Source organism: Haemaphysalis longicornis, unplaced genomic scaffold (assembly GCF_048455015.1).
Source record: "Haemaphysalis longicornis isolate Haplotype H1 unplaced genomic scaffold, Haemaphysalis longicornis Haplotype H1 scaffold_25, whole genome shotgun sequence".
NCBI classification, from domain to species: domain Eukaryota; kingdom Metazoa; phylum Arthropoda; class Arachnida; order Ixodida; family Ixodidae; genus Haemaphysalis; species Haemaphysalis longicornis.
The window spans coordinates 4,088,593-4,232,771 of NW_027526314.1; the positions used below are offsets into that span (position 1 = coordinate 4,088,593).

General features: G+C 46.7%; 2 protein-coding genes across 3 annotated transcripts in view; both read left to right on the forward strand.

Moving 5' to 3' along the window:
• Positions 1-17,812: 17,812 nt before the first annotated feature.
• LOC144172663 (cytochrome P450 4V2-like) lies at positions 17,813-78,559 on the forward strand. Its single transcript, XM_077701303.1, has 11 exons — positions 17,813-18,688; positions 21,664-21,773; positions 24,531-24,619; positions 49,359-49,558; positions 50,565-50,634; positions 54,164-54,290; positions 59,518-59,709; positions 62,832-63,005; positions 64,970-65,036; positions 76,892-77,071; positions 78,201-78,559. The coding sequence occupies exons 1-11, from the start codon at positions 18,427-18,429 to the stop codon at positions 78,392-78,394; spliced, it is 1,665 nt and encodes a 554-aa protein (XP_077557429.1). The 5' UTR covers positions 17,813-18,426; the 3' UTR covers positions 78,395-78,559.
• A 12,505-nt stretch (positions 78,560-91,064) lies between these two features.
• The window catches only part of LOC144172665 (cytochrome P450 4C1-like), a 65,595-nt gene continuing 12,480 nt past the window's right edge, over positions 91,065-144,179 (forward strand). The window contains exons 1-7 of one of the 2 annotated variants that reach the window (XM_077701306.1): positions 91,065-91,530; positions 107,294-107,403; positions 108,426-108,514; positions 114,493-114,692; positions 119,263-119,335; positions 124,788-124,914; positions 132,838-133,035. In XM_077701306.1, the coding sequence (XP_077557432.1) occupies positions 91,281-91,530; positions 107,294-107,403; positions 108,426-108,514; positions 114,493-114,692; positions 119,263-119,335; positions 124,788-124,914; positions 132,838-133,035 (1,047 nt within the window). In that variant the 5' untranslated portion in view covers positions 91,065-91,280. Of the gene's footprint in view, positions 91,531-95,635; positions 96,095-107,293; positions 107,404-108,425; positions 108,515-114,492; positions 114,693-119,262; positions 119,336-124,787; positions 124,915-132,837; positions 133,036-144,179 lie in introns of those variants that run through there. The other variant, XM_077701305.1, reaches the window with a different exon arrangement.

A 144,179-nucleotide genomic window follows, 5' to 3' on the forward strand; every position in this document is an offset into this window, starting at 1 on the left:
AAACCATGCGTGGCGCCTGGGACGGCTTCCTCAACTCCGCAGGGCAGGCGGAAAAAATGGGGGCGTGTTTTTCTATAATCCCCTACGTGTGGTTCAGTCGGCCGCCCCAAAAGGGCTACACTACTGGAAAAAGCTCCATTTTAAGCTTATGTAGAATACGGTAGTTGCATATGGAAGTTTTGGCTGTTCTGTAAGTTTAAAATACTTATGATACTTATTTCTGTTTTTACGTGCTTTCTCGCATTATTTTTTCCTGTTGTCATGTGCTCCTACTTTTGTGTTCCGTTTGTTCATAGGGATGCCACAGAAATGAAAGCTTTCGTTCTTCACTGTTGGCAGAAACCATGTGAGATTTCCTGTTCTACTCGGCATTTTTTACAAGTGTAGAAGCCACTCAGACGGCGGCGTATACACAAAGGCACGCTACAAATGTCTCACAAGTATCCCAGGAATTCTTCCTGATTGCTCCCGGATGCAGCAAATAACTCCAAAGCTCGTAGAACTGCTTATGCTTAGGTATTCCTGGACCTGCCAGGGTAGCGTGCATTTCATAAAGAGCCAAAGGAACAAGGTCAAACAAATCTAGTAGGACACATCAGGCTGACTGGCAAGTGAACGGGATTTTATCACACCAGTACATAAAAAGCGGGCTGGGAAAATAAATATGGCGATTGCACTTCGTTCCAACGCTACCGATAAAAGGACGAAGTTCGTTACGCATGGCAATAGGCATGCAATATTGACTTTCCTTTCGGCAAGGGGTAGTGGGGTGCTACTCATGATCTAAGAATATTCACGTAAGGGTCCCTTGTTTTAGGTGCAGAGTACCTTAGGACCGCACAATGTTCGTCTGCGCCCGTGCGCATAGCATTTACAATCGCAAAAATCACACAGGCACCTGCAGGTTTCGAGCGGGCGTCTGGTAGACCAGACCGAGTTAGTGTCAGTCGTCTTACCCATTGGACTACGACCGTGAGTTAGTACCCGAGAGTCAAACGGCTTACTGCCTCACCTGTAATGTCCGTCAGCGTCCATCCGTGCGCACACCTCCATCAAGCGAAAATCAAGCGAAATTCGATTTGAGCAGTGAGTTGCAGTTTCATTTAATAATCAAGGTGCAACTCACGGCTCAAATCGAATGACGGTCGGGACGCAAATCGGGTGTCACTCGGGTCTCAACTGGGATGTCATCTCGAGTCCCGGTACTCAGCACCCTCGCCATCATCCACGGCGTGGAAATGCTGCCATTTTTTTTTCTATTTATTATTCCGCGCAATAAAATCGTTTTCATTTTAGGCACCACTTCAGGGCTTTTTTATTGTCTCAACTTTGCCCGGTTGCCTTGAGCCCTTCACGCAAAAATGTTAAGGAAAAAAACGTCAACTGAAGGCAAAATACAAACGCCTACAGATCTCCGAGAACACGAATTTACTGCTTTAAGCGCAGGTTTTCTAAAATAAGGTAGAAGATAGCGAAAACCTGAATACAGGTGTCGCCGCCACTGGTTTTAGCGCGTTATACATCACCGCTGCCTCGCTTGCTTCCGGTTTATCGTGTGGTTTAGGCGGCTTCCGGTTTATGTTTGCGTCATGGAATCGCTGCGAGGGGAATGATGAAGGGAAAGGCGTTATTTGATTAGCGATTTCTAAGCAATTAGGGCACCTTTCGGAACCGAATCAACGCTAAGATGGCTACGGGAAGGTCAGACTTTCGTTTGAAACCAACTTGTTGGTTGCCTTTGGGCCCCTTTAACCAGGTCGGGTGACCATAGCAAAGGCTGTGGGAAAAGACCTGGTACAGCTCTGAATGCTAAGGATGGAAAGGGTGCCGCTTTTTCTTGCCTACATCGACTCAATACGCCCCTCTTATCGACGCATGGCTAAACAGACACCGACCGCGGCGTACTGTCATGAAATCGGCAGTGCTGAGGTGGCCTTGTGTCGTTCGTATGAGATTGAAAATCCGTACTGCGTAAGCATTCTTTGCCTAGTTCCCAACAAAAACAGTGTAGTGCTTGAACCGGCGCAAAAAGAGGTAAGTGGTGGAGCTAGGATATTTGATCGTTATTGTGGGGTACTTTCATTAAAAAAAATTAATAAAACGAAACTAAAATTCGCCCATTCTGACTATTGATGGCGAAACATGGAAATTTCATTTCTCCTCCTCCTCCTCCTCCTCCTCCTCCTCCTCCTCATCATCATCATCATCATCATCATCATCATCATCATCATCAACAACGACAACAACAACCTATTCAGGTCCACTGCAGGACAAAGGCCCGTTGACCTCCACTCACGTCGGTCGTGCGCTGCCCGAGTCCATTCTTTGCCTCCAAATTTTCTTATTTCGTCTCTCAATCGAATGGTCTTCCGCTTCTTTCCGTCCATCGGTGTCCCTTCTGCTTCCCTCGTGGTCCACCTGTTGTTGGTTCGTCGTACTACGTGATCAGCTCAATTCTATTTTTCAATTTGAACTATGATATCTTCTACTCGAGTTTGCATCCTAATCTAGGTTGCTCGTATCCTGTCCCTAGGCGTTACTCCTATCTTAATTCGCTCCATGGCACGTTGGGCGGATCTGAGTTTGCTTTCTAGTTGTTTAGTAAGGCGCCAAGTTTCCGCTCCGTATGTCATCACGGGCAGGATGCATTGATTAAATACCTTTCTTTTTAAGGATAGAGGCAGGTTACTTTTCCTTAGTTGCGAAGGCTTGCCGAGTGCACCCAACCCCTCCCTATTCTGCGCCAGAAAGATGGTGTGGTTGGGATCAGCACTGACCATCTGTCCAAGGTAGTTATAATCTTTAGCCTGTCCCAGTGTGGCGGAGAGAAAAAAAATCTGAGGATTTTAAACCCATTTTTCCGCGAACAAAGAACACGAAATGGACATAAAAAGTCTCGAAGGGATGACAAAAAACGAAATTGACTGCATTTGAAGTGACAAGCCAGGTATTGTGCAGGATGTGAAAGTTTTGAGGAAGATTCGTTGCAGTGATCATAGGATGGTTAGGTGCGAAATAAAGCTGAATTTCCATAGAGAAAGTGGGAAACTGAAACCCATCGTGGAGTCAGTTAAAGCCAGGACACAGGAGTTTAAAATAACTTTTCAAAACAAAGTCGTGCTTTTACCCTGTGAGAACGAGGACAGTGTTGGCAGCCTGAGTGTCAACATAACACCAATCACAGAGTCAGCAGCGGCTATTGGAGAAGCAGCATGTAGGAAACAAACACGAAAACTAACTCAGCAGGCGAAGGCACTTATTGCGAAACTTCAGAAGATGAAATTGTCGAGTACGGTTGATCAAACTGAATTTGGGAAGCTGTCAAAATTGATTAACAGAAGTGAAACAAATAAAATTCGTGCGTACAACATGGTGGTCATCGAGGAAGCGCTGGAAGTAGGAGGAAGCTTGAAGGCAACGAAAAGGAAGTTGGCTACTGGAAGAGAGAATATACGCACTCAGATATGATCGGATAACATTACGCGCAATATGGACAAGATAATAAAAATAGCGGAACGATTTTACGCAGACCTATACGCCAGTTACGCTCGATTAGGGGTAACTGCTGAGCCTACAGGGCTAGTTTGCGATGTTCCGCCAATAACTAAACAGGAAGTAGACAAGGCGCTTATCGGCATGAAAAAAGCGGAAGCTGCCGTCGACTACAGCATAACTGTGGCCCCTTTAAGGGAGGCTGGAGATACAATGCTATAACAGCTTCTTTAACTATATTCAGAATGCTTAAGAACTTTAAAGGTACTCACAGCCTATAAAAGTGCCAACATAGTTTTAATTCACACGAAAATAGATACCAAAGATCTTCAAAATTACAGACTTCTCAGCCTATACGCATACGTATACAAGCTGTTTAGCAAGGTAACAGTTACCCGCATAAACGACAGCCTAGATTTACAACAATGCAGAGAACAGGCTGCTATTAGAAAATTATACTCTACAATGGATCATGTCCGTGTCATCATCCACGTAATAGTGCAGAGTATTAAAAAAATCGCGCCAATCCACCCCGTGAATGTGGTTGGAAAGCAAAGCTGTAAACGGCACCCATAACAATTACCCATGTGACGTAACTTAAATTCCCTCAGATCGCTCTACAAATAGCAAAACCAGAGAGAAGTGAAATGCACTTAACCACACCATTTATTACTTCAAAGATATATTCTTGTTAAGGTTAAATCAATGCATGAAGCCTGAACGGTGTTTGGTTGAGTTGTATTGGTGTAGCTCAAGAGTGGAAACTTTTTTTATAAAAGTAAAGTAAGCTCCAACCCGGTGTTATACGATCTGTCTTCTCCGTCTCTGCGCTGCTGACGGAGGCGACGAGATTTGGGGTAGAGAAGGAGGAGGAGGAAGAAATACTTCTGTTCACATTTCTGAACTGCCCAGAGTGCAGCCCTGGGGAGTGATTCTTCTGTGGAGCCCAAATGCAGTCCGCGCGGCCTGTGTTCTGTACACCCGCTGAAGCTGGGTAGGTAGAGAGGGCCTGGACAGCAGCATCTCCCATTGCTCTTGTTGGGTTGTTGACGGAAGGAGAGGAGGGTGCTCAGGGCTAAAGTCGCACACCCCGATTACGGGGCGGAGTGTTCCTACTTCTGAGCAAAATTTACATTCAGCGTCGTAGCTATTCGGATACATCAAGTGAAGACGCGTAGGTTGTGGGAAGGAGCCCCGACTGTATGAGGCGTAGGGTAGTTTGTTGTTCTCTATAAAGGGCAGGGTAAGGCGAACGTACGGTCTGACTCAGAAGGCTATATGCTGGGTTATCTCCCTGAACGTGACAAGCTGGTGACTGTCCTCGGGCAGCTCCATAGCACGGGAGGTAAAAGCGCAGGCTTGTTGGGTGGGCGCATTTGTTGCCCTCCATTGAAGCGTGAGCGGATGCCCAGATGAGCTGAATGGAACCGTTTGGGGAGTGGTTTTTTTCACACGCACAGGGCAGGTTAGGACACCAAACCCTACTGGTCATTCCAGTAGGCTTGCTGGGAATCGATGACTACCCTCCGAACCCCTGGTTGAGCGAGAGCCAAGGTGATGGCTGCCTCTTCTGCTGCCGCCATTTCTTGGGTCCTAAGCGAGGTACACGCAAGGAGGTTGCTTCTCGAGGTAGCCACGATGATGGCGTATTGCTGCCCTCGATGTTTGGAGGCGTCTGTGTAGGTAACTGCATGATCCCCACCGAGGGTGGTGGTTAGCGCTTGAGCCAGTGCTTTTTGGTGGCCCTCGTCATGTGAGGGGTTCATATTTCTAAGCAAAATGAGCATCTTTAGTTTTAGTCGCCAAGAGTCTGGGAGTACGTCAAGCGGAGTGATATTCTGGGCTGCCCAGCCAATCTGGTGAAGCATGCGGTTACCCATCGCAGTTCTGAGTCGGACCTTCTGGTTGGAAAGATGGCCTTCTATCAGCTCTTTTACCGTGTCGTGTAGCCCCGTGCTAGCAGCGTCTGTGTGGACGCACTCATGAGAAGAACAATGGCCGGACCTTCTGGTTGGAAAGATGGCCTTCCATCAGCTCTTCCACCGTGTTGTGTAGCCCCGTGCTAGCAGCCTCTGTGTGGACGCACTCATGAGAAGACGAATGGCCTGCTCTACGGTATTCTAATCATCATATAAAGCATCTCTATGCCTTCCTTGTCGAGCAGAAGACAGGGGGTTGACATAAGTAACTCTCGAGAGGACAAAAGCTTCAGTTAATCGAAAGGTACCAGATTCCTTTAGGCCTAGCTTCTTGGTGGCAACTCGCCTGATCATGTGTATGATTTGATTAATGCGGTTCTTGAGGCGCTGCAAGGAGACGTCACTCTTGGTGTTAGCCTCGAGATGTAGGCTCAGGATCTTGATGCTGGGGCTTGGAGTGATGGCCTGGCCATCAAGGAGTATTTGAATGTATTCCTTGGTTTGGCGTGAGGGCGGACGACAAGGAGCTGTAAGTGTTTATGTGAACACTGGAGGCCACAGGCTCTAGCACATTGGCTTACTAGAAGTGAGATGCCATGCATTGGTGTGAGCTTCTTTGAATTTTTTAAGCTCTAATCCCATGAGAAAGGTGCGCTCAGGGCCACTAGATGGGCGTGAGTGGTCGCGTAACGCTTTCACGCGGCATTCAGCGAGAACGCAGAGGGTAAACCCGTAGATGTACTTGGTGGGTACACCACCTTTCTTCCCAGTCTTCGCGTGGGCTCGTAGCTAAATCGGTAAGACAACGGGCTCTCGCTGTGTTAGTCTGTTAGTTCCAGGTTCGATTCCCGGCGGTGCCAGTATTCTTTTATTTGTTCGCTGGAGTTTTCTGGTGACACCAACGGTCGCGAAAGAACCCTTGGGGGGTAGAGGTAAAAAGCTTTGCTGTAAAACTGCTCTGCATGACATTTATAGACCATGAAAAAGCATTTGATTCAATAAACACCGCACCAGTGATAGACGTCTTAAAAAAACAAGGAATAGAGGAGACTTACCTAAAACTCCTTGACAGCATATATGAGGGATGCACAATCCACCACAAGCAAAGCGACAAATTCTCGATCCGAAAGGGCGTTAGACAGGGAGATACTATCTTGCCGAAATAGTTCACAGCATGTCTGGAGATGGTATTCAGGAAGCCTGACTGGGAAAACTTAGCTTTACGGATAAACGGGGAATAGTTTAGCCATTTGAGCTTTGCAGGCGATTTTGTCTTGCTCAGTAAATTTGCAAAACAACCCAAAAAATGTTTGAAGAGTTAAAATTAGAGAGACTCGCTGTGGGACTAAAGTTAAATATGAGTAAATCTAAATTAATGATAAATAAACATCGTGAATATGTCCTTTTCAGCATATATACAACTAAACCTTTTTCACATTTTTTGGCAGAAAAGGGTTTAAAAATCTTGTCCCATCACACACACCTTTAGAAGGTGTTTTTTCCAAAAAAGTGTGTAAGGAAGAATAAAGGGAGTGCTCTTTAACACCCTAAAATAAGGGTATAAGCCTTGCTTGCTTAACCCCATCAAATAAAGGTCCAGGCAGCGCTGCTACGCGTGACAATGTGATTCGGCTGAGCGCGCAGTATGAAATACAGACAAACTCGGTATGCACAAGTAACATTTGGACAGCAAATGAATTGAGTAAGATGGGGGGGGGGGGGGGGTAAAGAGAAATCATTATAGTCCCACGGGATGCATGTAACGAGCGACTTACTTAGTAATACATCTGCTCTTCTTGCTTTTATAGCCAGCAGAAAAACGTCCCCTGATAGAGCCGGTAGGCTTGTCTCAAAAATAAGATATTTTAGCGCTCGTTTTTGAATTACAGATTTAAATGTGAGCATATACATGTCAGCAGGAGGATTCGCAAAAACTTTCTATTCGTGAGGTGCTTATGATATTATTAAATTTTATTAGATACTAAACAATTACTCTACACCCTTTCAACACTCATCAAGAAGGGTGCTCATTATCAACAACATTTTTGGTTCTTGGTTCTTGAAAACCAAGATTCTTGAAAAGAAAGACAAAGAGGGTAAGATACCTCCAACTAAGAAAAATGGCGCAAAAAGCCTCCAACTAAGAAAACAGGCGTAAAATACCTCCTCATAAGGACTTCAAAACTTAATTAACATAATTTATTACCAGCTGTGCTTTTCAAGCTCGAGATTTATTCGGTGTCGTTAACAAAGAAACATTCCGAAAGAAAAAAATTGGCGCCAATCCACTCGGTGAATGTGGTTGGAAAGCAAAGCTGTAAACGGCACCCACAACGATTACCCATGCGACATCACATAAATTCACTCACGTCGCTCTACAAATCGTGAAACCAGAGAGAAGTGAAATGTACTTAACCACACCCTGTATTACTTCAAAGAGATATTCTTGCTCAGGTTAAATTATTGCATGAGGAATGAACGGTGGTTGGTTGAGTTGTATTGGTGCAGCACATCAGTGGAAACTTTTTTTTATAAAATAAAAGCTCAAACCCGGTGTCAGACGATCTCACTTCTCCGTCTTTGCCGTAGCGGACGGAGGCGATGAGATCGGTTGCATAGACGGTGGTGGAGGAGGAGGAGGAGGAGAAGGAGGCGGAGGAGGAGGAGGAGGAAACACTTCTATTAGGACTTCTGAACGGCCAAAGCGCGGTCCAGGGGAGTGGTTCCTTCTTCACTGTAGCCCATATTCAGTCCGCGCCCGCCTGTGCCCTGTCCACCAGTTGAAGCTGGGTAGGTAGAGAGGGGCTGGATAGCAGCATCGCCCATTGCTCTTGTTAGGTAGTTGACAGAAGGAGAGGAGGTGCTCAGGGCTAAAGTTGCACACCCCGATTATGTGGCAGGGTGTTCCTACTTATGAGTAAAATTTACATGCAGCGTCTTAGCGATTCGGATGCATTAAGTGAACACACGTCCGGTGTGGGAAGGAGCCGAATTAGTTTGTTCTTCTATGGAAAGGTCCAGGGGTAAGCCAAAGGTAGAGTCTGCCTCAGATAGCGATAATTCTGGTTTATGTCCCTGAATGAGACAAGCGGGGTGACTGCACTCGTGCAGCTCCATAGCACTGGGGGTGAAAGTGCAGGCTTGGTGGGCGTATCCGTTGCCCTCCATGGAAGCGTGAGCAGGGTGTCCAGATGAGCTGAATGGAACCATTTGGGGAGTGGTTTTTTAGCACACGCAGTGCAGGTGGGGGACACCAAACCCGCGTGTAGTTCCGTTAGGCTTGTTTGGAATTTGTGACTACTTTACAAACCGCTGGTTGAGAGCCAAGGCGATGGCTGCCTCTTCTGCTACCATCATGTCTTCGGTCTTGAGTGAGGCACAGCAAGGAGGTTGGTTCTGGAGGTAGACACGATGATGACGTACTGCGGCACTCTACGTTTGGAGGCGTCTGTGCAGACAACTGCATAATCCCCACCGCGGGTGGTGTTGAGCGCTTGAGCCCTTGCTTGTCGGTGACCCTCGTCCGTCTGAGGGGTTCATATTTCTAAGCAAAGGGAGAATATTTTTTTTTCTTGTCGCCAAAAGCCCAGGAGTACATCAAGCGGAGTGATATTTTGTGCTGCCCAGCCAATCTGGTGAAAGATTCGGCAACCCGCCGCAGTTCTGCTCATTCGGAGCTTCTGGATAGAAAGATGACCACCTTTCAGTTTTTTTAGAGCCCCGTGCTAAGCAGTCTCTCTGGGTGCCCTCATGGGAAGACAAATGGCTTGCTCAACCGCCATTCTAATCATTATATAAAGCATCTTTATGTCCTCCTTGCCGAGAAGATGACAGGGGGTTGACGTAAGTGATTCTGGAGAAGACGAAAGCTAATCGAAAGGTATCGTATTCCTTGATCCCCTCGCTTCTTGGTGGTAACTCGCCGGATCATGTGTATGATTTTATTAATGTTGTGTTTGACGCACTGCAAGGATATGTTACTCTTGGTGTTGTCCTGAAGATGTAGGCCCCAGGATTTTGGTGCTGGGGATTGGAGTGATGGCCTGGCCATCAAGGAGTATTTGAATGTGTTTCTTGAGGTATCGTCTGGCGTGAGGGCGGATAAGGAACTGATATTTTTTTTACGCGAACACTGGAAGCCACAGGCCCATTGGCGTCGTACTAGAAGTGAGACGCCATGAGTTAGTGTGTGCTTCGTTTAATCGCTATCGCGTAGCATTTAGCGCGAATGCAGGGGTTAAAGCCGTAGATGTGCTTGGTCAGTGCATCACTTGTCTTCCCCGCCTCCGCGTGGGGGCTCGTAGCTAAATCGGTAAGACTACGGGCTCTTGGTTTGTTACTCGGTTAGTTCCAGGTTCGATCCCTGGCGGTGCAGTAATTTCTTTTATTTCTTTCTGGGAGTTTTTCTGGTGGACACCAACGGTCGCGAAAGAACCCTTGGGGGGGTAGAGGTAGAAAGCTTTGCTTTAAAAACTGCGTCGCCTGTAAAAGGGTGCACCACCGCAGATAGGGTACGATCTAGATAGGGGATAAGCCGGCTTCCGCGCCTGCTCGAGTCTGAGCACAAGGGGTGCATGCGTATGCGCACGTTTTTTCTATACGATTTCAAAAATGGTAATATTTTTGGGCTACTGAAACGCAAATAAAATGGCGCAGCTTGCACTAGTGGTGCAAGGCTGGGGAAACAGCGGAACTGGAGCTCGACCTAACTTGTTTCCCCCTTGGATCCGATGTCAGTGGGAAGGACACACTGCAACAGCCTTGTGAAATCCGGCTAACCTTAGCCTCACCCCTCAGCACTTAGCCAAGCCTAGCAAGGACATAGCAAAACCAGACAAAACTTAGCAAAACCTAGCAAAACGTCACAACACCGGAAAAGGCTAGGTCGACCCCCAGCTCTGCTATTTCTTTTTTTTTCTTGCAGCTATACGCAGAATTTACACCCTTTCCCACCCTACAGAAAATGACGGATGTTGCCTTCGGTCAACACCATTTTTGCCACAGAAAAAGGGTGTAAAGCTAGAAATTAGGGTGTTGGAACCTCAGAAAACGGTGTAATAACTTCCCAACACCCTTATTCCACTTATATATACACCTCTTTTAGGCGATAAGTGTGTAAAAAAGTTTGGTGTGATAGGTGAAGCAACATTGGAACAGGTTAAAATGACAATGAAATATATAGTTAAAATAGAAGAACAAAATCGGAAAAGCCTACCTAATCTAGCACCCGCACGCGCTTAGCAAAAAAAAACAACAACAAAATAACAACTAAAACTGCAAAATGTTGACAGATAATACAACCGGAAATAAACTAACGGAATCAGAAACGTGTATCTAATACAGCGCGCTCATGTGATATACTAAAAAAATCATGCACCACTCTGCCTGACGACGACGATGGTTGAACGAGAAGCGTTGTCGGGACGGATTATTTGTTTGTCGTCTGAGGTTGGACGTAGTTTCGACCATGTCGAAACGGAGCAATCGGATAGAAGCTGGCGTCATAACGTGAGGGACGCAGGTTTGATTACGGCCGCTGAAGCATTCTTTTTTATTTCGCTCCACCCACGATCATTCATCCTCATCGCCAGAGAAAGTTGGCTTTCCTGCAGGGCGTTTTCGCGTTACAGACGCCATCAGCGAGAATACTAAAGTGTCGCCTAAATTATGTATAAGAGAGAAAAGCTGATAACGAGTGCATGAAATCTCAAATGTGTATCTAGTCCAGCACCCTCGCGCGATTCCATTTCAATTAGAACGGGGAACCACTCCGTGTTGTACACGTTCCTCTAAAACAGGAACGAAAGCTCGTTCCTCGTTCCCTCCAAATTTTGAAACGGATTCCCGTTACAAGTTCCTTTTTCACGAAAGGAACGCGTTCCAGTTCCACTTCGAGCATTGGAACGTGTCGTTCATTAACGTTACAATCAAGTTTTCAAATGAAACTATAGTGTCCGACAATCCATGAGCCCAATTCACTTAGAAATTTAAAATCCACATCGAACTGTGCAAAAAAACGCTCCCAGGCGAATTTTTTCAGGGAGCACCGGACAAACTCCGGACGGACGGGTCTAGGGCATTTCGGTGCAGGATGTTTCGGCGCAGAAATTTCCGTCTACGGACATTTCGGTGCGCAAACTTTTCGGCGACCAAATTATCCGGTGCTTGACTCTTTTGCGACAGCCGCTATATTTTTATTTCCGCTCAACGTATGTTATAGACAACAATCAGGAGCAGTGAATTATATCTTCTGATTGATGCCCGGTTTGATCTTTCCCAGGTATTTTTAGAAATTCTACATTTTATACATATTTTATACCTCGTCCTGGCGACACCTGTTAGGAAGCCGATTGAATTCTTTACACACGTTTTTTTTTAAATGCAGAGCATTTCAGTAACTCACGATGTCACCCGCGTTGGCGTCCGTAGTCCGCATCGCTCCCCGTCGGTCTGGCATTGGATTGGATTCGATTGGATTGGATTGGCTTGGATTGGATTGGATTGGATTGGCTTGGCTTGGCTTGGATTGGATTGGTTTGGATTTGGATTGGATTGGATTAAAGTGGATTGTGTTGGATTGTGTTGCGTCATAGCCGCGCCACGTTGCGTCATAGCCGCTCCACGTTGCGTCATAGCCGCGGCAGGGGGTTCACGGCACGTTTCACGTTTCACCATCGACTTCATCGACAATGTCTACGCGGGAAGAGAAGGCGGCGCGGCGGCGTGCTGCGGATGCTGAGCGCAAGCGAGCCGCCGACGCCGAACTTCGCCAGCGAGAAGCCGCAGCCATTCGTGAACGTCGGGCGGCGATGCGGGAGGGAAAACAAGCACAAAAAGAACAGAACTCCTGCTGGCGCAGTTTCAGGCAGGGGGCGCGCGAGCACTGCGAAGGCGGGAAATTTGAAATGCGTCGGGTGGTAGCAGTGAGCGGATAACGGCGCTACAGCCCATTATGGCGAATCAGTGCTCTGCATTTCCAACAGTTTTCACGTAGAGTGGAACGGCTGTAACTTTTTCATTTACAACAGGTTGTTAATTTATATTCGCTCTTTTTTTGCGGCATGCAAATCAGCTATAACAATTAACCGGTCTTTACGATTGTCTAACGCCTTCATTATGTATATTTTTAATTAAATACACTCAAATGACATAAATTACATGCACATTCTCAATATCCAGAGCATAACAACCATTATGCAGCACCCCAGAATACAGAAAACCTTATGAACCGTGTTACGTAGTTACGTAGGCTGGGCTGCCTTGCTAAAATGAATTTGCGAACACTGGTATAGGAAATTGTCGTGGAAGAAGAACGGACCTTTTTTAAAACAGCTGCCGCTTCTATATTTCCTAAATGCTGATTAAGCGCGTGCGGGTTGTGCATACAAATACCACCCATTCTGTTCGGGAAAACCACCCTTCGTTTTATGTTTACATCCTTATATTTCTCGCATTTTAATTCTTTTTTCTTGCAGCCCCCCACCCCCGCCTTTACGCTTGAATCTCGACCAGATTTCTTTTTCACCCATATTAGTTTCACTTTCCCCTGAAAATCTTACAGGCCTGGCGGAGTTCCCGGTCTCCGAAGCGTCACCTCAGTGATACGGGAAAAAGCTTTACATTCACCAGGAGCTCACAAAACCACCATAATGTGCAACAAAAAGCCACCAAAAAAGCTACTGAGGACACAATGGACACTATCATTGCCCCCCCTCCCCCCCCCCCCCCCCCCCCCCCCCGAGGAACAAGCTTGCTGGCTACGCGCCTTCCGCGCGTCGCGGTCATACCGACGGCGTCCCCTCTCCAGTAATCACTTTTTCTTCGCCTTCAGTCGCCCCATTGAGAATTAACTCTTCCAGTCGCGCGTATCATGGACACCCCAGGCATACATCGCTTTCTTCCATTATAAGGAGAAAAAAAATTGAATAGACTGGTCTGACTGGAGCGGCAACAGTCGCCTTCAAGTTTTCCAAGTGCAGTTAACACAACCGTGAAGCACAAGTGACACCCCTCGCTCTCTACCAAGGGGGCTGGTAGCCGGCGGGGCTCAGTCTTCCCCTCCTTAAAGTAACGCCACTGTAAGTGCGATCGTTGGTTAGTTTTAAGTAGAACCGACTCCGAATGCAACGAAGAGGAGATTGATTGAGAAAATAATTAAAAGAGAATGCACACGCACTTAATCTGCCGCGTTTTTTTCTTTATCGCAGTGGTTTGGCGTAGAGGGGGTGAGGGTAGGAGAGATAGGAATGAACTAAAAGCAGCAGCGTCTTGCACCGTTGGGTGATGTGAAAGCAAAGCCCTTCGGTAACACTGAAAGTATTAGGGTTGTTCACATGAATGTTAAAACAAAAAAAGTTGAACGAATGCAAATTAACAACGTTATTTTTAACATCTACGACCGAAATGGGGTTTTACGTGGCAATACTCCGCCCCGGTTTAGTGTTCGTTTCCACGCACGGCGGCGCAAACACAAATCTCGAACGTAAAATCATATAAAGTGACGAAATTACAATAATAAAGTTAAAATGTTCAAATAATGCCTGGGACACCCCGGTCCTCAAAATGTCTGCGCCAAGACGTCCTGCACCTAAATGTCCGTGAACCGAAATGTCCGCACCGAAACGTCCTGCATCGAAATTCCCTACACCGAAATGTCCGGATCCGATTCTTATGGATCCGAAAACCTTACCCACCAGGGAACAATTCTATCCGCCAGACGCGTATCTTGGCCTCCCCAGACAAACGATGAAAGGTGGAAAGCATTCTCGCGGCTAAGCTATTTAGCCGTCGAACGCCGCGTAAGCTCAACCAGCATGAAAGCAAAGCACAAGCTACGGCCCGCTGCGTGGTTATTCTTCTGCCTTCGAGGAAGCACGTTTCGCAGAAGGGCGGTAAAATTGGCCATCTTATAGGAAGTAAAACACAGTGGCGACCTGTGGATTTTTGTGCTGGAGCCTTGGATTGAAAAACAGCCAAATCTTAACGATGTAACGTTTGCAAAAGGAACGCCGTTCCTGCCGTTCCTTCAAAAACCTAACGAGTTACCGTTACAGTTCCACCGACCCTTAATGGAACGGTGGCGTTCCTCCGTTCCTCCAAAAAGGAACTAGTTCGAGGAACGCCGTTCCGTACAACACTGGAACCACTCAAACATACTACGTGATCTCAGAGCGCGCCACAGTCTCGTATATAGTGTACAATTGTTATCCTATGTACACCCGGAGTCAAACGTTTCCGGGAGGCGATTTAGAAATTATAAACCAATTTATCTCCTATCTTGCGGTTGAGCACGTAATTTGCATTCCTAAGCGAAGCATCATACTGTGGAGCATCATTAGCATATGAGTAGCAGGAACTTCGCCACCAGAGAGCGGGAAAATTGACTCCGATTTTGGAAGCCGCGTCCCGGAAACTTATCACTCCGGGTGTACAGTATATACACCTACATACCGTAGCAGTATGCCCCTAGAGTTCATGCACCTGCGTACAAGATATATGCAGTTTCTTACGACAGCCGTAAAAAATGAAACGCAAATGGAAATTCCCGTTTCTCTCTTTTTATGCGTCACGGCGGTAACAAGACTGCAGTGGTCCCGCAAAAACGCGCCGGACACCGTTGCAAGCTTTACCCGGAGTGTAGCTTCCCCGTTGCCGAATTACTCCCGCCAGCGTAAACGGGCATTATACATCGTATGCATAATGCCTTAAGACTACATTTACAAAATGTACCAAGTTTTTTCCCGTCCAGTGTTAGACCTGCTCCGCAAGAATGGGTATGCAAACGTGTTGGGTGTGTGTGTCCTCATTTCGCGACACTGAAGCTTTCTCTGAAGGTGATAGGGTCTGTGTTCTCCCTTGAGGCTTAAACTCAGAGGTGGTGTCGGACCGTGCCCGTCGGCAGGCGGGAGGCAGCACGCGGGCTGGGTGAAGGTCTTGTTGTCCGTTGCCAATGAGAGTAGTTGGCGGACTCAGCGAATGCTCCGGTTTGTCATACATTCCTGTGCGTGGTGCGGCCTCATGCGATTGTCCAGAATTTGTGTGCGCGCGCGTCAGCCTCCTTCATTAGCACCTGGAGCCGCCCGCAAGGCTCACTGCCGGACTAACTTCTCCATCTCCACTCCTTGTGGCCGCCTTTGTTTTTCCACCTGCGCCTTTCGAAATGTCGTAAACACGGACAGCTTCCGCAAACAGCCGCTACCGCTAGGGAACCGGACCCGTGTTTCGTGAGCTCTCTGTGCATATGAACATTCGGGACATAAAAAGTATCGGCGTTGCAAAAATGAGACTTGTTTGTGTAGAGAATGGACGAGGGTGCTGTGGCGATCGGAATTTGTCTGCAATAGCCGAAGAGTGGTGGCTTCTTGTCTTGTTAACCGAGGATGAGGTGGTGGGAATTTCCTTTTGCCAAGCCTATAATGTTCCATGACGTCTGAATACCGGAAAATTGTGTCTGTTTTGATGCCAGCCGAGAACATTCCGTCTCGGGTAATGGCCCGGTGTATGTACGCGCGGGCAGCGGTTTGGGCCGCCTCATTACCGTCGATGGGTTCATGCCCAGGAACCCAGACGATTTCTATCTCAGGTAGCTGTGCAATGATTTTCAGAATGATCAGTGCTGGTAGACCACAAGTCGCAGCCTGGGTATCCTGGAATAAGAATGCCGGCCACCGGGCGAGTGCCCTGTTATCAGCACTTACGCTCAATAAACGTTTATTCTCTCTTTTTGTGTAGAGATGACTTTTGTGTGCAGGCAGAAGTAAGTCTCAGTGACAGAAAAATATCCAAAGGGGCTGTTATATCTGGCTCTCGGCGATCCGCATTTGCCGTATACGGTCCAACTAAAAGCCCCAAAATTGGCTAAGCCCTTCAACACGAGTTGAATTTTATTCCTCGCGCGCTCGGCCGCGCGACATTTACTACATGTTTTAGCACGACCACTATACGAAATAGGGGATGACTGCATGAAAACTGATTTGCAGAGGGGCGGATTTTTATAACTTCCTATCATCTGGGTCGCCACAGGGCGTGTCGAATGGTGGTTGGACTCGATAAGGAGCTACGACATCTAAGCCGTCAATACCGGTGCACGGAAACAGCAAAATCATTTTAGCAGAGTGCTAAAGAAGCTCTGAATAAGAACTGGTCGTTGCTGAGTTTGATAACACAGCTTGTACCGATGAAAGCCACTATATATAATTTAGCGCAACCGGAGTTCCTACCCGTAGCAGTGTTCACGCGCTGTAAATGTGATTGATTGATTGTGGGGTTTAACGCGCCGATGCAACGCAGGCGATGAGGCGCGCCGTAGTGGAGGGCTCCGGGTTAATTTTGACCACCTGGGGATCTTTAACGTGCGCCGAAATATGGTACACACGGGCGTTTTTGCTTTTCGCCTCCATCAGAAAAGCGGCCGCCGCGGCCGGGAATCGAACCCGCACGCGCTGTAAATGTGTTTTATTACCATTATTACCGGCAATACGCCGATGAGATAATTATCAGTGTGTTCACTTCAGCCATTGTTTTCATGATTCTAGAACTCTGTTTCCACTTTTTGCAACAACAGAGCCGCCCCAATTTTTGTCTTTTTTTTTTATGCTGGTACGCCGACAAGTCTGTTTCACAGCGTGAAAGCCACTGACGTAACAGGCTGACATATGCCAAGAGCCACTTCTGGGAATCAGTACAAACAAGAGTACAACTCTGAGGACAGTCGCTACGAGGGGCGTTAGCGCTATTTAACGCTAAAGTCCCCTTGACTTGTATTCACAGCTTATCTTATCGAGTCATTTTCCCTCTTGACGTTTCTCTCTCCCGGAGCTCTTACCCTGGAATCGGGGGCACATGAATTGAAACGCCGCTCTTGTCCACGCTTCCAACCCGAAGCGAAAAGAATAAAGTAACACATTCGCCGTTAAACAAAGCTCGCGTGCGTCTCCTTTCCTGAGCAGGGCGAGGAAGCAAAAAGGGGGCTGGTCCGTGCGTTAGCCGCAATTATTTAGAGAAAGACAGGAATATAAAAAAGGGGTTTAGCGTCAAAGCGCAGATTGCTCTAAGAGGGGAAAGAGCCCGTCATAATGCAGTGCACACCGGCCGCTGACGGAAAGTCATGCGTCGTATTCGAAAAATGAGTAAATTGGTATCTCATAGTGAACGTAATTGCTTGTTACGGAACTTGACCCTGAGACCACGTCCTTTCTGTAGTTGTTCATGAGCTTTGAATTTTTTCTTTCTTTTGTTCTTTGCGCAAAGCTTGCTCGGTGCGCGTACGGCCGTCGCCGTGACAACCGAAGAACTAACAAAGGAACCGCTCTTATTATCAGTGGCCCCGGCCAGCTAATCCGCGTGGTCATGGACAGGGGAAAAACAAAGTTCCCCGACAAATAAAGAAAGGAAAAAATAAACGTAAGCAAAATGAAGCGTGAGAAGGTACGGAAGTCTCCTTTCCACGCTAACCTGGCCGAGTATTTACATCTCGTCCGGATCTTGTGTACCTTAAAAAAATACTGGCCTTCTCGGCGCTATTGTGCCCGCGTATCCGGACTTTCTCGCGCTGTGCGGAGCGAAACAACTTCTCAGGTTGCGGGCTAGCCTGCGAGGCTCAGCCGGGTGTGTGTGATCCTTTGCAGAACTTGCGCTTAACTAGGACACATAGACTCTGTGCCGAAATTTTATATTATCGTTCAGGAGGGAAGTAAAGTGCACTGCGCTGGGCCCGATACAGCGTTACCGGACGGTACGACAGCGGCTGCTTCAGCTCTGTTAAAAGAAGTCCCCTTGCAGCACATGAATTTATTTTCTCGTGCATATTGTGCTGGAGAGCTCGGCTACTGGTGATATATTTCATTTCGGCTTCTATTTCCCCCTTGTTCCAAAATAATTCTCCTTCGCCCTTACGTCGAAGTCGAAAAAGCGCTCACAGCTTTTCCCTCCGAAGGCGCTTTGGCAGTGTAGATCACATCCCCGTAGCGCAGTGTTCGAGCCGGGCAGTGAGAAAGTGACTGCGAGGTTTGCGACAATGGTAGAAGGCATGTTCATACCATGGCTTTCAGACTCGCGGCCGATGTTACCACAGTTCCACAGCCTGTTGGTGCGGGTATCGCCGTTGATAGTCCTCGCCGCCCTCTGGCTCTTCATACTGAGGCCCCTGGTACAGTGGGTGCGAATATGGTTGGCGCTGAAACCCATCCCGGGCCCCTGGGACGGCATTCCCTTCTGGTACTCGGTGAAGGCCTACTGGACCATGAGCAGGACCACGGGACTCAAGGATGCCACAGTCGGTGAGTAAAAGAACCAAACTTTGCGAGTTACGTAGTCAAGGAACGGCGCTTTCTCTCGGCAGCTTCAACGTGAGGAAGCGCTTGTTTTCTGACACCCTCGGGCATGACTCGTGGCTTTTCACGACGTGGCACTGACATACAAAGTGTTATTTCAATTTCGGAAGTGCTAGAAACGGAGTTAAAGAGGAAAGCAGGCAATTCAGACGCCGTATGTCGCTATCAAAGACAAGAATAACGCGCATGGTTGTTAATTATCAATTATTTTGACGTGCAATACCACACCCCTTTTTGGTGTTTAACAATAGGTTACTACTCTGATAATTCGAATTATAAGCCTGGTTTGGGCATCCCGTATATTCAGTCTTCGTAACTTTTTTGATGTTCGTTTGTAAAGGCTTCAACGTTCCTGATGAAGCACAGTACTGAAGCTTCATTGCCCAAACATTCGGCCTGCCACCCGTAATATGCTTCTAATTCTAGCTGTTTAAGCGAAAATGCGTATCATCGCCGCGGTTAAATTGCATTATTCTGTTTATTCTGTTCTGTTAGGCGTAGGCCTTCCATAAAATTTTAATGATTCGCTGTTTGACTTGCAATAATACCCACGTTTTTTTTTCGGCGGAGAAGTGCTTTTATTGGAATAAAACTTCTGAAATACACCACACTCTAAGAAGTCCCTGTCAGGCGTCTTGACCACGGCGCTCCATAATGGCAAATCGAAGGGGCCTAGTGTGCAAATACGACGAATGGCATGGCCGAGCATTCAATTTGAGTAAAAAAGGTAATCTGCGCAGGTACATTGCGCAATGCGAAACGTCATTGTATAGGTATCTTTTTTTATGGCTTAAATATAAATAAACTTCCAACTTTGAACTTCAAACTCCATTCGCGCCTTGCGTGTTGTCCCTGCCGACATGCACTATTTTCTTGTCAAATCATATGTTTGGCTTCGTCCTTCGCCGAATTTGCACACTTGGTCACTTTAGTTGGTCATTCTGGAGCGCTGTGGGGAAGAAGACCTACGGGCCTGATTGGGTGTAGATCACGGCAATTCATCTAAGGTTAACGGTTCCCCTCAAATTAAAACCTGGTCACTTTGCCCAATATTTCGGAATATTGTACAGCGCTGGAAAATCAGGGTTAATATTTTAATGGTGTCCTTTTATTAACTGTATCAGTATACGTGAAGTTGGCAACGTTGTGAAGCCACACACGAGAAGCCTTTTTTTTCCCGGTGGCCTCCTTATTGATTGGTCTCAGGGCGCCACTCGCAAGATACCCTTCAACGAAGGCACTCATATTTCAGATAATATAGATTGATCAATTGCCGAAATTGAGACTCGAAAATATGTGAGCTTCTCCAAAAAACATTCGATCTGGTATACATTAGCTATCTATTTCATTCAGATCAAGCCTTTCAAAACGAAATAAATACACTTTTTGTTTAAGAATGGTGCAATAGCATTAGTTCATGGCTGCATGATAGAAAGTTGAGCGAATTGGTTTGGTACATCTTCTAGGTGCCTCCGGTCTCATATATCCAGGCATTTTCCCCTGATTTGTTTTCGTTGCGTATCGGTTTAAGAGTGGCAATCTGTGGCCGCTTTAATAAAACTAAGCTATTTCGTTTTTCAAAACATTTCAGTTTTGCGATCGCTGCAAAGATTTTTTAAGCACGACTGGCCTTTGCAAGCCTACATGCGCTTGCTTCATGCGGCAGCACTTCCATGCCTCCTTTTTTGCTTATTGGTGCGTTCCGCGCAGCGCATAGCGTGCGATTACAGGAACGGGAGAATATTGGTGCTGCCACCGAGCCCTACCGCTCCCTTCAAAACGGGGTGTATGGGCCTTACACTCTCATGCGTTCAAGCGTAGTGCCAACGCTTATCCCAGCACTTACCACACCATGCTTGAGTGTTAAAAAAAGTTTGAAAATATACATTCCAGTTCACTTTTCGTTGTGACGGCAATAACGCAGGAGGCCTTTCCGGCACAGGAATCGTTGCTGATATCTTTTAGCAGAAAACTGGAAGAAATATTGCTCATTCAGACATGCAGTTCATTATACAAATACGTAGTCAATAATAATGCACGTGGCGCGGGGCAAGGAAAATCGGTAATACGATCTGTTCGTTATACCCCGGCATCTATATGCTATGGAAATGTTAATGTGGTGACTCGCTTACGTAGGGAGACCCTGCTTGCGGATACTAGGCGATAATCGGGCAGCTATCACCACTGCCCATCGGCTGTGCAGACACAGACAGCGTGAACTGATGCGTTGAAGCCCCAAACGAAACATACTTATGGGTAAAACTATTTTAACGAATTTCTAGAACAATTGTTGGATTAAGCCTTCGACGCTACGTATTAAGCAGGGGGGCGCACCGGAACAAATGTGGTGTCAGAAACTCGAATACATTTTGGGTTTCACCAAAGAAATAAATTGTTTTATTATCGAAGTCAAAATTAGAAGATACGCCAAGCGAAACTTCGTAAAAGACTGTCTGTAATTGGAAACCCATGTACGATGGTGATAAATGAATCTGCATGGGGTGGAACTGTGGACACGCCCTTCTTGCGCCTGAACTGTGGGACGTTAGTTATGCTGACGCCGCCTTTCTTTCGGCTGTATCGAGAAACGCTGAGTCTACCGTCCATTCCTGGGTCTGCATCACGCTTTTAAAGGTCTGCAGCCTCTCAGAAATGTCTTACTGCTACGGCAGCATCAACCGGTCCGCATGTCAGTGAGTGGCGAAACCGGCCTGAGTACGCATGCGCGCGCTTGTCGATAAGTAGAGGGCATTGAGTGACGCTGTTCTCTTTTAGAATATTGGGCACCGCACCAAGGCATCCCCACAATTTTTTGTGAGGAACTGATCAACTGATGTGAACTAATTAAACATGCTTATCAGTTTTGTGCGCTTTTTTTAAGATTATGTTTCGTAACTCTTCTTTCCCCCTTTCATGCCCAGGTTTTCTGACCATAGTGAACCAGCTGACCAAGGAATACCAATGGAAGACATTCAAGGTCTATCTCGGTCCGATGCCTGTCGTCATTGTGCACACTCCTGAAGCGGCGGAAGTGAGTGCACAGAAAATGGTTGATATGTGTTGCTGGAAGAAGAGAAAGGCCAATATCACGCACCAATCAATTAGCTTACGCCACTCGGTACTGACCCGCTACTTTCTGGCAGCCTTCATACACCTCCACAAGTGGTGCTTTGCGAGATCTATACGTGCAAATGAACGCGTTAGCCTTACCGTGGATTGTGTAGGTCACTTATTTATTTATTTATTTATTTATTTATTTATTTATTTATTTATTTATTTATTTATTTATTTATTTATTTATTTATTTATTTATTTATTTATTTATTTATTTATTTATTTATTTATTTATTTATTTATTTATTTATTTATTTATTTATTTATTTATTTATTTATTTATTTATTTATTTATTTATTTATTTATTTATATACCTTAAAAGCCCAGAGGGCATTACATAAGGGGGATACAAAAACCGGGTACAACATTGTCAACTATACATTTGGTGAGGGAACTGGAACAAAGTGGTGAGTCAAAACAGCATGTAACAAACTTGAAAAGAAGCGAGCACGCATAGTCAACACGCGTAATACAGCTTACACGAAAAGAATCGCTACATATCTTCACCGGCTTCTAAATAAGACAATAAAGCAGATTTGAAACGCGATGGATCAGTGAGGGAGACTATGGTTGAAGGTAGGGAATTCCATTCGTTTATACACAAAGAAAGAGGTGACAACTGGTATTTGTTAGTGCGCGAAAATATTGGTTTAATCTTATGCGCATGGTCGATTCGAGTATTGGTTGATTGTAGGGTTTAACGCGCCGACGCAACGCAGGCGATGAGGCGCGCCGTAGTGGAGGGCTCCGGATTAATTTGACCACCTGGGGATCTTTAACGTGCGCCGAAATCTCGTACACACGGGCGTTTTTGCTTTTCGCCTCCATCAGAAAAGCGGCCGCCGCGGCCGGGAAGCGAAGTCGATTCGAGTAGATACGTAAGGAGCAGGGTGAATGAAGCTTCGGGAAAAAGTTGTGTCACTATTATACAAAGAGTGAAAAAAGGAAAGGCGAGACAACTTTCTGCGCATGGCAAGAGAAGGAAGGTTCAAATTATGCTTTAGTAATGAGACGCTTTGATAACTAGAGTAGCAAGAACAGATGAACCTGGCTGCTTTATTTTGTACTGATTCCATCATATCAGTCAATATTGCCGTATGAGGGGGCCAGATAGTTGACGCGTACTCCAAGGAAGGCCTGATCAAAGCTTTATATGCCTGAAGTTTAGTGTCTGCGTTTGCGCACTTAAGATGACGCTTCAGGAGACCGAGTTTTTTAAAGGATTTATTAGTAATGTACTCAAGATGACTGTTCCATGTTAAATCATAGCTTAGAAAAATACCAAGGTATTTTATAGATGACGCCGTCTCAACTATGCTGTCATTAATTGCATATGTGGGAGGAGGGTTGGTTGTACCGGAAGAAAATCTGATGTGTTTGGTTTTTCCAATGTTAATTTCCTTTTGCCACAATCGGCACCACTCCGCGAGTTTCATTAAGTCTGACTGTAGGGTAGAAACGTCGGTTTGTTCGGTTATTTTCCTATATACGACACAGTCGTCCGCGAATAGACGTATTGAAGAGGCAATGTTAGATCCGATGTCGTTAATATAAACCTAGAATAATAAAAGGCCAAGTACAGATCCCTGAGGAACACCTGATGTGATCGGGCTTTTTCTGGAAATTATATTGTTGAATTTTACTGATATGTGTCGGTTGCATAGGAACTCGGAAATCCATTGTGTCGTTTTTTCGTCAAGTTGAAGGTTACGGACTTTGGCTAATAAACGTTTGTGTTGTACGCGATCGAATGCCTTAGAAAGATCTATAAAGATTGCATCAGTAGGAACACAGTTATGCATGGATTTATGGAGGTCAGTTAACAGTTCAAATAGTTGGGTATTGCAGGAGTGCTTGTTGCGTAAACCATGTTGGTTCTCGATGAGTAAATTGTTTCTGTTTGCGTGCGCCATAATGTGTGAGTGAAGAATATGCTCTAGTAACTTCCAAGAAATACACGTTAACGAGATAGGCCGGTAATTGTTAGGAGAGGACTTTTCGCCAGATTTAAATAGAGGTTTAACATGAGCATATTTCCAATCCTCCGGTACACAGCCCGTATCAAGCGATTGCTGAAAGATGAGTGTCAATAGGTATGCTGATTTGTGGCAGGTTAATTTGAGAAGTTTGGCGCTAATCCCATCAGGCCCCGGGCTTGTTTTGCAAGGAAGACGTCCTATTGCACGCGCAAGACCGTTTTCGATTACGGTAATTGCAAGAAAAGGGTGGAGAATGTTACGTTGGGCCGGCATCGGAAAAGTTAGTGGAAGTTCGTCCGCAAATACTTATAAGGTTCCCATATCCATGATTCTTTTCTAGCTGTACGCTCTTAAGAATACCCGGGGTCTACTTCCTTAGAATGCACTTCAATGACTAAGTTAATACTGAATTTCTTGAAAACCACTTTTGTTAATACTTTTAACAATGATCGCTGTGCTAAAAACTACAAAAGTGGCGACTAAAATAGAGACGCATAAAAAAGAGAGCGTGGTTGAAATAGCGCTGCTGCACATTAGTAAAATGTTTTTTTGTTGTTGGTGCGTGTACTTGAGTGATAGCGGCACTTTTTGAGATGTATTACGTGTCCTGCAACCATTTTTACACGAAAATTACAGCGGTAACAGCGTTACCTAAACGCCGTCTTTTACGCATCTCTGCCTTTTCACATTACAGACGCTGCTGATGAGCAAGGAGAACCACAGGAAACCCTACGTATACAGCTTCCTATCGACGTGGCTGGGACCGCACAACCTTGTGACAGCGTAAGTGGCGGCACGCAGTAACCGGTGATTTCGGCGATTTCTTGTGGTAATTAAGACTGAAAATGAGCACCATTTTCAAGTTCTGCAGTCTACTGGAGGCTTGCACGAGAGAAACCGACATGGCTATGAAGCGATTGCCGCATGTGTCATCCGGAAATGGCCTAGCTCCGCGTAGTCTTTAGTTGCTGAAATGTCACCTTCCCTAACTTATGCCGGGATTTCGTATGCTTCCATAGAGCGGCGGGAGCAATTGAAGTTTGCGTAACTTCCACAGAGGAAGAGGAGTAAACGCTATATACAGCAGACGAAAGACGGTAGAGTAGTTTATCTTGTGCGGGGCGTCCTTAGACAGGGAAGCCTTGAGTTCGGGCTACGCCTTTGGCCCTGTCGATCAGGTAGCCTTGGTCATCAAGGTGTGAGTGTCGGTGCACTCCCTCTGCTCAGGGGTGCGATTAAGAAGGGTGATAGGGGATAGGAAGTGGATGCGCTTCCATACCATGAGGTAAGGAGTGTGTGGAGATGGGCAGAGCTAGTAGATGTAGGTGTAAGAAGGGGGGTGGGTACTTGGCGTGTGATAGTGTGATAGTGTCGCGGTAAAACGTGTTGCTCTGCGGGCGGTACAGTGTGATTTCGCGTTCTTCAGATCCAAATAAACAGAAATTAAAGAAAAATAGCGAAACGAAGATGCCAAAACCCAATGCTAACTTCCATGAGGAATTCTAGGATAGTGCGGAGACGTTCTGGCCACATTCGTCGCACTTGCCCAGATTCCTCGTGGGGTTTCTTGAGTGGCTCATTTAGTATCATGACGCTTCATTTTTAGCTCTTGTTTTTGTGTTTATTTCGTCTCACCACACTTTGATGCTGTTTTTATCCCAGACGGTGTCTTTTTGTAGTAGGATTCACTGCATACATAAAAACAAGTGGGAAAGCCAACTTCAGAAATACTTCAGGAACACTTGACGGCTATACACCCAACCCTGTTGAAGTGAGCTTCACACTTATAAATTTGTTGCGAAAAAGACAATGTTCAGGGCAGTATAAGCAGCCTCACATAAAGAAATGAAAGCCCTAGAACCTTTTAATATCAGCTCAACGCGTTACGTTTAGGACGTATGCAAAATTTTGCATGGGAAGTGGGCCCATACTGCTTACGCAATCAAGTGGGACAGCACTCCTAAATTCCCGTGACCTGATTGCAACGGTGCAAAGTCATATGCCCCGATAGTTCACGATTTCAGAAAACCGACATGGAAGGCACTGATGTTCCGTACTGGGGAGGAAAATTCCCATTTCTCGGTCCAGAAATTCTCTATTTTTAGCATATTTTCTCCTCAGGTTTCTCAAGAATTCCAAGAAAAATTCCCTGCATTCTCTTCTAGCCCCTGATAGATTTCCTGAATAGATTTCATGAATTACTGCCCGGTTTTCGTCGTTAGCCAACGCCACTTATGTTTACTTTACGTAGCCTTGCGGACGCAGCCGCCGTTCAAGGAATTAGAGGTTTAGTGTGATCTACATTCCACTGCACATACCGCTCAGCAGCCTTTGACTATTTATTTCACGCTTCGTACCAAACAGCGTGCTTACTTTGAATGCTAAAAATCCAAGTTTAAACGGCCCGTTTGTAAAAGAACTACACATTGTTGGGTAATCAAGGTGATTTTTGCTCAGCGCCGGGCTTCCTGGCGCCATCTTCTGTTGAGTGCTAGCACGCGGACTAAGGCACACTAGAAATACATTTTTTTAAATTGCGCAGGAATGCGTGCGAACAGGCTTCAGCCCTCCCGCCGCCGCCGCTTCACGCTTTACTAGCTCGTTCTCGGGGTATTCTTTCGTCTATGTTCCCTCGTGTTTTATGAACGGGATTGAAACCGGTCTCGGATGCTTGTGGCTTGCGCTAACACGACTGCAGAAATTTGCACTCAAATTCGAGGATGTGTTCGGGAAATTAAAAAAAAAAGCAACAACAAAGTAATAAATGATGCGGGGTACGGTTCCCTGACTTTATTTTTCTTTTTTACTCCAGGACTCCTAAAATTCTCTGAATGTATTAAAGATTCCCTTCCCCGAAAAAAGGAAAATTCCCCTCACGGCACATCACTGATGAAAGTCCAATCAAGCCATACACACTAGGACAGTACTGTGGTTGATCTTCACCACATTGCACTCTATTTACCAATCCTGCCGCCAATGGTGAAATTTCGATGTCCATCATAACGACGTCGAGCATACGATTTGATTCAAAAGCTCAATCTGCACTTCGGCATCACGCAAAGCAAGCGGGTCGTTGTGCACTGCGCAGTGCAACACGCAGATCACATTTTGACTCACTTTCTATGCAAGTTGCTGACATTCGCCGCATTTTCTTTGCTGGCGGCATAGATTGTTCTCTCAAATACGTAGTGGCGAAGCGCAACCACCCGACTGTATTTATAGTGTATGTACTGCCGCAGGACATATTAGTAGGAATTAAGAAGAAGAAATGGACGTGGGCAGGGCATGTAATGTGAAGGCAAGATAACCATTGGTCATTAAGGGTAACGAGTGGATAAGGGTAACGAGCCGTCCAGGAGCGAGCCAACTGCGTTCGCTATAAGAGAAAAGTATTTTCTTTGTTGACATCTGAATAGGCATAATGTGATGTTTTCCTTGATGTTAATCGCAACGTTTCCTGAATTTCTTATCGCAGCATAATTAACATTTGCGCCTGGATCCCAGCAGTAAAAAATTCTCCCTACGTGCGTACAGGCTCACGTCACAATGGACGCGTTGTAATCGCCATCATCAACTTCACTCGCTCTTTACTCCCGTGCTTCAATCGGAGTGACGACTGCGATGAGAATCGCACTTCTCACGTGATCGCGGAGGGGAACGACAAAAGCCCGACAGCTCCCCTCGTCAGATGCTGTGCTGGAGGAGGGACAGAGTGACGTGGTCCTCTGGGGCACCTCTTCGGGTATCCCCGCTCTCGAGGCGAAAAAAGGAATGCTACTTGCCACTCGCTCTTCGCGTCAGTGATGAGCTGCGTGTGTTCGGGCGAGCATGAATGCAGCCATCAACTGCCTTCGCGCGCTATGTGCCTACCGGTAGCATCCCTTGGGGTTTTTTTAAGGCTATAGTCTTTATCTGTTTGGCGAAATGCGAAAATTCTAGTCTATCTGTATGTTTCTGCCTGTCACTCTAAACACGGCAAAGAATGGGTGCGCACGCAGTATATACGGGCAGGACCATTTCGAACTACTAATGCTGCAGTCATGGCTCATACATGCGCAAACTATTGATTGGAAAGGAAAAAGCAGGCATATCTGACGCAAGAAATACAATAGATGTTGAATAGGGGCGAGATAAACGTGCACTCTAAACAATAGATGGCGTCCTGAGTTGCCCAAGCTTAACAAAAAAAGTCCCAACAGATGGTCCCCGAGCAGTGCAAACACGGGAAAATTTAACTGAGCAAACTTCCACTGCCTTCATCACGTGAGGAGCGAATGAGGAGAGAAAGAGCGCGAGGGGTGAGAGTGGAAGAGAGGAGAGGGTGCTACTTGGCAGGGGTGGAAGAAGATTATTGCACTTCGACGACATTTGCAGCGGAGAAAGCCGATACGTGGTCAATTCTGAATGCGGAAAGCAGAGAAAGCCACTAGGGTGCGACTGCGACCGATGATGTTCAGCTGGGGCGAATGCGGGAAAGTTTTGGTGGCAATGGAAGAGTTTCGAAAGGGTTCGACGCTAGAAAAAGACCTTCCAACTTTAGCTTTGCGTTGACTATATATGCGAACCCTAAATTAGGTGGTATAAATCCATCACCCTATATTCCACGTGTTTCGAGATACCTACGATCTAGTGCTCAACTTGGGGTGGTGGTGTCACTAGATGGAGTAATCAGATAGGGTACGTACGATCACGGCCGAGGATTACGGCCAGCACAGTGCAGCGTTCACCCTGCACGTCGTCGCGTCCTAAGGCTCGTTTCGTTCCCCGATATTTTTATATGGTGATTGTTTCGCTATCAAACTTCATTCTGCTCATATAAAGCTCAGAATAAATTTCCTCTAATCCAGGCGTTGTCGTAAGTGGTCGTCCCGAGCCATGAGTAACGTGCCTGAGACTGTCACGCGCAACTATCGCTTTCCTGCCTGATTTACGGCTTTTAGCGTTTAAAGCGGGCCGCCACATGCCCGGTTTGGCTGTCTACGAGAAACGACTCTGCGAGACACGACTGCTCATACATGGGAACACTTCGGTCAATTTCTGCGTGCTACAACGTTGGCGCGACAGAAAAAAAGGCCTGGGCCAAACTCATAGGCAGCCTGCTGTACTTAAGTGAAAGCCTAAATGGCCAATTGAGCAAAAATGGGCTCAATTGCTCAAAAATGTTTGGAGCGGCTCTTGAACGGTCATTGACTGCGACGCGTGCGAACGCGCGTGCGCCATCTACAAGCATGAAGCGGCGGCGAGTTCCATAGCTATAATGAAACACATAAATAAAGCCCGTACAGGCCAGCGCTGAGCCACGAGTAAAAGCAGGAAGTGTCTATGGACCATGGTCAAACTCGTTTGATTTTGACACGCCGCACGTTGAGCGAGCTTTCCACGACTAGAGCGCTGCGCGACGTTCGATTGGGGTGACGTTCAACTAGACATTAATGCCACATTATAGGAAGCACATCGTCGCCCTCGGTGTTTTTTTCTGTATTGTTAGCCAGGGCAACCTCTCGGTAATAATTTCTCATCGCCACATTTAGAAAGGTAGTGTCTGCAGTCGTGTAGCTTTGGCTGTCGGGCAAGGCAAGTGGCTGGCCCCGGCAAAAGGGCAAGGCGAGAACATCACAAGAGCCCTGCGCTCCAACGACGCTAATTACAATGAATTGAAGCGCTAGTACAATGGGACAAGTGAGTCGAGACACACAAGGCGCTACCTCCAACAGTTTTATTAGCCGCCGGATGCACACACACACACACACACACACACACACACACACACACAGATGTATATATATATATATATATATATATATATATATAAAAGAGAAGGTCCCCTCCACCCCGAGAAGTCGGAGTGGCGCTGGCTACCACCCCCAAGCACTGGAAAACATTACATTGACATAAATACCCCAGAAACGGGAGGGGGAAATCGCCCCGCCGGTAGCGTAGTGGTTATCGCACCAGATCGGTATTCTGGAGGTCGTGGGTTCGGTTCCCACCTGGCGGGCATTTTTTCACCACTTTCTTTCTTTCCAAATTCTTTATCTGTTTCAGTGACCTACCACATCCTCCCCCTTGCTTTCCGAGGTTTTCTTGACTGCCAACCCTTATTTTCTGTCTATATATATAAGCAGTAAAAGATTAAGACTGGTCCTCCAGTCGAAACGTCAGTAATCCACTGTTTTTGTTTTTAATCGTTTTGTTTTTAATGTTTTTAATATATATATATATATATATATATATATATATATATATATATATATATATATATATATATATATATATATATATATATATATATATATATATGAACACTGGCCCACGTCATAATACAATTTTATAAAACTTGTGGAAGTAGCGCCTTGAGTGTATCGACTCGCTTGTCCCGTTGTCCTAGCGCTTTGTCATGTTCGACCAACAGGCCCAAACCAGCACCCTCGTGAACCAAGCATGCTAACCTAGTGCGTCTGGCCATCCCACCCATTGTCTCGAGCGTGTTGCCAACTGGTGTTCAGCAAAAAAAGCACAAAATAAAAAGAGGACTAAATGCTATCAAGGGAAACAAAGAAAAAACTGCTTAGAACGACAACTGCAATTCCCACCACAAACATGCCCGCCGGGGTCCGTCTGTGACACCCGACGCGGAGACGCTGTGGCATTGCGCCACTGCGTGGATTAGATTGAATAGCCGACTGATCCGAAACCATACGTAGAGACATGGTGGCGAAACTGAGCAGCTTTAGACGAATACAAAGAAACGAAAAAATAGAGGACGACGGCAGAATATCACCTAAAATTTTATTGTAGAAAACAAGCAATTTCATGGAAAACAACCTTTTTCAAGATTGCACATATGCGCATGTTATCGCATAACCGGCACGAACACATTTCAAAGCAAGCTAACAAGGCTGCTCGTGCCTAAATTTAGGAGCGTGCAATAAACGAAAACCCCTGATCATGTAATTAAACAAAAGCGTGACTGGCGCATTTTCTCTCGAGCATTGTCTCTCAAGCTCAGAGAAAAATGCATTATACGGCTTTCATACCTTTGAAGAGCTTTTTAGGCCCACCCCACAAAGGTGATGTTTTCAGACAGCAAGCTTCACTGCCCCCCCCCCCCCCCCGAGCTAGGCTCGATTGTTTCCACTTCTCTGGAAGCAAGTACAAACATCTTTTCTTCACATATTGTCAACAAAGATTGATTGATTGATTGTGGGGTTTAACGCGCCGATGCTTCACAGGCGATGAGGCACGTCGTTAGGGGTGGCTCCGGAATAATTTGGACCACCTGGGGATCGTTAACGTGCACCGAAATCTCGAACACACGGGCGTCTTCCCTTTTCACCTACATCATATAAGCGGCCGCCGCGGCCGGGAATCGAACCCGCGTCCCCGGGCATATTGCCAACGAAGAACCCTCACGTATACATGCAAAAAACATTTTGTCCTCAACTTAGGAGGTTTCAGGCCTTAGTCGCGAAACCGTTGTGATGAACCCAAAAGCTCACCTTGCGCGCGGCCCGTTCCGTGCACGCGGAGATCACAGATTGCTTGCGTTTTTAACACGGATCTGTTGTAGTAGGTGGAGAATTTTCGTCGGTCTGCTGAGGGTCCTGCGTCACGCAGGGGCTAGCAGCAGGTTTTCAGACCCACCGGCGGCCTCGCAGAAACCGGTTCCCAGAACCCCCCCCTCCCCGATAGAGCGCGCAGTGGTCTCGCAGGGGCGGTTTCCTCTCCTTCCTGCTGGAGGATGGAGTGGGGAGGAGCCTCCTGCCGCTGATTAGCTGCCGGTTCCTTTGCACGAACAATAGAATTTGCGCGGCGACGGCGCTGCCGTTCTCGGGTGAGTGCCCGTTCGAGCCGACGCAAGATAACCACAGCTCCGCGGTTTTCGGATTTCCCACGGGGTGGAACTGGGTTTGGTATTTTTTTTGGCGCCTTGGAGGGGCCATGCAGTGTGGCTGATATCACGCTTACTCTCTTTAGTGCCAGGATGAAGTTTGAAGGTTGTACTAATGGTCAGCAGAAACTCGACGCCATAGCAGATACGGACACATTTTTTATTATCTGCTTTGGATTTTTTTGTACTGCTTTCAGGCAGCCTATGGAGTACCTTTATTGTTCTGAAGGGAACCCAGGCGGTAGCACCCCAGTAAAATGTGCTGTTGGGCTAGTTGGTGCTAGTTGTTTGTGTTTGCACCAAATTTTGTGTTTCATCCTGTGCACCACCGCTTAAGGCCATTGGCTGTTGTTGGTGGGCACGTTGAAATAAAGATGATGATGATGATGATGATGGTGATGGTGATGATGATAGAGGCTCACAAAATATAGCACTAAAACTCAACACACAAAGTGGGACAAACGAAGCGCAATTGTTGGTCCCCGTTACCATTAGAGCTATATTTTGTGATCAGTAGCACTCATACTGCTGCCGTGGGGTCAAATAAGCACAACGAGAATGACTGCACTCTAAAATTTTTTGAAACAAACAGAATCGTTTTAGCAAGTTTCCAAGCTATCCCGTGTGAGTAGATAAGTAACATTTAGTTCGAAAATTTCGTCGCCACTTGATCCTAAGGCGAGAACACACTCCTTGACTACGTCTTAAAAGCATTTCAGATACTAAAAATAGCCTTAAGTAGTGTTTTAGTGACCTTTAAAGAAATACGTGGTGTAACTGGCGAAAACTTGCCTGTGCTAGCGTGACACGAAGACATGAGTGCGTAGGCAATCTGAGTGAAGAAAAAAAAACCGCCGCCGCGGTATCTGAATTTTACCTTTCCTTTTCATTTCCCGCACCTCAATATACGCCCTTGACTTTCGTGTAATTGAGAGGTGACCTTACATGCCTCAGGTAGTTAGAAGACTTACCATTGTCTTGCGATTAACACTAGAGAAAGGGCCTCAACATAGGCGTTTTGCTGACCTCAAACTGCCTCTCGCCTAAGTTCCCTGAAGTGTGGTTTCTGGACTGGAGCTGGCTTTAATTAGGCTCGCAAATTGCAACTGTTTAGGTAACTTCTTTCTCATTTGACTAAACCTTTCCACTGAAAGCCATGTTTAAGAACCAGCACTAGCCAAGCCAGCACAAACTTCATGGCCAACACGTGTTCCGGAATCACAGAGCAGAATAAAAAAATGTAAAAGGGCGAGTATTCTTAGAGTACTTTCGACCGAAAGGAAGTTTGCTTTATGCAATTTTTTTTTCATGGCGCCAGTGACAGCCCAAGAAAATTCCTGTCGTTTTTGGCGAATTATCTTGGATTTGACTGAATCGAAGTGAGCCTTTTCGCATGCTGTATGGATTACAGTTGTGTATTAGCCAATGAAGATTGGGCAAAGTGTAACAAAGTTGCAGTTTTACTAAAATATGCGAGCGTCGTTGTCAAGCCAGCAACTGACAGTCGTATACGTGACTTTAATCTATCCTGCGCCTTTATTTTATGCGCCCGTATCACACAAGAAACAACGATTACTGAGAAAACAGGCTCCCTTCAAACCGCGTTGACTATATTTGGACCAGGCTGAGTGCAGTCAGCGTGAATTACAGAAAACCAGTCACTATGCAAAGTGCTCCTCTATGATGAAACACAAAAAGGAGACTCAACTCTGTACGCTGATGCTGCACAACTGCATGCGATAGCTGTCATATAATAGAAGCGCCAGCGCTTCTTTGCTGCGTCCAATACTAGTGTAAAGTAACTGGCTCTGATTACTTACATGGTCACAGTCTCTGGTTTTCCGGTATAGGCGCAAAAAGAAAACAGCCCAGCTGTATTTTGAACGACTCATCGAAGGCGACCACAAAAGCATAATTTTAGCGCTTGTAATGCATGCTCTCGTTTATTTAACACGAAAGAAAAACAGTGACAGACAATATTTGAATTTTGAACAGCCTTAATCGCAAAGGTTTAGTCACCGTCAGCGGGTCCATGCCAATATTTTACTTAAGGAAAGCAAAATCTTCGGTTTTGTGGTTTGGGTTTTTTTAGCCGCGTTGCATTCTTCTATGGTAGTATGGGATTTTGGAGAACGTTAAAGATTGCCACGTGGCCTAAGTAATCCATAGCGTTCCATAATATGAGGCATATCTCATCGTATTGGCGTAGCATCAGTGTGTAAAGCACGAACAGTTTACGCCAGTGCTTATTGCGCGTGTTTTTTTAACTGATGTCAAAGCTTATAAAAATATTTTTTTTTGTTAAATGCCACTGCATTTAACAAAAACACAAAATGTGGTTGATTCCTCTGTCATAGGAATCGGTAAAACACGAAAGTGAAATGTGCAGCGAAATCTGCAGCTGAGCATATATTTCTGGTAGGCGGCTGTATTGTGGGTGTGCTTGGCGAGCGACGTCCTGCTGGCGGGTCGCTTCGGCAAAGGTGTACTGGCGTCATTTTCGTGACGGGTATGACGTCAGTGAAATCTTTCTGTATCCCGGCATAAAACACTTTCTTGTTAAAATATAAAACTCGAACACGAACAACCCGAAGTGTAACGTACTCTTTAGTACTAAAGGTTCTTTCCCCGCAAGAAGACCCCGTGCGCAAGGCTGCACCCTTTACAGGCTGCTTGCTCCGTTGTGCTGGCGTCACTTCCATGACGGATATGACGCAAGTGTAATCTTCGTGAATCCCGGAATAAAACACTTTCGTGTTAAAAAAACTGGCATTGAAAAAATACCTCGCGGATCCATGATAATTCGACGATATGATGGCGGTAGCCGTACCGTACCCATCTGTAACGTCCCATTCCTGCACCCTCTTTGCTCCTCAACGTTTCCGTTGGGCTTTTGTTACTACGCACGATAATCCGAGGTACTGTCGACCAAGTATTCGGGTCGCGGTAGTTCGTGCGGTTACTGCGCGTCCTTTGGTATCTTTGTGTCAGCCACATTCGCTGACGTTTCGAATATATTTAAAAGAGCATTCGCAATCGATTCTATGGTGTTGAGTTCCACAGTTGTAATTCCACAGTTGAGTCCTTCCGCACTAACATATAGCAATTGCGCTCTCTCCGTATCGATCCAGCAGCCCACACTCCCCTCGTTAGCATAGCGACGGCGCTGGTGATGCTGTCACCACTGTAGGGTCCGACAGTCACTCTCTCACACAGGAGCATACCATGATGTAACAAAAAACAAATGGCTGAAAAAAGAAAACAAGCACCCGGTGTCAAACGCGCCCTGGTTTAGTGAGACAGTCCTGCGCTTTGCAGACAAGGCAATAGCAGCCAAAACTAACCTATCAATGTACCCTCTTTAGTTGTGTGAGCTGCGTCTAATACATAAGTGAATGAGAGCATTTTTGCTTCTGTGCTCAAGTTTTTGCTCGCGCTGTATAGGGCATCTTGAGCAGAAATAGGACAGGCGCCGTTCCTTCGTAATATTTTTCCTTACTATATAGACAATCAGGAAGAGGAAAAAAGGCTACTTTAAAATTTGTTCACAACTTACCGCCGAAAAAATAAATTTTCTCTAGTTGTCAATGAAAACGCATTATGTTCATTTACACCCGGAGAATGCTTCTTCGAGTGGTTGTGTTGACTTCGCAAGCACGCGAATTGATGGATCGACAGTCTGTCCTCTGACGGAAGCTGTCCACTTCCCTGTCCAATGTCAATTTATTTATTTATTTATTTATTTATTTATTTATTTATTTATTTATTTATTTATTTATTTATTTATTTATTTATTTATTTATTTATTTATTTATTTATTTATTTATTTATTTATTTATTTACAAATTCTGATGTCTCACCGCGAGACATAGCCGGAGTGGAAGAGTTACATTGCACACATATACACGACAGATACTAGTTATAAAGAGTGTAAAATGTACACATGAACAAAAATATTACGTCACACATATACACATAAAAACCACATAAAATTCATAATATCATGGAACAGGTGCAAGCAAGTCTTTCAGAAACACTTCAGCGGGCAAACGTTGGAGGGCTGGCTCTAGATTGTTCCATCGTTCAATTGTTTGAAAAAAAAAAGAATAATAAAATATTCCAAGTGCGCTCTAAAGGGGATAATATTCAATGGAATAGTGCGTCTTGTTTCGCGCCGCGAGCAATCTACGGAAAAAATTGGTGTGGCTAAATAAATGGAAACATGTACAATCTCGTGCATCAAAGCAATTCTGTCACACTGACGCAGGTGAGATAAGGCCGAAGTGACAGTTGCTCAGCATGAAATGTAGACGAAAAGTTGCGGTCATAGCGACGGAAAATAAACGTAATTGCCTTGTCTTGATCAGATTCAATCTTAGCAATATCGCATTTAAAGTAAGGCGACCGTACAACTGAAGTGTACTCAAGTACAGGCCGGAATAGGGTGTAGTAGGCAGTTATGCCACAAGGTGTAGTAGAATTTTTGAGAGTGCGTTTTAAGTAGGCAAGCTTTCGGAGCGCCTTCACACAGGTAAGGTCTATGTGTTTGCGCCATTTCAGGGTTGCTGTTAAAGGGACGCCGAGATATTCAAACTCATTGACATTAGTTAATTGTTGTCCTGCGTAAGCGTAAGAGAAATGACAAGGCTGTTTTTTGTTAGGGAAAGTCATCGCAACTTTTTTGTTAAATATAATCTCCACTTTCCAGTCCGTGCTCCATGCGCAAAACTTGGAGACCACATCATTCAGACACCGCTGATCTTGAACGTTTGTGACATTGCAACGACAGTCATGCGCATACAACCTCAATTTAACAGGCGTGCCACAAGTAATTTTAACGACGTCATTAAGGAAGGAAGGAAGAATGTAGAAGAAAGTCAGGAAAGTTCACCTGGCTAGAGCCTAGTTTGCTATCCTGCACGTGGGAAAGGGGAAATGGGCAAAAAAGAGAGAGGAAAAAAAGAGGATAAGTTGGACCAGACACGTATGCCCAGCACTGAGGCGCTGACAGTGATTGACACTGGAGGCTCTCAGCCTATAGCCTAGTGTTAAAGTTCGTCGCCCGTAGAAAACGTAATAGTTCCTTAGTCGCCTTCTGAGCGGATCACTGAGAAGGCCAGTCGCACAGAATCTTCTCCTCCGAAAATGGCTGCCGAGAGTCCAGGTTCCTCAGCGCTGACGACAGCTTTTTTCTTTCAGCCGAGTAGCGTGGGCACTCGCATAAAACATGGCGTATCGTCTCCGATGTGCCGCACGTTTCGCACTCCGCTCTTGCTGTCATTCCTATTAAGTACGAGTAAGCATTTGTGAATGCCACCCCCAGCCAGAGACGGCAAAGAAGAGTTGCGTCAGACCATGGGAGGCCTAGTGGAAGGGGACGTTGCAGGTGCGGGTCAAAGGCACCAATGCGTGCGCATGTCATTAATATACGACGTCATTAATGTAAATAATAAATATTACGGCCCAAGAACCGAACCTTGTGGCACGCATGATGAAACGTGCACTCAGGATTTCCGCCTGCTTTTAAATGTAACGAACGGTGATCTTGAGTGCAAATAATCTTCTAACCATGAGAGCAATGGGCTGTTTCCAGAAGTGTTCGTAATTTGTGCAGAAGTTTTCAGACCTTATCGAACGCTTTAGAGTATTGAATGAATATCGCATCAATTTGACCCATTTTGTTAAGTTCTAAAGCAATGTCGTGTGTGAACTCAAGTAGTTGCGGGACGGTAGAATATCCTGCGCGGAAACCCGTGCTGATGCCGTGTTAGCACATCGTTTTCATTAGGTACTGGACAAAGTGCTTGTGGATAATATGCTATAATAGCTTACAGCATGTAGGTAATAATGAAATTGGGCTGTAATTTGAAATTAATTGCTTGTTGCCAGCTTTAAACACCGGGACCACATTGGCTCTTTTCCACATCCCAGGGACAGATGCTGACTCAAGCAATATTCTGAAAATAACGGCTCTATAGTGGGAGGACCATTCAGAGTACCTTTTCAAAAACAGTTTGGGAATGCTGTCAGGGCCGGCACTCTCGGCTGTGTCTGTGCTTAATAAGAGGTAACCCCGAAAGTGGAGCGCCGACCAGTTACTATACCTAGAGGCAGTTCTTATTTGCACACTCGAGACGGATGCGCACGAGTGCATCTAGACTCTTGTGACCCTTCCACACGCCTACATGGGCCAAAAGACAAATTAAATCACCATTATTACCCTTGCCGCCTTCGTGTTTGACGTTTGCGTAAAGTCACCACAAAGGGGTTGTGTTGTCCCCCTCTGCAATTAACGACCGGACAGTAGTTAGTGTCAACGTCATTCAGAACTGCGCGCAACTGAGCTGACATCACACAACACCTTTCTTGATCTGCCACAAACTGTTTCCCCGTCGCTGGTCTTTTTTTGTGAAGCCCCTTGTACAAAAAAAGCGAAAAAAAAAAGTGCGCGCTGTTGTAGATTTAAATAACATTGCGTCCTGAAATGCTAAACGCGGTTTGGATTTAAGAATACGACGAGGCTAGTAAAAATAACATAATGAACTATATTGCTCAACTATACAGTCTGTGCACGGCTTTTATTGTCCAGTAGCGTTGAAACGTCGCAGTTTTAAGTGAAGTATATCAGAGCCAATCTAAAATTTACGATCCTTCAAAAGCAGTGAAGATTTTTGAGCAAGCTGCATAATGTTATATGTTCTTTGCTGTTATCCGCATTGAGAAAAGTCAGCGTGAGAATGCTTTCATGGCAAATGGAGAAACTTCACATATGGCGTGGTGCATAAGGTGCCTATAGGGGCTATATGTGACGAAAAGGTCGGTTGAGGCGCCCTCTAAAGCATGGATGCATACCGCACCGAACCGTGAAAAATTAAGGTCGCAGTGAATGTGAATAAATGATACGACGGGTAGCAAAGATATAGACCACACAGTTAATTCCTATATAGAAACCTTGCATGTTAAATATCGAACGAATGAGCGAGAACTGTCAACACCAGGGACCGTGACCCGCGTGTCAGAGTCTCTCAAAGGAACTTTTCCTCGTGAGAGAACTTGTATTCGTGCCACAATGAAGAGTTGTAACCACGGTCTTAGCTATCTTCCCATTTCCTGGACAGGATTTCGCGCAGTCGACTCCCATTAAACAGCTGCAAACCGCACGTGCGTAACAGAGAGGCCAGGTGGACACATGAATTTTAACTTACATCACCGGCGACAAATAAGCCCTCCATCGTTCCAAGCCGGCACGAGAAAAGTGTTTCCTGCTCACGTGGCAAATTAATAAGCACCTTACACGCTGCCTGCACCAGAGAAGCGACACAATAGGCGAATGGGAGAATGTCACGACAAAGCGCTCATCTACAACTGAACTTCATGGGGTGTGCGGTGGGCTGGGGAGAGTGATCGCCGTGGCGGGAGAGCATAGGCTGTTATTTGCGGCAGCCAAGGGGTGAAGAATGCCCTGCGCTTGATGGTTAAGGGGCATCGTGGCCCCATAATCTTCTACTATACCAGTTCCGGACCTTAGGCGGTGGGCATTAAAAAACGTAAAGGTAAGGAAGCAACACCAAAGTTAAGGAAGCAGCAACATCACACCATTCGGCGGTTATGTAGTGACGTACCGTCGTAATGCGTCGCAGTTTATTTCCATCTAGAAGCAGCCAACGTAACGGAGGTATGGGACAGGCGTCGTTCTGTAGAAGCACCACAGTGCCTGTGAGATTCATTCCGAGTTGGTGGCGGTGCACGGATACCATGCGCGCTCTTATGGTAATGTGAAATGACGCGGACGACTTCTGTGCGGTCGAATGAACCGGGGTCGACCACTAAGGGGCTGCTCCAAGAGAGCTCTTCCATAACTTTCAAAATGAAGAGTTTTAAAGCGATTCTGCGGGGCAAGTCGTCTACCGCTATGGTTCAGCGGTAGCACTGGCTTCTTATCCCACCTCCCCCCTCCTTTCAAATAAAAGAGGCAGAGGGGGTTCTATTACGACCACGCGGGCCATTGTTGTAGTGCCGGCGAAATACTAAATGTTTTTAAACAACTCCTAGCCCTCAGGTGTCGCCACCGTCCATCAAATCCCAAAATATTATAATCCGATACAAACATCACGGCGCGTGTCCCTTCATTCATAAAGCGCACTGACATAAACTCTCACCCGGTGGGCACTTTTCTCCAGTATGACCCGTGATATTACGAAGGCTTAGTGGACGATATCGTCGCCACTATTTAGGCCGTATTTGAACAAGAATCAAGAATGGCTAAAGGATAAAGGATAAACAGTGACCAGAATCCGAGGGGAACAAGTGCAGAGAATGGGCACTGGCCCCAAGCCCCCGTTATCCCGGAGTGAATTAAGGAGAGGTGCTAATTTGCCTTTCGTCGCCACAAAGTGAAAGTGCACGTGCTTAACGCGCTGGACCGCAGGCGGTGTTGGCAAAACATCCCCTTCCTGATAATTCAAAGCTAAATAATAGTCAAGCGTGTACGCCAGAGGACTACGAGTCGTTGGGCGACCTTGGGTACGGCCGGGGGCACCCATTAAAAATGATAGAGCGGCAGCACGGGGCACGACAATTGGCGTTCTCGGCATTGAAAAGAAGAATGTAGCCCAGACCCGAGTGGTGGGCGGTACCCGCCCAAGGCCATGCTTCGCGGGACTCGAGTTGTGGCCGTGGCGGCCACCTCACTGTCCGTCTGTGACGACGCAGCGCGCGCTGGGTGCGAGAGGCCGAGGCCGTACGAAATTTTAATGCCACTTGTTTTCTCACGATAACGCTGTCGCTTCCTCCACGTAAAGAAGGGCCGCAACTAAGAGGAAAAACACCCCTGCGAAACGGCGTTGTTCATTTGGTGGGGAGAAACTAGGCAGCGGCTAGGACAGGGAAGTACCGTTTATCTTTCCTTGTCTTGTAAGTCTGCGCAGTTTAAGTTTGGGTACGGTACAACATTGTTAAAACCCGATATAAATCTGGCCCCTATCGAGATCGATCTATTTATTCGTTAGTAAAAGGCTACATCGCCCAGTGCATACGCGAACTTCTTATTTTGCTCACTCTATGCCTTATGTGCATCAGCTTCCGAAATATCCATGTGTGCTATTGCTGCAACTTGCAGCGCTAGCAAGAGCACATAACATGACGAATATAGGATGACAGGCTTCCTGGGCAAAACTTAGCCTTCGTATGGCGTTCTGTGGTTTTGTATCTACCTTTACAGGGCAAATTGAGAACGACATCAGGGTGATTGTTGTCAAACTCGTCCTCAAACTAGGGCATAAACACCTGAATGTCACAATTTTTTTAAGACAAGAACACCGCAAAGTATTATTACCGGTTTACAGAAGCCCTATCGTTACATTCTGATTGGAACGGAAGCGGGCACTATTAAAAGAAAGCTTTAACGCAACAATACGTGTTTACTTTGGACACAGCCGCCTAACCGGAGTATAGGTATAATATCCGGCTCTGCGTATACGGCTCCCTTAAAACAAACCGGACAAGTAGAATCTTTTCAGGGAAATGTTTTAAAGTGAATCAGGGTTTACGCAAATTGGAATACAGTTAAAACCCGATCTGACGAAGTCACCGGTAACCGCAAATTATATCGTTAAATAGAGAACATCGTAAAATCTGGAATATGATTTTACAATCAGTTGACTCCATAAATTCGATGTGCAAAAGGAGGCGCATCCCAGCAGCTACCACGACATCGTAATTGCGGCGGCCGTGGCGCTCGCCTGCCGGTAATTTAGTAATGCACTAAAGGCCACGGTGAAAACAATAACAATAAAACGCTAGGGGTTCCATGGGAAACAAATTTATTTCCTGGCAAAAAACCTCTGGTTTCCACGTGTATGTGATTTGTTAGTATTGGGAGGACAGACTTATCGCGGCACGCAAGCGCGTTGAAAGCGTTCTCCGTTCCTTCGTGAGCCCCATCAAAGCGCCAGGGCAAGTCATTAGCGTCCATCACCTGTCCTGGTGGGTCTCAATAGCTTCAGCAAGTTTTGGTTTGTCGGCATCGTTTCACACCTCTTGTGGCCGGAAACTTTGTTTCTCAGCAGTTCGAGAAATCGGGAACGATTTCTCGCACTTCTGAGTTTATGTGCTAGAGCCCCGTAAAGACGAAACTAGATGCCTCGTGTGTTTTTCTGAAAAAGAAAACATTTGAAATTCCTTTTGTTTTAATGTGGCTGTTTCTCAAAATACTTCGATAAATCAGGAATGCAGCTGAATCTACTTCGTTAGTTCGAGTTCATAAAAGCATTGAGCCATATATGCACCGGCGGGGGAATCCGAGTTTGTTCTTTCGATCGGGAAATTCGTCAGATCGGGTTTTGTTAAATCGAGTTTTGACTGTACTTACGTGCTTTGAGGCCTGCATGGGCGCCATTTACTCTCACCATAAATTTCACTCAGCAACCGTACGTTTCCCCTTCCCGCCAATCTTCGAAATGAGAGTAAATATTGAAACAATTTTTTCCCCTTTGGTCCCCAAGAAATATAAGTCGACCAATGAAGTGGGTTCCCAGTGGCCCGCGGTGAACCTTCAGAACGTCGAGTACACCGAACCTGCGTCCATTTGAGGTGACCTTCATTGGTATCGAAAAACACATTAAGAAAACTTGGAGCGCGAAGAGCACAACGACAAAGGAAGGACGGCGGGACAATCGCTTTGTCGTCGCTTTATTTCCTTGTTTCCTTGGCCTTTTGTTCTTCGGCCTCTGAGTTTTTACAGTATGAACCAACTTTTAAATGCAGAGCATTTCTTTACCTCACGATGTCACCCGGCGTTGTCGGCGTGCCTCGGCGTCCGCAACAGCCGTTCCAGGTGCGCCCTCTCCCCCACTCCTCCTCTCCCGCATCACGCTACCCTCTTCGCTCTCAACAACAGGTCCGCACCCCTCCCCCTACACTATATAAAAAAATAATACTTCCCGGCGCCTGGTTTCGACCCCACGACCCTGCGGGCGGAACGCAAGGTACATGGTGCTCTACCCACTGCGCCACAAAGCCGACACAGAATGGGAGGCTACGAACGCGCCTTATATCCTTGACTCATTCAAACTACGTCAAGAAGCTGCTGATACAACGCATTCACTACCACCAACTCCCCAAATACTAAACGTTAACGCAATACACCCACCCCCTATGCGACGCATTTACTCGAGTTCCCCTCGCGGGGAGATGGGCCCTTTTTCAACAATGGGTGTTACAGAAGCACGTTCCTTTTTTTCTTGCTGTTTTCTGCCTGAATACACCGTGCTGTCTGTCCATACGGTTCAGTGTGGAAGATATGTTGTTCCGCCCATCAAACTCCCCACGGCCGTTATCATAACAGATCACCATCCCCCTCCCACTTCTCCCACACTGAGAATAAGGGTGGGCGTTCTTCACGCAACAAAGCGCACGCCTGTTTTCGCCCCAGGAAGTGTACGACGCCGCAGTTCCCGCCCCGTGGGCGATTCGTGTAACGGTTCCTATACTCAACCGCGAGCCCTAAAGGCGCGGTCACACTAGCCCGACCATCGGCCGATTTGGTCGGCCAACACCGTGTCGGCGAGCTGTCGGCGGCCATGTCACACCGCGCCGACGCCGACCGTTGCCCAACCGTCGGCGTCGGCGAGAAATCGGCGAGGCGTCGGTGTCTTCGCGATGTCGGCCGACGCGCTTGTCACACCGCACCGACGGCCGCGCGACGTCCCGCACCGACGGCCCCGCGACGGCCGACTCCGCCGCCTCGCCTCTCCGCCGGGGATCTCTTTCTTTCTCTAGTCAAACTTGGAGTATCGTGTCGCCGCAGCACGACTGAAGCTATTTGTGCGTACTGGCGTGTGCGCTGCTTGTACTGTATGTACTCCTCAACTTGTTGGATTACGGACAAAGAAAAAAGAGCTGTGCGCTGCTGCCGCGGCAGTAATAATATGGGTGTTAACCCCCGGCGAAAAGACCTCTGTAGCACGTAAAATATGCATATAAATTAGTGCGTACGTCAGCAGAAATTTTACCTCCTCTAATGGAGAAGGCCTTACTTTGCACCATGGTACCGCATTTTCTAGAAACACAGTGCGATTAAGAAAAGGGAAATTAATTGTTGCTCAAGACGCCACTCGCTGTTTCGGAGGAAATATTTCATTGCAAAGGTAGTTGCTTCTCAAAATCACGCGATTCCCAAATTGGATGCGCACACCATACCCCCTAAACAACCGCTCACACACACACACACGCACAAAAAAAAAAAAAAGAAAACTTACCCCGCGGGGAATTGAACCCCCAACCAGAGCACACTGGCGCGACGCGCGAGAGCACCGAGCCACTGCCCAAATGGTGCTTCGCTGCGAAATAGCCTGGGTAATAGATGAAGGCCCATCCTTCTGTGTCATACGTCGGTGTTTACTAGCTGGTTTACAGAATTCCTGGCTGGTAAACTGTAATTTCTTAAATAGCGCTTGCACAGCAAGGTTCCCCGAAGCCCCCACAATAGTTTATCGCCATCAACTCCGCTGCTTCGCGAAAGCGCTCGCAATATTGTGTGTACACGGCTGCGACTGCGATTTCCCACTGCGGCGATAGTGCTTGCCGTACTTTGGTTTTACGTTTCACATGAAAAACCTTGGCCAATATTGATGCCTTATTACCCAAATCACCCTACGTAACTCTTCTTGTGCACGTAACTGACCTTACATTTTCTACAGGCGAGCCGATCGCACACGCATTTGCAGGTTGCAGCTCCGGGGTAGCGGCGTCGCCGAAGAGCACGGCCGAAGCGTCGAACGCCAAAATACGGATTGCATTAGCGCTAGTGTTGAGTTGTATGGGCTCCATGGACGTTACTGAGTTTATTACACTCCAGAAACTACCAAAATAGAGCCCCATTCATTGCGGCACGAATGTTGTCGGGGAGCAGTTTTCGCTTCTCGGTCGATTCCCGACGACGCGTCCGGCGACCGGTCGGACGACCGGTTTTGTTGGCGTCTTCGGTCGGCGAGTCAGTCACACTACGGCGACTTTCCATCGGCCGACGTGTTTGTGTCGCCGTCGGCGTAGTATGACAGCGCGGTCGGTCAACTCGGCAGTTGGCCGATGGTTTGGCGACTCGTCGGCGTCGCCGTCGCGTCGTCGTCGCCGTCGTGTCGGCCTAGTGGGAACGCGCCTTAACCAAACTGTCATGTTACAAATATCTTCGCGTGTACATCTCGGATAACTTTTCTTGGCAAACGCATATCGAACACATCACAAGTGACACTCACCGAATCCTCTGTTTTTTACGGCGAAATTTTGCTCTTGCTTCAACAGATATAAAACTCGTTTTGTATAAAACTTTAGTTCGGCCAAAGCTCGAGTATGCGTCGTCGATCTGGGACCCGCATTTCAACTAGCTACTTCATGATATTGAAGCCATCCAGAATCGTTCTGCACGCTTCATATTATCTATTTTCGTACGGCTAGCGTCACTTTCATGAAGTCTACCCTTAACCTAGTTGACCTGTCTGTTCGCTGGAAAATATCACGACTTTGTCCTTTTCATAAAATATATCACGCCAATTTAACGCTCAAATATTCTATGCTTTTTCCTCCCACTTATCATTCGACAAGAAACGACAATCAGTTCAACGTTGGCGTACCCAGCAGCCGGACGAACTATTATTTCAAATCATTCATTCCTAAAACCAGCTCTGACTGGAACCACCTCCTAACCTGCATTGCTTCTATAATTAATCCAGTCAATTTCAAGGTGGCTATTAGTGGCGATATTACCTGAATTTTCTTTCTTTCTCATACTGTTTTTGTGTGAATTCCGCGGTTTTGTGTGAATCCTGCTATGTTGTTCCCGAGTTTGGAGAAGGTTTTATGAACCATCTCATTTTTCCTTTCATGTTATTGTTTATACTTCTAGTTGATGTGTATATTTCAAATATGTAAATATGTCTCTTAGGTGTAACCAAACTCCTGCTGCATTGCCTGTAGAGTGTTTGACCCCCTACTCCTCTCTGGAATGGCCATGTGCCTTGAGAGTAAATAAATAAATAAATAAATAAATAAATAAATAAATAATACAGCATGGCGTTACGTTACGCGCCCAATGAAACTACGTGGATAGGCCAAGAAAATTTCGGCAACGACAGCGTCTTTTAAAGTTGAGGCCTAACGACATGCAGCGTACTTTCCGCGATTTCAGGCGTCCACGTCGTCCCGCATCTACACGCATGAGCGAGGGTCGCCACATATGCATGGCGACGATAGCTGACGCGCGAGCAACGCCGATGTCTATGCTCGCCAGATATCAGCGTCGACGCAGCGCGAAAAAGCATCGCAAAGGGGGCGGCAGCGTACGGGTATTCTGTCTGTCTCGTGGTTTGGGGTCGTTCCTTTCAGCAGAAAACAATCAATTTCTCTTTAACCTGCGGCATTAAGCTGCAATGAGACAAATTGCAAGCTATTTCTGTTCGAAACGCTCCTTCTTTCGTGGTTTGCTTTGACTTTCATCGGGGAGATCTGGGATTTACGGTAGCCTTTTGTGAGTTAAATAAGGGATCTCTGGCTACATCACTTGTAGTATTAACATGACGGGTCTTGTCTGCAAGATCGGTGAGGGACGAGCAAGCGTTATCAACTCGAGGATTCCAGCGGCGCATTCTATTCCATTCGCGGCTACCGTGGCTTGCATAGGGGAGACCGGAATATGTGCGATAGCTTTTCTTGACCCAAATAATAGAGCTTTGGTTACATTGCTTGTAGTACTAGCATAACTGGCCCCGCCTCCAAGATCGGTGCGTAAGAAACAAGCTTTATCACTGCTCAAATTTCTTATATACGGCCAAAACAAAACACACCAGACCATATTCTTTGGCAGCCTAACTTAAAGTTAGTACACCGAATTTTTTACCTCCGCCACGCCCCCCGGCGTGGGTGAGAGGTTGAGAGATGGCTTCTGTTTTGAAAGTCCATTCTTCAAATCTTGGCAAAACCTTGCTGCTGTTTTTTCCAGTGAGGGTTTGATCAGCTTTTTTTTACAGGGTAAACAAAGGGTTCTAGAGTACTTTGCCTTTTAATCTACGAGTGACCTTCGACTCTCACCTCAGTAGCTAGGTAGCACGAAAATTTGTTTTGCTTCCGCTTATGAAGCCATCCGTACATAACATCAAGGTAGGGCGTTAAAGGGACCCAGAAAAGCCTTCTGTAAAAGTTACAAAAGGCCTGTATTGTCACGTAGCACCAATATAGCGATGCAATGCCGTTGGAATTATTGGTCTACATTCAGTATTAGCTGCACCAGAAGCAATTAAATGCACCTCTCCCCACTTGCCGATCGACTCCTCCTCCCTCTCTGCCTCCTTCAAAGCAGCTAGCTACATTCCTGCGCCTAGGCTCGCGTCAGTCACTGCGGACCCGCCTTTGCCGCCTTTGCCTCGGGATCGCGCAGGAAGGAGGAAGAGCATCCGGAAGCCAATGGCAGTGACGCCGCCGGCGGCCGACCTTGCCGGCGATTGGGCGAATAAGGGGGCGCCTTCGCCGTTGCGTCAGCAGCGATCGCCGTTGCGTCACCCGCGGTCGCCGTTGCGTCAGCCGCGGTCGGCTCGCTGCGGCGTCGCGCTCATCGGCTGAGAAAGGCGATCTTCAAAAATTGTTTACAAATTATCTGTACAACGTATGGGGCTCACACTTGGCTCAAAAATCCCCCGTTATGTGTTCTACCACCTGAATGCATTTGATTGCCACCTTCACAAAGCTTTTCGGGGTCCCTTTAAGCTACAAAAAAAATTAAGTGTTCGAATTGCGTTTTGGTTTATCAACTTTCCTTATTTTGTTCATTATTGACGGTGATAACTTGAAATACGTTTTGCAGCATTTCAAAATTGGCACGCAAGCATTCGTAGCAATGAATAAAGTAAGGCAAGTGTATTTTTTATGGCAAATCTAGGGTCCTGTTTACTGCATTTAAGCCATCGAAAATAAGTGCTCATAAACGGTCCAAAATAACTTTAAAAGGATGGCCGAGTTCATAAAAACGTGTCCACCAACGCACATCGACGCAGCGGCGGACGCGTGACTGCCCCGGTCTCATGCGGTTACTCTCGTCTCCTGCCTGGCCACGCAGTGCCGCCGAACGACGCCGACGCTCGCGCGACGCGTGATCTTGCGCCTACGTGTTTAGGGAAAAGCATCAAACTACAAAGAATATTTTCGGTGCCTTCGATTGCCTTTTGAACTGTGAACAGCGCGAGCAACAGTGACAAGGACTAAAAAATTGGCCGCGTATCTGCTCCTTTCGTTGCAAATGTCGTCAAAAGACGATATTCTTTATCGGTTTTTGCCTAGTAAATGCCTCCCTTCGCTTTCACGCTCACCTCTCATGTTGTTCCTCTTGCGTCGCCCTTCTCCCAAGGTAAAGACGCCAAAGGTTTGCTTAAATCATTTTAAATTTCCCGGGTTCCACTGCTCCAAACCGGGTGTCTCGATGCTAACGCTGCCGTACGGCGAAGACGCGCGTGAATCGAGGCGCCCTACTTCAACGTTTATAGAACCGCGTTTCCCTACTCCACGTGCGTTGCAAGCAGAACGTGGAACCTATCTAGTGGAACCTTTCGTAACTCTTGCGGTTGATTTCTTAAAATGGCGCCAGAAGCTATAGTGGCGTGGGCAACAGCAGGCGACAGCGCAGTGAATTTTTTGGTGCAGTTGATGAAGTATTTTATTTCGCAAAATTCAAGCATGTATGATTTTTTATAGAGGAACACTGCAAATATCACTTCTGTATTAATTTCTTGTCTTATATTTGCGTAATGTCTTGTTCTTCTTCAACAATGCTGACAAGTATGAACATTACACCGGACTTAGACGGGTAGATTTAGCTGTGACTATATAAGACTATTGCTCAGGAATTGTTTTACTTTGACCGGGTGGCTGAATCGAGTCGCAGACAGGCAGACAGACCAAAATTTCTGGGTTTAAGTAGCCCAAGAAAGACTATCGTCTTTAAGAGCGAAGGACGAGCAAGGCGCTCAATTAGGTTTGATTTGTTTTGTCCGGAAACGCTGATTTATTTTCTTGAAAAGTGCCGCGGAAGAAGAAAATAGAAAGAAGGCAGGAAAAAAATGAGATGAAAGCGGTCACCATCACTGCACGCCCAAGGTCCACAGGTTCCCAGATAATGTAGACTATATTTACAAGACGCGTGTCGATCATGGTTTTTGGCGAGGTTTCATTTTCCTGTTTTGTAGTTCTGTTATTTTTCTACTTTTTCCTTGAATGAATCAGCTGTAGGTCAGCGCCTCGTTCACCCTCCTGCCTTTTATTCTTGTCTCAGTTGTTGGCGCGGGAATGCAAAACGGACCACCAACTCCGAAACTCAAATTTTCTCATTGCAAAGCGTTGATTGCAGTTCAGATTGGCTAGTAGGTATAATACATTTTGTCCATACATAGATAGGGATGATTAGGTCCCCCTCCAGTTGTGTTGGTCAAGAAAATAAAAACTCAGAAAGTTAGAAGGGTAAATAAGCGACGAACAGGAGGGGAAAATAAAAACAGAGAGAAACAACTAGATAAAGAAATAATAGACCTTACGAAGCGTGCCTGTCATGAAATGGTACACCGGTAACACGTGCTCCCATTGGGCCTCGTGCAGCACCGGCGACATCTGGCGGTTCAAGCGGCGCCTCTTCACGCCCGCCTTCCACTTCCGCGTGCTGGAGAACTACATGGGCCACTTCAACGAGAACGGCAACGTGCTCATCAAGATCCTCGAGAAGCACGTGGACGAGAAGCCCGACGAGGCGCTGGCCACCTTCCCGCTCATGCAGCACCTCACGCTCGACATCATCGGCAGTAAGCGCCACGCCCCTCTGGCAGCGCGCCCTTTGCTGTCCCCTGTTTCCGAGCGGCGAACGGACGCTTTTCCGAGCTCGTATTTGATGCTCCGCAAACGTAGCTCCGACCTTTCTCATGCGCACACATTCTTTGGCGACAATAAATACGTCCGTCCATCCGTCCGTCCGTAACCCGTGACGAGACTTCATAAAAGCGCTTAGGGCTTTTTTAATAATAAAAAAAGCCTTTAATGCAATAAATAGTCCTGTAGTAACAGCCCTATTCAGTGATCATACTCGCGAAAAATTACAAAAAATGCTTGCGCACTTTTTCCAAATTTCAACTCTAAGGTTTCAAAGTTTTGTCGTGGTTTAGGTTTGTCGGATTGAAACAGGGCATTTTCGGTACGTGCATTTATGTGAGACATAGTCCTGAGCCACAGAACTTCCACATGGACGACGAATGAAATTTGAACAAGTTTAGTGCAAGGAATTCACTGCGTGCCTTGGCAGCCTTAAAAACGATGTAGCTGTGGGCATTGGCAAAATGCGGTGTTCAAAGCTTCAGGTTTCAAGTTTTGTAGAGCTCCCCTACAGTTACGTCGATGTGGAGGGCTGGGGTCTCAATTTTTCCCGAAATATTACCAAAATCTCACTGTATTTTATCTATGGCTGTAGTTTCGCACGCCTCAGATCAGTTATTACTTGTAACTTTGACTTTAGGTCTGAGAAATTTTTTTTAAACAAACGCTGTAGCCTGGAATCCTATACTTAATATTAATATCTTGCTACTACTAGCGTCTAATAAATAGGTACATGTAAACCGAGAGATTTTTTACTGATAAAAAACTATCCTCTCTGCAAATTCGTTTGCGTTACCCTTAAATGGTGAATGAAAAAACACCTTTCCGAAGCGTCGTTTTATAGTAGATGATTTTTGAAAAGTTAAGAATGTCATATATGAATAAAGAACATATCCCAAATTGACTATTTCATCTGCGCACACGTTTGTTGTCCTCTGACAGGAGTCTCCATGGGAACAGTTTTGGGCATGCAGACGGACGCGGGCAACCCTTTCGGTCAAAACCTTAACAGGTAAACCCCCGGTAACTAAAAAGAGAAGTGGGCAAAGTGATTTTGGCCTATTGATAATGCAGATATATGTATATGTGTGAAAGCCCTCAGATTAATTACATTGCATTTGTTCGTTCAAAAGTGATGATGACAGTGAACATTTTTACTCCTGGCGTAACTCTTAACAAGGCGTATTCAGAAAACAAGAAAGTATTTCCCTCATTTAGATACAGCTGCAGTTGTAAGTTCTTGGCTTTTAGAATTTCGCGTCAAAGCCAAATAATGTGTGTCATTGTTCTCGTTACATATTTTCAAACTTAATTGAAGAACAATTTTATGTTCTGCATTCGTATCACCTATTCAGCACGCAGTATAAGACAATACCCTGCAACACTTTTTCCAACTTTTTTTGAAATATTAAGTGCTTGCTAAACGTAGTCACCCAGCACACCGAGTACTTAGATTAGGGGTTCGCAAAGTACCTCAACCAAAAATTACGGCTCTATGCCCATCAGATAACTTGGAAACTCGCTCAAAAGATTCTTCTCTCTTTCCTGGTCTTACGTTCTTCGAGCGCCCGAATTGCGTCACTAAGGCCATGTAGCGGCTGTTCACCGGTTTTCCTTCAGTTGCAGCAATGAACGCTTTCCGATATCAACTTTAAAAATAAAGCCACAAAAAAAAATCGCGCCAATCCCCCCCGTGAATGTGGTTGGAAAGCAAAGCTGTAAACGGCACCCATAACGATTACCCATGCGACGTCACTTAAATTCACTCACATCGCTCTACAAATAGCAAAACCAGAGAGAAGTGAAATGCACTTAACCACACCATTTATTACTTCAAAGAGACATTCTTGTTAAGGTTAAATCAATGCATGAAGCATGAATGGTGTTTGGTTGAGTTGTATTGGTGTAGCACAAGAGTGGAAACTTTTTTTATAAAATTAAAGTAAGCTCCAACCCGGTGTTAGACGATCTGTCTTCTCCTTCTCTGCGCCGCGGACGGAGGCGACGAGATTTGCGGCAGAGAAGGAGCAGGGGGAAGAAATACTTCTGTTCAGATTTCTGAACGGCCCAGAGTGCAGCCCTGGGGAGTGATTCCTTCTTCCGTGGGGCCCATATGCAGTCCGCGCGCCTGTGTTCTGTCCATCCGCTGAAGCTGGGTAGGTAGAGAGGGCCTGGAGAGCAGCATCTCCCATTGCTCTGGTTGGGTAGTTGACGGAAAGAGAGGAGGGTGCTCAAGGCTAAAGCCGCACACCCCGATTACGGGGCGGAGTGTTCCTACTTCTGAGCAAAATTTACATTCAGCGTCGTAGCGATTCGGATGCGTTAAGTGAAGACGCGTTGGCTGTGGGAAGGAGCCCGGATTGTATAAGCCGTAGGGTAGTTTGTTGTTCTCTGGAAAGGTCAGGGTAAGGCGAAGGTACGGTCTGTCTCAGAATGCGATAATGCTGGGTTATCTCCCTGAACGTGACAAGCGGGTGACTGACCTCGTGCAGCTCCATAGCATGGGAAGTAAAAGCACAGGCTTGTTGGGTGGGCGTATTTGTTGTCCTCCATTGAAGTGTGAGGGGGGTGTCCAGATTAGCTGAATGAAACCGTTTGGGGAGTGGTTTTTTAGCACGCGCAGTGCAGGTCAGGACACCCAACCCTACTGGTAATTCCAGTAGGTTTGCTGGGAATCAATGACTACCCTCCGAACCCCTGGTTGAGCGAGAGCCAAGGTGATGGCTGCCTCTTCTGCTGGCGTCATTTCTTGGGTCCTAAGAGAGGTACACGCAAGGAGGTTGGTTCTGAAGGTAGCCACGATAATGGCGTATTGCTGCCCTCGATGTTTGGAGGCGTCTGTGTAGATAACTGCATGATTCCCATCGAGGGTGGTGTTTAGCGCTTGAGCCCGTGCTTTTCGGTGACCCTCGTCATGTGAGGGGTTCATATTTCTAAGCAAAGGGAGCATCTTTAGTTTTACTTGCCAAGAGTCTGGGAGTACGTCAAGCGGAGTGACATTCTGGGCTGCCCAGCCAATCTGGTGAAGCATGCGGTTACCCATCGCAGTTCTGAGTCGGACCTTATGGTTAGAAAGATGGCCTTATATCAGCTCTTCCACGGTGTTGTGGAGCCCCGTGCTAAGCAGCCTCTGTGTGGACGCACTCATAAGAAGACCAATGGCCTGCTCGACCGCCTTTCTAATCATTATATAAAGCGTCTCTATGTCTTCCTTGTCTAGAAGAAGACAGGGGGTTGACGTAAGTAACTCTCGAGAGGACAAAAGCTTCAATTAATCGAAAGGTACCGGATTCGTTTAGGCCTCGCTTTTTGGTGGCAACTCGCCTGATCATGTGTATGATTTGATTAATGCTGTTTTTGAGGCGCTGCAAGGAGACGTCACTCCTGATGTTAGCCTCGAGATGTAGGTCCGGCTAGGATCTTGATGCTGGGGCTTGGAGTGATGGCCTGGCCATCAAGGATTATTTGAGTGTATTTCTTGGTTTGGCGTGAGGGCGGATGACAAGGAGCTGTGATTGTTTACGTGAACACTGGATGCCACAGGCTTTAGCACATTGGCGTAGTAGAAGTGAGATGTCATGCATTGGTGTGAGCTTCCTTTAATTTTTGTAACTCTTAGCACATGAGTAAGGTGCGCACAGGGCCGCTAGATGGGCGTGACTGGTCGCGTGACGCTTTCACGTGGCATTCAGCGAGAACGCAGGGGATAAACCCGTAGATGTGCTCGGTTAGTACACCACCTGTCTTCCCAGTCTTCGTGTGGGCTCGTAGCTAAATCGGTAAGACAACGGGCTCTCGCTTTGTTAGTCTATTAGTTCCAGGTTCGATTCCCGGCGTTGCCAGTAAATTCTTTTATTTGTTAGCTGGAGTTTTCTGGTGACACCAACGGTCGCGAAAGAACCCTTGGGGGGTAGAGGTAAAAAGCTTTGCTTTAAAACATCAGAAATGGAAGGCGTATCTGGTGCGACGAACAAATCACGCAGTGCCGCTCCGTGTTGGCGATAACTATAGCTTTCGCAGTGGTTCCAGACGCGAAGGAAAAAGTGAAAGAGCTTATCCACAGTGTTGCAGGGTCTCTTTAAGCTTCGCGACAACGCACTCGATTTACCAATTCATGCAGCTAACAATGAAATTTCGGCGGATGAAAATGTCGAGTATACAATTTGACTCAGAACTTTGCATCGCACTGTGTCATCATACAGTGCAAGCATAACGTCCTGCATTGCGCAGTGCCGCTGCGCAGATCACATTTTGGAGTCAAATTGTATGCACGTCGCTGTCATTGGCCGCATTCAGTTTGTTGCATTGTGGCGAAGGGGAACCACGTGATTGCATTGGAGTGTAGGCTGGAGGGAAGGCAAAAAAAATTATCTTCGCCCCTAAAATTTTCGTGTTTGACGTCAAAATTCAGCTCCGTATAACGCAGCACTTCCTTTGGAAGTTGCACCGGAGCAGTAAAGCAGCTCGTGCCAAGCGTTCATACTGTATCAATTGCACAAGCCTTAACAAGTAAAACAAACGATTTCGATCAATTCCTTTAGATTGTCTTTCCTGATCACCGTACGAGGATTCCGGCCATGGACATGGATACAGCAGATATACGATATGACATACGAGGGGCGTGTCTTCAAAGAGACCCTTCTTGACATGGAGAAGTTCAGCCTTTCTGTAAGCCATTTTCAACCATTGTTTTCTATCAGGTCGGGTGGAAGTATTTCTTCTGTGCTGCTTGTCAAACAATTAAGATAGACTGTATCTATAATAACAATGTTTGATCTGCCCGTTTTCTTATCGCGTGTCTGTATTGTGTTTAAAAGGCAGTTATGCTGTGCTTAACTGTTATTTGCTGTGCTTAACTGTGCTGTGTTTAAAAGGCAGTTATTTGATGTTTTTGAATATCATGGTTCCTGTGTTGAAGAGACGGCTAGGGGCAATTTTCCAGTGACAACTTGGTGAACACTTAATTATTTGAGAACATAAAGATATACGCACCGGTATCTAAAGAGTCTGCCAAATGTAAGTTAGCCCACGTGTGAGTCCTTCTCCCTTCCCAATGCTGGACGAATGAATGAAAATATATTCGCCGTAGCCTGTATTGCCAGAAAAACGAACAAAAACAAAAAACAGATTCCTGAAACCTGCGCGATACGTAAACGCAAGCACCCGCGAACATGCTTTTCGAGTCAATGTTCTGCAGAACGTTTTTTTTTTTTGCTTCATAATTGGAGGCTCTTTAGTGGGATGGAGATTTATACTCAAAGAGCGCCAGAACATCTCAATTACTCTGTGTGTTCCTTGGTCTATCTTAAGCGATTTCACCTCCTCCCCCTTTCTTCCGCAAATAAGGTGGCGGTTGGTCTTTGAAAGTCATCGAGGGCATGTAATACTAAAATAAACCCTTCCAGTGAGCAAGCGGGCCAGCGAGAAAGCAAGCGGGCAATCAAGCAAACAAGCAAGTCGGACTTCTACATCGGGCGCGAAGCTTACTTGCATGCTTTTCTATTACCCTAGGTGGCTGTGTTACCTGTGTGTGTATGTATGCATGCCAGGGCGCTGCTCATTTCACTGCGAGAGCACCGCTTGGCTCACTGTGCGAAAGCCCAGCTGTCATCAGAAAGCCGTGTAAAAAAGCAGCGCACTACATTTCCCATTAGCTGGGACGCGTTCATTAGCGCCTTGGCTCATAAATAGACCACAAAAAACTAGCGCGCACTCGAACACAGACGTACTTGTGAACGTAGCGGTACTTTGAATAAAATAGTGAACAAGATCATCTAAATTGATGCGCCCATTTTCTATGCTAACTCCACTGGAAGCACTCGCAGGGCGAATTTCTGAAATATCACGCCCTTCAGTCAATTTTCAAGTTGCCTTACGTTTTCATTCTCCCCTTTCACAGTGGAATTACGGAATAACCGGGTTGTTTCGTTGCGAAAATCGCCTACCAATAGTTTTTTAAGAAACCCCCTGGCCACGTTTTCTGTTAGTTTAATCGGTATTCCAAACATCTTGAACTTAGCGCACTTACACACGGTCACTAAGAAAAGAGACGACTAACCGCAGTGCTGACTCGCAACTGGTTTTTTATTAGAACAGACACGCATTTGAATACTAAAACCTAACCCACGTGACCCCACATCATACATACGCCACAGCTCGTCGTGTTATTTTCAAAACGTGACAGGCACGAACAAACTGTGTGGATGAAGGCGCGTGTTTTATATTTACGCTAAAGAGCGATTTAAAAATTCAAACTCACTTTCATCTAAATGAATTGACGGCACACGAAAGCACCACTGCCCCTTTTTTCTTATATAATATGCCTCGATAATCTCGTGGGTCAACTTGTCCCTGTGTAAAGATAGTTTCCTTGTTTCCTGGAACGCAGGCTCGCATTTGCACTCTGAAACGTGCTGAGCCACGTGCGAGTAGGTGCCCCCCCCTAAAGACCGTTTCTGTTCTAACAACCTAACATTAATACACCTACTTGTCTTTCCTATATACACATGACCACAGTGAAATGGTGTAAGGTAGGCAACACACGTTTTGCATGGTACAAAAGGTGACACATGCTTCACTCCGCAACCCTTTCCGGCGCCACGCGACATGCCTTTGAGCTTTCTATCAACAGATCCACAAATTTTGCTAAATTTGTTGGGTGCTGAAAAGACAACCTTTGCAGCAAAGCGACGCGCAGCATTCTTCAAACCGTGGGACAGCCTGTGAACATATGGGAGTACCGCAGGAAATTTCTTCTCTGCCGGTGCTATATCGTCACGCATTGCGCGTGTGCCCACCTTTACCCGTTTTATCAGCCCCTCTTATCGTTTTATCAGTGTCCGAGTGTAAATGCGCTACCTTCACGATGGTCCAAATCTAATACCAACTAGTCCAGTTGTCACTTCTTCTATAGTTTGTATTATATACCAAGTACCAACTCCTGAAATGTCCCGAAATATGAGACAGCTGTATTTGTTAATGTAGGCGACTCATAGGTTCACGTGCTCGAAGCTACACCGATTAAGGAAGTTCAGAATTTTTTCTTTGATAAGGTGTAAAAAGCTTGTTTCGTGACTGGCATTTTTTCATGTTTTCAGGCTTCCTCTGCGCGTAACAGTCTGTATTTTCAAACCTTTATTATAACCATGCTAAATTACACACTAAAATATCTAAAGACGGCTCTTGTGTCGGCTGTATCCTAAATAGACAACACTGAAAGAAAATGCACTGAAATATCTGTCTGTCTGTCTGTCTGTCTGTCTGTCTGTCTGTCTGTCTGTCTGTCTGTCTGTCTGTCTGTCCGTCCGTCCGTCCGTCCGTCCGTCTGTCTGTCTGTCTGTCTGTCTGTCTGTCTGTCTGTCTGTCTGTCTGTCTGTCTGTCTGTCTGTCTGTCTGTCTGTCTGTTTACCCTTTGCGGAGCAGTACTGCCTAAGGGTTACTGCAGAGCCCAGGAACACAGGTTAGCTTACCGACTGCGGTGCCTGTTCTTCTGACGGAGGCGAAAAACAAACATGCGGAGCATGTTTGTTTTTCGAGATGCGGAGCACGTGAAGACCCCCAGCTGGTCTAAACTAATCAGGGGCCCTCCACTGCGGCGCCTCTCAAGCTTCGACGCATTATATATCAATGTCAACTGTTTTGCTCAGTCTGGCGGTTTGTCTGTGTTTAGAAACGACCAGAAAAGAAATTTTAGCAGTTACTGGTGAGTTGCAATAGGGTTTGCTCCCTGGTGGGTGACTAACTAATAGTTGGGGGGTCACTGGTGACTCAACTATTTACTGGTTGCCTTTGTGTGACCGATAGTGACACACCATTCGGTCGCTCGTGAGTCTCCACTGGTGTGTCCCCATTTGAAAACCGCTGATGGCCCACAGGTGGACCAGAGAGGGTCAACAGCGTAGCCACTGGCGAATGATCTGCACGGGTACAAACATCCCCCACCGAGCCTACGGCATTCATACCTTGCTACGTTCGCTGCGCGCACTGCATTTCTGTCGTACTGGTTTAAACGGGCCATGTAATTAAAAATAATCTGAAATCTGAGATATTCTTGAAATTGCTGGGGAACTGGCATCCCAATTAGAAAAATAACCATGGTTCCTGACAAGGGTAACGGAAACGCTGTCGCTTTCCAATGCCGTTTGCAGTGAAGCAAATATACACACAGCTTACTTCTTTTTATTTGTATCGCTTGTACTTGAACACATACGATATTTTTACCCTTCCGTATGGGGATTTGGGTCCTTAGTCAATTTCCGAGGTTCAGAAGATGAAGAAACACAACTCCGACTTTGAGGCTGCTTCCCGAACTTTAAGCCCTAGCAATGTGGCGGGAAATTGCACTTCAATTTATGCTTTTTCCTTCCATACTTCCAGGCTTGCCTTTGCGGTTAAGGTCAACTTTTTTTCGTCATTGCACAATTAGTAAGGTCTCAGAACCTGTTATTTTATGAGTGTCGTGTCAGCCGATCTCCCCAAATTGCACGAAGAGAATGGCGCACGGAGAAAATTTCCCCCTCAAAAGTACGCCTTTATTAGTGAAAACCCCCCTCAATCTTCTTTTCTTTAACTTTGACGGTAAAAGGAATAAGATAATAGAGAGATTTAGCTGACCGTTTTTGACGCTCTGCTATGCTTCGACGGCCCACTTAGCACAACCGAAGCGTCAGCGGCAGAAAGGCTTTTAGCTAAGCGATAACCGTATTTCCCTCGACGGGGCATGATTCGAGTCACTGGTCGTGCCCTGTGCGTGGGCAAACCAAAACGTCATCGCAAAGTAAAGATACGAATTGGAATTTGGTCACTCAATAAATGTAAAGTACCGTGTTTAATGCCTCGCTTTACCTTTTTAAAACAATGTAGTCGCTTACACGTTTTAATGGTTCTAAATTATTTTAAAGAAGTCGATAAACTTTGGAATAGCCAAGACAAGGCTGACTTTCTCGGCGCTGTATAGAAGTGGCCCCGCGCTTCTGTCGACGTTTTTCGCTTCCGTACCTAAGCCTGTTGAGGAGTGTGGCAACTTTGCCTTTCGCGATTTCGTCGCTCGCGTTTCAACTAAAGAAACGGAGTTCGCGGGAGCGCGCTCGCATCGCGGGGCAGCCATGGTTATTTCCGCACGGTAACGTAAGCTGCCGCGACGGTCAGCTAAGAGGCCCCGGTTAGCGGAGCGGGGCCGCGCTCCGGTATCGCCGCTAGCGCCTTTGCGCGCCACGCATGCGCAATGGCGCTCCCGCTAGCTATCGGAGCGGAGCGGACCGTCATAAACGGTCAGCTAAAACTCTCCAATATCTACAACAGTGTTCCTTTCAACCGATGCTAATGGGAGTTTTATTTCCTTATCTCATGTTGTTTCATTTAATTTTTAAGGCTTTATTGGCGTATCTGCAGGTTTTTCAACTGAAAAAGCTGTGTTTCATCTGCTCCCCGTACGACTTGGCGAGGTCTTTGACACGGCCCCCTTGCAAGTCTACTGGGCGGAATTGAAATGGTTCTGAGCAAGTATACCCCATGCAAATGATGCCGTATTAAGAAAAAAAGGGGTGCATGATAACTACGGTAATTTATTCGGGAAATAAATAGCTTAGTATCATTAGCTAATTTAATGGGGGGAATAAAATAGCTTCGAACTTTTCGAACCTGTGGGATGTCGCGGTGGTAGTTACGCATGTGGCCACAAAGAATACCTCGTGTTGTCTTCTTCTTCTGGCTTCAGACCAAAACTAAGCCTATAGACCGTCTCTGCATGAAAGAATACGATACTCAAATTTAATTTCGCGCTTCTTTGGGAATTACGCATCGGAGGCCACCATCACAGTTTACGGCGTACAAGAAAGTAGTCAATGCCTGGACAGCACGCAATACATTGCATTTTTTTTTCATCACCGCTACGAAGGTTATGCAACAGAGGAAAGAGAAGCTGCAAGAGATGGAGCTCAACGGAGAACAGGCTGAGGCGGAGGACGGCACCGACGCACCCATCGGCAAGGAGTCCATAGTTCTCGACTACCTGCTCAAGAAACACCTCGAAGAGAGCAGCTACACAATCGACGAAGTGAAGAAAGACATCGATACGATCATATTTGGGGTGAGTGCCGTACGGTGGTGAAGCCCCCAATAAGTACGTTCTTCCAGGCCACTGCTGAAAGTGTAAATATTACACTTGAAAGAGTAATGTAAATGCAAAGCATGAGGCCCGGAGCACGAAGGCACAGGGAAAATCCACTTACCGTGGCGCTGTCACATCATGCAAGACAAACAGGATGTCATGCATTGCTTGATGTCGCAGCTTGATCTCGTTTGCTTGATCTCGTCTTGCGGTCAAACTGTATTCATTCAATTTTTCCATAAAATTTCCATGTAGGCCAATTCGATGCGTTGTCGCGAAGATGATGTGTTTAAACGGACCCTGCAACCCTTTTTATACTTGTTTCGAAATCTTCAATGCTTGCAAAACGTAGTCAACCAACACATCCAGTAGTTAGATTAGGGGTCGCAAGGTACCTGAGCCACAAATTACTGTTTTATACCAATAAGATAACTTAGAAACATGCTCAAAGGATTTTTCTCTCTTTCCCGGTCTTGGCACTTTTCGACTGCTGGAATTGTGTCATTACAGCGGTTGAGAAGCTCTTGGCCGGCTTTTCTTCAGTTGTAGCAATGAACGCATTCCATAGCCACTTTAAAAAGAAATCCAAAAAAGCAAAGCAGAAACGGAAGGCGTATCTGTACGGAAGACGTAAAGTGTATGTCAGCGAAAATTGGGAGGGAGGGAGGAGGAGTATTCATGTAACTCCGCATCGTGGGTGACAAGCATGGGCCTCTGCTTCGCAATCCATGCTCCCGTCTTCCGGGCCTTTGATTTCATCCTCCTTTCTTATTCTATAACATTTTAGCTGCTCTGGTGGGTGGTGGTTTCCAGGCGCGGCTACACGAATCATTAGCCTGGTAATTCATACATTTTCCTAACATCATGCGCATGAGCTGAATGTGGCCAACATTCCCCGAGCTACACCGCTGTGTAGCGCAACCTATTATTTCACGTTTTTTAGCATGGTGTCCCTAATCACGATGAGTAGCATCTTTCACAACAAGATGCAAAAATAAAAAAAAAATGGAGGGAAGCTCACACTAAGGCGTAAGAATTGAACATAGCGAAGCTGTACGCAACATTCACTTCCATCACGACGGTTTAAGTCCCCGATTGCAGCCGATTTGCTTTTTGTTGCATGCCGCAACGACCTTTACTCCATCATTGTTGCTACAAGTATTAGCTTCGTTCATTTTTGTGGCAGTGATAATCACTGCTCATCACCTTGGAGGGTCGTATGCTATTAAGCGTATTTCTGATTCCGAGCAAGTGTTGCCACGATGACGGCGAGCGCTGGAGTTTTTTTTTTTTTTTAGGCAAATCTTGGCCGATTTCCCAAGTGGGAATGCTTGGCTTGGAAACGTGTGCCGATGACGCTCGGCGGTCGCCGCGAGGCACGCACACACGAGCGCTCAGCATTTTCTCAGTATTTTTAAACTGCCGGGCGATCGCCGAAATCTTGGCCAATCTTTCTAAGTGGGCACGCTTTGCTTTGCAAGCGCGCGCAAGCGACGCTGGGCTATCGTCGCGAAGCAAGCACACACGAGCGCTAGGCATTTTATTGGTTTTGTCAACTACTAGGCGGTCGACGCGAGGCCCGCGCTCACGTGCGCTCGCTCGGCAATTAATTTCTTGGTGTTTTAAGTGAGAATGCACTTTATAAGCGACCCCAAACCATCCACCGCCGGCGGCGGCGGCGTCCGCAGTGCTCCTCTATATTTAAAAAAGAAACAGCATCCGGCGCCAGGTTTCGATCCGAGGACTTTGCGGCCGCAGCGCGACGCTCTACCGACCAAGCCACGGACGCAAGGCTGATATCAGTGTTAGTGACGCACCTTATATCTTTAACGCATTCAAACTACGTCGTCAGCGGCGTGCGTTGGCGACTCAGCGGCGTTATAGCGGCTTGATAACTGCGTGGTGTACACGTGATACTACAAACCCGATGGAAGAGATGGAAGAGAAGGCGGCGAGGCGGTGGGCTGCGGGGGCCGAGCGCAAGCGCCGCAAGCGGGCCGACAACCGTGCATTCGCACTTTCACATTCTCCCCCTCGGGGAAATGCGGGGGAATTTTTAACTGCGGACACGAAAAATTATGATTTGCTGAAGAGCTTCGCTCTTAAAACAAAACCGAGTAACAAAATCTCGGATACTTCTTTTAAGGGGTACCGGTGAGAGTGAAATAAATGTAGGAAGCAATACTTTGAGCACTATTATTCCAGTACGAACAATTTCCATCCTGGCATTCAAACCCTCTCTCCGAGTCGCGTTTCCGTTTTACTTTTGGCATATATGCTGCACCGACCTTGCATTTATTTTGCCCTGATGGGCGCTATTGAGGTTAGTAAAAGGCATGTACGTGCAATGTGTGCCTGCGGCACGCATGCTACCAGGACCCAGACGTTTTGTAGCTCATTTTTAGGACTACAAAAGAAAGCCATGTATGTTCTTCCTAATATGGCCAGCGGAATTTTAAAACATTGAGATTGTTGGCACTATTATTCCTTTCACGGTGCACGAAGGTGGACGGATTGTAAAACTGACGACCACACGTGGAAATACAGCATGCGTCACGCTAGCGCCAGTCGTGGTGCAATCGGTTTTCGTCTGCTTAGGGCTATGACGTTGAGCAGACGCATCGTCTTGGAGTTCGTTTCTGTAAATGCAAGCCCCTTATCTCATTACCCATTGTCTAATTTATTTAAAAGTACCGGTCGTTCATGATCATTTTTTATCTATGCGCCGCAAATTAGTTGTGCTGGACAACAGATGCTCCCTCATTTAGCCTTGCGAAAGACAGACAGACACAGAGAGAGAGAGAGAGAGAGATAGAGAGAGAGAGAGAGAGAGAGAGAGAGGGAGAGGGAGAGAGAGAGGGAGAGAGAGAGAGAGAGAGAGAGAGAGAGAGAGAGAGAGAGAGAGAGAGAGAGAGAGAGAGAGAGAGAGAGAGAGAGAGAGAGAGAGAGAGAGGAGTAAGAAGAATGTTAGGCATTTTTGTGACCGACCGCTGATAATGGTTACCGTGATCCAGACCGGCCGTGCCACCTCATTCCTTTCAAATTGAGCCAACTCGTACAAAAGAGCTTGACAGAACCTGTGTTCCGTGTGCTTCTCATAGGGCAATGACACGACCACGTCGGCCATGAGCTGGGCATTCTACCTGCTGGGCCTGAACCCGGACAAGCAGGCGAAGGTTCACGCCGAGTTGGACGACGTCTTTGGTGAAGAACGCGACCGCGACGTCACCAAGGCGGACGTGAACCGGCTCAAGTATCTCGAGTGCTGCATCAAGGTGCTGCTTGTATTTTGGTCTCATACGCTGAGGTTATTTGATAAGTGGTTTTTAATTGCATTGCATTAGTTCATATGCTCGCTTTACGACGCCAATGAAGAGGCTCTAGAAATAATTTCGAACCAATGACGCTCTTTGGGCAAGCAGGCTCTCACGGGAATTTCCCTACATTCTTCCATTTAGAGAACGACGCCGTGAATAGAAATCTAACCACCGACATTGAATAGGGCGCTTTAACGGTTAAAATTGGGAGAAAATTTTTTCTGATGATTCTGATTGTGGGGTTTAACGCGCCGACGCAACGCAGGCGATGAGGCGCGTGAAAATTTTTTTTTTTCAGTTTGAAGTTTATTGTTTTGCGTCATAGAAAAGGTCAAGGGCTCCTAAGCAGATGCACCGATTAATAATTAGTGCGGTTCATATGGTACGCCTTAAAATTTTCGCTAACACAAGCGGAATATCTTATGTAAGAAAAAAAAATTCCTGGTTTAGCAACATGGCAACAACGCATGAGAGACTTTTAAAACAAATCCTTAGCGTAACTCCTACAATCCCACTTTGTCGAAACCGTGACGCAAGTGCAGGATTATTTTGCCATCTTCCTAAAGGCTGTTGTTTTCAATTCTTTGCATTGGAACACTGCAGAAGGATAACCCAATACAACTCCCCGTTCAGGAGAGCACCGTGGTGTGTGGTTAAAAGCCACCAGATTGTCACTTGGTATATTTGACTAATTCACCCAACTAGCCAGCCCTTATCCGAGGCTCGTGCGAAGGGTGGTAAGATCATTGAAAAATTGTGGCACAGAGACGCTGAGCCCTATTTTGTAATGTTAGAGGTCGCTCTTTTCTCCCGTTTGTGGTGGTTGGCCCACTTCTTTTTTTTCCTTCGTAACACATTGGGTGATGAGGGCGAACAAATATATGAAGCTTAAACATTAACGCAACGATTGCCTTGTCCTGCAGTAACCATCTTATGTGTCTAGAATATATTTTGTGGAAGCCAGTGTTTGCATTTTTCTTAAGGAAAAGATGCGAAGGAGCGATAGAGATACGATGGCAGAGGAATTATGTTTGAAGCATTTCGTGGTTATTTAGGTACACTGCACGTGCCTGTATATATTTCTACACACGGAGTGTCGTAACAATAAACAAACCGCTTTAAGAATGTTATTCAGCAAACGTGGGGCTCCTGTGCCCGGAAAGTTTGTGTGAGAATCACATTTTTTAAAGGAATCATCAATGAAACGTACATATTCAACACCAAAGTCTAAGTTCTTTGGCCAACGAAAGAAAACCAATTGTGGCCCCCGGGTGCCAGCTCTGTTGGTTCATTTTTTTTACGCGCTGACTTGTAAAAACTGAACAAAAAACAAATCAGTTTAACCTAGCTGCCCAAGTAGCAATAGCAGGCATTCCTTTGATTGGAAAAACAAGCATTGTAATCACTTCTGAGCATTAAACATTACCACAAGTTGCAGCCTCTGAGCAGTGTAACAGCTATCACGATTGAACTTGGGCACAATCGTGCTAGCTGATACACTGTTACACTGATCTTGTTTAAAGGTGGATCGTTTTTTGTTGCAACACCTTTTTAGTTGGTATATTTACATTCAGGCAATTAAGTAAGAATATCTGGAGGTAATCAAAATTACTTCACTTGTTTCGCTTGTTTCTCAAGTTTCGCTATCTTGCTGTATCCGCAATTGTGCGTGGTTTCTTCCCCAACTTTAAAGTTTATATCCTATACATTCGGATGTCTCTGCTAAATCTATTCGTGCAAAGACGACTGCCTTGCGGGTAATTTTCGTGAGCTTGCGACAAAACTGAATATACCGAAACTATACGCAGTGATGAAAACAAGAAATGATTATTACAAGCAACTTTGCTCACTAATCAGCTTCTGAGCGATATACCAACTACGAAGTGATGCCGACCACACGCCTCTTTTCGTCAACATTTCAGGAGACTCTTCGCTTGTACCCGTCGATACCTCTTATCGGACGACATTTGGAACAAGACTTGGTCATCGGTACGTTAGAAGTTGGTTTTTGGCACGCTGCTTAACTGCTTGCATTATGTAATAAATGTGGACGGGGAGGGTTATCAACACTTCCCCTCTTCCCCTAGTTTAACGGCTGCAGTTACGATCGTATGCAGTAGGAATGTTTACTCTTATTGTAGTGCAGGGTTCGGCGGAAGTCCGTCTGGTCAGGTGGTAAGTTCATAACAAAGTTGCGGTCACTGTCCTAGCCACTTGAACAAAGTTGACGTTTCTGATCCCATACGGAATCCTCGCCTCATTGTGATCAAGGATTCCGTATGGGATGCGAAGCGTCAACTTTGTTTAGTTGGCTTGGCCAGTGACCGCAATTTCATTATGTACTCTTATTGTTTGTATAGTTATCGAAAAGCGTAGCCAAGCTGCGGGACTACTAAAGGCAAAAACTGTTCACTAAGGTGTTTTTTTAGTCCTTGATTCGGTGCCAGATTTATCGAATAGACACAGAGACGGCCGTTTACATACTATGCGTATATGTTTAAAAAAACACGTGAACACTGTAGAACTCTCAAGCATTCACGGGGAGTTAAAAAGATTTCACGCGCCGACTTTCAACGCTGGTTTTAAATTTCAGAACAGTAATACAGGAAAAGGCAAATAAACCTACAATAGCAAACCAGGATGGGGGGAGGAGGAGGTTGCTAGCTGCATGGTCGCGATTAACAGGTAACTGCCACTCGCTGGTTTTACCATGCACATGTCTTGCTGAGGGCATAATTGCGACAGGTGAAAAGGCTTAAAGCGCTACGCGAATTGCACTTTCTATGACGAATCACAGAATCGAAATCCCCGACTAAAGGAGAGAGCTGTTCCAGGAGAGGAAGGGGGGGGACATGCCTTCCTCCCGCTCTGTCGTTCGCACGCTATTTTGCATGGCCCACGTGCGGCTCCCATGACCGAGAGAAGCCATTGTGTGCTAATGTCAAAGGCCTAAGTCTTGGCACGTGCACAAATGGATGCTATAGCAGCTGAGAAAGCTGCAGGCTTTGCCCATGTGGGGTGGAACAAATAGCTAAATTTGGGAACAAAGACAAAGACGGGAAGAAAACAGACCCAAGAATAGTAGGCGCATAAAATTAAACAGAAAAAAAGATTTAACGAAAACGCTTTCGGCTTGACTATTCCGTGCTTCCGAGTGCAGCCCATTTTGTAGTCGACGTTTAAATGTCATTGATAACAATATACTTTTCAATAAGGGTTTATTATTATTATTATTATTATTATTATTATTATTATTATTATTATTATTATTATTATTATTATTATTAGTCGCACCAAACTTGGCACATATCTTAGGTCATCTTACATTCCCATGTCTGCATCTTTTGTGCGTTTGTATCTGATGAGATGGCGTTAAAAAATACCATCTCGTTAGATACAAAAAGTTACCAGTCAATTGGATGGCTGCGCATAAATTTGACAGCTGTGCACATCGAAAAACCACCCTGATTCTGTGTAGACTACCTGTAACTGTGTTAAAACCGAAAATTGGTTTCCTATGTGTTTCAAAATTCTCTCTTCGTTGTTATTTGGCACACTGCTTTTTCTGCATTTTCAAAGCGAAGCTTTGTATGTTTTACTTGCACCGTGGACCTTAGCTGCAAAATGGGCTGCAGGAAAGCAAATTTTGCACAATGGGTTCCCCCAAAGGGCCCATGATGATGGTTATGATTATGCTGCTGCTGCTGCTGCTGCTGATGATGATGATGATTATAAAGTGTTAAGGGCCTCAAGAAAAAAGCGCTTCACGAGGTTGGAATCGAACCTGGGTCTCTTGCGTTATGAATCCGAAGTCCATCCGATTGCGCTATTCCGACTTTTTTTTTTCTTTAATGCATGGTAATTTTAGAAAAACTCAGACAAGACACTTAACACACAATAAAAAATCGCGCCAATCCACCCCGTGAATGTGGTTGGAAAGCAAAGCTGTAAACGGCACCCATAACAATTACCCATGTGACGTAACTTAAATTCCCTCAGATCGCTCTACAAATAGCAAAACCAGAGAGAAGTGAAATGCACTTAACCACACCATTTATTACTTCAAAGATATATTCTTGTTAAGGTTAAATCAATGCATGAAGCCTGAACGGTGTTTGGTTGAGTTGTATTGGTGTAGCTCAAGAGTGGAAACTTTTTTTATAAAAGTAAAGTAAGCTCCAACCCGGTGTTATACGATCTGTCTTCTCCGTCTCTGCGCTGCTGACGGAGGCGACGAGATTTGGGGTAGAGAAGGAGGAGGAGGAAGAAATACTTCTGTTCACATTTCTGAACTGCCCAGAGTGCAGCCCTGGGGAGTGATTCTTCTGTGGAGCCCAAATGCAGTCCGCGCGGCCTGTGTTCTGTACACCCGCTGGAGCTGGGTAGGTAGAGAGGGCCTGGACAGCAGCATCTCCCATTGCTCTTGTTGGGTTGTTGACGGAAGGAGAGGAGGGTGCTCAGGGCTAAAGTCGCACACCCCGATTACGGGGCGGAGTGTTCCTACTTCTGAGCAAAATTTACATTCAGCGTCGTAGCTATTCGGATACATCAAGTGAAGACGCGTAGGTTGTGGGAAGGAGCCCCGACTGTATGAGGCGTAGGGTAGTTTGTTGTTCTCTATAAAGGGCAGGGTAAGGCGAACGTACGGTCTGACTCAGAAGGCTATATGCTGGGTTATCTCCCTGAACGTGACAAGCTGGTGACTGTCCTCGGGCAGCTCCATAGCACGGGAGGTAAAAGCGCAGGCTTGTTGGGTGGGCGCATTTGTTGCCCTCCATTGAAGCGTGAGCGGATGCCCAGATGAGCTGAATGGAACCGTTTGGGGAGTGGTTTTTTTCACACGCACAGGGCAGGTTAGGACACCAAACCCTACTGGTCATTCCAGTAGGCTTGCTGGGAATCGATGACTACCCTCCGAACCCCTGGTTGAGCGAGAGCCAAGGTGATGGCTGCCTCTTCTGCTGCCGCCATTTCTTGGGTCCTAAGCGAGGTACACGCAAGGAGGTTGCTTCTCGAGGTAGCCACGATGATGGCGTATTGCTGCCCTCGATGTTTGGAGGCGTCTGTGTAGGTAACTGCATGATCCCCACCGAGGGTGGTGGTTAGCGCTTGAGCCAGTGCTTTTTGGTGGCCCTCGTCATGTGAGGGGTTCATATTTCTAAGCAAAATGAGCATCTTTAGTTTTAGTCGCCAAGAGTCTGGGAGTACGTCAAGCGGAGTGATATTCTGGGCTGCCCAGCCAATCTGGTGAAGCATGCGGTTACCCATCGCAGTTCTGAGTCGGACCTTCTGGTTGGAAAGATGGCCTTCTATCAGCTCTTTTACCGTGTCGTGTAGCCCCGTGCTAGCAGCGTCTGTGTGGACGCACTCATGAGAAGAACAATGGCCGGACCTTCTGGTTGGAAAGATGGCCTTCCATCAGCTCTTCCACCGTGTTGTGTAGCCCCGTGCTAGCAGCCTCTGTGTGGACGCACTCATGAGAAGACGAATGGCCTGCTCTACGGTATTCTAATCATCATATAAAGCATCTCTATGCCTTCCTTGTCGAGCAGAAGACAGGGGGTTGACATAAGTAACTCTCGAGAGGACAAAAGCTTCAGTTAATCGAAAGGTACCAGATTCCTTTAGGCCTAGCTTCTTGGTGGCAACTCGCCTGATCATGTGTATGATTTGATTAATGCGGTTCTTGAGGCGCTGCAAGGAGACGTCACTCTTGGTGTTAGCCTCGAGATGTAGGCTCAGGATCTTGATGCTGGGGCTTGGAGTGATGGCCTGGCCATCAAGGAGTATTTGAATGTATTCCTTGGTTTGGCGTGAGGGCGGACGACAAGGAGCTGTAAGTGTTTATGTGAACACTGGAGGCCACAGGCTCTAGCACATTGGCTTACTAGAAGTGAGATGCCATGCATTGGTGTGAGCTTCTTTGAATTTTTTAAGCTCTAATCCCATGAGAAAGGTGCGCTCAGGGCCACTAGATGGGCGTGAGTGGTCGCGTAACGCTTTCACGCGGCATTCAGCGAGAACGCAGAGGGTAAACCCGTAGATGTACTTGGTGGGTACACCACCTTTCTTCCCAGTCTTCGCGTGGGCTCGTAGCTAAATCGGTAAGACAACGGGCTCTCGCTGTGTTAGTCTGTTAGTTCCAGGTTCGATTCCCGGCGGTGCCAGTATTCTTTTATTTGTTCGCTGGAGTTTTCTGGTGACACCAACGGTCGCGAAAGAACCCTTGGGGGGTAGAGGTAAAAAGCTTTGCTTTAAAAACATTTACGGTCAGCAAAGGGTAAGGACGTCAGTCTAACAAAAATCGGCACCATTTCAAAACTCAGGCAGGCAAACCAACGCCGCCTGTATTAACATTGCCTGACGCGTCGCGCGCTTTTCAATGGGAAGGGTAGGGACGCTTAGTTCAGGCACTGATCCGCTATGTGGCGCGTGCCGGCGGACATTTCGCCTTACGTCACTGCTCGCGTGTCGCGAACGCTGCACCCACTTCTACGACGTGTGTCTGTCAGCTTGCCTGTTGGGCTTCAAGGGCCGTTTCGCTTACATCTTAGCCGTGACGGGGCGCTAGTTCTGTGGCGCACTGGGGATCTCGTTCAACGTGTCGCTCGCTTCATACTTGCTGCATTTTTCCAAAGATAAAGACGGAGGCGGACTGAAATAGTCTAAGAACATACTGATTGTCGGGTAGACATATAGCTAACAGAAAAACGATATTTTCGGATGGGGCAGCCATTATTTTACTGATATTTTTTCTTTCTGGAGTATTTAGAGAAGAAAAAATTGCGTGCACGTTTTTTGTTCAGGCACTTACTTCTACGATTACTTTCCAATAATATCACGTGCTTGTAAACTTTAGAAAATTATTGGAAACAAAAGAATAAGCAGCCGCGATCCCGCCACGCTGTCCGGGCGCTTCTACAGTATAGTCCTCAATTTCAGAAGAGCGTACCGATGCGGAGTGCGAACAGGGGGGTCAAAACAGTACCTAAATGCGGAGGGGATAGAGGGGGGATGCCCCACTCAGAAAATTTCAGGGCCTGTGATCCGAGTAGATAAGCGCGCAAAGCCGGCATCAGCCTGCGGCAGCGCAAGGGATTTTGCTTCGTGACAAAGGAAGTTTTATCAGTGACAGACCAAGACAGACAGGCATGGTGAAAAACAAGAAGGCGTAGGAGCGCCGCCTCGGGAACGCTAAACAAACTTTCCACTATTTTGCATAGTTTCCGAGAAGCGGCGCTGGCTGGCGGACACGAAAGCACGCTGGAAGGCTACGGAGCGGGGAAGGGTAGGAGAGAGCAGCAGGAGAGTGGCTGTTTGGCCATTTTTCGCTCACGCGTTAGGCACTGTTTATACAGGCGGCGTTGGGCAAACGCACGCATCCAAGAGGCAGCCACTTCGGCGGATCGCTCTGCGCCGCATAAACGCTCCGTACCAACGCCGCATGTTCCCGATAAATGCACTTGGCTGGCCTAGGGGGTTGCGCATGCCGATCAGTCATGGGGCACTTCCACAAGATAAACAATCCTCGGAGAACAAAAACGTCATATGGCACCCGTATTCAAATGGCAAGAAGCGAATGGTGAACGGGGTGATATAAATGTCCTTTTTTAATGTCTGTTGTAAAACGTCCCATAGAAATACCGCGTCACGGCACATCACAAAACAATGGTCAGTAGTCTCTGGTTGATTGCACAAGCGGCAATTGTCTGACCAAAGGATCGGCATTACTTTTTCGCGCTGCCATGTTTCACCTGGAAGCGTTTGCGAATGAAGCTTAACGAAAAACGTTTTGGCATTTGGCGGCACGCACATGCACGGTCGAAAGAAGTGTGGATTTTGGACTTTGGCTCAGGTTGCATGAAAGAAAGTCGCGCGTTTCAACCATCTTTCTCGAGAGAAAGGGGCTTTACTTTTTGTTGCTGTCTCTTTTTCTGCTGAACATGTATAGCGATAACTGGTATTGTATGAAATAGGCCTGCAAAAGTAGAATTATCTCTCAGTTGAATATTCGATAAATGGCATAAAGGGTGTGGTGTGCATATGTGTTAGCGTCTGGTCGTCTGAACGTTGTTGCTCATCCGTAGTAAGTTGGTGGTGTTGAATGGGGAGAATTCGCCGTTTGTGTGGGTAGCCAGCCAAGATGTCCGTGTAGCGCAAGAGAGGTTGCCGGTTCGGTGGAAGAGGTAAACAGCGGCTCACGGTGCTGGCAGCGGCGTGAGCCGCCTCATTCCCCTCAAGGGATTTGTGTCCTGGCACCCAAACTATATAAATTTCGGGAATGGTCGGTGTTCTTAAAAAATACGAACTGCCGTTTTAGAAATTAGAAATGCGACCTTGTAGGTAATTTGTGCAAGCTGCCTGAGAGTCAGTGAGTATGGTGATTTGGTCTTTGGTAGGGGTCAATGCGTGGGCTATCCCGGCTTTTTCGGCAGTATCAATCGCTGTGGTATTAACTCTGCAGGATGTGATTTCTTGCCCCCGTCCATTCACGACACTGGCTACGTGGGCGGGATGGTTACGATGAGGGTATGGGTTCGTGTAACAGGTATTTAGGTCGTTCGTATATTTCTGGCCTTCTTGTACTCCGAATGCACATTCCTTGCAATCAGGGCCACTCGTATCTGCGGTGGGTTCTTCAAGGGTATGCTTGTTTTATTATTTTTAACCGGTGGAGTCGTATAGCCTAATCGGTGTAGAGTTGCGTGCCCGGTCGTTGTTTTCTTCTATCTGAGAATTGTGGGGTGCTTACTGTAATTCCTCCCAACTGTTATGTACGCCCAACTGTAATAATTTGAATGTCGACCTCTTCGAGGGCAGCCCGAGTGCAGTCTTGTAGGTTTGGCGAATAATTATATTTAATCTGTTTTTTTTTTTCGTTCGTTTTAAGGGAGAAGTACGGTGTTCCATATTTGAGACTACTTATGAGTGCTGCTTGTAGTATTTTGAGCGTGTTAGATTCTTTAAGGCCATATCCACGATGTGCGACAAGCTAGATTATGTGTGTCAGCTGGTTGACAGTCTTCTTGAGGCGAGCGACTGTGTGGAGCCCAGAGCCGTTTTTGGGAGAAGTTGAAGAATTCTTAAGTGCGGCACAGTTGGGACGGGTTGCTCATTTATGAAAAGGTACGGGTCTGGGATGGTGGACTTGTATTGCTTCGGCGTACCAGCACTAAGTGTCAGAAGTGCCGATTTCTCCACGGCACATTCAAGACCTCGTTCTCGAAGGTATTTTCGCGGCTTGAAGTACTTCTAGTTGCTTACCCATGGATCGTGTAGGGGTCCATAAGGTTAGACCATCTGCTTAGATGGCGTGACAAAGGTGGGGAATATCTTGCAAAAATGGTAGGAGGTCCTTCATGGCAAAGTTGAACAAAAGTGGCGAGACGTCTGAGCCCTTTGGCCTACCCCTAGCGATCGTCTTGAAAGGGGCAGACCGCAATCGTCTAATTCCAATGGTCGCGGTGCATTTCGTGAGGAAGGCTGCAACGTAATTGTACACTCTCTGCCCACAATCAATGGATGAAATGACCTGACGAATTGCATGGTGGTTGATGTTATCACAAGCACCTTTTCTGTGTAGAGCCAGGATGCCGCTATTAATGGTCCATGGGAAGCCGCTCAAGAATGTATTCTTTAACAGAATGAGTAAGGATTATATTTTCCCCGTACAACACGCTAGTGCTCACGTTACAGCAACTATATGCCTTTGAGGCGAGAGCAGAACTGGAGGTCGAACATCTGGAATTACCACACCAGAAAGGTGTGAATGAATAAACTGGAACGGGACTTCTGCACATAGTACGAGACTTTTGCACTTAACCGTAGCGATGCTGACACAAACTTCATCTCAAAAAAATTACTCTCTGCTCGGTTTTGTCGAGGTGTCACGCGTACCGTCACTCATCCATTTCCAATAAAAATTGCTTAATTTTGTTTGGTGCACGCCAATAATGCTCGACTGAGCGCCTGTACGTTACTGTGCAAGGTCTTCCGGTGTCATTAACGAGCTTCATTATAGTGGGGGTAACATTGTATTGAACATATTAATCTAGTTACTCATTGGCACACCGTACACTCTAAAATACACAACTTGGCCTGCTTTGACGCAATGGATTTCAATGACCGACTTCGCTGCTGCGCGACAAATGCTCTAAATCCTGCGAAGGTTTTAATACTTTTTTAAGCACCGCGGGCTTCGATGTCTCTTTAGGCATTGCAAGCATCTCGCCTGATGGTCGCGATGTACCCCATAACTTGCCGTATTTATGATCTAAATGTGGTATGGTACATCACGTCATTCGCAGGATTTAATTCGCTTGCAGCCGCAGCCATTGGTCATTCGCGTGCAATGCGGGAAGCAGGCCTACAGGAACGTCTTAGAGTATACTGTATACGGAGCAACGGGGTTTCAAAAAGCAATTACAGTGGAGACGTCATTAACTGCTAGAACCGCTTTTACGACGGAATCAGTAAATTCGGTCACGTGTGGTTTTCTTCAATGGGCGCGCTAACAGCACGCCCATTTCTTGGCGATCTGATCTGATTGTGGGGTTTAAAGCGCCGACGCAACGCAGGCGATGAGGCGCGCCGTAGTGGAGGGCTCCGGATTAATTTTGACCACCTGGGGATCTTTATCGTGCGCCGAAATCTCGTACACACGGGCGTTTTTGCTTTTCGCCTCCATCAGAAAAGCGGCCGCCGCGGCCGGGAATCGAACCCGCGACCTCGTGCTCAGCAGCGCAACGCCTTAGCCACTGAGCCACCGAGCCACCGCGGCGGGTGAATTTCTTGGCGTACCGATGTGCCACCCTACAGGAGGACTTTTAACCGTGCTCTAGAATTCGTCTGAGTAAACACGGATTCGAAAGGATGCGAGAGCGAAAACAAGGAAACCGAACTGGCTCCTGCAAGAAGGCACTCTAAGACAACTCGCGTGTTTCCTATTCCTCGACGCAACCGCCAACGGCACGGTCATCCACACGAAGTGACACAATGGCCTACGCAACGGGCCTCCCCCAAGTACCCAGAAGGCGAAGGAGAGCTGTCGTCGTGCTGGGCTTGAATTACCGCGAAAGACCCGCCATGCAGAATTTCAGGAACCGCACTCCGGAGACAAGAAAACCGAGTCGTAGGGTTAAGGATAAATATGTAGAAAATGAGAGTAATATTAGGCCCTAGCTATACACTTGGAGCTTACGAATAAAATACTAAAAGATGTGCATAAATGTAACTTTAGCGGACAATTTTTCGGCGCATTTTCAATGCTCAAAACATCAGAAAGAAATCAGGTGCGTAATTAGTGTGAGCTGGGTTGCGTTCGGGAAAATTTCCACCGTCACAAAAAGGAGATTATATAATCAATTCGAATTTTTCGGTACTAACTCCTGGGGCAGAACTTTGGTGAATTGTAGTCCAAAGGGCCTTGAGAGGAACAATGGCTGATATTAAACGAGAGTATTGGATTAGATAGGAGCCACAATAGCTCACGGGAGGAGAACGAAGGGCAGTTGGGCCATGCATGAACTGACGACGATTGACAACAGATGGGCCAACCAAGTGCCAGAATGGCTACCGAGAGACGGGACCAGAAGTTGGGCAAGAAAGGCAAGTGCATGGAGGGACGAGATCAGAAAGTTCAAATCACCTCCGTCTAACGGCGACGATGGTTGAAACGCGAAGCTTTCTTCCGTGCGGAAAGCAAAGGGTGAAGTGCTAAAGTCAAAGCTGCTGCAATCAATGTCAAAGCGTGAACAATCGGAGTGCAAACTGCCTGCAAATCGAAGTGCAAAGTCAGAGGACAACAAACGAATCTGTCGCGAGACATCTAGGCGCCCCCCCCCCCCCCCTTTTCCCAACGTTGTCGTTAGACCATCGTCTTCGTCCGAAACCCGAACTTACTAAGTCCAAAACCAACGACCGCGCAACGAACCCAAAGGAAATGCTGAGGGACCAGAATGCGACGGTGGCGCAATGGGATAGACGTAGGCTTAATAACGCGAGAGATCCAGGTTCAATTCCGACCACGGAAGGCGTTTTTTCTTGTTTCATCATCATCATCATCATCATCATCATAATCATCATCATGTTTACTCTATTGCGTAAAGTTGGCTTTCCTTCAGTGCGTTTTGGTTACAACACCGCCATCAGTGACAAGAAAAAAGCCTTGCTTCAAAATACAACGATCGGCATCAAGCGGGATAGGAGTGGTCAGAAATCTATGCAAGAGGCGTTCGCCCCGTCGAGGACAGAAAATAGCCTGCTGCTACTGATGAAGAAAACAAAATTGCAGACGCGACAACGACGACGGCGACTATGATGAGTATCATGATAATCATGATTAAGTGGCAGCGGAACATATGAGCGGAAGAATAGCTGGCGGTGATGTATGAATTTAATGGAAGGGCATTTTTAGCCGACGTCTGGGAATGTATACACCGACCGCCAGTCAGTGGCTCACCCTGGAAGTTACTGCTATTGTCTTGAGCAGGTGCTAAACAGGAAAGGAGTTCGGCCCCTGCGTCGTGCAGTTAGAGTTCGGATTCCAAATTCACGGCATGGGTTGGAGTCCTGAAAATTCAGATTTATTTCTCTTTGTTTGAACGACACCTACTATATTAAATGCTATACTATCCCACGTCATTTCTGCATTGTTCGTAGTAAGGCCTCTTTGGTATCCTTTGCGCCATTTAAGCACAAGGCGCATCCCATGGCGTCGCTTAATTGGCGTTCTGTGAACTTAAGCGCTGTGTTGATTGTTCTCTCTGTGTCCTCGTCCTTTTTGCGCTATGAATTCATCAAGAAAGTGCACTACGCGGCAAATGCCAGTTCTGTACGGTTTCAGTCGACAGCCAAAACTGCTTTCCCAAATTGAAAGGTTGTCGCACCAAAAAGAGCCCGACGCAGTGCGGCAGTTACCGCTCCTTTCTCTTGTTAAATGTGCCACCACAGCATAGTGTACGCCTGGGGCTTCAGTTTGTCTTCGTTACACTGACCGCCGGGCTAGATCTACCCAGCCGGTCAAGACTAGCGAAAAGGTAGCCAATGGAGGCCAACCAAAATACAAGAAATACAGATTATTTCTAACACAAATTACGATGATTGATGCTGGCGAACACTGCCCCCGCAGCAGTGAATCAACGCGGATGCACCAAGGTAGCCGAGTATTCAAAGAGGCTGTGGAGCCTCGCCTAACTAGTGGGCAGGTATTCGTAGCGTAGGCTTCTCTCACTTCAGGTCTCACCGCAAGTGGTCACACACTTATACTTGTGCTACACGGCCATTTCAAAGGCCTTCCGAAGGCCACTGAACCAATTGTCTATCGAGCGCCCCATTGTAAATAAATAGGACGCACTTTAAGTGAGCGTTCAACTGCCAATTGAAATTTTCCATGTAGCACAGGCATAAAGGATGGGCTGGGGCACATCAGTAGTGTTTGTTAAGGCAGTTATCGGCACCGTAACGTCGTCGCACAACGACGCGGACTGCGGACCTTCACGCAACAAGGTTGGGTATCGGTATACTGCGGAGAGAGAAAGTCATAAAGGGAATGACGTCGCTGCCGCCCCAATGATGGCCGACGACTTAGTTGCTCTAATACTGGCTGGCCCGACCCAAGCGCAAGGCTATGTCCTTAAATTTGCTTTATTTTTCTTTAGTAGTGTGACTCCGCGCATGGTGCTACATTGCTCTCTTCTCTGCCCTAATTGCAATATGTATACCAGGGGTATGTGTGGGCGCGCGTTAGTGGATTTGCGTGTGTATGAAACCCCCGAGGCACCATATTTATTGCTATTCATTCGAAAAGAAATTGTCTGTGACAGCTCTCTGTAATTCTCTTCCAGATGGATACAAGATCCCGAAGGGCGTGAACTGCTTCATCAACTTGTTTAGCCTGCACAAAAACCCCAAGTACTTCAAAGATCCTGAGTCTTTCATCCCGGAAAGGTTCCTTACGGAAGAGATCACTGCACGCCACCCATATTCCTACCTGCCGTTCTCCGGGGGCCCAAAGAACTGCATAGGTTGGTGCCAGACTGATGAATGGCGCAGACTGCTCCGACAGTTCTTTATATATAGATAATTCAAGATGCAACACCACAAGAAGAACATACAAAAAGCATAGCACTTCGAGGGACTCAGCAACACTTCCGATAAACGCTTTCACTCTGTCCTTTTCGTCTGGAAGCACTCTTAAAGCTACAGTTCTCGACAGCGCGGAGCGGCACTGCGTGATTTACTCGTCGCAGCAATGCGCCTTCCGTTTCTGCGTTGCTCCTGCAGCTTTCGTTTTAAAGTGGCTGTCGAATGCTTTCATTGCTGCAACTGAAGGAATGCCGGTCAATAGCTGCTAACGTAATTCGAGCGCTCGATGAACGCCAGGACCGGGAAAGAGAAAAAAAATCTTTTGAGCACGTTCGAAGTTTTCTGAGGGCACAGAGTTGTAATTTCTGGCTGGTATACTTTACGACCCCCAAGTACTGGATGTGTTGGTTGACTACGTTCTGCAAGAATTTGGGATTTCGAAAAACGTGGGAAAAGGGTGTTGCAGGGTCCCTTACAGGCTAAGTTGATTGATTGATTGATCATGAGGTTTAACGCGCCGACGCTACATAGGCGATGAAGCGCGCCGTAGTGGAGGGCTCCGGATTAATTTTGACCACCTTGGGATATTTAACGTCCCCCGAAATCTCGTACACACGAGCGCTTTCGCTTTTCAGCCAGGCTGAGCTCAAAAAAGTCAATAATACATCCGTTTTAAGGCTGCACTACTGGAGTGCAAGATGTGGGCCATTAGGGGGTAGAAATGAATACCATGCGTTGTTTATTGTATGTAATAAGTGGGCTATACCTTACTAGCCCTTCTCTATCGTAACCAATTATGCGAAACGTGACTACGTTTCCCCGTTAGGGCGCTATTTGTTATCTCAACTTCTCTTGATATTTTAAGGCTACAAAGGTAATGAAAAATCTCTTCCTCTAAAAAATCATCTCTCAGTGACCTCTCTACTTCTCGTAGCTTCCTCGTTTGCTTGGGAGCTCATCCGTTTCAGATTTTCCTCTTCCGCTCGGTGGTGTCAATGACAATAATAGTGGTTGCGGCCCATAACACAAGTAATGTTGACCCTTTTGTTTCCCGTCTTGATGATGCAGGTCAGCGATTCGCGCTGCTAGAGTCAAAGGTGATCATGGCCAAGCTGTTGCTGAAGTTCTCGGTCCAGTCCACCCGGCCCCTGGACCAAGTGCGTGTAAGCTACGAGGTCATAGTCAAAGCCCGCGGAGGTCTGCGCGTCTGGTTCCGAAGGCGCCCGCCGATCAACGCCGAGGGACAGGTGGCGACGACGTAAACACTCAACATCCAAGTCCTTGTTCTTTTTAATGATATTACAGAAAATATTTCGATTGAAGAACGCCGCAGTTTGTGACGCCGCAGTGATTGCTGAAGCGATTGTTTGTCTGTACATATAAACTTCGTGCAATGCAATAAAGATGTTGAAGAAAGGCGCCTTATAGATCCTTAAGAGCCACTCTTTATTGTTTTCTTTGCACCTACAGCAGGCGGTGCAATTTTCCATTAACACGAGAAGGGCTACTCCGGCTTGCCCATCGACACCACATCAAATCGAAACCCATTGCAACCGGTGACACATGTGCTATAGTTCAGCTTAGCAAAAGTGTTTCGCAAAAATAACATAAAATTAACAGGGGGCGCTTGGTATGCTTACGTGTATTGAATGCTTAACTATTATTGCAACAGGATTTGGTCGTGAGCCTTTGACGACAGCTACCGGTAGGCGGCTATTCTTCTTTCCTCAATGTCTTTTTCACGGGATAATCTATCCTGAGTGGGTATGATGTATTTATGGGTGGGCATGTTGCCGTTGGAGTAAAACGGGAATCGGCAACTGGGCTGTGAGCTTCTGCGGCAGCTGTAAACATCATTGACCAATAGCTTTGAGCGGGTACGTGACCAGTCCGAAGAACTTAGGGAACTCCGCATCAAAGTGCAACCAATCTTTATTATTGTAGCGTCACGGAGCCAGCTTTAGGCACGCGCGATGTGGCAGTGAAGGTTTCCAGATTAACGAATAATACCTTCGTATTTAAAGCACAGTCAGGCTCAATTTGAAGGTTATCGCGAGAGCACCGAGCAAGCAAGACCAGAGCGCCGTTCTGTGGCACTTTTATTCATCCGCGAAGATGAGATTATGCTGCCCTCCCTCACCCCTTGGCTGTTGCATGAAATTCGCTCACCCCCTTGTGCAAAGGCCGGCTGCCGCGTTCTTTTAAAGCAAAGCTTTTTACCTCTACCCCCCAAGGGTTCTTTCGCGACCGTTGGTGTCACCAGAAAACTCCAGCGAACAAATAAAAGAATACTGGCACCGCCGGGAATCGAACCTGGAACTAACAGACTAACACAGCGAGAGCCCGTTGTCTTACCGATTTAGCTACGAGCCCACGCGAAGACTGGGAAGAAAGGTGGTGTACCCACCAAGTACATCTACGGGTTTACCCTCTGCGTTCTCGCTGAATGCCGCGTGAAAGCGTTACGCGACCACTCACGCCCATCTAGTGGCCCTGAGCGCACCTTTCTCATGGGATTAGAGCTTAAAAAATTCAAAGAAGCTCACACCAATGCATGGCATCTCACTTCTAGTAAGCCAATGTGCTAGAGCCTGTGGCCTCCAGTGTTCACATAAACACTTACAGCTCCTTGTCGTCCGCCCTCACGCCAAACCAAGGAATACATTCAAATACTCCTTGATGGCCAGGCCATCACTCCAAGCCCCAGCATCAAGATCCTGAGCCTACATCTCGAGGCTAACACCAAGAGTGACGTCTCCTTGCAGCGCCTCAAGAACCGCATTAATCAAATCATACACATGATCAGGCGAGTTGCCACCAAGAAGCTAGGCCTAAAGGAATCTGGTACCTTTCGATTAACTGAAGCTTTTGTCCTCTCGAGAGTTACTTATGTCAACCCCCTGTCTTCTGCTCGACAAGGAAGGCATAGAGATGCTTTATATGATGATTAGAATACCGTAGAGCAGGCCATTCGTCTTCTCATGAGTGCGTCCACACAGAGGCTGCTAGCACGGGGCTACACAACACGGTGGAAGAGCTGATGGAAGGCCATCTTTCCAACCAGAAGGTCCGGCCATTGTTCTTCTCATGAGTGCGTCCACACAGACGCTGCTAGCACGGGGCTACACGACACGGTAAAAGAGCTGATAGAAGGCCATCTTTCCAACCAGAAGGTCCGACTCAGAACTGCGATGGGTAACCGCATGCTTCACCAGATTGGCTGGGCAGCCCAGAATATCACTCCGCTTGACGTACTCCCAGACTCTTGGCGACTAAAACTAAAGATGCTCATTTTGCTTAGAAATATGAACCCCTCACATGACGAGGGCCACCAAAAAGCACTGGCTCAAGCGCTAACCACCACCCTCGGTGGGGATCATGCAGTTACCTACACAGACGCCTCCAAACATCGAGGGCAGCAATACGCCATCATCGTGGCTACCTCGAGAAGCAACCTCCTTGCGTGTACCTCGCTTAGGACCCAAGAAATGGCGGCAGCAGAAGAGGCAGCCATCACCTTGGCTCTCGCTCAACCAGGGGTTCGGAGGGTAGTCATCGATTCCCAGCAAGCCTACTGGAATGACCAGTAGGGTTTGGTGTCCTAACCTGCCCTGTGCGTGTGAAAAAAACCACTCCCCAAACGGTTCCATTCAGCTCATCTGGGCATCCGCTCACGCTTCAATGGAGGGCAACAAATGCGCCCACCCAACAAGCCTGCGCTTTTACCTCCCGTGCTATGGAGCTGCCCGAGGACAGTCACCAGCTTGTCACGTTCAGGGAGATAACCCAGCATATAGCCTTCTGAGTCAGACCGTACGTTCGCCTTACCCTGCCCTTTATAGAGAACAACAAACTACCCTACGCCTCATACAGTCGGGGCTCCTTCCCACAACCTACGCGTCTTCACTTGATGTATCCGAATAGCTACGACGCTGAATGTAAATTTTGCTCAGAAGTAGGAACACTCCGCCCCGTAATCGGGGTGTGCGACTTTAGCCCTGAGCACCCTCCTCTCCTTCCGTCAACAACCCAACAAGAGCAATGGGAGATGCTGCTGTCCAGGCCCTCTCTACCTACCCAGCTTCAGCGGGTGTACAGAACACAGGCCGCGCGGACTGCATTTGGGCTCCACAGAAGAATCACTCCCCAGGGCTGCACTCTGGGCAGTTCAGAAATGTGAACAGAAGTATTTCTTCCTCCTCCTTCTCTACCCCAAATCTCGTCGCCTCCGTCAGCAGCGCAGAGACGGAGAAGACAGATCGTATAACACCGGGTTGGAGCTTACTTTACTTTTATAAAAAAAGTTTCCACTCTTGAGCTACACCAATACAACTCAACCAAACACCGTTCAGGCTTCATGCATTGATTTAACCTTAACAAGAATATATCTTTGAAGTAATAAATGGTGTGGTTAAGTGCATTTCACTTCTCTCTGGTTTTGCTATTTGTAGAGCGATCTGAGGGAATTTAAGTTACGTCACATGGGTAATTGTTATGGGTGCCGTTTACAGCTTTGCTTTCCAACCACATTCACGGGGTGGATTGGCGCGATTCTTTTAATAAACGAAACGTGCATATTGTCTTCACGACTCCTTTGTGGGCAGCTTGCATTCGGTGCTCACAACGTCGCGGTATTTTCTCCTCAGGGTGCACATTACGCTTTAATATTATTATGCAAAAATTTTCAAATTTCCAAGAAAATCGCCGTACACCTGCGGCTCATATTTTTGATGACGGCGGGATAATACAATTCTAGTAAGTGACTTCAGCTCACTTCACAGCTTGAGGATTAAATTAACCATAGAGTCCTGCTACGTGTCGCAGTTCAAAACCAGCGGTGTCCGAGTTGTGTCCGACCAATCAAGAAACCTCCAGATCTAGCTCTAAGGAAGTCTCTTTCTTTAGCTGCTTGCCTGACACCAGATGATCAACTTAGTCATCGAATGGAGATCCATTCCGGACACCAGCGGAAACGCTGCTTCCGCCAAGTGGTTTATATTCTGGATTTTTAGACCATTTTCCGGCCGACCGCGATAGGATAAACATTGCTTTGCTAGCATGGTAGCTAAGCAATGGTAGCTAAGCGTGGTAGCTAAATCACCTGACTGGTTCCATCTCTTGAACGCTGGTGTGTGTTTGCCCTTATTTCAATGTATTTTTGTTCGACCTGCCTTTTACTTACACTTTTGTTTGCATGACCACGATATACCCTCGCACTGCCGCAATGTTCTGTATTGTTCTCACATCCAGGAAAGAAAAAAAAATATATTGTAGTTCAGGTTGCTGGTTCAGGGTGCCTGTGTTCGTTTTTCATTCCAGAGAACCCTGGCCCTATCCGACGCAGCGGAAAATTTGGGTGATTTTCTTTTCGACTCAGGCCGTTACTTTGGGTATTGGAGCTTCTCTGAGAACTATGCCGCCATTCCGAGCCTTCGTTGTTCCGTTTCTATCCTTCGAGCAGCGGCCATTTCGAGTGCCATGAATGTCGAAATAGGAACCAGAATAGTAAACAAAAATGGAATAGAGAAAGTCTCCAGAGACGCACCGCTCTGCACTGTGTGATATCAGGAAGGAAATGAAGAAAGGTGGTAGTCAAGTGATGCTTCGGGGGTAATGGGGCGCAACCATGCAGAATGAAGACGAATGTGGAAATGAAAAAAATCGCGCCAATCCACCCCGTGAATGTGGTTGGAAAGCAAAGCTGTAAACGGCACCCATAATAATTACCCATGTGACGTAACTTAAATTCCCTCAGATCGCTCTACAAATAGCAAAACCAGAGAGAAGTGAAATGCACTTAACCACACCATTTATTACTTCAAAGAGATATTCTTGTTAAGGTTAAATCAATGCATGAAGCCTGAACGGTGTTTGGTTGAGTTGTATTGGAGTAGCACAAGAGTGGAAACTTTTTTTATAAAATTAAAGTAAGCTCCAACCCAATGTTAGACGATCTGTCTTCTCCGTCTCTGTGCTACGTACGGAGGCGACGAGATTTGCGGCAGAGAAGGGGTAGGAGGAAGAAATACTTCTGTTCAGATTTCTGAACGGCCCAGAGTGGAGCCCTGGGGAGTGATTCCTTCTTCTGTGGGGCCCATATGCAGTCCGCGCGGCCTGTGTTCTGTCCACCCGTTGAAGCTGGGTAGGTAGAGAGGGCCTGTACAGCAGTATCTCCCATTGCTCTTGTTGGGTGGTTGACGGAAAGAGAGGAGGGTGCTCAGGGCTACAGTAGCACACCCCGATTACGGGGCGGAGTGTTCCTACTTCTGAGCAAAATTTACATTCATCGTCGTAGCGATTCGGATGCATTAAGTGAAGACGCGTAGGCCGTGGGAAGGAGCCCGGATTGTATGAGCCGTAGGGTAGTTTGTTGTTCTCTGTAAAGGTCAGGGTAAGGCGAAGGTACGGTCTGTCTCAGAAGATGATAATGCTGGGTTATCTCCCTGAACGTGACAAGCGGGTTACTGTCCTCGTGCAGCTCCATAGCACGGGAGGTAAAAGAGCAGGCTTGTTGGGTGGGCGTATTTGTTGCCCTCCATTGAAGCGTGATGGGGTGTCCAGTTGAGCTGAATGGAACTGTTTGGGGAGTGGTTTTTTTCACACGCACAGGGCAGGTTAGGACACCAAACCCTACTGGTAATTCCAGTAGGCTTGCTGGGAATCGATGACTACCCTCCGAACCCCTGGTTGAGCGAGAGCCAAGGTGATGGCTGCCTCTTCTGCTGCCGCCATTTCTTGGGTCCTAAGCGAGGTACACGCAAGGAGGTTGCTTCTGGAGGTAGCCACGATGATGGCGTATTGCTGCCCTCGATGTTTGGAGGCGTCTGTGTAGATAACTGCATGATCCCCACCGAGGGTGGTGGTTAGCGCTTGAGCCCGTGCTTTTCGGTGACCCTCGTCATGTGAGGGGTTCATATTTGTAAGCAAAGGGAGCATCTTTAGTTTTAGTCGCCAAGAGTCTGGGAGTAGGTCAAGCGGAGTGACATTCTGGGATGCCCACCCAATCTGGTGAAGCATGCGGTTACCCATCGCAGTTCTGAGTCGGACCTTCTGGTTAGAAAGATGGCCTTTTATCAGCTCTTCCACCGTGTTGTGGAGCCCCGTGCTAAGCAGCCTCTGTTTGGACGCGCTCATGGCCTGCTCGACGGCCTTCTTAATCATTATATAAAGCATCTCTATGTCTTCCTTGTCGAGAAGAAGACAGGGGGTTGACGTAAGTAACTCTCGAGAGGACAAAAGCTTCAAATAATCGAAGGGTACCAGATTCCTTTAGGCCTCGCTTCTTGGTGGCAACTCGCCTGATCATGTGTATGATTTGATTAATGCTGTTTTTGAGGCGCCGTAAGGAGACGTCACTCTTGGTGTTAGCCTCGAGATGTAGGCCCACGATCTTGATGCTGGGGCTGGGAGTGTTGGCCTGGCCATCAAAGAGTATTTGAATGTATTCCTTGGTTTGGCGTGAGGGCGGACGACAAGGAGCTGTGATTGTTTACGTGAACACTGGAGGCCACAGGCTTTAGCATATTGGTGTACTAGAAGTGAGATGCCATGCGTTGGTGTGAGCTTACTTTAATTTTTGTAACTCTTAGCACATGAGCAAGGTGCGCATGGGGCCGCTAGACGGGCGTGAATGGTCTTGTGACGCTTTCACGTGGCATTCAGCGAGAACACAGGGGGTAAACCCGTAGATGTGCTTGGTGAGTACACCACCTGTCTTCCCTCTATTCGCGTGGGCTCGTAGCTAAATCGGTAAGACAACGGGCTCTCGCTTTGTTAGTCTATTAGTTCCAGGCTCGATTCCCGGCGGGGCCAGTAAATTCTTTTATTTGTTCGCTGGAGTTTTCTGGTGACACCAACGGTCGCGAAAGAACCCTTGGGGGGTAGAGGTAAAAATCTTTGCTTTAAAAGATTACGAACGGAGATATGCGCAGCATTACACATTAAAGATCATACTACGGTAGATGAAGTAAGATTTACAGCACGGCAAGATCCTGTTATTCCTAGAGTGCATCCAAGCATAGCTTTCGACGCTCATTTCTGGGTGAAACCAACATACCGATATTCACTCGTGCATGAAAATGTACACAACATAAATTCTTGCCGGCGGACTACATTTTTAAAATTTTCAAAAGATTTACATCCGGTGAATTGCGAAGTATTAATGCTGAAACTTACCGACCTCCACCTGAATTCCGAAGTGTTGACCTGGATTCAATGTTTTCTTATGTTTTTTATTGCATGCGAATGGTCATAATACACCCCTAACGAGCGTTACCTGACAAGTTTTCTAGTTGCATGCAGAAGTTGCAGTGCCACAGACACTTTTTATTTCTAATTTAGCGGCTTTCTTTTTTGTCGCATCCCGTTATACGCATATGGCTGCTTTTGCATCATGACATTAAAAATCGGCACGCCAAACAATTACTTCAGTCAGGTTTATACCTCATAGACAAGTGAGCACCTTTCCGGCGCCGGACGACCAGATTACAAAAGAACACCAAGTTGACTCTTCGACGGCTTCAAACTAACACATTTCCACACCCCACGCGGCTACACATTATCCACCCCCCATTACACTAACCCCTGTGCAGACACTGCGGCAGCCCAGCTACGGTCTACCATGTGGTTTGGGCATTGATCCAATCCCTAATGCAACTCACGAGCAGTGGTAGAATGAGCTTGCGAGCTCAGACCTGAGTAAGCAGCTTTGGCTCGCAGAAAGGGCGAAGACGGCAGGCCGCACCAACGGAGTCCTGGACTGAGGACCTCGCAAACAAAGCCGCTCGACTACACTGTTATTAAAGTTTTGCTCCTCCTTCTCTTAGAGAAGTGGTGTGAAGAACGAGGAATGGCACTAAATGAGTCAAAATGCAAATCTATGTGTGTTTCACTGCAAGGTTTAAGCGTATCAGTCTATACTCACAAAAATTCCATCTTAGAAGATGTGTAATCCTTAAACTACCTATTTTTATTTTGAACATTTAACGGGAAATCGGCATAGTAACAATAAATGAAGAAACAATACTACGATTCTCGTGCTGTATAAACTATAGCAAGAACCCGTCTTCAGTGAAAATAATTCTATATATATATCCCTTGTACGCTCATATTATACAATGCCAGCGCGATTTGGGACCCTTGTTACGCTTTTCTTGAACAGACCGTCAGCTTATACAAATTAACGCTACCCGTTTTATACTTTCCACCTACTACCATCCACGCAGTGCTACATATTGGTATCTTCCATGTGCCTTTGAGGTTGCCATTACGGAGCAAACATGACCGCGTACCTGCTTCTTTAGTTGCAAATATCGACGAAAGGCGATAGTCCACTGGCGCCCATGCACATTTCAAGCGGAACGGGGAACCTACCTAGTGCAACCTTTCGTTGCTGCGCCATTTGATTTATTAAAGGCCGCCAGGGGCTATAGTAACGCGGACAACAGCAGCCGACGGTTTTATGCAGGTAAAGTATCTCATCGTAAAAACCAAGCATCCATGGTTTTTTAATAAAGGAACACCGCAAATATCCCCTATGTATTGATTTTCTGCCTTATAGTTGCGTAATGTCTTGCTCTTGTTCAATAATGTTGACAAGTAAGAACATTGAAACTGGACTTAAACGTTTATATTTGACTTTGGGTATATAAGAATATTGCGCAGCTTATGTTTCATTTTGGTGGGGTGGCTGAATAGAGTCACAGGCAGGCAGGCAGGCCGGCAGGCCAAAATTTCTCCGTTTAAATAGCCCAAGAAAGACTATCGTCTTTTAAAATGTTTTGCCTGTGTTTTCTTCCCAATTGAACTGTAGTATCATCCCGTCTTGAGACAGCGAAAAATTTCAAATAATACTCGCAATTCTTTAGGTGTCGATCATAGTAGCAAAATGGGATATACTTTTCGCCAGATGACCCCATTTATGCACCCAATTTCGCCAAACTCTTCCACCGAATGGGGTCATCTACCCGGGGACACTGCAGCCAATTCTAATCGTTCCCATCTTCTTCCTATTTCGTCTGAATTTATGCTGTATATGCCACGTTTCAATGTGACTGTATGATGTGGTGACAGCGGTTATTTATATATTTACATATTTTAGCCTCTTGTTGGACAGTTATTGACTCATTATTCTGTATTTAGGGCGTTTTAGATATACATGCATGGAATACATTGTGTAATCTTGTTAGCTTGCTTTATTTTGTATACCACAGCCGTTATTGCTTCTCTTACTATGCGGTGACATTTGACATTTCTTTTCCCGCTCCTCCTTACACGTATTTTACTCTTGAAATAAATAAATAAATACATAAATAAATAATGAATGAATAAATAAATAAATAAATAAATAAATAAATAAATAAATAAATAAATAAATAAATAAATAAATAAATAAATAAATAAATAAATAAATAAATAAATAAATAAATAAATAAATAAATAAATAAATAAATGTACTAAGATCGAGCGTATGCGATCCTCGGAAATTTAACTGATACGATTTACCCATTTTATTTGGCCAGGCAGCCGACGATATAAATAAAGCGTATCGCTGCGCTAGTGAGTTCATAATTATACATTAAGGTCTACCGCAGCGACAGCATGACGGTCGCCAGACGTGACTGGCGCTACTGTCTGAATTTATTTCGAAAATGACAGTAGTATATATGACAAGCAAGAGGACAAAAAGTCACAGACACACTCAGGCAGACAGGCACAGAAATCGCAGGCACGAAAACACATCAGAAAACTTATCTGAAAACGCACATTTCTTGGGCTAGATTGCTAAGCACGGCTCACTCAACTCACGCAGTTGTTCATGTTCGTTTGACGCGGCAAAATTCTGTAACGTCATGTGCCTGTAGATACCAACTTTATTCCGCCATTTTTATTACGGCAAAAGAAACCTTGTACTATTTTTTTTAATCCAAAGGACATGTTCTTATATGTGGTCATTAGTGCATTGGCGGATTTCGCAGAAGAAAAATTCAACTCACACCAAAGGTATCTAGTAAATTACATTTACCACACTATTCAGACAGGCGTGGCATGTTTCTTGTCGAATTTTTGAACACCTTTTCTTGCGCCATTCATGGACAAGGAGTTGGAACAGTTAAACGTGCTGAAGGCACAACCAGCACAGTATACCTAATGCTAACATTTTTATTGTTCTGCGCAAGTCATTGGCAGCTGATAATGACCTAGGAATGTGTTTTATTTTGCAAAGTATCTGCGGTAGCCCATAATCAAACTGCTTTCGTCTTTCTTAGAAGAATCTCAGCCACGGTTGCGATGATCGAGCACGACACTGTTGCGGTTTAATGACTGCCCTTCTGACTCCCAAAACGTAATTAATGGCATGGTCACATAGCTCGTTCAGCACGTACTGAAGGCACAATGTGTCGATTGCGCGTTTCACTGTCTTAGAAGGCGTGGAATCACGGGGCAACCGTTTCTTACGTCTTCTACGTGCATATTGCCACCAAACGGGGGCTTCTAAGAAAGCGAAAACAAGGTCTAAAACTGGAGTTTGCTGCAAAGAAGAACAATATGAGCAATCGTTAAACCTTTCACACTCCAAACAAAAATGCGTAAAACTTCTATCACGGTATTAGCGCAGGGTACTGTCATTTTTGTTCAAAAAGACTGCGAAATCACCACAACATAACAGAAGCTTGGGCTACTTCGTAACGATTCATCTTGGTGGAAAACCCGCTGAAAAAAAGCGGATGAAAAAAGGAGCCTTTTTTTTCTACCGCTTTTTTCGCCCGTATTTATTGAGTGCTGCTTTTCTCACCAAGATAGAACAAAACTGGCACCGTACCTGAAAATTCTAAAACAGAACTTTGTTAAAGTTCAGTGCGTTACTTAAGTGATTTGTATCTATTATATGGTTTAACGCACCAAAACTACACACGTTATCAGGCGCGCCGTATTGGAGGGCTCCGAATTAATTTTGACCACCTGGGGATCCTTAACGTGCGCCGAAATCTCGAACACAAGCATGTTTTTGCTTTTCGCCTGAATCAGAAAAGTGGCCCCCGCCGCAGGGAATCGAACCCACGTTCTTGGGCTCCCCAACACAACGGGCGTTACTTAACTCACGATTGACACAGGCAAAGAAAATGTTGTACGCAAAACCGTGTTTCGGATAACAAGTTTATCATCAAAGAGTAAGTGCGTAGCGTTTAGGTACAATCATTGAAGGACCACGAAACTATATACGGAGATACCGGTTTCTTTTTGGAAGGTTATCTCGCCATTATCTTTAATCCAGTCGTAAAACGATGGACAAAAGCTCGTTGTGAGGGACCGAATAAAACAAGTCTTCTATATCTATCACAAAGGCATACACTGCAGCCATCCTGCCCCTTATAACAACCGTTACCCCGGCGGAGTTCAGAGTATCGAAAAGCGCATTACACAGAAAGCTGTGACCCGCTTTATTAGGTAACCGCTGATGAACGATTGCCTTTCATCAGCGGTTACAATGGACTCGAAGGGATTGTAGCTTTGTTTTGCGCCATGCAAACTCCCTAAACTGGCTCGCCTTCTTTTCTCAATGACCTTGGCAAATTTTACCACCCAAAAGCTCTTTCAAAGGCTGTACATTCGCCTTCCTGTGCGACTGCACTCGCCTATGTGGATAAATGGTTCTTCTTGACGACAAGTGCGGCCTTTTCTTGGTCCATTCCGGCGGTCATAGGCATGAAACCTTCTTCCTTGTCCCTCTGTAGCAGTTGGGAGTCATTGTCCTTGAAATAGGGGATCACGCCCCCTTGCAGGTGACGTTGATGCCGTCTAGACAAGACGGTGCGAAGTAAGCTGTCCACGCCGTCAGGTTGACATCTCTCTCCGTCTTCCCTCCGGGCTTTCGTAGCCGGCTTTTCTTGGGCTTTCATGGCCAGGTGGAAGACAGACAGACAGACAGACAGACAGACAGACAGACAGACAGACAGACAGACAGACAGACAGACAGACAGACAGACAGACAGACAGACAGACAGACAGACAGACAGACAGACAGACAGACAGACAGACAGACAGACAGACAGACAGACTTTAGAGGTACCCTGGAAACATTTTTGTTATTAGAAGCAATCGAAGGTCGTTTCTGAGTAATGTTAGGGGGACTCAGCTGGAAACAATCCAAGCCATTCTAAAAAAAATCAAAAGCCAATAAGACAATCGAGGTAGATGTAGGCTTAACGCTTATATATCACCAAGATAGGAAAGAGAAACCATTTTTTGCGTGTTGTTTTCGTGTAAGAGACACGAATCGTTTTAACAAATGAGGTCGGAGCATATTCAGATTACAGTTATAAAGGTTTATTCATGGAGTGCATAGTTTTTTGGGCGAGGTAAGTGAAATAGTTCGTACAAAGACGCATGTGGAGGTTTTTTTAGTTGCGGAACGAATTATACCGGGTGTTAGACGAACCAGAGGACCATTCATGTGTTGCCACGAGCGACGAAACACTTTAATTGCTGGTCTTGCGGCACCCTGGTGGGTTGGAGACAAATTTAGGGAATACGTACTATCAAGACATTAAAAGGCAAACAAGTAAAAAAAAACAGTTGCCGACGTACGGCGGAAAAGCAGTTGCTCGTGTGGGGATTGCTGTTTATGCAGTCACTTACATAGCTGCGTCTGAAAAGCGGCAGGGTCATCAGCGCAAGACATGGAAGGAAGATGTTTTTTGTCTGTGTTTATGCTCTCACCCGCCCAGGACGGAACGCGCAGCATTATTGTGAGTGACAGGGGCGTCGCGAAATGACTCTGCCCCTGTCATACATGCTCAGAAACAAAGAATCGTTAGGAGTGGAGGCGCTGCGATCGCAGCAAATGTCTTCCCTCCAAAGTCTAATCGACAACGAAGGCTTAAATACTAGGGTGACGACGGTTTGACTCGGCTTTTGTTCGGGCGACGTGAAAGCCGACATTTCACCGAAGTATACTTCTCGTCTCCACAGCGATCGCCGTCCCAGGTCGAGCGAGACCCAAGCACAAAACGAAGCACCGCCAGAAGCCTAAATCGGAAGTAACCAGGCTGTAGTTCTGGTCTTGAAGCTGATCCCGCACATCGAGAGCGCTCTACAAAGGATAGAAAGCCCGGCCACGGTCGCAGCTAACTTCTTAGGAGTCACACAATGTCATTAGGCATTTTCGTGGCTTTGTCAGCCACTTCCACCAAATTCCAAGTGGCGCTTGCGCAATTGGTGTTGTTTGCATCGGCGTACCTCAGCTGGGCCTTCGTGGTCCGTCCGGCTGCGCATTGGTTCCGCAAGTGGAAGGCGCTTAGGCCTTTGCCAGGGCCCTGGGACGGGATACCGTTCTGGTTTTCTATGTACGCCTACTGGACCAACAGCAGATCGATCTCCGCCAAGGATGGTACGGCTGGTGAGTACATGCCAAGCGCTCGTTCAACAGATATTAGGCGCGTGCGATTCTTTTACTCTAATCAGTTTCAATGAGCCATAAAAAATAGCTGTGCCGAGATCTCCCAGCTTCCGGCGCTGCTTCTCGGAGCTCAACGCGAAAAACAGCGCCGGGAGTGCTTTCTTTTACCCGCACGGTATTCATAGCAACTATTGAAAACACGGTCTTCCTTAGAAAGGGTAGCACCATTCACAAAACATATTGGTAGTCCTAAGCGGCACCTCTGTACTTCTATTCATAATAAATATTGGTACTTCTGCCTCCAAGGGTAGTATTAGTTATGGGGCTACCGAAATGTTTTTCCAATCTCTTCGCGCACTACAGAACGATTTAATCCAAGAATTAAGCACTTTTTGGCTCATTTAGATAGCACCCCGAACGCTCCTGTGCTGCAGTACAAGCGTTGACCCAAGTAACGATGAAAGATTCAGCCTGTGACACACCCCTAGTAACTAACATACACAGCGACCCCGGTGAGGTGATGGAGCAAGCGCGGAAATTCAAAGAGGTAAAAGAAACCACGAGATATTTTTTAGTTATTGTTTAAGTAATCACTATAGCGTAACTTGCATACAGGGCTTTTGGTGAACTGATGGATGATTTCAATACTTTACAATGTGATGAGTATGATAGCTGAAAGCAGGTGACAAAGGCATAACCGCTATCTTTTAAAGAAGGGAGAAGACATTGTTCGACAAAAGCTTGCTTCCCCATTTTCCAAATGCATAAAGACGTAAACTTGACCACAGCCTGAAAAAGCCAACATAATTCTGATTCACATGAAAGGAGATGCGAAAAGTTTTAAGAATTACAGACCCATCAGCCTACTATCATTTGTATGCTAGCTGTTTACCAAAGTAAAAGTTAAACGTTTAAGTGACCACCTAGATTCCCAACAACCCAAAGAGCAGGCTTGGTTTAGGAAAGGATACGAAAGAATGGATCACATTCATGTCGTAAATCAAGTTATAAAAAAATCCGTGGAGTATAATAAACTCATTTTAATGGCATTCATAGACTGCGAAAGGGCGTTTGATTCAGTAAGCACACAGCAGTTCTGGAAGCATTGAAAGGCCAGGGAATAGAGGGCACGCAGGCGACGTTGTCTTGCTCAGTGAGTCGGCAGAGCTTCTGTGAAAAATGCTTAAGGAACTAAAATGCGAAAGCCTGGCCGTGTGGCTACAAATAAATATGAATAAATCTGAAGTAATGGTAAATAAGGATGCTGAAAGCGCCCTCTTCAGTTTCGGTAACGCAACGCTGCAACGAGTAGTAAGGTGTAATTACCTTAGACATGTTGTTAGTGCTGATCCAAACCAGAAGAAAGAAATCTGACGAAGAATAGGTACGGGCTGGGGTGCACTGGGCCAGCCCTCCCAAATATTGAAAAGTATGCTACCCCTGTCCCACAAAAGAATTCAACCAATGAGTGCTGCCAGTGATGACATTTGGAGCGGAAACTTGGCGCCTTACTAAATAACTGGAAAACAAACTTAGGTCGGCTCAAGGAGCCATGAAACGAATAATGACAGCAGTAACCCTTAGGGACAGGAAACACGCTTCCTAGATCATGGAACAAACTCGAGTTGAACATATCCCAGTTCAAGTAAAGAAAAAGAAATACACTTGGGCCTGCCACGCAGTGAGACGAACCGACAACTGGTGGACCACATTGATAACAGATTGGATACCAAAAGGCGGGTCTAGTTGAGGGTGAGGGCCAATAACTCGATGGAGGGAAGAAATAACAAAATTCAGAGGCAAGGAATGGACTCGGGCAGCTCAGGACCGGAGCGGGTGGAGGTCAGCGGGAGAGGCCTTCGTCCTGCAGTGCCGCTAATAGGCTGATGGTGATGTGAATAAGACCTAAATTCAAGTCCTACGTGTGAATCTACAATGCTGCGTGTGAGATTAGGCCATTTGACGTTTCAAAGTGTTGGAAAGAATCTTCAGTCCACGTGCATTTTATTATTATTTCTTTCTGCAAACGTCGCAAGTACAGTCGTCAGGACAAAGAGTCAGAAATATCACTGCATACGAAGCGGCAAACTGTCTCAGCGATTGCGCTACCCCGCACGGCCTATTTCTAAACTTGATGGGAGTAGCACCTTCTCTGAAGTAATCGGAACGTTTAGGGAGAATGGAGACAAGGGGCGTGGTATATTAAGCTTTGCGCCCAAGGTATACAAACGAGGCCAGTCAAGACCACTGATATGTGACAGTCTGGGTGGTAACTCTATGTTAGCACCTTACCCAACGAAACGAATATCTTCTTACTGATTGTAGGAAACGCTGTATGTAGAAACTTTGGGGTATCTCTCTATTAACAGGAATTCTGGAGAACCACCTCACCGCAATGCATCGGAGTGAATACTCGCTGCATTCACGGAAGCAAAGCTGCCGAAGAACGGGGTGCCACTTCCGATTTGATAAAGAAACGTCGTCTGCTCTAGGGAATACTTCATGGGCAGTACGCCTTATAACTGCGGAAATAGTGTACAGCTTGTATACAATATATACGAGTTAGAGTTCCAGCTCATATCGCACACTTAGTCCTCGAAAGTGGAATTTCAGTTATCGCAGTAATATAGTTATGTCCACTTTTGGGGGTGCGTATCAGAGATCATAAGCCAGATTCGGGATATGTATAATGTAGGCCAGCTTCATTTATTAAATAGCTACAAATCATGTTTTCAAACACGTTTTTACCAGGAATTAAGAAAGGTAATTATTACCGTATATGCAGGAACAATCACTGCGTTTTCTGGTGCTTCCGGTACATGTAAGATATTGCAAAAAGTGGGACGACTCTGACCTTGGACCTTTTGGTAAAGGTTTGGTACAACTGAAATATTACAGCGTATAAAGGCGCGCGTCGGCGTACGTGCGTGCGTGAGTGATCTATGTAGCTTCTCTACAACTGACGGAGCGCAATTTTTTTGTGGTTCAATGAAATATTTAGAATTTGAAGGTTTAGAGCATGATACAAACGATGGCGTTCATTATTATTCGCGATCAAAGTATGTGTGCAAAGCTAAAGGGGCGGTTATCTACTTGTTGATAGCGCCGATGACCCACCGAATATGTTATTTCACAAGGAAACGTAATTATTGCGGCAAAAAAAGTTTCCTCGAGACAGAAGGCTTATTAGAAGCTTCATGAGGCTCGTGTAGACTTCTCCCCGTCTGCAACTATATCTCGGAGCGAACGGTGTCCAGAAGTGGTGCGGTTAACGTGTGAATAGTGGCAGAGACGAGGAAGTTAGAAAACAAAGAAAGATGCATGACAGAAACGCTCTCTCTAGACAAGGGACAATCCCAGTCAAAACTTGCGTACATGCCACTAAAAAACCAAGGTCGCGGGGGGAAACTTGGAGAGGGACAAAAGATAAGGGCAAGCCACACAGTTATGGCTTTCTGGTGACTTCAGAAAGCGCGTGGCCACGAGTCACACCAACGCCTAGGCCGAGTTCAGCACGTGGGACAAGCCGACAAAAAAAAAAAAAAAAGAAAACGGATGCCAGGAAGCGAGCTCGTAAGAATGAAGGCCGAAAAACGTCCACGTGCTGGCGTGAGAGGCTAGGAGTCCCGCCGGCTAGTTTAGTACTACACACGTTCCGCTTAAACGTGCCAGCCTGTCCAAACACTAAAGGGAACGAAAGGCGCACCGCAAGCAATTTAGGGGAAATTACGCGCTGTAATTATAGGGTCTTCCCTGCTACTTCAGATACAGTCCACTCAAACGAGCTGCGAGAGCCATGTGAAAAACGGAAATTGAAAAAACGAATAAAGAAAAGAAAAGAATCGTGACGTAGCACACCTGCAACACGCTGCAACTCGGGAGCAACAAGTTCTACCTAAATCACTCTTCTATAATACCCACAAGGTAGCCACCCCCCCTCCCCCCCCACCTCCTCCTGTGTCCGCACACCGGGTAGCAACGTTATGCTTGGATGTCCGGACGCATTGTTAAGTAGTGAGAATTCCCTTTCCCCAGATAAAGGCAACGCACAAGCAGTCTATAAAAGTCTCATTGGGTGAGCTTGAACCCGTTAGGCTGACCTCCCTGGCATTGCTAAACGTACCTTCCAAATATTTGTGCCTTGCAGGCTGCTCTGAAACTTCTAGGAGGCTCGTTCACAGCGCCACGAAATTTGATATTGGGGCAGAGTGTCGTGTCGTGCTGCAAGCGTGGCAATGCTGCAGGCATAGGGCTATTTGTGACTTCCTCCACACATTTGGCCCCCTAGTTACTGTCTCACCGAGAATCACCATGATAGGCAAAGACCTGATCCTGGGCAGTTCGCCTTCACATAGTCATTTCACCGTGTTTTGCGGACGAGTGATAGTGGCGTTGCTGGCGTACTTGCTCTGTACGCGCGTCGTGCCGTGCTGGGTTCGTTGGTGTCACACCTGGAAGACTCTCAGGCCTGTGCCCGGACCCGAGGATGTGATACCATTCTGGCGCACTGTGTCTATCTACTGGTCATGGCTGGGCAGGGTTTCGTACAGAGATGGTTCTTCAGGTGAGTTCATCACTGGCAGCCTGGTTGCTAAAGAGTTACCTGCATCAGTGCTTGGGTGAAAGTGCGATCTTAGTTCACAAAATCTGAGGAAAAATGGCTGATGTTTTAATTGAACTTACGCAATGGCGTCTTCGTTGCTATCTGCAGATACAGACGAGGCGGGGAAGGCAACCTGTCGTGCGCCGTACAATCGTGCAGGTAGTAATGAAGTGTAAGGAGCTGGCCTGAATGTCCATGCTGCTTCGTGACGGGAGGTTTTTCAACAGCGAAGCTGTTTAGCAAATCGTAATTTTTTGTGTCCGCAGTTAAAAGTACCAAGAAATTGACCAGTGAGCGCGGGCCTCGTGAGCGCGGGCCTCGTGGCGACCGACCGGCAGTTAACAAAAACAAGAAAATCTCTAGCACTCGTGCGTCCGTGCCTCGCGACGACCGCCCAGCGCACCCTGCGAACGTTTGTCACTCCCAGCACAACTAAGATTGCGGAGACCGCTTGACAGTTAAAAAAACAAGAAAATGCCCAGCGCTCTTGTGCCTATGCATCGCGGCGGCCTCGCAGCGTCCCCGGCGCACGTTTGTCAGATCAACATACCCACTTAGGGAAATTGGCCAAGACTGGCAAAAACAAAACTCCAGCATTCGCTGTAATTGTGGCAACACTTACTCGGAACGAGAAAGACACATCATAGCGTACGAACCTCTAAAATGATGTCCAATGATTATGACTTCAAAAAAATAAAAAACGCTCACACTTATAGCAACAATGATGGAGCAAAGGTCGTTGCGGCAGCAAAGACGAAGCAAATCGGCTCCAATCGTGGCTTAAACTTTCGTGATGGTCGTTAAAGTTGCGTACAGCGTCGCTACCTTCAAGTAGTACGCGTTAGTGCGAGCTTCTTTCATTTCTTTTAGGCTGAGCATGAGAGAAATACTGCCAATTCGCGTCCTCTTTTAGGGGACGAGGCTGGAAAAAAAGAACCATCGCTCCTTAGATGATGTTATCGCGATATTCTGAAGCTATGGTGTCTAATGTTAACTTAGCGGGACGAGAAACTGGAGCCTCTAGGAAAATACGCAACGTTATATACCCCTTGGCCGTAATAGTCATACGGAAGTGTTGGCACGAATTTCAAGTTTTATTTCAAGTGTGTAAGGTTAATTCTCATTGCGCACAAATGTTTTAACGGAGTTAATTATTAATGGGAGGCCCCTGATGATCACGTCCTTCCCCACCCGAGAAACCTAGGAGCTCGATAATTTTTTTGTGATTTCGCCACAACCGTGACTGGAAACAGCATAACAATAGCGACTCCAATGCGCTTGGGATCAAGTAAAACTTGAGCCTAGAAATAGATGCGGTTGTGTCGCCGTGATATCGAGGCACGGGCTTGCGAGTATGAGGCGCAGCGGCGTGAGAAATCATTTCGGGAGCATTAACAGCTGAAAGCCGCCTCACGTTGAGGGTAATGGTCCATGAAAGTTTTAATTATTTTTTATAATCTCTGCGAGCCAGTGCTTTGGCGCACACGTGAGTGGAAATATTGCATAAATTGCTGCGAGCGACAAAAAAGAAAAAAAGAAAACAAATTTCGACAGCCAAGGTACCACACAAACTCACATCAAAGGGTAGCAGTAACATCCGCATGTAATAGATGAAAAAGTATGATCATATTACATAATCGTTTTGTCCCACAGGAATGATGATCAAGAATTTTTTTTTCACTCTTTTATCATTTTATGGCGAAAAAACGTTACCTAGAAAAATTGGTTTCTGCAGGGATATGAACAAATAGGTGGTCGTCACGTGCTTCATTTTCAGTTTTCGCAGTTTTCGCAGTTTTAAGTTTTCGCAAGTGGCCAGCCCCACTTCGACGTAGTCGTGTATATATGTAGCCGTGGTTGCGAATACCTTTTTCGAATATCGATGTTATAAACGCGCGGTTTTATTGGTGTTTTACTTGTAGTGGTCTAGGCTCTGTCGGCTGTCCACGCAGCATTTGTGCGTGTATAAAAGGAAGAAGTTGTGCCTTTTTCAAGCAAAACGTTATACCACTACCCCCCAAGGGTTCTTTCGCGACCGTTGGTGTCAACAGAAAACTCCCGCGAACAAATAAAAGAATTTACTGGCACCGCCAGGAATCGAACCTGGAACTAATAGCATGACAAAGTGAGAGCTCGTTGTCTTACCGACTTATGTACGAGCCCTCGTGGAGACGCGGAAGACAGGTGCCGGACTCACCAAGCACATCTAGAAGTTTACCCCCTGCATTCTTGCTGAATGCCACGTGATAGCATCACGCGACGTCACGCGCCGTTCTGCGCTCCGTCCCGGGAACGTCTAGCGGCCCTGTGCGCACCTTGCGCGTGTACAAGGAGTTACAAAACTTAAAGGAAGCTCACACCAATGCATGGAATCTCACAAAACTTAAAGGAAGCTCACACCAATGCATGGAATCTCACTTCTACTACGTCAATGTGCTAAAGCCTGTGGCCTCCAGTGTTAACGTAAAAAATCATAGCTCCTTGTCGTCCGCCCTCAAGCCAAACGACACATCAAGAAAGACATTCAACTGCTCCTTGATGGCCAGGCCATCGCTCCAAGCCCCAGCATCACGATCCTGGGCCTACATCTTCAGGACAACACCAAGAGTGACCTATCGTTGCAGCGCCTCAAACACAGGAGCAATCAAATTATACACATGAACAGTCGAGTTGCCACCAAGAAGCGAGGCTTCAAGAATTCTGATACCTTTCGATTAATTCAAGCTTTGGCCTCTCGAGAATCACATGCGTCAATCCACTGTCTTCTTCTCGGCAAGGAGTACAAAAAGATGATTTATATAGTGATTAGAAAGGCGGTTGAGCAGGCCATTGGACTTCCCCTGAGTGCATCCGCAGAGAGGCTGCCTAGCACGGGGCTCCACAACACGGTGGAAGAGCTGATAGAGGGTCACCTTTCTAGCGAGGAGCTCTGAATGAGCAGAACTGCGGTGGGTTGCCGCATCATGGCTGTGCAGCACAGAATGTCACTTCGCTTGATCTACTGTCGCAATCTTTGCGACAAGAACTAAAGATGCTCCCTTTGTTTAGAAATATGAACCCCTCACACGACGAGGGCCGCCTACAAGCACGGGCTCAAGCGCTCAACACCACCCTCTTTGGGGATCATGCCGTTATCTACACTGACGTTACCCAACATCGAGGGAAGTACTACGCCATCATCGTGGCTACCTCCAGAACCAACCTCCTTGCTTGTGCCTCACTCAAGATCCAAGACATGATGGCAGCAGAAGAGGCCGCCATCGCCTTGGCTCTCACTCAACCATAGGTTCGGAAGGCAGTTACCGATTCCTAACAAGCCTGCCGGAATTAACATTCGGGTTGGGTGTACCGACGTGCACTGAGTGTGCTAAAAATCCACTTCCCAAACGGGTCCATTCAGCTCATCTGGACACCCGCTCACGCTTCCATGGAGGGCAACAAATACGCCCACCAACAAGCCTGCGCTTTTACCCCCCGTTCTATGGAGCTGCACGAGTATAGTCACCCGCTTGTCTCGTTCAGGGATATAACCAAGCATTATCGCCCTCAGAGACAGACCCTACCTTCGCCTTACCCTGGCCGTTCCAGAGAAAAACAAACTATCCTACGGCACAATCCGGCTCCTTCCCACACCCAACGCGTTTTCACCTAATGCACCCGAATCGCTACGACGCTGAATGCAAATATTTCTCAGTAGTAGGAACACTCCGCCACATAATCGGGGTGTGCAACTTTAGCCCTGAGCACCCTCCTCTCTTTCCGCCAACTACCAAACAAGAGCAATGGGAGACGCTGCTGTCCAGCCCCTCCCTGCCTAACCAGCTTCAGTAGGTGGACAGAGAACAGACGGCGCGGACTGCATACGGGCTCCAGTGAAGAAAGAACCACTCCCATGGGCCGTACTCTGGGCCGTTCAGAAATCTGAATAGAAGTACTTCCTCCTCATCCTTCTCCTCCTTCTTCTTCTCGTCCTCCTTCACCGTCTCGGCCGCCGATCTCGTCGCAGAGATGGAGAACTGAGATCATCTAACACCGGGTTTGAGCTTCCCTTATTTTATAAAAACCGTTTCCACTCACGTGCTAACCAATACAATTCAACCAGCCACCGCTCGTGCATAATCATTGATTTAACCTTACCAGGAATATCTCTTTGAAGTAATAACGGGTGTGGTTAAGTGCATTTCACTTATCTCTGGTTTCCCTGTTTGTCGAGCGGTGCGACTAATTTAAGGGACGTCGCATGGGCAATCGTTGTGGGTGCCGTTTACAGCTTTGCTTTCCAACCACATTCACAGGGTGAATTGGGGCAAGTTTTTTGAGTGTCTCCGGCTGGAGGCAAAAGAGCAGGAAAGATCCCGGTGCTGCGGACACAACCAGTATCGCCGACTAGATCACCCGTTCCGCCTTAGTGCGACATTTGGAGAAGAGCTCGTAAAAACTGTGACCTCTGTTTACTAGCTCTTGCCCTGCCCTTCTACTTTTTATTTCTTTCTAAGACTCGCAACGTCCTCATCAGACTGCACCACGCCTTGGCTCTGGTGATCTTCGCTCGTGGAAGCGAAGCGCTTTCCTTATGGTATGAAGCATGTGTAGCGGTAGGATGGTTAGCAACCTACTATTGGGGCTTGCGTACAGAAGTGCCCACAACTCGTCTCTTGTCCATCTTTTTGGAGAAAAGGAATGCCTTTTCTCATGTTTGACGGAAAGGCTGTGATTGAGCTACCGTTGATTCTAGACGTATTATTGCTGTTGCATGCGTGGTAATTGGGTCAAAAGGTCATTTTTCATCCTGTCTAAAGCGACTACAAAGATTCGACATTGCTTAACTGTGGTGACAGAGTGGGGTGGCACTTTCAACTGTTCGTTGCTAAGAAACTACACCCATGCATCAGCGTTTCCAGTATGTAACTACGTCACACAAGGGAGTGAACGAAAGTGAAAAGTCAATATTGATAACAGCGCGAACAGGCCACCGGCAAAACACGTGTGTCTGCATAAGGTTACCTGGCACAATAAAACTGTAAATATTATCTACGAAGACACGTAATCTTGAGCTAAGTAAACATAAAGTAGCCGTCTGTCTGGCTCACCAGAATAACCCGAAGAAAAGAATAAGTATAACAGCTATGAAATAAAGTTCCACGTACTTTAGATTGATTGATTGATTGATTGATTGATTGATTGATTGATTGATTGATTGATTGATTGATTGATTGATTGATTGATTGATTGATTGATTGATTGATTGATTGATTGATTGATTGATTGATTGATTGATTGATTGATTGTGACGTTTTACGTGCCGACGCAATACAGGTGAGGAGGCGCACCGTACTGGAGGGCTCCGTATTATTTTAGATGCGACGGATCTCTTTAACTCGCCTTTTCCCTCCGGCGTCTTCCGTAGTCCGTAGTCCACATCCCTACCCCATTCTCCTCGCCGCGCCAGCTGGGTGCTAACACCGCTCTCACCGCAGCGCCATCTGCGTGTTAGCGCTCGCTCCCGTCGCCGTGCCAGCTGTGCGTCAGCGCGCGTTAGCGCTCGGTTAAATATCTGACACATACGCATGAGCTGCTCTCTCTCATACCCCTCACCGTTAACGCGCCGCTCCGCTCAGTCGTTCCGCCGCTCCGATGACATCCGATGACCACCGATGATTTGAATGGAGACTAACAGGCCTGCTATCGCAATGGTCGGCGCAACCGTAACAAGCATCGGTCAACCCAATACCAGAAATGCTAGCACCCAGCGAAGCCATCGAATCCAGCGAAGACAAAGCTGCGAAGAGAAGAGCTCGCGATGCGGAACGTAAATGAATGAATGGCCATAAAGGTGATGCGCTACAACGTCGGTGAGAAGACTATGACGTTCAGGACGAATGCGACTACGAGTTCGTTTACGCGCGAGCAACTTGAGAAGGGCGGGTCTGCGTTCCTGGACGAAGTGCTGAACCGTGACTTGGCGTTCATGCGCGGCGTTCCCAACACGGTTCAGTACTGGCAGGAACGTCGTAAAGAGCTCTTTGCGATGATAACGGAAAAGCAACGGAAACCCCACGATGCGTCGCATCTACCCATGGTTCCCCTCCCGGGAAGATGGTGTAAATTTTGACCACCTGGGGATCTTTAACGTGCCCCGAAATGTCGAACAGCCGGGCGTTTTCGCTCTTCGCCTCCATCACAAAAGCGGCAGCCGTTGCCGGGAATCGAACCCGCGTCCTTGTGCTTCAAACCCATGTCTTATTCAAACCTATTTCTTATGCACCGAGAAAGGGAGCGATTCATGCGGAACCACGCAAGACAGACGACTGCAAAGCGTTAAGAGGAATAACAGGGGTTTGGGAAGAAGCTGAAGTACAACCGTGGGCGCAGAATAACTCGACCGATTCAAGGACGTCGACAAAACACTGCCCCCGCTCAAAGAAATCACAATTTATAGTTGTAATTGTCGTCGATTTCTTGCATTGTAATCTTCTGAGGGATATGGTGAAATAAATGACAAGGTGCAGGCATGTGCGGGATTCAGGTGCAGGATGATTCAACACCAAAGTAAATCGAAGAGAAATCTAGTGGAGAAGCATGCTCAAAATCTTTGGTTAGCGATTATAGTGGTAAATGAATTCATGTTGCTTCATTGCTCGGTGAGTGGGACAATAAGCAGTTTGTGAAGAGGCTATAAAATGAAATCGTATTCAAGGCTACCGGAATTAGGGTATACACAGGAAATTCAAACAAATAGTGAACCTTATGGATAAGTGGCAAAACTTAGGACATGCTTTTTGAATGTGTTGGTAGATTGTGTATCATCCTTAGAGTTTACTGTGGCGACATTAAGGTATAAGTATGTTAATTTTGTTAGCGAAATAGAATTACCAAGATGAAAAATAAATTGGCTCGACGGAGTAAATCAAGGGTTTGCGAATTCAAACTAAATGATTGGTGCCACTGTTCGCTTATATTTGCGCAAGAAGTCGCAATGTACGTGCAAGCGGCACTCATAAATTTAATTATAAGGGCGTAAAATGTGACCTGGAATCACCGGGTAGGACCGTAAAGGTAATGACTGGTACACAGGCAGCAAAGTTGCGCTTAATATTTCATTTATGCGATAGTAGATGAAGACGTCGACAAATAGAAATTGGCAATCAAATTTGAAGATGGCTGCGAATTAAAACTTATAAGAGTATAACACAACGAAACATCTCTGTGCGAGCGTGATGTCATAACGCAGGAACCTAGAAAATCAATTTTCCACAAAAATAAACCCATAGCCACGATTCTGGAACGGCAGTACTTAAGACATATAAAACTTTAAATACTGAAAAAACGACCTCAACCCCATTTTATATGTAGGAGGAGGAATTTCTGTCGTTTAGGTAACAAATGTTGGGATGATACCTTCAGAGGAGAGAGAGAAAGGGCAAGGATATTGAGGGCTTTCTCACGTGCAATGGGAGAGCGATGCATACGCACCACAAAGGGGAATTCAGGAGAGGGAGGTTCTGATGGATAAATATCGTAGAGAAAGAATCTCGCTGGGAAAGCTCCTGTTTGAAGCAGACTCCATGTCCGTACTTTATGTTGTCGAATAGATGCATGGGCTGGTGGGTATAGAAGGCGGGAGAGACGGTAGGGCTTGGTGTCGTTTGGAGTAATTAGCTTGTGTCTGGTGCGACGAGTGGTTGGCGGCGAGACTCCAAGGCTGGCGCTGAGAAAAAGAAACGGAGCTGAGCGGACACGTCATTCCAGATGTCCGCAGTAGCCTGTTTGCGCAATACATAGATACACGTATCATAAACCATTCCCCTTGTGTAAATTTTCAAGACGTCGTCATAATATTCACCCTACACAGAGAGTGGGGCGTTGCAGTGCTGTCGCGCTGGTGTACACTGGTGAATAAAGTGGAAACGGAACCTGAATAATTATGAAGCCAATGAAATACTACATCGACCACTTCATTTAAAAAGATGGACGTTACCTGAGAGCGGTACAAACTCCGTCGACTTGCGCCATCATGTGCAGGAAGGCAAGCAGATAGGCTACCAGTTTTTCTTTTAGACAACTGTTTTCATTTCCTACACCCACTTTTTTTGTAGAGTGGCTTCTGATGCTTTCCGTGAATATTTGCCGTAAGCATGCACATCTTGCCTCGCATTTCGCGTGTCCTGTCCTTTGTAGACCTAACTCAGATTATTTCACGTTGAAAACTGAGCCCGATTAAGGGTCTGAGCGTTTGAGGGCTTCGCGGAAGTGCGGACGCTATTTTGTTACATGGCCGCACTTCGAATATTCGTGCCGCGGGGGTATGTAGTCTGTCAGTCAAGGGCGCATGCCATTGGAAATTGAATGTGCCGGCGTTTGAAGCCATCAGCAGATGTCGGACGCCAAGAAAAAAAACGTTGCTAGGGAACATCGCCCTGTTGGAGTGCGATGCGTCTCAGTCTAGGTCATAGTAGTGAAGACGCAGCGCAGGCAAGAAAATCCGTTGCTAGACGACATCCGGAAGAGTCTTTGTGTGGTGATGCGGGCAGAAGATTTCGAAGCGAGTCGCCTGGTGCCGTGATAACCAGGCTGCGCGGCCCCACTCGAGCTCTACTGCTCGCATTCACCTTAAGCAAACTACTCGCTACTTTACGCGTGAGCGTATCCGTCCTTACCTTGGAAGCTCGGGCAACGGAAGTGCTAGCCGCGGCGTTGAAAGTTGGCGCAGCACCAAGGATGAAGTCAGCAATGCAGCTGTTACGGCTAATAGTGCACGTAAATGAGGGGCCTTGAGGCGGGTATAACAGACTAGAGATAAATATACATACAACAGGATGAATATTTAGGAAAACGAAAAATGTATACTTGGATTAACAACGACGACAGCAATGAGAAAAAGTACGACTGTTCAAAATACGAGAGAGAGAGAGAGAGAGAGAGAGAGAGAGAGAGAGAGAGAGCGCTTTTTAATGTGAATTGGTCAGGTCAGCTCTTCCAGTGACAGGGCGAGTAGGGTAAAAAAACTGACAGGGCGAAAAGAAAAAGCAAAACTATTCAGCCATTGAGAAAGACTGCATCCGTATTTATATAGGCAATTTTTACATTCCGCCCATATGTCTATGGCAGACCATTCAAAGTGGAGGCAGTCCATCACGCACTGTGTTCACTCGCAAATTTAAAGGATTCCTCTGGACACTCCATCATGGGGCCTGTGCCTTCAGAAATTCAAGAGTACCATCGCTCACAAATGTGGCAGGAAACGTTCCGACACCATCTGCCTATCGCATGCACCGATACCAGAATCAGAGGAAGACGTTTTTTGGAATCGTGGCCGAGACCGATGTAGCCGCAGCTTGCCGACCTCGAGTTGCATGAGCTCAACAATCATTTCGTAGGAAGGAACGTCGGCTTGCCAAGGGTTTTCAAAAGCAGCGTACCTGCATTCCGCATCAAGATCTCCGTTCTTGAAGAACTTCCACCCTACAACGAGAATGAGGTATTTTTTGGTCATCCCTGCTGACCTACGCGACGACGTTTTGGAAGCGTGCCATGGCGACCTAACATCTGGACACCTCGGCCCCGCATTAACCCTCTGAAAGATGAAAACAAAATACTACAGGTGTCTCACCTTACATCCCACATGATCCGCTACGTCCGGAGCGGCCACAACGGCCAGCAGCGGAAAACTCCGCTGCCGGCCGCTCTTCTACAACCCATCACCACCCCATCAAAACCCTTGCAACAGACCGGAATGGATGGACTTACATGGCTCGTTACCGACGTCACGAACTGGGAACAAGTGGAAGATGGTGTCCTCTGAGTACCTGGCACGCTACATAAACACCTTTGCTTTTCTAATCGGGACAGCTCAAGCAGTGGCTTAATTCTTCAGCCCCAACACGTCTAAGAGATGGTACCCCTGAAGTTCTCATCACGAACCGCACAACAGTCTTCACTTACCAATTCAACGACGTGTTGGTCGGCTATGTAGTCCCGACTGTGACTCCAGGCCATAATGACGAGAAATCCGAGGTCATCCATGCGGTTCTACTCAATCAATACTGCGCTACATAAAGGTATTTCGGGTATTTTGAGAACAATTTTGGTTTAATCCGGCTGATGCTAAATCATAACTCCACCAGCTCTGACTACTCAAGAGATAGTTGCCCACCCTTGTTTGTCTTCTTCCCGTCTGTATTTATTGACAGAACTATATCTCCCGCATATTTTGCTCGCATTTTTCTTATATCAGGAGTGCCTGCTTATGACTGCGTAGGACGACAATGTTCTAGAGATGCTACAAAACCACCAAAACTTTCTCTTGAGAACCGACCGAAACTTCGACGAATGGACAGTTTATTTAGAGACGTATACATTTTCACTTCTCAACAGAACGCAGGCCTTGCAGTAATTTATATATCAGGAATTTAACCCACATAACGTATCTCTATTACTTCAGATGAACGAAAACAAACTACTTGGCGCCGCAGCATGCAATGCATTAATTTGTCTTCATAAACTTTCTGTACCCTCTGCATTTATGACAACTCTGTGTACACGTTCTACTACTATAGTTGCTGAAATAAATATTGGTTTATTTCTAACACAAATTTCAATTCGGGACGCCAGGTGTCAGATTTCTGCCGGCCTCTTGGCCAGATTGGCCAGGAAAATATCCCCTCCTAGTGGTCCATACTTAATTTTTGCCTCAGCTCTGGAACACCTCCGGGGCAACATGCTATCCGGCCAGTGTTATGGATCTCCAAGCAGGCTGTTCCGACACTAAGAGAGTTGCTAAACATTGACTAAATACTGTTTTACTGAACGCTGCAGTCCACAAAAGATAATTCGATTTTTTTTTTTCAAAGTGCTAAACGGGGCTTAAGAGTGACGCTGCAGGTGCCGGGAAAAAAATGGTTCTAACTTCGTGTGAATTGCACCGCGACCAGTGTTCAACTTCGTGTACATACATGACCATAACGTCTCCCATTTTATGTTCCTCCTCAATTCTTTGGAAGTGTTCATTTTGAATTTTTGGTTTCTTTTCCTTGTTTGTTCACTATAGTGTTTTCACGCCGGCAACTTGCAAAGCCTGGTCAAACGTGATCGTGCTCCGAGGGAAGCTATATATTTTAGACGGCGTGTCGTCACATAGAAGTATTACTTTTCTCTTTGCAGTGTTCTTTCGGATAATATCCGACATGTGCGAGCGATATAAAGGCAAAACCTTCAAAGCCTACCTTGGAATGATGCCTGTTGTCGTGCTTCATACTCCAGACGCTGTGCAGGTAAATGAACAACCCTTAGAATGTTCATAAAATATTCCCTTTTAACCCTTCTGCAACTATCCCAGCCTGCTTCTGTTTCTTACCCGTCTTTATGTTGGCGACCTTGATTTTATATACAACATGCCATTTGCAATTTTCTACATGAATTATAAGGCTAGTTTTGGGTCCCGAATGTTTGCAGCAGGAGCGTCTGCTGGAACTTTTTTTGCCGTAGAATACCATACCGTAGAATAAAAGTGTCATGATACCACTTATACAGACACGTAAAAAATAGTTACGAGGCATTACGGAGAAAAACGCCTCTTTACCTGAACTGTAAAAAAAATGAAGCAAGATCCGATTTTGTAGCACCCGTTGTTCAACAAATTTCTTCCTAACTTGTGTAAAAATATTCAATCAGAACATGCGGAAATACCGAAACAAAAGAGAAACATAAACCTACCAGGAAGATTGCTGGCCGCGGTAAATCATTGCAAATCACGGCTATCTTTGGCAGGCTGTGCCTCCCTTTAGCTTCGCTTTAGGATTATTCTACGAAAAAAAGTTTTTTACGCCATTTGGAGGGCACGAGCCTATGCGACTCGCAGTGATTGGCCACGGTATTTCTTTGCTGCTAGGGCCAAGCTATTGCCGGCACACCTTGAAAGTATAGGTGTCCTCATTTACAAACAACAACACATACAGATAAAAACACATCATAACGCAGCATCAATACTGCTTCACTGCAAAGGGTTGTTAATTACAAAATTAATTTGCTCACAGTAAAGCCACGTCTTAAGACGTGTGCTCCGCACGTGCAGTGAGGAATGCAGTACGGCCAGAACGAGCAGAATTATTCGTACAGCAGCTTCTCCTTCCATGCCAAGTTTACCTAAGGGTAATTTGGCGGTGTGGAGGGGGCTTGTGTTGAGCTTCGTTAGGGTGAATGCATGTATAGATTGCCGTGCTTGCATAGTTGTGTGGGGTTGCACGAGGAAACATTTCTTTCATACACTTACCACGCCATTTTTATTCTGTTTCAGACCCTTCTGACGAGCAAGATAAACATGAAAAAACCCATTGTATACAACTTCATCGTATCCTGGCTGGGAGAGCATAATATCCTTACTGCGTAAGTGTCTATCTCCGAACCACGATAAATTACCAGCCCTCCCCCCCCCCCCCCCTAGAGGGCTGGTGAAGAGCTTTTCAAAAAAAAAATGGGGGGGCATTACATTATGGTTTTCTTGACGCTGAATTCGAAAAACATGTTTCTTCTATGTGTAAATACACGCAAACCATCTTTTTTCGTCAAAACAAACGACCCCTGCCCGCGGGTGTGGTGAGAGCCCTGGTTGCCTTTCGCGATTGGCTGGCGGCAGATGACGTCATATTCGGAAGTTCCGGCTCTGCGGTGACCGCTCGGCCTGAAGAACTCATTCTGTTCCCGTTCAGATACGGGCCAGGAGATCCTCTGGTGAATGGAGGGCTCACACAATCTTTCCTTAGAATAGGAGAGCCTAAGGTACGTATAAACGCAACAGGTTCGCTCGCGGCGAGCTTTAGAAAGAGGTTCTCCCCCGACGACTCATGGCCGACTTGCTTCTCGGCTGCAGGGAAGTTGCGCAGATATTGGTTCGCCGCTTTCACTACCAGCGCTAGTCACAATTCCCAGCACAATTTTTCAATCCACCATCATCCCCACTCTCGAATGTGGAACTTTGTTTTTACATTTGGAGAGGCGGCAACAAGCTCTGTGCAGCGGCCTGCGATGCGCACAGGCAGCGCGGCCGCCGGTCGCCGCGTCGCGCAGAGGTGCTGGTGCCGGGTCGCTGCTCAGCCGGTCAGTGGAATGTGGCATTGCTGCACATACTTAGAACAGGGGAGCCGAACGTTGGCCGCCCCCCAAAAGTAATAGGAACCCAAGCGCAGCACGCTGGTCCCCGACGAGCCTTAGCACGCCTTCCCCAACAGCTCCAGCCGGCTCAGGTTGCACGGAACGCCGCTGATGTTGGGAACTTTAGGCTTAGCACCAAGGGAGATAGTTGGTCGCTGCTACCTCGACAATTGTGAATGACTATCTTTAACACAGTTTTTCACCCCACTATCATCCCCTTTCTCGCATGTGAAACCTTATTCCTACGTTGGTAGTCACTCTAGCGATCGGTGCTGTGCTCAGGCTTGCGCGCAGGTAACGCCATCCATCGGCCTCTCGCCGCATCTCGTGCTCGGGCAGGTTCGTTTGCTGCCGTCGTCCAGCCTACGCGAACGGTCGGCGCTCCGCATCGCGATGCAAATTCGATCACCTCTTTCGAAATCACCTTGGATGACAATCCCTAGCACAATTTTTCACCACACTATCATGCTCTCTTGCACGTTTACTTTCCTTTTCGCGACGGCCTTGATTCTGGACGGCAGCGAAGAGCGGTCGCTGCCGCGGCATGTGTGGTGCGAGCGTTTTCGTGCTCCGTACGGTCATGCACGACCAGCGAGTGTGCGGAGCGCTTCCGCGCGCAGAAAACGCTTCATGCTTTCATCTTGCTTGATTTCTTCTCAAAATCTAGCGATTCAGCTAATCTGTCGTCACAGCCAACAACGTTGATCGGGAAATCGAGCAAGAAGTTCGGGAAGCCCAGAGCGCTGTGGTCCCACAAATTTTCTAATTCCCTTATAATATTGGATCAGGAACTTGGGGTACCTCCGTATTTGCTTGAGCCCGTCCCTTCGCGCATGAAGCACAGAGCACCCGACGACACGGCCGGCCCCACGACTACTCGTGAAGGCAATGTAGTAGCCACGGGCGCTCGGGTAGGAAACCTCTGGTATCAAGGAGTCGCTTTTGGGAATCACACAGTAGCATTACGGTTAAAAATCGACGCGGAAGCATCTCTAGGCAATGATGATTAATAAAGTGCTGATTACACGCCTGCTTAATTAGGAAATTCGCCCAGATAACTGGGACACTGCGAAGGGGCGGCGCACGTCGCTGGCCATCTTCCGAATATGACGCTACTTCCGTTCGCGGCCTCTAGTTTCTCGCTCTTCCGGCGATGCGGCAGGGAGCAGTGGGCAGGCGCTGTCCCCAAGCTAAAAATGACGAAAAACATTTACAGGCATAAACTGACCAATGTAATAATTGTAAAAAGTAGAGTATTGCCCGGTTTTAAAAGCACTTCAGTAGCCCTTTATATCCTGGCACTGTTCAGAACTCCTCCAAACAAGAAAAAGCTACCCAAGGCTTATATCTGGAAGGTCGTCTGCTGTCACTGGCGATAACCCCATGGCCCTTACCCATGGTAGGACATGCCACGCTACGCTCACATCCTCGCTTGCGCAGTCACAATTCTTAATTGTCCATTTCATGCCTTCGACAACGTTCTTGGGTAAAAATTCAATTGCATTTTTCTGTTGTTGTCCATGTCAGTCATCATTAACAATTATAATACGGCAGCCAGTCCAAGGGTGTACTGTCCTCAGAAACTATATAATTAGCATGCAGTTGCCGTAAAACGGCCTTTTTTTTACTGCTTTTATATAAGCGTTATACAAAGGAAGATAGTAGCTATCCGAGAGATGCTGTAGGACAAAAGAAATGTCTATGAAAGCTTGCTTCTTCTAAGAGTGAACTCGCGTGTGCCAACTCAAACACGACACAATTTTTTGACTGTTCGTTTCTCAATACCATAAATTGTTACTAATCGTTGTAACCAGACAAATCCCCATGAAGTGCACGGTTTCACCTATGATGAGGCCTTGCAAATGATTAAAGTAATGACATGCGACAAGTAAAAAAAAACTGGAGGGTGGATTACATGTGTTTAGAGTTGGAGTGACCATTGTTACCAAATGGCCTATGGAGTAGCCGTTTTTTTAATTATGTCTCTAGTGCCCTCGCCCATCTCCCCACCTCTTAATCTCCACTGCCTATTCCAACTAGCTTGTCTGGCTACTGACGCTGCAAAAACAAAAAGAAGGTGGAAAATGCTTATGTAAATACAATACATCATGGTATACCTGGGTACCCCATTCCGAGGCATGGTTGACCTAGGAAGCGAAAACGCGTACGGTTATTGCTGCGTGACAGCAACACAAAGAGGAAACTTAAGGTAGCACAATGATGCAGCCCTCAACTGCACCCTACCTCGCGTCCCAGATGTAAGTAGCTTCGGCACGTTAAAGAGACGATGGACAAAACATGCCATTTTTCTTATTTCTAAGCAGTATTTATTTCATATCTCATTACACTCTTGTTCAGTTGGAAACAATGCTTTATTACGGAGAAATTTGTATTTTACCAATAGATTGAAGTTGAACCTTTTTAAATACAGAACAATACGTACGAAAAGTCATTATGACGCACTTCAGCATATCTTCTTAGATTGTTTGCAGTAATACTCTTAGAAGAGCCACACAAAGATGGTGTAACCTTCTGGGCTCCCAGTGCTTGTATTTTGTGACAAAAACAGCCGCCATTTTTAAGCTGTTACGTCGCATTACGTCACTTTTACGCAGGCTGAAGTTGCCAATGCATGACGTAATCGTTCCCGCCAACACTTTAAATTACGTCACGCCTTCTCAGCCAATCACAGAGGGGGTGTGTATTACAAGCAGTATTGTTGTTGAATAGCAACGACAGGCTTACGATGTCATGCCCGCTGCATTTAGTCTGGTTTTCATTGCCGGCCAAGAATTATGCGCCTTTAGTAACGAGAAATAAGGCAAACTTTAGAACTGGTGTCCCTAAACGATATGAAACGTCAAAAGGACGACAGCACACACAACCGCTTTGTCAACCGGAAGCACATGACCAAAATTGAAAGCCAATCAGAAAACACTTCCGGCAAATTGCCAGAATTGCCGGCAATTTGTGCAGTCGGGAATAGGGCCCTAGAACATTTTTTTCCCATTCCTATCTTCTGTTTGCCTTCAGGCAATTAAATTACGTTCATTCGAATTCCATGCACACTTCATTTGTTTACAAAATAATCTGTAATTGCTATCACTATTTTTTTTCTCATTCCATTTTTGACACATTTATCACCGTAACATTGCGGCGTCGTTCGGCGAGAGTAGATAAGTGCCGCGAGGCGTCGCTGCAACTCTTGGTTCTTTCCTAATTAGCTACTCCTGCGAAGCAGGTTGCGTTTAAAGGGATCCTGCAACACTTCTCTCAACGTTTTTTTTTTTAAATCTTAAATGCTTGCATAACGTAGTCACCCAACACACCAAGTACTTAGATTAGGGGGTCGCAAAGTACCTCAGAAAAAATGACTGATCTATCCCCACCAGATAACTTGGGAACTCGCCCAAAAGATTTTCTCTCTTTCCCGGTCTTGACGTTCTTCGACGGCTCGAATTACGTCACTGATGCCATGTAGCTGCTGTTGGCTGGTTTTGCTTCAGATGCAGCAATGAACGCTTTTCGATAGCAGCTTTAAAAATAAAGCCACAAAAACAAAGCAGAAACGGAAGGCGCATCTGGTGCGACGAACAAATCACACAGTGCCGCTCCGTGCTGGCGATAACTGTAGCTTTCGCGGTGCTTCCAGACGCCAAGGAATGAGTGAAGGCATTTATCGAAAGTGTTGCAGACTCCATTTAAGTGAGCGCATTTAGTACTGTGTCATGCATTCTTTTTTTACGGGAGTGAGGTATGCACTGTCATTCTCCCGCTGCATAGTGAGCTGAAAAGAGGCCAACTAAAGGCCCCCATGCTGCTTTCGCCCACCGCCTAGGGACGTGACGAAGTAGCTTTAACGCGACCACGAACAAATGAGGCAGTCTGACGCGAGATTGGCAATAGACGACGCAAACAAGAATTAAGGGATGGTTCTTGTCGGTTGGTATCATGTGGCACTGCTGTTACACAAACTCCGGACAAGGAGCACCCGGCTTTGGTCACTTGGCCACAAGCATGTTGATATTATCGCCAAGCCCTCGATTTTTTTTTTCGAGAAAGAATTGTAGTGTGTGTTTCAGAGCGGTTTGGATGGAAGAGAGGCGTTAAAATTCGGTTCCCTCAAATAATTAATGAAGGTCGCCGGCAGTTCATTTGTAGTATTTGTTTAGCGTGTTTCACGTTCGTTTTTATTGCTTTTATGGCAGCCGGGCTGTCAAAGTGTACGAGGGGGGTGAAGCACAGCCGTGGGAACTCTTTTTGTCTTGATCGTGTTTCTAGAAAGGGCGGGATGCTGCGCGTGGGCGGAGATGCACCGGCTAAGGTTGTCGATGGAGATATAGGCGGCCTGGAAAATATTGTCAACGGTGTTTCTTTTTCGGAGCCTTGCCGGCGCTATTTTTGCCTTGAGAGCATAAGGGCCGAAAATCTGTGTGTGTGTATTGAGAGGGTCATGGTAGTTAGCGGCCCTCGGTGAAGATACGAGAACTGCGAGGTCAGTCGAGGGGTCAGGATGAGTCAATAGAGAAACGCGACACAGTGTCTGAAGAGATTGTACTGCCCAAAGTTACAGGGTGGGCGTAAATTTTCTCCGCGTCTAAGGGCGTCGCCGCGGTGGCGGCGAGGGGTCAGATCACCGGGGGAGTATGCGTGTCTGTGCCGGTAGCGAGTTCACGGATTACAGGGGTGTGCTAACCAATGCGGGTAATGGGAAAACGCGTCAAATGGTTCGGTACTTTGTCCATTGGCATCCGCAGAAATTACACTACTTCCTAACATTTTAGTGGTTGCGCTTCCCATTTTTAAGGGCAAAGCTCTTTAGGACCTCGCAGTGTCCGTGCCGATGTCTGGCGTTGTCCGTGCGCAAGGGGCTTTAAGTGCCCACAGCATTGTACGCCATCTATCGAGAGCGGCGCACACTGTAGTACCATACCCGCGCCATCTGGGGAGAGCGCCGGTAACTGCAGTAGCAAAGAGCGCGAATTTCAAAGCGAACAAAACGCAAAAATAAAGCAAAAACCTTAAACTATCTAACTATAATCCGCGGAAAAAGTGAACGATGCCGAGGGTGCGAAGTACTGGGACGCGAATTGTCTTTCGTGTGGCGCTTGTCATTTACAGTACGTAGTGCAATAGACTCTGACGTTCTAACCGCAATACACTCTGACGTTCTTTATCACGAATGAGGCGTCGCCTTCGTCCTTTCAACGCAGCACTGGCGCGAGTTGGCGGTTCAAGCGGCGCATGATGACGCCGGCGTTCCACTTCCGAGTTCTCAGCGACTATCTGAGCACTTTCAACAACAACGCCACGCTGCTAGTGGAGCGAGTAGACAAGCTGACTGCGAAGGAGCCCGCGGAGCCCATCCCGGCTTTCCGCCTCACGCAGAACTGCGCCCTCGACATCATCACTAGTGAGTGCACGTTCAGCTCATCTCTCAAAATGAGATCAGGTGTCTTGAATGTTGTTAATAACCAAATTACAATACTAACCACTTAATTTATGAATACTTCGGTATATTCACCAGGAACAACCTGTCGACGGGTTTTGTAACCTTAGAAATCTCCGCGGGTGGGCTTCACCCCAGCGCCCCAGAACGACCAGTAAGCGCGACTAAATGTGCAAATTTGGTGAATGACGTCACCCAGCATTCGAATTAGCGCAAAGAATATAATCTGCGCTGGGACAACAGCGCACATGCACACCTTGCGCTGCTGTCCCAGAGCATACTTTCTTTTTTACTCTAATAGCACGCTGGGCTCCGTCATTCGCCAAATGTGCACATTTGGTCGCGCTGATTGGTCGTTCTGGATCGCTGGGGTGAAGCCAAGCGGAGTTCTTAGAGTGAGGGCGTGACGGGTAACTTTTTTAGCCAGTAAAGGGTAACAGCCAAATGATTACAGCATGACTAAAAAATAAGACATGAACAAACGCACAAATGACATATAAGAGGGTGGGAAAATAGAGTTAGCATTGTTTAGATAATATGCGACGTAAACAGATATAGAAAGGCATAAAATATACTAACTCATGAAAAAATATACTAACGCCTGACGCCTGGGATATAGCCGACGCGATTGTGATCGATAGTCGGTGGCGGACAATTCACGGGTGCCCGGTGCATATAGGTCCTAAGCTCAATTTGCTCTAAGCATTGACCGCGGGGTGGTGTTGTACTATAGCGTGTGTTTTTCGCGCCGCTCAAACGACGGGTTGCTGCCCATCTCTCTTTAGCGCGGAGCATCTGTTCGCGGCTAGCTTACTCATTACGCTTAGGTATTATGAGGGCCAATCAAAGAAATGAAGTTAGCTGAAGTCGGAAAATCCTGGGACACGCAATTTGAAAGCTCATTAAACGGTAACGAATGCATTGAAGCTGTGAATGCAAAATACAAAATCGGAGGGCGAAATTGGAGAGAAAACGAGAGGAAATCGAGACAAAAATTGGTTTTTGAAAACGACTGCTTCGTTTAGGAGGGAAGTCCACCGTGTCATCATCGTCTGAAGTTCTCGACTCCTATCCTTCACTCGATCACGCACGGCCTTATTATGACAGTATTGTTAATTTTCTACAACACACACAATCAGCGTATTTTCGCAATGACATTCGCGGGTTTCACGTGCGCTAAGATGGGCGAGTTCGCGGTACGGCGCGGACACTACTTGTTTTGGCGTTCCGTAAGGTCTGTCCATCTGCCGATCCTCCACCTAATTGCCTGTAAAGGATGCACCACAGCACTATGATGATTGTAGTGGTGAAGCAAACGTTGGCGTGATGCGAAGCACAGTCGCACTCCTCGCACTACGCGCATTGCTCACACTCGCAGTGCGCGTACTCCAGGATCGATTTCAAAGAAAGGTCTCGGGATGTTTATTTACGAATGCCTGCGAGGTAATAGCAAGTAGGTGTGCGAAAAAAAAAACTTCGCTTTTAGATGCAATTATCAGAGGTGACTTCTTTCTCTACTACTGTGTACGCAATTGGTGAATTCAGAATAAGGGGAAAGGAGAGGAGGCAGCCGTAGGGCCAACAAGAGCGTCACGTTACGCACTACGTGGATGTATACGTGCGCCGATTGCGCGCTGCACCTCTGCTGACGCTGTTGTCATTGCGGAGGGTGGGTAGGGCAGCGCATATGTGCTGGTACTATCTCGCATTCTCTCTTTACTGCTCTCAAGGCCACATGGGGTTTCTAGTGTAAACAGTTATCAGACGGAAACCAAGCGAACTGATACAGCTCGCCGCTGTAAACCATGCACAACGAGAAAAAAAAACATTAAAGACTGTGGCGAAAGCAAGACGGAGCACCCCCTTGCGTATACTCAGATCGATACAATGTCACTCGTACTTGAGATACGTGCAAAGACAGATATGCAAAAAAAAAGGAAAGTCTCATACTTCCCTTTCAAAAAATGCTAAAAAGGAGTTGCTGAACTCATTATTGTTCAACGAAGCACAGAAAATGTTTAGTAATTTTTAAGTTCTCGGTTTTGTTCTCTGCATTGAGTACGGGGCATGTGGGGATTTAAAAAGTTTGTCAGGGCAGACATTAGTATTTCACTTTCACGTACACTTTGCCTTTAGCGCTAAACAAATATGATTTCGACGATTTATTCATTCGCTCTACGTCTTACACTACCATCCGGAAAATGCTTTTATGTTTTTACAATACAGCATGCATACCCCGATTTGATGTAATTGGTTTAAACAAATATTGTATTGCGCTTGCATTTTATTACTTGTTGTTGTTTGCTTGCTTCTTGTTTGCTTGCAATTTGAATTTTTGTATTTTCTATTTTTTTCCCTGCCTCGTCCCTGCTGATTGTGTCGTTGGGGGTGGGACCTCCGTCAAGCCGCGAGTACAGCGGCTTTTTTTCCCGCCTCCTCAGCCATTGTACTTGACTGGAATAAAGAACTTCAACTTCAACTTCAGTCAAAAAATCATGCACCCCCCCCCCCCCCTTTCGGTGTAACGACGACGATGGTTGAACGCGAAGCTTTCTCGTGATTGAATCCTTATTTAGCCAATCCCACACTGCGAGTATGGGCTACTCCCGAGTTAAGCACCATTGTTCTAGAATAACCAAGGCTTCTCTCGGGTATGTACTCCATAGACCTAACGTTTCAGTTTGGGGTCTGCAGCGTGGCTCCGCGCCAGCTGTTTGGCGTACAGTGAGTACTTTTTTCAGTGCGCGCCTTCGAGATGTTAAACCTTAAAATGCGACGTCAGCCCTAATGAACTGCGCCTAACAGCCTTTTAGCATGCAGAGTAACGTCATCCTCATCGTACATCGAGCTGCAGGTAACGGCTGTCGACGTCCACCTCACAGCAATTCGTTAGGCCTATATACGTCACGTTGTCGGACGCCTGCGTCGTCTCCTCCCTTTGCTGCACATGAAACATTACCGGAGGAGGCCTAACGAAGCTGTCGCCGAGCTTTGCAGGAAAGCGGGTGAATTTTTCTACACTGCACCACAAGACCATCATCATCATCGGCAGAAAAAGTTGGCTTTAGTGCAGTGCGTTTTCGCGAACGGGTATCATTCGTTAGAGGCTGAAAGCTTCGTTTTAAAATGGCTGGTAGCGATTTCTTAGAGAAATACCTGCCGACTGCATACGGAAATTACTAGCCTGCTTCCTCGTTGCGGTGCCGTCTGTATTTGGCATAAAGTAAACCTGAAGTAAATCGCCAACACTTTTGACTTACCTCAGCAAACGAAATTAGGGAATTCCTAGACAATGTTCCAAGTTTTTTCTGCCTATGCACGCGCAGTTTGACCCCAAAAAAGGATTTAGAGAGTGTACCGTTTTCCCGCTACCATCCACCCCACCGTCTTGCTGACGTCGGGTGACGACAGACTGGCAAATCGGCCGGTCTAAAATGAACCGATTGGCAGCATTTTTAACTCGTAAAACCTGTGCACAAACAAACCAAAGGTCGACAGTCATCATTAAAGCACTGGAAACTAAAATTGTGAGCGTTTTCAATTGCACAAAAACGCACTGCAAACAACCGGTTCGGGGTGTCACATTAGCAGTTGGCGCGGCGTCCTCGAAATGCGCATTGCGTTCTTTCTTCTGGTGGCTTAATGCGAATAAGCCAAGGCTTCACATATCCATTAAAACGTAAAAAAAAATGTATTCAAAGATATATTGGCGAGTCGTTAGAATGCGTAGCCATCTCGTCTTTTCCAGCGGGCATTCTGCCAATCGTACTCAGTGCTGGAGTGGTCTCAGCAGTCACGTTTGCTCTCTATAGCAGCGGCATTTGCCTCATGTCGCTTCTTTCGTTGCTGAGCAGTATCAGAATTTTGTTGCCACAATTTCCATTCCTTTCGCTTTGCCGCCCACCCTGACTGCAGACTCCATTTTAAACACCTACAAGCGGTCGCGGGAGTCCAGGAACCGTTAAGCAGCGGCAGCTGGTTCTCCGCGCTTCTGCTTGTCCCCATGGCCACGTGCCCAGAGTTGCGGAGGTTCTCCGCACGTTATCTCAACAGTGTTGTTCTCTGCTTTTTTATCGCTCCTTCTTGTTACAAAGCGACGCGATAATGGACAGAGAGTCACGCAGATTTTGCCGACATATCCGGTTTCATGGTCACGTAATGGCAACAAATGGTTAAACTGCACTATGAATTACGAAAATTGCGCTGAATAGACAAACAGAGGAAGAAAGACAGACAATGCGCAACTCACAACTTTCTTCCTCTGTTTGTCTATACAGCGCAATTTTTGTAATTCATAATGCACCAACTAGCCCAACAGCACATTTTACTGGTTAAACAGCACAGTGCAACTACAAGGGATACTTCGGCAAATTCACTTTAGGGTTTCATTGAACAAAGACCTCGTGGCGCACCAGCGAAATACAGAAAGCTTTTATTACCGTTTGTATTGTATGTGCTCGTTTGCCGTGTCATTCGTTGTGCCGTATTTGTTTCGCGTCATTACTAAAAGTGCTTTGAACCGGGATTACTGCAGAGGTCCTGATGGGAGTAGATCTGGGTTCGCAAGTGGACACGACTGATACGACCTTCGCCACTCACTTTAACATGTAAGTACACACACCTCGCGGGCCCAAGAGGCGCCCTCGTCTAGCACGAACCAGCCAGTATTGCCGGATTGTACAATATGGGTCCAGATTCACCAATCTGTTCCCAAGAAAACTATTTTGACGGCTGGTTCAAACTTGCCGGGGCTGTGGCTTTTATCTGTCTTATCACGCGAAACTAGCTAAAGTAACCCCATGCAAGAGCCCAGACAATCAGAAACTCCCCTTCAAATACTTTATGGGGAAACAGCTTTTTTAATCTAGGCCTTTGTGTACGAACGCCGAAGCTGGGCTGCGGCACGTACTGTGGCAAAGGGACGTGCAATAAGTAAACCCCCCTTAAGCTCTCTGCGCAGCGGTGTCTGCGCAGCATCCGTGTAGTTTGCTTCCGTGTCAAAAACGTTTCTCATAGCCTTGGATCACTCCGCGATTTCCGGAGTAGCAATAAAACCCATTTACCGCTTTGCCATCGTCAACACTGCCTTTTCAAATTGAGCGCCTTCTGCAGCACTGTGGAGTCAGATAGCAGAGACCCCGTATCTCTTATGCTCTCTTACGTTCACATGTTCTCTTACGTGCAATATCTCTTACGTTCACACAAATAAACCAAACTAAAAGACACAAAACAGATTCGATGGTTGTTTAGGAAACGCGTATATTGGTTCAATGCCGCATTGTATTCCCTGTGATCTATTGCTGAGTAGTTGCGTTTGAAGTATTGGTTGATTGCAAGGTTTAACGCGCCGAATCAACGCAGGAGATGAGGCGTTCCGTAGTGGAGGGCTCCGGATTAGTCGTCACCACCTGGTGATCTTTAACGTGCGCCGAAATCTCGTACACACGGGCGTTTTTGCTTTTCGCCTCCATCAGAAAAGCGTCCGCCGCGGCCGGGAATCGAACCCGCGTCCCCGTGCTCAGCTGAGCAACGCCTCAGTCACTGAGCCACCGCGGCGGGTAGTTGCGTTTGAAGTAAAGTGAGCATGTATGTATGGCTGGCTGGGCAGTTTAGCTTCACGATCCTGGATGCACCACGGCCCTCAACCAGCACGTCCATAAAATGGAGGTGCTAGCAACAAAATGTACAGTCTTTGTCAAAATTTTCTGGGCCAAGCTGCAAGCGCGCAGCCCGCAAAAGATTCAACGTACAAGCTTGCATCCCGAGCGAGGCTGAAACGTTTTATGCAGGAAAGCTAGAGAAAACACCTTTCTCTTTCACTGCCTTCAAATATTTTTGTCACATATAAAAGCAAAGCCGATTCTATGAATTCTTTGTGGTCGAAAAGGCTTAGGATTGGCCCATAAAATTTTGACAAAGGCTGTACCTCCTTACTTCAGGGGCTAGGAAGTGATGACTTTGTAAGTCCAATAAAACTTCGCATGTTCATAAAAAAACTTTAGTGGCAAATGGGGATGGAATATGTTTGTGTAGTGTCCGTATTAGAATGAGATCTAGACCAGTTTTCCGAGGCCACATGCTTCGCATCCAATGCTGTGTTTTAGGAACCAAATTTATGCACCTGAAATGGTCTGCAACAGATGACATTTTTGAACATCGATTGAAAGAATTTGTAGCCAACCCAGGCTAAACCATTTTCGAATTGCTCCCAAATGTACTACGAGGGAACTGGGAGCACGAACCTTTAAAACGAGATATCTAATACGTAATACATTTGACTAAGCACCAACCACAAACTGAAGTCTATGCCTTTTCATTGCCATGTATGACCGGCGCTGCACGGTCGCAGATCCGGAACTCTTTGGAACTATGCCCGACTGTCAAAGCATTTCTGTGTTCGGAAGCCGTTACATGATCTGATATGCGTTGGTTTGTGTTTTTGCGTAAAAAAAAAATATGCTCGAAGGGACCGGAAATCCCACATACAACTTCACTCCTTTCAAAGCATTGTCTCGTTAAAATAATAGACATGCCAAGTTTAACGCGAATTTGAATGAAACGAGTTATATAAGAAATAAGATAGAGTGGAGGGTGCCGGCTCACCAGCCACTTTCAAGCAATATATAGATATACTAACAAGTCGCCGCAGGTTGTCTTCACTGCAATGCTCCAGCACGATCAATCAGCGGGACCAATAGTCAAATTCGGTGAATGACGTGGCCCAGCTTGCGGTTTGAGTAAAAAAAAAATTTGAGCAGGAAAAACAGCGCAAGTGGTGCATTAGTCCCTCGGCATAGTCCATTTTTTTCTCGAATCGCAGGCCCCGCCACGTCATTTGCCAAATTCCCATATTTGGTCAACTGATTTGCCGTGTTGGGGCGTCGCGGTGAAACCAACGTGCGCCGGTTTCTTAGAGTGTTCAAGGTCAATAGTGCGATTGGCTGGTGCTGCAAAAAGCCACCGCGAGCTGTGATAGTTTTGTGGGCTTGCAGCCAAAACCTATGGAGTTGGAAATTAAAAATAATGTTATCTTGTAGTGACGAAGCGGCTAAGAAATGGCTTCAGTGTGGAAAACGCAAGGGAAATGAATTTGAGTAGGAGGCACGTCAAAAACAAAAGCTCCGCGCAGCGAGGGCGATGCACCATCTCTGCGTAGCTCTCGTAACAGCGTGCAGCGTCACGAAAATAACGACTTACGAACATGCAGGAAATCTTTCCTCCATGCTTGCAAAAAAATCGTAGCCTCTGTTGTCTTTTTTTTTAAACGAACTGAGGGTTTAGGCGAGCCCAGGTCGTCCCTTCTAGTCCCTTCCATCAGCTAAAGCAAGAACGAAGCCCCTAGATACACTGTTAGGCGGCTTAGGATTATAACACGGAAAAATAGCCTGTTGCATTCGCCCGGTTTGATCAGCTATTTGAAAAATCCATTCTCTTCAAGAATAGCCTTTCCACTAAAGTGCCGCATTGCCTTCATAGTCCCTTTAAAGGGACACTGAAGTGAATTTGTCAAGCTCCCGTTTTTGCTTGCACTGTGTAGACTGGCTCAAATTAGCACACTTTTCATCGTTTATCCGGTTGACAAATCGGTAATTATTTTACAAAGCGCGAAAGAAGAAAAACTACCATGCGTGGTTTGCGGCGCCCGCACAAACTAAGCTGTGACGTTAGGAGGAGGGGCGCCGTGATTGGACGATGCCCAAGGTTAGCAATCAAACAAGTTTCGGTTTCGGTTTCGGTCTGTAAAACAACATGTTTGACATTCGATGGCGTCGTTGGATGGGCACTCTCAATATCCCAGTTATCGTAGTACCGCGCTTCTGCCATGTTGTTGGCTGTAAAATGCATAAGATAAGCCTCCCAAGACGGCTTGGAATCGTAACATTCACTATCTGAGGCCTACGCAGTGCATGAACGCCCTCCGCGTCCCCGCAGACGCTCAAATGCATGCGCTTTTCCCCCATATTTGGAGCTTGCCTCGCTCATGCCTGTATCGTAAAAAGCGTGTTCGCACCAGGCCAAGGGTCTCTTTATTCTGGCCTGTGCCCGCTGCCCGCAAGCAGTCGGTGCTTATGGCAACAGCACGCCAACGAGAACTCGCTAGCGCGGCAGTGCCAGCCTGCGCGAGTTCTGTGGACTAGTTCGTGGAGCAATGAACGTTGCGGCCCAAAAAAAGGTGAACTCAGTATAGAAAACATCGGCGAAAAACAAAAAAGTTAACTCATAAAAAAAAAAGCATGTACCCGCGGCGATTTGAACTTGTGACTGGCAAAACACTTGCAATGACATACCCAGCACCCCAGACGACTAGGCCACATGCGGCCGCTGACGGCCTTGGAAAAGATAAGGTATATAATCTATAACCAGTTTACACTTTTATTTAGTTTTAGTATTTCAAGCAGCTTAGTTGACTATTTGTTGTATTGCGCTCGTGCAGTAAGCGTCCCCCAAATTTCCACAATAGCTCACGTCTAGCAATTGCATTTCGTAGACGGGAAAGCGTTCGCAGATGCGTAGTCGTGCTGCTGACCGCTCTGCTTGTTCGCCCAGCGCAAAAAAGGGCTTCCCGCACCCTAGTTTTACGCTGTACGGTAAAAATATCAGTTGATTTTATTTCCTTAGTACCTATATTGACTTCGCTCACTCTTCTCCCCTTTCAAGAGGCCTTATATTTTCCTACTGGCGTACCAGTCAGCGAAGCGTCGCATGTGCGCTTGTGCAGCGCTTGTGTGAAGCGACCTTGACTTGGAGCTAGATACAGTGTACAAACTAACGAAGTAAATAAAGGCGCATTCTTCCATTCCCAAACGTTTTGTGGCTTAGTTTCAACTGATCGACCGAATTGCGACGACCCGTCGGCGGCCGGCGGACTAAACGGTGGGCCGACTGACTGGGTCGCGGAAGGTTGGCGAGCCGTGCAGTAGCGCAGCCAATTGTCAGCTCCTCTCCTGCTGACGTCACACGAAAACGCCACAGAAAATGGGCGAGCGTAAAGAGAGGAGGACAGCATTTTCGAATTGATTTTTCTACTAAATAAATTCGCGTAAACGCGCACAGAGTGGTCGAAACAGGGCCCAGGGACTCCGGACTACAGTTTGCGCTCGTAATCCCGCATTGTTTACAAATCACTTCAGTGTCCCTTTAAGTGAATCGCTGGGGTGTAAGTAAAGTTAAAGCTACTTTTCAGTCCCAACATAAAACGAGCCACAGGATGACGCCACCCAACGCCAGCGTTTCAAACGGTTACGTAGCGCTCGGGAGCTGAATATAAATAAATAAATAAATAAATAAATAAATAAATAAATAAATAAATAAATAAATAAATTGAACAACGCAGTCCCCCTTTAACCCGAATATTTACATGCACCAGTGCTGAACGCAGGACTTAATTCATGGGGGTTACCCTGAACTCACCAACCCCCAAACGTACATAAAGAACGTAAAAGTAGAAAAAAAGTACTACAAAAACCAAAATAACATTTAAAAAAATAAACACGGATTCAATTCAGCCTTCAAAGGAAAATTTTTCCCCGAGGTCGAAGTTTAGAAAGGGGAGGGGGAAGTGCGTCTTTGCAGCTTCCTCCACCCCCTAGCCTCCTTGTGTACGCCAGTAAAATTCAAGGTACAGCGCCTTTGCAGTGTTGTACGAGCCGCTATGTAACAGAGTTTCCGACGTTTTCGCCCACTAGATGCACCTAAAAGCTGCCTATTGCAGTGTATTGTAATGTTTCCAAGCCTGACAGGTTCGTCCGTAGCATGGTAACATTTTATATGTCAAGTTACTGACTCGCAGGCTGAACATAAAGCTAGTATGCACGCACCAGTGTGCGGCTTTAACATTGGGCGGCTGTACGTTCTTTATACCCATTTTGTGCCGTTTTTTTATAAATTCCTCTTGAAGTGCTGTGATGGGCAACTTAGAGAAACGTTATTTACCCCATCGCAGCTCACGTCCCCGGCAAGCGTCCTTCCGTTGATACGGCAAAGCGAGCTTTCAGGCTTTAGAGGTCAAATAAACAACCAGCTTAATCCTTTCATTTTTCGTCCCGGGGACACACACAGGTTGATGTTTTTGATCGGTGTGCGCATCTTCCGACCCTGGATGTGGAGCGACACTATGTACAAGCGGACCATGGAAGGTCGGCTCTACCAGACGTCTATTCGAGCAATGGAAAAGTTCACCCTCGGGGTAAGCCGCAACGTATTCACATAAACCTCGTACCGGTTGCCTTTGATATTTACGCTGGGTTTTAAACCCAAGTTCGCTCCAAAAGGATATGCGTGAGACTACTTTGATGTGCTTCGAATACATAGACATTTTAAAGACTTCAAATGGAGTGTTCAGAAGCTTATGTTGTTGGGCAAATTGGTACGCGGCTCAACAAGACATGCAAAAAAGCGTGAAGTTTACACATCAGAATAAATACAGGAAATGCCTACAGGACGAGAGCTTGTTCCTTCGTGTTTTCGTCTGTGATTAGTCTGACAAATAAGCTTCCGCGCTTTTAGTCTTGCGTGACACTGTCTTTACACTTGTTGATGAAGTTGATCGACTTTCAGTGCGTTCCGTTGACAGTAAATGGAAAGTTGAGTTCCCATTCCCGTGATTGTGGTTGCTGCCGGATACACCTCCTTCAACTTTTCGAATAATTTGCTTGAAAGTCACTCGAAGTACGCCCTATGGGCGTCGTATTCGATTCAAATGCAAAAATTACCATTCGCATATTAATAATAAGTAAGATAAATAAATGTGTGGAATACTTTACTGCGGCAGCATTACATGGCCTACCCAGTAATATGTCGGCGTTGTTCGGCGTCTGTCGGCGACACAAATTTCCATTGGCAACATCGCGTCCCGTGGTTCCATAGCATTGGTAGAGTGAACTAGCATTGGCGCGCCTCGAACTTTTGGCGCCGCAGCAGGAAGGGAGGGGAAGCGGCAGGGCTATGCGCGGGTAGTGTAGTGACGCCCCCCCCCCCCTTGCCCTAGTGCCATCTACTGGTTCGCTTGGAGCCCTCTTTCTATTCTCTTGATTAACTGCTAAGCGGACTTGCGGGCATAGGCGTGCGCACAGGGAGGGCAGGGGAAGGGGGCGCGCCCTCCCCTAATCATCTTAAGGGGGGGGGGGGGGGGCGCCAAATTTACCCCATACCTTTACTCAATCGAACCTGTCCCCTATTTTTAGGACCACAAGTGTGTTTTTACGGTAATGGCAGCCGAGGAACCCTCTTGTTACCTTCCAAAAACTGTTTACTTTCAGCCCCGGCAAGGCAGGGACCAAAAGCAGGCCATTTTGAGAAACACGTAATCACTCAAGTTTTATTGGTTGGTTGGTTGGTTGGATCCGGAACAAGAATGGCGCGTACCCACTCTGGGGGATTGGCCAAGTCTTATTGTGATTTCACTGTTGAAGAAGCTTAGTAATTAGTTTTAAACGAAGGGAAAAAGGGTACAGTGATGCTAACAGTTTTGGAACCAAAAAAAAATTAAATACTACTGTACCAACAGGTATTTCAATAAAGATTAAAAATTGGTTGATGCGATTGATTTACAAGGCAAGCGACCTGTTTTGGCAATAAATGAGTGAAGAGCGCGAAAAACATCCCCGTTGCACCAACCAACAAGGCCGACTGCCCCAAATGACCATCAATTTTTGCATCTATTGCGGGGCTCGTCCTCTTACTTTTTTTCCTCGGAAATAACGTGTGTTGCACCGAGTTTCAGAATAGACAATATTAACTTTGTAAATTCTTACGCATTTAAAATAGTTAGCGTTAGCCGGGGGGGGGGGGGGGCGGTAATACTTCACCCCTCCTAATCGAGAACCCTGCTCACGCCTATGCTTGTGGATATTTGAGAAACATTGGGCTTCTCGAAGCCCTAGGGTTTGAAGGCGATGCGGAAATAGTAAACTGCAAGGCTCTAGAGGTAACTACACGAATATGGGAATGCTGGTGGAAGAAGAGCAGAGAGGGGAATAAACGAGGAAAAGTTACCACCTGTAAAGGCCAACATTTAGATTGAACTTGGCGCTAAGAGCCGCGCAAAAGTCCACAGAGTTGTATAACGTTGATACCTTGGCTTATGTATGTGAGATGGCACACGTCATTATCCAGATATTTAAAGGGTACACAACTATCAATCAATCAATCAATCAATCAATCAATCAATCAATCAATCAATCAATCAATCAATCAATCAATCAATCAATCAATCAATAAAAGTGCCATCCTTATGTTATGCTTTGAAGTCTAACGTCATAAAGCGGTTACCGTATACCTTGACGTGAACGAGTTTGACGTTGCATGGCACCTGGCGGGAGGTCTAACAAATGCGATTGGCCAAGGCTCTTACTCATGGCAACTGAGTTACACAATAGAATAATGATGATGATGATCAGCATAATGACGAAGATGAGGAGAAGGAGGAGGAGGAGAAGGCGGAGAAGGCATGGGATTTCAGCACGCGGCGCACCGAGCTTAGCAGTTACTCCGCTGCCTCCAAGAGCGGCGTAGCACCCTCTAGCCAGCCAGGACGCTCAAGGCGGCGTACCACCGCACAGAGTGCCGATGCTGCGGCATCTGCTTTCTCTCAGCGCTTAGGTCTTGGCGGCGCCTGCAATGCCGGCACGTCCATTCCGCAGTAGGACACTAATGCTTTCGCTTTCACTACCATGAGAACTTTTTCGCCACTCCGGTAGTTTTTTTTTTTCTCGGATAAACCTTTGTTTTCCTCCAGATGTGCGTTCATTTTTGCTTACTTCGCTTTGATACTGCCCTGGCTTTCTATTGATTAGTATAAACAAAAATAGAAAATAGAAAAGGAAGAATATGAAACCCCCTTTACAGCTTACTGACACTTTGGCTAGTTTACATTCTTCAGCGGGTTAGTTTCAAGGGGCCATGCAGACAAAATGCAAGTTTCGTTTATTCGAAGGATTTGGTGTTTTTGTGCCCCCAACGCTCGTGGGCAGCAAATCATGCTTTATTCACTGATAAATTAATCAATTTAGATACAGTTTTGATTCCCCAACCAAATCGTTTGTTTCGCCACGTGTGCGATGACGTAGCGAGGAAACATCTTAAAACGATGCGTTGTTTAGTGTGAGCGTACTACGGAGTGCCTTGTTAATCGTCGATGATGATGATTATGATGATGACGACGATTAAAGAACCTCGCTTTGTAGCGGGACGCCGGTTGCCCACAAGCGACTTGCCTAATGGGTTTGCACCCCGCCCCCATCTCCCCCCCCCCCCCCCCCCCGGTTTGAAACTCCCAACGGTCCCCCTCCCTGCCCTTGGCCACTTGCCCCCACCCTCCTGCTGTCTAAATTCTCATTCGCTAGATCACTCTACCTATGTCCCTCTCTATTCCATACTTTTCTTCCATACCCCCTACGTCAGTCCTCCTACGTGGCGCCGCCATAACGCGCAGGACAAAACCTTCTTGGTCCAGAACCGCTGTTCGCGATTGCTTTGTTTCTGACCGTATTTGCATCTGTATTGTTTTTGTTATGGTAGGTAGTAATCGTTTCGTGAAACAATGCGTATGCTCGAGAAACAGGGCCACGTAAGACAATGTCGCTTACTCATTCATCGAGTGTCGTGTGAGGCAACCACGAAGCGCAGGACTGCTGTGCAGCTGTAACAAGCATAGTACGCGCATAACCAACAGCAGTATCCACTGGTGCTTCCATGTTTACTTGTACTTTCGTAACTTCCATTATTTACAACGCCATTGTTACTGCTATAAAATGAATATTCATTACATTTAAGCAACACTAGCTCGTTCCACAAGATCATAAACCCTGTCTAACTTGCGTTTGCTTTTGCCGGCCTCAGCCAATCGCACAGCTGGGCATATTGCGTCATAGGTTCTAGTGCGGAAAATGACCTAGTGAGTAGCGTGGCGCTTCCCTTTTTTTCCTTACTATATCGCTTATTTGAGCGAAGTTTACGTTAAAAGTAGGGTCAGTGTCATTCTAACGAGGCAATCTTTCGAATGAACCAAACTTGTATTTTGTCTGCATGGGCCCTTTGCATCCGGACGTCTCTTCTAAAACCTTTGATTATCTTGGATTCACGCAGGTAGCGTAGGGTATATCGGGCATTTTCGATTCCTTTTTAACCAACAAAGCCTCAAGTGTACCATCATTTAACAGTTATTCACCACTTAAAACAATTATTTTGTTACGTAGGCCAGAAAAAAGTCCGTAATTATTCGAGTAGTGATGAAGGTTCACCGTAGTACACTGAACATTATCTGAAATACGGTGCCACTGTGACAACATGCACGTGAACTGGCCTCTGTGTGAATTACTGAGAAGAGAACACATTCAGCCTCTTGAAACATCATCTCCGGTATTTTTTCAACGCCAACCACATCAGGCCCGAGCGGCCAACCTAGCCCTTTCCTTCTACGCCTGTCACTTTCCCTGAATTCCTAGCCTTCGCAGTGCTTTAGTCACGTGACCGGTTACCCTTGGGGCGACGCGTGGTGAAAAGCGGCAACGCAGCAAAATGTGGTCCGCCGTGGCGCTGAGTTTTCTGTCTCTAGCCGGAAGAACGCTCCTTTGGCAATCTCAAATACCGGTTGCCTTAGGCACAAAGCGCTCTCGAATTCAGTTACGGTCGGGTGATACCGGTTAAGCTCGGGCCCCCAGCATACGACATGTGGTCGAAACAGGTATCTCACTCACTACCGTCATGAAGCGTGCGATGCGTTTGGCATTCAAAGAAAAAAAAAAAATACAGGAGGCGATGCTCCAACACTACATCAGGGTCGGCACGAAGCCTCTAGAACTTACACGGTCAAGGGGGTTGGTGATGTTTTAAAAGTGAAGGCCATTGACGAAGTTCAACATATCATTTTCGGCTGTATTGACAAAACCCCAGGCACGGTGCTGTCTCCGCGATTGACCTCCACTGAGACGACGCCGTTCTGGACAAAAGCACAGCCCGCAAAGGAAGAAGCTGGGTGGGCACAGTATCCCGGCTGGATTCAGGTCTTCTTGTTCATGAAGCTGACAACGCAACGATTACGGCAATTTCATTGTGTGGCTGCGCTGGCCACTGCTTTCTGTGCTACCCCTTCATCGTGTGGAATCGTACACCTCAGAATCGCATGTTTCTAACCGTCGGTAGCCGTGACAGGGACGTTCGTTTTTTTTTTCAACCGGTACACACTTTCATGGTTTCAAAATACTTACCTTTGTTCACATGCTTATTGCATGTGTCGATAAAAACTTCAGTCTGATTTGTCTTATGTAAATTCCCCCCAGAATAAAACCGCTGCTTGAAGTGAGCTGACAGAATAGGAACCAGCATCTGAAAACTGTGTGCTCAAAGCATTTCATAAAAAGCGGTCTATCCGGGTTTGCGTGGGAGGAGGGGGGGGGGGTGAGGGGAGGCGGAGGTATACAGAACTAGCAGCAGTGTGTTTCCGCAGCAGTCAGCCAGAAGGCAGCTGATAGCATGACAGAATGAAAATGAAGGCCCACTGGGATGGGCGCGTTGCAGCGAAATCGGGTCTGTTTTTGGGCTTTACGAGAACTAAGCGAAGGGATGTTGCCGCCGTCCTTCCGAAATAAAAGAAAAAGGTGCAGCTGGTTCTACCGTTGCGGAACGCCAGTGGAAGTCCTGAGATCATTAGGTTAGAGCGAAGGAAGTCAATATTGACTTTCCACACCCACGTCCGATATCGGACGTGGGTGTGGAAAACTCTGTGAGCGGCTCCGTTGTTGCCCTTTGTCCTCAATAAATTAAACCGCTCAGCAAATGTTATCAGGGGGAAATGGCGAACGATGCTCTGGATGAGTAACCACGCAGAGTGGGCGAACTTTGCCTGAATGTTTACTAAACATGTATCGGCCGCGAGTTTTCGTAGCCATATCGTGTTCCTGTCAACATTTCTCGGGGTCATTTTTTTTTTGCGCTTAAAGGGTCGCGGCCCAACCAAATGTGGTTGGGCTGCAGAAACATCCCCAGGTGGTCTAAATTAATCCCGCGCCTTTCACTTCAACGGGCCTCATATGGGAATACGTCAAGGTTAACTCTTCAATAACTAAAGGGACAGACAAGCAAGTTTTCTGTAGCATATGCTCTCTATCCCGAATGAAAGGCATCAATTCAAAGATCTTGAACTGAAACGGTATTCCTGACGTGGCCCTAGAACGTTTGACAGCGGAATTTTTATATATACCAGCGTTACGTATACGCTGCCAGAACTAATGCCGGCAACCATGACAGTGAACTGTGTAGCAACTTAATTTAAATTGTACGTGAGATGAAAACAGGCATTTAAAAACTTGTCCTTAGCTAAAACAATCATGAAATGCAGTATTTTCTGTGCCTTAACGTAGTTTTTGAATAACACATTGAAACTGACGGAGTTGTTTGTATTCGTACGGTACTGTCACGTTTACACACTACATGGCACCACCTTCCAAATTTCAGAAAGTTTAGTGCCAAAGTAAAACTATTTCCGCCAGTTTATTTAGAAATTCTTTGTTGTTGCCGCACTATATTTTGTCGCAACCGCACTATATAAAACGCTGGCTTTCATGTGAGCTAGAGGGCATGGACTACACAAAAATCAGTTCCCTAGCTGCCGCTTTAAAGGAAACATCGGAAAAACCGCAAGGACAGCAGCTGTTCAACAAGCGTTAAGGTATGAGTCAATAGGTTACTGTTCATAGGTCCCACTAGCTTCAGCTTCGGTGGAGCCATTTGTTACCGCAGTATGAGTGTACCTGTGGTGTATACACCCCTCAACAACGTCAACAACGGGGGCGCAAGGCGCCCATCGAAGCTCACGAGATTTCCTGAGTACCATGTACTCTTAAAATTAATCGACTGGGTTCCTAAAATCATCATCAACAACAACAACAACCGATTAGGTCCACTGCAGGACGAAAGCCTGTCCCATCTACCTCCACCCGCTCCTTTGTCGCGCCACTCAAGGCCATTTTTTGCCTCCGAAATTACTTATTTCGTCCCTATATCGAGTCATTAGCCTTTTCCTTCTTCTAGACCCGTCTCGCGATATCCGCTCTGTTCTCCGGTTGCCATTTCGCCTAACTACGGGGCGAGCCCAAGTCCACTTAGTTTTCTTAATTTGAACTATGACATCCTCTACTACAGTTTGTTCTCTGATCCAGGAATCTCTTAACGTTACTCCTATCATTATTCGCTCCATTGCCTGCTGAGCCGACCTAAGTTTTCTTGCAAGTTCTTTGGTAAGGCACCAAGTTTCAGCTCCGTATGTTATCGTCGGCAGGGCGCATTGGTTGTATATTATTCTTTTTAGTGATAGAGGTGGCTTACGGTTCATTATTTGGGAGTGTTTGCCGAGTGCACCCCAGCCCCTGCCTATACTGCGCCAGATTTCGTTATTGTGGTTGCGATCAGCAAAGACGACGTGACTGAGGTAGTTATAACCTGCTTGTTCCAGCGTTTTGTTACATATGCTGAACAGGGCGTTTTTGGCCCGTTTATTCATCATTAGTTTTCATTTATTCGAATCTACTTTTAGCCTCACAGCCCAGCTCTATTAATTTAGTTCCTCGAGGATTTTTGCATGTGTTCAACAGACTCGCTTAGCAAGCCTATGTCGTCTGGAAACCTCAAATGGCCCAAGTATTACCCGTTAATTCGTAATTCCATGTTTTCCAAGTCAAAATTTATGAATACCTCCTCCAGACAAGCTGTGAACAGTTTTCGCGAGATGGTATCCCCCTGCAGTGCACCCTTTCGGCTCCAGCACTTGTCGCTTGGCTTACCATCACAATGCCTTGTATATAGAACCGATGATTGATTGATTGATTGATTGATTGATTGATTGATTGATTGATTGATTGATTGATTGATTGATTGATTGATTGATTGATTGATTGATTGATTGATTGATTGATGGATGGATTGATTGATTGAAACTTTTATTTCAACTTATGTTATATACAGAGAGTTCTTTTACGATTGCCAGTTGGCACACTCAATTTTTCATGCTACTAGCTTGCACTCTTAACTTGATTGGAAGCGGGCACGTCCTTTGTACCGGATGCCTTACGCGGGACGTATAATCGGTATAATTACAACAGTCCCTTTACTACAGGTGCTGGAGAGGCGCAAGGGCAAACTGCAGCAGCTGGCTGCCGAGCTGAAGCTTGAGCCTGGTGATCACGTCATCGAGGAGGAGGAGGAGGAAGAGCGGCACGCAGTCATGGTGGACACGCTCCTCAAAGCGCACCTTCATGACCAACACTACAGAATCAGCGAAATTAAAAAGGACATCGACGGCCTGCTTTTTGCGGTGAGAGTGTAGCGACGTAACGTTATGCAGTCGGGTACACGGTATAGCCGCCCTAGTATACATACAAATGCTCATTTGCTCAAAAGAACCCGCCACGGCATCGCATTCAATTCCCACAAGGCAAGCCGTTGGGTTCCCGTGCAGCAGTGCTGCCAACTCTAGAGAAATTTCCCTATATGTAGGGGATTTGGGCCTTCTATAGGGAAAAAAGGAAAATTTGTAAGCATCTAGGCAATTTTATTACGCCTGCATGGCCTTATGCCTCAGTCGGGTAATGATGCCTAATGGTGCCCTTTGTTAATTTAAGCATTCATTATACCTATTTCACATAAATGTGCATCCCGGAAAGCTATCACTCCTACGTTTGACATTGTTGGTGTAAAGTTGAAAACAACATGGCTGATGAATTTTAGGAACTTGCTTGCTCGAATATATCAGGCAGTGCGCTTCGCCTGTGCTCGTTCCCATTATTCTTCTTTTTTATATACTTGAGTGGCATTACAAGTGCACTCTCGTAGTGCATGATTTTTGGTTCAAATGTTGTCTAGCGCAAGATTTCCGGTTTTTGTGACAAATGAACACATCAAAAACCTTGAGGCTGTGTGTACTTCGATAATTGTATTGGGCGCTGTGCGCCAATATTGGGATCGCGTTTCGCCGTCGCTCGCGGGACTGCTCTTATGTGGCTGCCTCAACGAGCGAGTGGGACGAGCTATTGCGGTTCCCCGTCGTATCGTTCGTCGCGTCGTTCGCAAAAATCGCTTGATTTAGTTACTGCTCAACACATTATCTAAGTAAAAAAAATCACGCCAATCCACCCCGTGAATGTGGTTGGAAAGCAAAGCTGTCAACGGCACCCATAACGGCACCCATAACGACGTCACTTAAATTAACTCACATCGCTCTACAAATAGTAAAACGAGAGAGAAGTGAAATGCACTTAACCATACCATTTATTACTTCAAATAGATATTCTTCGTAACGTTAAAGCAATGCATGATGCATGAACGGTGTTTGGTTGAGTTGTATTGGTGTAGCACAAGAGTGGAAACTTTTTTGATAAAATCAAAGTAAGCTCCAACCCGGTGTTAGACGATCTGACTTCTCCGTCTCTGCGCCGCGGACGGAGGCGACGAGATTTGTGGCAGAGAAGGAGAAGGAGGAGAAAGAAATACTTCTGTTCAGATTTCTGAACGGCCCAGACTGCAGCCCTGGGGAGTGATTCCTTCTTGTGTGGGGCCCATATGCAGTCCGGGCGGCCTGTTTTCTGTCCACCCGCTGAAGCTGGGTAGGTAGAGAGGGCCTGTACAGCAGCGTCTCCCATTGCTCTTATTAGGTAGTGGACGGAAAGAGAGGAGGGAGCTCAGGGTTAAAGTCGCACACCCCGATTACGGGGCGGAGTGTTCCTACTTTTAAGCAAAATTTACATTCAGTGTCGTAGCGATTCGGATGCATTAGGTGAAGACACGTAGGCTGTGGGAAGGAGCCCGGATTGTATGAGCCCTTGTTGATCTCTGGAAAGGTCAGGGTAAGGCGAAGGTACGGTCTGTCTCAGAAGGTGATAATGCTGGGTTATCTCCCTGAACGTGACAAGCCGGTGACTGTCCTCGTGCAGCTCCATAGCACGGGAGGTAAAAGCGCAGGCTTGTTGGGTGGGCGTATTTGTTGCCCTCCGTTGAAGCGTGGGGGGTGTCCAGATGAGCTGAATGGAACCGTTTGGGGAGTGGTTTTTTAGCACGCGCCGTGCAGGTCAGGACACCCAACCTGACTTGCTGGGAATCGGCGACTACCCTCCGAACCCCTGGTTGAGTGAGAGCCAAGGTGATGGCTGCCTCTTCTGCAGCCGTCATTTCTTGGGTATTGCGAGGTACACGCAAGGAGGTTGGTTCTGGAGGTAGCCACGATGATGGCGTATTGCTGCCCCCGATGTTTGGAGACGTCTGAGTAGATAACTGCATTATTCCCCCCGAGGGTGGTGTTTAGCGCTTGAGCGCGTGCTTTTCGGTGACCCTCGTCATGTGAGGGGTTCGTATTTTTAAGCAAAGGGAACATCTTTAGTTTTAGTCGCCAAGAGTCTGGGAGTACGTCAAGCGGAGTGACATTCTGGGCTGCCCAGTCAATCTGGTGAAGCATGCTGTTACCCACCGCAGTTCTGAGTCGAACCTTCTGGTTACAAAGATGGCCTTCTATCAGCTCTTCCACCGTGTTGTGGAGCCCCGTGCTAAGCAGCCTCTGCGTGGACGCACTCATGAGAAGGCCGAGAAGGCCAATGCCTGCTCGACCGCCTTTCTAATCATTATATAAAGCATCTCTATGTCTTCCTTGTCGAGAAGAAGACAGGGGGTTGACGTAAGTGACTCTCGAGAGGACAAAAGCTTCAATTAATCGAAAGATACCGGATTCCTTTAGGCCTCGCTTCTTGGTGGCAACTCTCCTGATCATGTGTATGATTTGAATAATGCTGTTTTTGAGGCGCTGCAAGGAGACGTCACTCTGGGTGTTAGCCTCGAGATGTAGGCTGAGGATCTTGATGCTGGGGTTTGGAGTGATGGCCTAGCCATCAAGGAGTATTTGAAGTATTCCTTGATTTGGCGAGAGGGCGGACGACAAGGAGCTGTGATTTTTTACGTGAACTCTGGAGGCCATAGGCTTTACGCAAAGGCGTACTAGAAGTGAGATGTCATGCATTGGTGTGAGCTTCCTTTAATTTTTGTAACTCTTAGCACATGAGCTAGGTGCGCACAGGGCCGCTAGACGGGCGTGTGGTCGCGTGACACTTTCACGTGGCATTCAGTGAGAACGCATGGGCTAAACCCGTAGATGGGCTTCGTGAGTACACCACCTGTCTTTCCCGTCTTCGCGTGGGCTCGTAGCTAAATCCGTATGACAACGGGCTCTCGCTTTGTTAGTCTATTAGTTCCAGGTTCGATTCCCGGTGGTGCCATAAACTTCTTTAATTTGTTCGCTGGAGTTTTCTGGTGACACCAATGGTCGCGAAAGAACCCTTGGGGGATAGAGGTAAAAAGCTTTGCTTTAAAAAAAAATCGCGCCAATCCACCCCGTGAATGTGGTTGGAAAGCAAAGCTGTAAACGGCACCCATAACAATTACCCATGTGACGTAACTTAAATTCCCTCACATCGCTCTACAAATAGCAAAACCAGAGAAAAGTGAAATGCACTTAACCACACCATTTATTACTTCAAAGAGATGTTCTTGTTAAGGTTAAATCTATGCATGAAGCCTGAACGGTGTTTGGTTGAGTTGTATTGGTGTAGCTCAAGAGTGGAAACTTTTTTTATAAAAGTAAAGTAAGCTCCAACCCGGTGTTAGACAATCTGTCTTCTCCGTCTCTGCGCCGCGGACGGAGGCGACGAGATTTGGGGCAGAGAAGGAGGAAGAGGAAGAAATACTTCTGTACAGATTTCTGAACTGCCCAGAGTGCAGCCCTGGGGAGTGATTCTTCTGTGGAGCCCATATGCAGTCCGCGCGGCCTGTGTTCTGTACACCCGCTGAAGCTGGGTAGGTAGAGAGGGCCTGGACAGCAGTATCTCCTATTGCTCTTGTTGGGTAGTTGACGGAAGGAGAGGAGGGTGCTCAGGGCTAAAGTCGCACACCCCGATTACGGGGCGGAGTGTTCCTACTTCTGAGCAAAATTTACATTCAGCGTCGTAGCTATTCGGATACATGAAGTGAAGACGCGTAGGTTGTGGGAAGGAGCCCCGACTGTATGAGGCGTAGGGTAGTTTGTTGTTCTCTGGAAAGGGCAGGGTAAGGCGAAGGTACGGTCTGACTCAGAAGGCGATAATGCTGGGTTATCTCCCTGAACGTGACAAGCTGGTGACTGTCCTCGGGCCGCTCCATAGCACGGGAGGTAAAAGCGCAGGCTTGTTGTGTGGGCGTATTTGTTGCCCTCCATTGAAGCGTGAGCGGATGCCCAGATGAGCTGAATGGAACCGTTTGGGGAGTGGTTTTTTTCACACGCACAGGGCAGGTTAGGACACCAAACCCTACTGGTAATTCCAGTAGGCTTGCTGGGAATCGATGACTACCCTCCGAACCCCTGGTTGAGCGAGAGCCAAGGGGATGGCTGCCTCTTCAGCTGCCGCCATTTCTTGGGTCCTAAGCGAGGTACACGCAAGGAGGTTGGTTCTGGAGGTAGCCACGATGATGGCGTATTGCTGTCCTCGATGTTTGGAGGCGTCTGTGTAGATAACTGCATGATCCCCACCGAGGGTGGTGGTTAGCGCTTGAGCCAGTGCTTTTCGGTGACCCTCGTCATGTGAGGGGTTCATATTTCTAAGCAAAAGGAGCATCTTTAGTTTTAGTCGCCAAGAGTCTGGGAGTACGTCAAGCGGAGTGATATTCTGGGCTGCCCAGCCAATCTGGTGAAGCATGCGGTTACCCATCGCAGTTCTGAGTCGGACTGTACTCCGAATCGGAGTCGGATCTGTACTCCGATATATCAAACTTCGAAGTTAAATTATCGCTCCCATGATTACGCAAGACAATTACGCATGAATACGCCAATTAATCCACGGCCCTCAGTCCCCAGTGAATGCGAAGCAACTGACCACGGCGGCGGTCAGACCTGTGACGTAGCAGAGAGTGCTAAGAATACCTGGACCCGGACAGGCCGCCATTGCAATCTGAACCTGGCAACGTTTAACACGCGAACCCTATCTAGTGAAGCGAGTCTAGACGTGTTGTTCGAGGAATTAAAGGACATTAAATGGGATGTTATAGGGCTTAGTGAGGTTAGGAGGACGGGTGAAGCCTTTACGGTGCTGAAAAATGAACACGTGCTATGTTACCGTGGTCTAGTGGACAGAAGAGAACTGGGAGTGGGATTTCTTGTGAATAAAAGCATAGCTGGCAACATAGAAGAATACTATAGCATTAACGAAAGGGTAGCAGGTCTTGTAATTAGGCTCAATAAGAGGTACAAGCTCAAGGTGGTACAGGGCTATGCCCCAACATCTAGCCACGACGACCAGGTAGGGGAAGGCTTATATGAAGATGTGGAATCGGCAATGGCTAAAGTAAAAACACAGTATACCGTAGTTATGGGGGACTTTAATGCTAAAGTAGGCAAGAATCAGGCTGGAGACAACGCGGTTGGGAACTATGGTCTGGGGTGTAGAAATAGCAGGGGGGACCTACTAGTTGAGTTTGCAGAACGGAATAACCTTCGCATAATGAATACCTTCTTCTGTAAACGGGAGAGCCGGAAGTGGACGTGGAGGAGCCCGAATGGCGACCATAAAAATGAAATAGACTTCATATTATTATCACCCTGGCGTCGTGAAGGATGTGGAAGTGCTCGGAAGGGTAAGGTGTAGTGACCACCGTATGGTAAGATCCCGAATTAAGCTAGATTTGAGGAGGGACCGTAGCAAGCTAGTACGAAAAAAGCCGATTAACGAACTAACAGTAAGGCGTAAAGTAGAAGAATTCAGGATCGCACTACAGAACCGATATTCAGCTCTTACCGAGGAAGCCGAGCTTACGACACAGGAAGACAGCGACAACCTTACACGCATTATCAGGGAGTGTGCAGTAGAAGTCGGGGGCACGATGACTAGACAGGATACTGGTAAACGTTCCCAGGAGACGAAAGATTTAATTAGGAAACGGAAAACCATGATAACCTCCACCCCAGCTGACAGAATAGAACTAGCGGAGCTTTCGAAGTTAATCAAAAAGCGGAAGACTGCTGACATACGGAAGTATATTATGGAGAGGATTGAATACGCTGTAAAGCACGGAGCTAGCCTGAAAGCGGTGAAGAGGCGTCTTGGCGTGGAGAAAAATCAGGTGTATGCACTTCAAGATAAGCAAGGCAATGTGTTCACAAATAGGGATAAAATAGTCACAGTGGCCGAGTAGTTCTATAGGGACCTGTACAGTAGCCGGGACATGCAGGATGATGCTGAACGAGAAAGTAGTTCAGAGGAGATAGGCATCCCACCAGTAACGACCGAAGAAGTTAGGAAGGCTTTGAAAGAAATGAAAGGGGGCAAAGCACCAGGTGAGGATCAGATAACAGCAGACCTCTTGAAGGATGGCGGAGAAATTGTACTTGAAAAACTGGCAAACCTGTATACGAAATGCCTAAATAACGGAAGTGTACCGGAATCTTGGAAGAACGCGATCATCCTAATCCATAAGAAAGGTGACATGAAGGACTTGAAAAACTACAGGCCGATCAGCTTACTGTCAGTCGTCTACAAGGTACTTACTAAGGTAATCGCTCACAGAATTTCTGCAACCTAATTAGATTTCAGTCAACCTAAAGAACAAGCAGGGTTCCGTAAAGGTTATTCAAAAATGGAACATATTCACACGATCAATCAGGTGATAGAGAAGGGCGCTGAGTATACTGAACCCCTATATATAGCCTTCATAGGTTATGAGAAAGCATTTGACTCGGTCGAAACCTTAGCAGTAATTCAGTCATTCAGGCACTACGGAACCAGGGGGTCGATGAACATTATGTAAAAATACTAGAAAATATCTACAAGGGGTCCACAGCTACCATCATCCTCCATAAGGAGAGCAGTAAAATACCTATAAGGAAGGGCGTCAGACAAGGAGACGCAATCTCTCCAATGTTATTCACAGCATGTTTACAAGAAGTATTCAAAACGTTGGATTGGGAACAGGTGGGAGTAAGGGTTAATGGAGAAATGAAAGGGGGCAAAGCACCAGGTGAGGATCAGATAACAGCAGACCTCTTGAAGGATGGCGGAGAAATTGTACTTGAAAAACTGGCAGTAACATCAGATTTGCTGATGACGTTGCCTTGCTAAGTAACTCGGGGGACGAATTGCAAAGCATGCTTTCCACACTGGGCGAACAGAGTAGAACCGTGGGCCTGAAAATTAATATGCAGAAAACTAAAGTAATGATCACTAACCTCGGAACAGCACAGCGGTTTGAGATGGGTGGCGAGGCAGTGGAAGTCGTAAGCCAATATATCTACTTAGGCCAAGTGGTGACCCCAGATCCCAACCATGAGGCAGAGATAATTAGAAGGATCAGAATGTGGTGGAGTGCATACGGCAGGCATTCTCAGATAATGAATGGCAGCCTTCCATTGTCCTTGAAGAAGAAAGTGTATGACAGGTGCACCTTACGGGTACTCACCTACGGGGCAGAAACTTGGAGGCTCACTAAGAGGGTTCAATTTAAATTGAGAACGACTCAGCGGGCAATGGAGCGGAAAATGATAGGTGTAACATTAAGGGACAAGAAGAGAGCGGGGTGGGTCAGGGAACAAACGCGTGTTAAGGACATACTAGTAGAAATTAAGAAGAAGAAATGGGCGTGGGCCGGGCATGTAATGCGAAGGCAAGATAACCGTTGGTCGTTAAGGGTAACAGAGTGGATCCCTAGAGAAGGCAAGCGTTGCAGGGGGGGAAAGAAAGTTAGATGGGCAGATGAGATCAAGAGGTTTGCAGGGATAAATTGGTCACAGTTGGCACAGGACCGCGGTAATTGGAGAAATATGGGAGAGGCCTTTGCCCTGTAGTGGGCGTAGACAGGCTGGTGATGATGATGATGATGATGGTGATTATGGTGATGATGATGATTACGCATGCAAAGCAGTAAGGACCGCCGCAATACTCCTCCCTTTTGTGACATGCCTACTGTGTATGGTGCCTAGATTGACAACGGTGTGGAGGCACAGGCAAAGGTGATAAACGGCACCTTTTTAGTCTTGGCTGGCGTTATCGCCATCTGCAGTTCTCGGAACGGCTAACGAAACCCAGAACAAGGGGGAGGAGGTCTGCGCCGATATTCACTGTTTAACTCGCGTAATCATGCGAACGGCAATTAAACTTCTCAGTTCGATATCTCGGATTACGGATGCGCTAGAAAACTCTGCCAGATTAAACTGCGTAGAAACACAATTGCGACCAACTTTTCAATACAAACATGCCGGCCTACTGCAGCCGCAAAAAGTTAATTATTCAATTTTAGTTAATTAAGCCACCGACATCAATTATTGTCACCTCATTCGGTGCACCCCTGGCTGCATAACATCACTGTAGAAGTGGTCTTCACGTAAATCTAATCGCCTAATTGTAAAAAAAATCTCCCCACTTAATTTTGAACACCCTGTATTCTAATGTGAAAACAAAAAAATCGCGCCAATCCACCCCGTGAATGTGGTTGGAAAGCAAAGCTGTAAACGGCACCCAAACGATTACCCATGCGACGTCACTTAAATTCACTCACATCGCTCTACAAATAGCAAAACGAGAGAGAAGTGAAATGCGCTTAACCACACCATTTATTACTTCAAAGAGATATTCTTGTTAAGGTTAAATCAATGCATGAAGCATGAACGGTGTTTGGTTGAGCTGTATTGGTGTAGCACAAGAGTGGAAACTTTTTTTTATAAAATTAAAGTAAGCTCCAACCCGGTGCTAGACGATCTGTCTTCTCCGTCTCTGTGCCGCGGACGGAGGCTACGAGATTTGCGGCAGAGAACGAGGAGGAGAAAAAAAAAAATACTTCTGTTCAGATATCTGAACGGCCCAGAGTGCAGCCCTGGGGTGTGATTCCTTCTTCTGTGGGGCCCATATGCGGGCCGCGTGGCCTGTGTTCTGTCCACCCGCTGAAGCTGTGTAGGTAGAGAGGGCCTGGACAGCAGCATCTCCCATTGCTCTTGCTGGGTAGTTGGCGGAAAGAGAGGAGGGTGCTCAGGGCTAAAGTCGCACACCCCGATTACGGGGCGGAGTGTTCCTACTTCTGAGCAAAATTTACATTCAGCGTCGTAGCGATTCGGATACATTAAGTGAAGACGCGTAGGCTGTGGGAAGGAGCCCGGTTTGTATGAGCCGTACGGTAGTTGTTCTCTGGAAAGATCAGGGTAAGGCGAAGGTACGGTCTGTCGCAGAAGGCGATAATGGTGGGTTATCTCCCTGAACGTGACAAGCGGGTGACTGTCCTCGTGCAGTTCCGTAGCACGGGAGGTAAAAGCGCAGGCTTGTTGGTTGGGTGTATTTGTTGCCCTCCATTGAAGCGTGAGGGGGTGTTCAGATGAGCTTAGTGGAACCGTTTGAGGAGTGTTTTTTTAGCCCGCGTAGTGCAGGTCAGGACACCCAACCCTACTGGCAATTCCAGTAGGGTTGCTGGGAATCGATGACTACCCTCCAAACCCCTGGTTGAGTGAGAGCCAAGGTGATGGCTGCCTCTTCTGCTGCCGTCATTTCTTGGGTCTTTAGCGAGGTACACGCAAGGAGGTTGGTTCTAGAGGTAGCCACGATGATGGCGTATTGCTGCCCTCGATGTTTGGAGGCGTCTGTGTATATAACTGGATGATCCCCACCGAGGGTGGTGTTTAGCGCTTGAGCCCGTGCTTTTCGGTTACCCTCGTCATGTGAGGGGTTCATATTCCTAAGCAAAGGGAGCATCTTTAGTTTTAGTTGCCAAGAGTCTGGGAGTACGTCAAGCGGAGTGACATTCTGGGCTACCCAGCCAATCTGGTGAAGCATGCGGTTACCCATCGCAGTTCTGAGTCGGACCTTCTGGTTAAAAGATGGCCTTCTATCAGCTCTTCCACCGTGTTGTGGAGCCCCGTGCTAAGCAGCCTCTGTGTGTACGCACTCATGAGAAGACCAATGGCCTGCTCGACTGCCTTTCTAGTCATTATATAAAGCATCTCTATGTCTTCCTTGTCGAGAAGAAGACAGGGGGTTGACGTAAGTAACTCTCGAGAGGACAAAAGCTTCAGTTAATCGAAAGGTACCGGATTCCTTTAGGCCTCGCTCCTTGGTGGCAACTCGCCTGATCCTGTGTATTATTTTATTAATGCTGTTTTTGAGGCGCTGCAAGGAGACCTCCCTTTTGGTGTAAGCCTCGAGATGTAGGCCCAGGATTTTGATGCTGGGGCTTGGAGTGATGGCGTGGCCATCAAGGAGTATTTGAATATATTCCTTGGTTTGGATTGAGGCCGGACGACAAGGAGCTGTGATTGTTTACGTGAACGCTGGAGGCCACAGGCTTTAGCACATTGGCGTACTAGAAGTGAGATGCCATGCATTGGTGTGAGCTTACTTTAATTTTTGCAACTCTTAGCACATGAGCAAGGTGCGCACAGGGCCGCTAGACGAGCGTGAGTGGTCGCGTGACACTTTCACGTGGCATTCAGCGAGAACGCAGGGGGTAAACCCGTAGATGTGCTTGATGAGTACACCACCTGTCTTTCCAGTCTTCGCGTGAGCTCGTAGCTAAATCGGTAGGACAATGGGCTGTCGCTTTGTTAGTCTATTAGTTCCAGGTTCGAATCCCGGCGGAGCCAGTGAATTCTTTTATTTGTTCGCTGGAGTTTTCTGGTGACACCAACGGTCGCGAAAGAACCCTTGGGGGGTAGAGGTAAAAAGCTTTGCTTTAAAATACGCTTGTGACCGTCTATTAAAGCCGAAGGAAATCTTTTTTTTACCGGCAGCGTATAACCCCCCCCCCTTAAAATTTTTGTGGCTACGCCACTGGTGCGGAGCATCATCACGCACAGTTCAACACCTAGGTCGCTTCGCTGCTTGTATGTCCGCTCGTTCAGTTTTGTTAATCCGCTCCCTTCATCTCCAGCTTACTGGAGTGGACAGCCACATCTCGCTACTGCGGGGTTTAAGGTCGCCCTATAGAAAGGACCACATCCTGCGAAAAAGCGCCGTTGTTCTAGTTGTAGTGCGGTCAAGAAAATGACGGCCGCAGTAAACAGTAAATAAATTGAAAACACATGTGTGATCTGATGGAGTTTGAACACCGGTCTGTACAGCAGCAGCATAGTGTTCTACCAACTGTGGTAGCTTTTTGTCTTTTTAAATGCAACGCATCTCTTTAACTCGCCTTGTCCCGCGTTGTCACGGCGTAGTCCGCATCCCTCCCCCCTTCACTTCACCGCGGCAGCTGCGCGCTCCGCCGCTCTCACCGCAGCGCCATCTGTGCGTCAGCGCGGTCTGCGCGCAGCTTGCGCTCGGCTGCGCTCGCTTCCGTCGCCGTGCCAACTGTGCGTTAGCGCGCAGCTTGCGCTGGGTTAAAAATTTACACCATCTTCCCGCGAGGGGAACCATGGGGTAGATGCCACGCATCGGGGGTGAACATGCTGCGTAAATAGGATACACAGCAACAGCA

Coding starts and splice junctions, on each gene's coding strand:
- LOC144172663 (XM_077701303.1), top strand. CDS start 18,427: ATGGTAGAAGGCATGTTCATACCATGGCTTTCAGACTCGCGGCCGATG. Junction 24,620..49,358: donor CCGCACAACCTTGTGACAGC/GTAAGTGGCGGC, acceptor GGCCTCGTGCAG/CACCGGCGACATCTGGCGGT. Junction 54,291..59,517: donor TGGAGAAGTTCAGCCTTTCT/GTAAGCCATTTT, acceptor ACCGCTACGAAG/GTTATGCAACAGAGGAAAGA.